Here is a 144,179-nt window from a genome sequence, read left to right on the forward strand (position 1 = left end):
TTTATATATATATATACACACATACATATGTACACACACACACATATACACACACATATATTCTGTGTGATTCTTTTATCTGTATCGCCCATATATAATTTATGATTTTATATATATACAAATATTACATATATGCAGTGTTAACTTTTAACATACAGAATGTTTGACTTTTTTCTCTCAAGTGCATTTGGCTTTGCTTTCAACAATAACCTTCTTCTAAAAGCACCCAGAACATACTCATCAATATAATCTAAAATATTGAAAATATATAGAGAGCACATATAGAGAGTACAAAGGTTACTTAACAATTCTGAAGGCCAAAACATGTTGTGTTCTTGTTTTCGTCTAAATCAAATATAGTCTTTTCAAGCCTCATTTCAGACACTTTGGCATTCTCCTTCACAACTATATATGCGTACAACTTTTCCTCATGGTATCACAGCAGAAAGAGGAGGATGATTATGAGTCTAAGCCAATCGTCTCTTTCACTGCCATTGCCTCTTAATAGTAGCTTAAGACTTAAGCTAACCCTGTAGGACTTAACTTTAACCCAGTGCTGTCATTAGGGTTGGTCCTTTGCCGGTTCTCGTCCCCAAATCTCAGGGCCTTGCACCACTGCAGTTAGGTTGGGTTTATTACATGCCAGTTTCAAGGGCATACATTTTAAGAAAAATAAATTATGGCTAATGTTTGCTAAGTTCACAGTAACACGCTTTATCAATCCTCTTAATAGATAGGCTCTGTCTCTCATTTCATTAGGGGTTAATATGGATGTTCATTGAAATTGTAACTTCCCCTATTATTCAACTCTATTCAAAGCATTTTTTAACCAATGTTTCAATTAATCAATTCATCTTTGAAGAATATAAGTGAAACTAAGTTGCAATACATTTATTTTGTAATAAATATTATAACCAAATTGATTTTACTTCATAACAAATGACACTGTTACTCATATTTATGAGACATTCTTTTGGAAGAAACTGGCCAATTTATTTGTTAAGTTCAGTAGCAAAATAATTTTCCCATTTTCATTATCCTTTTTTTTTCCCAAAGTGTGGTGTTTTGGGTCAGGAGCATAGTGCAGTGTTTCAATCAAGTCAGGATGCAGATGGGCTAAAATAGCTGTTAAAATGTTTATTCAAACTAATGTATTTTCTTTTCTCTTTTCCTTCTTTCTTTCTTTTTCTTTCTTTCTTCTTTTCTTTTTTTGAGACAGAGACTCCCTTTCTTATAGAATGCTATGATATCATAGCTCACAGCAGCCTCAAATTCTTGGGCTTAAGTGATCCTCTTGCTTCAGCCTCCTGAGTAGCTGGGACTACAGGTGTCTGCCACAATGCCCAGCTATTTTTTAAAGATGGAGTCTCACTCTTGCTCAGCCTGGACTCGAACCTGTGAGCTCAAGCAATCTACCTGCCTCGGCCTTCCAGAGAGTTAACATTACAGGTTCCCAGTCTTCAAACTACTCTATTTTCAAAAATGTAAAGACAGTCAAACAAATTAGTAATAACCTTTAGAAAACTCAGTTTGTCACCAACTGTCTATTAAATGCACCTTACTCTGTGAACTATAAACAAAAATAAATTTATTTACCCAGGGCATTTCTGTCTTGAAAGAGCAACGAGTTCAAGAAAATCTTTCTGAAAGTTAATAAGTCACTTAAGTTTTGTTGTTAAAGTAAGGAAATTTGAAAAAATATGACTTAGATCATGAAATCAAAATTAAGTAGATGAACAAACAGTTGTGTTATGAATGCCTGGAAAACATGAGATTGCTTTTAAAATATTTATTATTAGATAATTGATTAGAGATAAGTCACTTAAGTGCTCTTGGTCATTAATCAAGGAAAAATGTCTTTCATCTCTCATAAGATTTCGTGAGTGGAGCACGTTATTTTAAAGAGAGTGATGGTTCTGGCTTTTATTTAAAACAAAACACTAGGTTGATTCATATTTGTATATGTAATATACAAGAAAATAAAAAATCAAGTTGTTAGTCTATCCTTTTAAACATTGGATAGTTGACTCAATTTTCAAAGGGAATAAAGAGAAAGAAGAAAAAATATTGCAATTCTACAAGGCAGATTAATTTCTAAAGCTAATGGTCCCACAATGATAGAGCTTATCAAAGAGTAAATGCACAATGCCTTTTATTAGTAGTATTATTTATTTTTCAAATTGACTTTTTTTTGTTTTCTTTTCTCTCTTTCTCTCTCTTTCTTTTTTTTTGTGTGTGTAAAAAGAGTTGTTTTTTATTATGGCGTTAGAAAGACCTTTTTTTAAAAGACAGAGTCTCTTTCTGTTTCCAAGGCTGGATGGAGTACAGTAGCAGGATCATTGCTCCCTGCGACCTCAAACTCCTGGGCTCAAACAATCATCCCACCTCAGCCTTCTGACCAGCTGGGACTAAAGGCTCCTGCTACCAAGCCAGACATCTTTTTTTTTTTTTGTGGTTTTGGCCGGGGCTGGGTTTGAACCCGCCACCTCCGGCATATGGGACCGGCGCCCTGCTCCTTGAGCCACAGGTGCCGCCCAAGCCAGACATCTTTTAAAAATTTTTGTAGACAACAGGTCTCACTTGTTGCCCAAGCTGGACTCAAATAACTGGACTGAAGTGATTGAACTGCCTTGACCCCTCAAAGTGCTGGGATTACAGGTGTGAGCTACTGCCCTAATACAATTTCCAAATTAAATCATCTTAAATTGACTTTATTGCAGTCATTGGTTTATATTTGGAAACTAGAAAGTCAATTTATTAAAAGAATAATGAAATAATAAGATAACATTACACACATATTTGGATGGCCAAAGCCCCAAACCCTGACAGTAACTAATGCTGATGAAGGTGTGGAGTGTGTGTGTGGGGTGTGTGAAATGAGATCGCGGGGGTGTCATGGAGTGAGGGGGGAGGGGCATGGAGTGACGCAGGGTGCATGGAGTGATGGGAACTCTTCTTCAATGATGGCAGAAAGCAAAATTGTGCAGTCACTTTGTAAGACAGTTTTGGCAGATTCTTATAAAAGTAAACATACTCTTAACCATACAGTCCAGCAACTGTACTCCTTGAAATTTACCCAAATGAGTTGAAAATGTCTGTCCACACAAGAACCCACACATGGATATTTATAGCAGCCTTTTTGTAATTTTCAAAACCTGCAATCAACCAAGATATCCATCAGAAGATAAATGGAGAAATAAACTGGTACATCTGCACAGTAAAATATTATTTAGTGCTAAAAATTTCATTCAATTTTCATTCAAGCCATGAAAAACCATGGCTCCATGGATCTTACTTAGTGACAGAAGCCAATTTGAAAAGACTGCAAACTGTTTATTTCCAACTATATGAAATTCTGGAAAAAATAAAATTGTGATAAAAGAACTAGTGGTTACCAGGAGTTGGGAGAGAGGGAGGGAAGAATGGGTAAATGACAGAGGTTTTTAGGACAGTGAAACTATGATACAGTGGTAGTGGGTACATTATACACTTAGCAAAAGCTAAAGGATGTACACAAAGAGCGAATCATGGTATAAACTATGGACTTGGGTGGTAATGACATGTCATTGTTGGTTCACAGACTGTAACAAATGTTCCTCTCTGGGGGCAGAATCCTAAGAGTGGGGTGGCTGTGCATAGGTGGGGGCAGGCAGTATAGGGGAGTATCTTCCACACAATGTTGCTGTGAATCTAAAATTGCTGTAACATATAAAGTTTATTTTTTTCTCTAAGTCTATGTCATTTGTTAAAAATAAATACATTTTAGCCCCTCCAATGGTGGCTCATCATCCACAATTGCAACTCATCATTTGTTTTCTAAATTAAAATTTTATTTCTGAAATCTACTAAGAGATTAGAGAGAGACATCTCCTGGCTCCAACCAGCTATTTCAGAATGCCTCATTTCATTTCTTTATTTAAATGATTATGAAGACAAACTTGTGCTTATATTCAAGTCAAAGAAAATTTAGCATTTCTTTCTTATTTTCAATCCTAGGTAGGCTGCTCTGACCTGTTCCCCACACAGCTTTCTGAATTAAAGGTCAAGGGGAAAACCATAGAGGAGATTACACCACATTGTTTTGTCTCCATGATTAAGTCATCTCACACCTTAAAGACCCAATTTGCTTTCTGGTGGTATTACCTGCACAGTAAGAGATGACTTGACTCAGGAGCCAGACTCCTTATCTATAAGCCGTCCCATAGAAAGAGGCAATAGGAGCCACGTACAGAACTTAAAATGCCTGCTCACAAGGGAGTATTGATGCTACGATTCCAGGTAGAACATGTTTTTTAATTACCATGAGAAAACTGAAAATGAGGAAAATTGAAATTAAGATTTTATAAAAAGATAGGTCTTATCCTCAGACAAAGGAAAAACATAGGTCACATGTTAGCCTCTTGTAAGGAGGTTTTCCCCAGTTAAATTTAAATTCTGTCTGCTCGGTGCCCGTGGTTCAGTGAGTAAGGTGCCAGCTACATACACCAAGCATGGCAGCATCAAGCTCAGCGGGGCCTGCTAAACAACAATGACAACTGCAACCAAAAATAGCCAGGTGTTGTGTTGGGCACTTGCAGTCCCAGCTATTCGGGAAGCTCAGGCAAGAGACTCACTTGAGCCCAAGAGTCTGAGGCTGCTGTGATCTTTGATGGCACCAGCACTCTACCGAGGGCAATGTAGTTGAGACTCTGTCTCAAAATAAATAAATACAGTCATTATTGCATTTCAGATAATATACAGAAACCGATGTGGATCCTTTAACAGTGAAACCCAAGATTTTGGTCTAAGTTTCTTTTCTTGCACTGAGCACCCTAACAGTGAGGGGACATTGCTTTCTGCTTCTCTGCGTTCTCTGTCTCTTCCTGATAAGCTTTCAAGTGGGGTTCTTTCCTGGTAATAGTCTAATTTTGGAACTAAGTTATCAAGCCCATTTGTATCTTACATTAAGCTCTTTCTAATTATTTTTTGCTTGTTTTTAGTGATGAACATTTTTAGCCACTTTTGTGTCTCGTTTCTCAACCATTCAGATACTGGACATGATCTTTAAGTATTTCAATATCTCTGAGTTAAAGGCACATCTCTGAGGCACACACCTTGAGACAATGGGAATGTATCTGCAAAATATGTTTCAAGATTAAGAAAAGAATTTCTAGGATGAGAATAGAAAGAGTTCCCCCGTTTGCAGAGGGAGAACAGAAGTAAGGTTGTACATACACCCCCGTAGTTCAGAGCATGTGAGGCTGCACACTCCTAGGGATGTTGTTTAAAGCATTCCAGAGCAAAACAGTAGAGGGTGTCAATGTCTCATTTCTTTCTAGGTTGAGTGGCAGAGAGGTAATAAGATTGCCGAGAGAGAATCATTGTCTGTTTTTTCTAGAACAATGTGACCATGCACAGCCTTGCAGAGACTTTTAAGTCCTAGTCTTGCACAGTGTATTATTACAACTCACTTCCTCACTCAAGAATGTTAATGATGCGGTAGAAAGAGTTATCAAGCCCAGTATGGCCAAGTGCCTAGGTGAGAACCATTCACTGCTCACTGGTGGTCTGTGGTGCCTTCTACCAAATACCAGGTGGGACGAAGGAAGTTCCAGGTACATGACATGGTGGACAGGCCACTTAAGAATCATGCGGTAAACCACTCTGCTTCCTACACTACCTGAAAAGCCTAAGAGTACCCAGAACTTAAACAAAGCTTCCCACAAATTTGGAATGTATGTTGGCTTTGTGAGTTGAATGAAAATAAGTCTCTACTACATCCTCCAAGTAAGGGCTTACTCTACAAATCAAACTGAATTAAGAAAAAGGGGTTTATTTTTTTAAAACATCCAAATTTTGTGGCATTAAAACATCATCCTAGCAACATAAAATAAGCTTTTATCCACTGCAGTCATATAAGACAATTTAATTTTCAATATAAGTTTATAAAAACAACTACTATGACCTCCCTTTTTTTATAGCTGTCTTAGACAAATGATCCTATTTTCCTCAACTTTTTTCTCTGAAACATGGTTTTGCTTTGTCTTGCCATCTCCACTTTCTGAATGTATTTTGCTTTTGTTTCTTTTCACTATTAAGGCCCTGAATTGCTCATAATAATCTAGGTTAGTCTTACCATTGCCATTTTCTGAATGTATTTTGCTTATATTTCTTTTCACTACTAAGACCCTGAACTGCTCATAATAATCTAGGTTACTCTAGGTTACTCTGCTTTACAAGTACATTTCTCTTGTTTTATGTATTGTACTATTAGGGTGTGACTATGATCTAATATTAATTATCCTGGTTCCTACACACCACTGTGAAGTCTCATTGATTTCATCATCAGCTAATGCCCTTTAGTCTTCTTCTAAATGGCTATTTAATAAATGATATCTCCATCATCTCATATTTATGAAAATTAGAAGAAATTCAGGATTATTGATTTATCTCTATTAACCTTCATTCTGTTAGACATGAATCCTTACGTAGTTCCTTAATATTAGCAAAGTTACTAATTTGGTACTAATATGTTTCATCATTGCTTCATTAAGTGCATAACCATTTATTCGGAAAAGCAGTTAGCTCAAAATTGAGAGAAGGGGACGGCACTGAATGTGGACTTGCTTAAAGAAGTGTTTTGTTGTTGCTCATGCTGCATCTGTAAAGGCACTTACTTTTGGCTTTAGTAGAAATTAATGGAATTGGGTGGTGCCTGTGGCTCAAGGACTAGGTAGGGTACTGGCCCCTTATACCGGGTTTGGCAGGTTCAAGCCCAGCCCCAGCCAAAACTGCAAAGAAATTAATGGAATAGATGATTTACAGGTTCTTTTTACTTCCATGAAGGGCTTCATGGACCAAGTGAAGATACATAATGGTGAGCTATGAAAGCCTCTGCAGAAACAGAACATTTGAAAGCTGTATGTTTTGATACAACAAAATGAGCTGGTTGAGGGGAATAAAAATTTAGACTTAATAAAGCCTTTGCCCAAGGGCATAGAGTTATTTAGTACAAGATATGCCTAGAGATCTTTTAACTCTTTTTCTTTTTTTAATTAAATCATAGCTGTGTACATTAATGTGAACATGGGGTACCATACACTGGTTTTATATACCGTTTAACACATTTTCATCACATTGGTTAACATAGACTTCCTGGCATTTTCTTAGTTATTGTGTTAAGATATTTACATTCTACATTTACTAAGTTTCACATATACCCTTGTAAGATGCACCGCAGGTGTAATCCCACCAATCACAGCCCCTTCCTACCCTCCCTTTTCCCCTTCTCCCTATTCTTGGGTTATAACTGGGTTACAGCTTTCATATGAAAGCCATAAATTAGTTTCATAGTAGGGCTGAGTACATTGGATACATTTTCTTCCATTCTTGAGATACTTTACTAAGAAGAATATGTTCCAGCTCCATCCATGTAAACATGAAAGAGGTAAAGTCTCCATCTTTCTTTAAGGCTGCATAATATTCCATGGTGTACATATAACACAATTTATTAATCCATTCGTGGATCGATGAGCACTTGGGCTTTTTCCAAGACTTAGCAAATATGAATACGGCTGCAATAAACATTCTGGTACAAATATCTTTGTTATGATGTGATTTTTGGTCTTCTGGGTATATACCTAGTAGAGGAATTATAGGATTGAATGGCAGATCTATTTTTAGATCTCTAAGCGTTCTCCAAACATCTTTCCAAAAGGAATGAATTCATTTGCATTCCACCAGCAGTGTAGAAGAGTTCCCTTTTCTCCACATCCACGCCTACATCTCTGGTCTTGGAATTTTGTGATACCGGCTAATCTTACTGCAGTTAGATGATATATCAAAGTAGTTTTGATTTGCATTTCTCTGATGATTAAAGATGATGAGCATTTTTTCATATGTATGTTGTAGGCCATGCACCTGTCTTCTTCAGAGAAGTTTCTCTTCAAATCACTTGCCCAGTCTGGGATGGGATCACTTGTTCTTTTCTTGCTCATACGTTTGAGTTTTCTGTGGATTCTGGTTATTAAACCTTTGTGGGAGACATAACCTGCAAATATCTTCTCCCATTCTGAGGGCTGTTTGCTTGCTTTACTTACTGTGTTCTTGGCTGTGCACAAGCTTTTTAGTTTGATCAGGTCCCAGTAGTGTATTTTTGAAGCTGTTTCAATTGCCCAGGGGGTCCTCCTCATAAAATACTTGCCCAGACCAATTTCTTCAAGGGTTTTCCCTGCACTCTCTTCTAGTATTTTTATAGTTTCATGTCTTAAGTTTAAATCTTTCATCCAGTGAGAGTCTATCTTAGTTAATGGTGAAAGGTGTGAGTCCAGTTTCAATCTTGTACAGGTTACCAGCCAGTTCACCCAGCACCTTTTGTTAAATAGGGAATCTTTTCCCCACTGAATGTTTTTAATTGGCTTATCAAAGATCAAATAATGGTAAATAGCTGCATTCATCTCTTGGTTCTCTACTCTGTTCCAGACATCTACTTCTCTATTTTTGTGCCAGTACCATGCTGTTTTGATCACTATCGATTTATAGTATAGTCTGAGGTCTGGTAGCGTGATTCCTCCTGCTTTGTTTTTATTTCTGAGTAATGTCTTGGCTATCCAAGGATTTTTCTGATTCCATATAAAACGAAGTATTGTTTTTTCAAGATCTTTAAAGTATGACAGTGGAGCTTTAATAGGGATTGCGTTAAAATTATATATTGCTTTGGGTGGTATGGAACAAATGTTGATTTTAGCAATGTTGATTCTTCCCAGCCATGAGCATGGTATGTTTTTCAATTTGTTAACATTTTCAGCTATTTCTTTTCATAGTGTTTCATAGTTCTCTTTATAGAGATCTTTCATGTCCTTTGTTAGATAAACTCCCAAATAGTTCATCTTCTTTGGCACTACTGTGAATGGAATAGAGTCCTTAACTATTTTTTCAGCTTGACTATTGTTGGTATATATAAAGGTTACCGATTTATGAATGTCAATTTTGTAACCTGAGATTCTGCTGTATGCCTTGATCACTTCTAAGAGTTTTGTAGTAGAATCCCTGGTGTTTTCCAGATATACAATCATATCATCTGCGAAGAGCGAAAGTTTGATCTCTTCTGACCCTATATGGATACCCTTGATCACCTTTTCTTCCCTAATTGCGGTGGCTAAAACTTCCATCACAATGTTAAAGAGCAGTGGAGACAATGGGCAGCCTTGTCTGGCTCCTGATCTGAGTGGAAATGATTTCAATTTAACTGCATTTAATACGATATTGGCTGTGGGTTTGCTATGGATGGCCTCTATCAGTTTAAGAAATGTCCCCTCTATACCAATTTTCTTAAGTGTTCTGATCGTGAAGGGATGCTATATATTATCAAAAGCTTTTTCTGCATCAATTGAGAGAATCATATGGTCTTTGTTTTTTAATTTGTTTATGTGTTTAATTATACTTATAGATTTACGGATATTGAGCCAGCCTTGAGTCCCTGGGATAAAACCGACTTGGTCATGATGTATAATTTGTATGATGTATAGCTGGATTCTGTTTGTTAGGATCTTGTTGAATATTTTTGCATCTATATTCATTAGTGATATTGGTCTATAATTTTCTTTTCTTGTTGGGTCTTTTCCTGGTTTGGGGATCAGGGTGATGTTTGCTTCATAGAACGTCTTGGGTAGTCTTCCTTCTTATTCTATATTTTGGAACACATTGAGTAATATAGGTACTAATTCCTCTTTAAAGGTTTGGTAGAATTCTGACATGAAGCCATCTGTTCCTGGGCTTTTCTTTTTAGGGAGGTTTTGTATGATTGATGCTATTTCAGAACTTGATATGGGCCTTTTCAACATTTCCACTTGATTCTAGCTAAGTCTTGGAAGGTGACATGCTTACAAGTATTTCCTTCAGATTTTCATATTTCTGAGAATAAAGTTTCTTGTAGTATTCAGTGAGGATTTTTTTTAATTTCTGAAAGGTCTGTTGTTATTTCATCTTTGTTGTTTCTGATTGATGATATTAGAGATTTTACTCTTTTTTTCCTGGTTAGGTTTTCCAAAGGTTTATCTATTTAATTGACCTTTTCAAAAAACCAACTTTTTGATTCATTGATCTGTTGTATAATTCTCTTGTTTCCAATTTCATTTAATTCTGCTCTAATTTTGGTTATTTCTTTTATTCTACTCGGTTTGGTGTTGGAATGTTCTTCCTTTTCCAGTTGCTTGAGATGTCCCACTAAGTTGTTAACTTCCTCTCTTTCCGTTCTCTTGAGGAAGGCTTGCAGTGCTATAAATTTCTCTCTTAGGACTGCCTTTGCGGCATCCCAGAGGTTCTGATAATTTGGTCTTCATTGTTGTTTTGTTCCAAAAATTTGGCAATTTCCTTCTTAATCTAATCTCTGACCCAGCTTTCACTCAGCATAAGGTTATTTAACTTCCATGTTTTTGTATGAGTATGCAGATTCTTATTGTTACTGAGCTCAACTTTTATTCCATGGTGGTCCAAGAAGATGCAAGGAATAATTTCCATTCCTTTAAATTTACTGAGGTTAGACTTGTGACCTAAGATGTGATCGATTTTGGAGTATGTTCCATGGGCTGATGAGAAATATGTGTATTCAGTTTTGGGGGGATGAAATGTTCTGTAGATGTATGCTAAATCCAAATGTTGGATGGTTAGGTTTAAATTTAAAATTTCTTTGCTCAGCTTCTTATTGGAGGATAGATCCAATACTGCCAAAGGAGTGTTGAAATCTCCGACGATTATGGAGCTGGAGAAAATCAAGTTGCTCATGTCTATCAGAGTTTCTCTTATAAATTGAGGTGCATTCTGGTTGGGTGCATAGATATTAATAATTGAAATCTCATCATATTGAGTATTACCCTTAACAAATATGAAGTGACCATTCTTATCCTTCCTTCCTTTTGTTGGTTTAAAGCCTATTGTATCTGCAAATAAAATTGCAACACCTGCTTTTTTCTGATTACCATTTGCCTGAAATATGGATGACCATCCTTTCACCCTGAGTCTATATTTTTCTTTTAAAGTAAGATGTGACTCTTGTATGCAGCAAATATCTGGCCTGAGTTTTTGTATCCAGTCAGCTAAACTTTGGCTCTTTAGAGGACTGTTTAAGCTGTTCACATTAATGGAGAATATTGATAAGTCTGGTAAAATTTTGGGTATGGAGTTTTTTGAAAGTCCAGTGGACATTTTTTATCCTTTTGCCACTGTGGAAGTTGGAGTTTGATCAAAAGTTTCTGAGTGAGTTTACTTTTGTGGTAGAGGATTGGGCTGGTCGTTATGGAAGATAGGTCTGAGAATATCCTGAAGAGCTGATTGGTTATGGCAAATTTCTTCAACATATGAATGTCATTAAAGTATTTAATTTGTCCATTGTAAATGAAACTCAGTTTATCTGGATACAGGATCCGGGGTTGAAAGTTATTTTGCTTTGGGAGATTAAAAGTTGATGACCACCCTCTTGTGACTTGAAGAGTTTCAGCAGAGAGATCTGCAGTCATTCTAATATTCTTCCCTTTGTAGGTAATGGATTTCTTACATCTGGCTGCTTTCAGAATTTTCTCCTTCATATTAACTTTAGTGAAGTTAATTATCATATGCCTGGGGGAGGTCTTATTGGGATTGAATCGTACTAGGGTTCTGAAACTGTCTGCTATCTGAATTTCAGAATCTCTTGGCATGTCTGGAAAATTTTCTTTCATAATTTCATGGAGAAGGGACTCTATGCCTAGCGAGGCCACTTCATCAGTTTCAGGGATTTCAATGAGGTGGATATTAGCCTTCTTTGAATTATCCCAGGGCTCTCGGAGAGGATGATCCATTTTTGTTCTCCATTTCTCTTCTCTTTAATAGTTTGGGAGCATTCAAAGGCTTTGTCTTCAATGTCAGAAATCCTTTCTTTTGCTTGCTCCACTCTGTTACTGAGGGATTGAACTGTATTTTTCAGATCTTTGAGGGCAGCAAATTGCTTCAGTGCATCAAAATCTTTAGTGGTTTTGTCTTTAAATTCGTTAAATTCTTGAACAACTTTTGAATTTCTCCTTGAATTTCTAATTCCAACTTTTGAATTGCTGCTCGAGTTTCTAATTCCAAATTTTCCTCCATTTTATTAATCTTGTTTACAATCCAAATTCTGAATTCGATTTCTGACATCTCAGCCAGCTATTTATGAATGGGATCTTCAGTTACATCTGCCATAGCTTTTTTATTTTTGGTGGGGGGGTTGATCTATTCTGGTTATTCATATTATGAGAGTTTTTTTCTGCTGATTCTGCCCCATGATTGTTTTACACCATTTGATTTTTCCCCTGGAGCTTTGTCGAGGACCCATACAGTGCTATGGCCTGAGAAACTGGGGCCCTGTTTGGTGTGGTGGGGGTAAGTGGTTCTGTCTTGTTTTCAGCTGGTCTCTGTTCGACCCTAGTGAAATAGTTACTCTGGGTTGAAGTCTTAGCTGTGGAGAAATACCAGCAATTAAGTCACCCCGCCCCCCACATGCAATAATTGGAAAAGGAAAATTAAACCTTCCTACAACCACACACCCAGGGCACCACCTGAATAGTCCTTGGGCGATTGGCTCAATTCAAAAGGTCCAAATAAATTGTCTCAGTCAGCACCTGTCTCAGGCGGGAGAGTTTAAAATTTCTCTGGCACTGGATCACAGGGGTCTGGTGACTACTCTGGTGTGGCTTGCTCCAGTGCTGTGTGGAGTCAGGACAAGCCACCCAGCAAATAGATCAGTCTGGGAAGGTTGATGCCTCCTTCCCCACCTTGCACCTCTGTTACACCTAGTCACTGATAGTCTGGCAGGGCTTTGACCCAGTTGACTGTACTGAACAGATACTCCAGGGGTTTGCACCTGCCTCAATTACAAAGAAATGTATTTCTGCTCAGCCAGCCTGCTGCATTCTGCCTCTATCTAGCAGAGGGAAGTGAGGCCTGACAACTTCAGGCGCTTGATGGAGGCTGGGAGGCGTTCACTTAGTTCCAGCCCCACCCCTGATTGATGTTACTGACAGAATAGAACAGAACAATTTTCCAGGAATTTGTTTCTGTCCCTGCTAAATTCCCCTACAGAAGAGAAGCTGTTTTGAGTTCCCAGAGACTGTGCCTGTCTTAGCTCCTGCAGGTTTTTATTCGGTTACCTGGCAGTTCTAGCCTCCTGTCTTCCTTTGTCTATAGGCTGATGATCCTGTGAGGGCCGGGTGCGTCTTAGGCTCAGTAAAGTGGTCCTCTGAGTCAGCCCTGCCCTGGGAACTTCCCATGTCTGCGAGTGTGTTTCTAGTCCTTGCACTCTACCCAGGTGGGTACTGCCTCAGGCAAACCCTTTACTCACAGGGCCTGAATTTCTGTCCCATACCTGTTCCATCATGGTTGCCACCTGAGTAGATGCTCAGCCTCCTCTGGTTGCCTGGGGAGACAGGGGGTGTGGCTTTACAGAGGAAGTGAGCCCTATTATTGCTAAAAAATGGCTGCTGCTCTGCGCCTCAGGGCACCACTGCTCCCTCTCAGCCAACTGTCCTCTCCTCCCTCCCATGCCCTAGAGTCAGCACTGACCAGCTGCAGTTTAGGCCCTATCCACACCCCTTGAGAAATTACCCAGAGTGAGAGTGGAGGGGAGTTCTGGGAGCTCAGAGTTGCAGGTAGAGAATATATACAGTTTTTTGCCTGGCAGGAGAACGCCATGGCACCCTAGTAGGGGTGGTAGGTCCAGTTTTTAGAGGGTCTCTCCCGTGGAGTGTAGTGGGAGGACCTTTGAACTCTGCTCATTTGTTTGTGGGGCACTCCAAGCCGTTCTCATGGGGGAGGTTACTCCCGTCTGCTTGGTGATGGATTTTGTACCTTTTGTTTGTATCCTTGTCGCAGCTCACCTCAGTGGGGTTGATGTGTGTTCTTCAATCTTCTCTCTTGCTGCAGCCCAAATCCACCAGGTTACTTGTTAAATTTCTGTCCTTTAACTCTCCTTCTGGATGGGAGCCTCTGTGGAAAGTTGGCTTTAGTCAGCCATCTTGTCTCCGTCCCCTCTTTTAACTCTTTTTTTTTTTTTTTTTTTTTTTTTTTGTAGAGACAGAGTCTCACCTGATCGCCCTCGGTAGAGTGCCGTGGCGTCACACAGCTCACAGCAACCTCCAAATCCTTGGGCTTAGGCGATTCTCTTGACTCAGCCTCCCGAGTAGCTGGGACTACAGGCGCCTGCCACAACGCCCGGCTATCCCCCTCTTTTAACTCTTAATAAAGTATTCTTTCAATAACTATGTTAATCATTATGATTCTTTAAAAAGTCAGTCAAATAGCTTTTCCCTCCAGTGTTTCTAAGGATAATTTTAACCTCACAATTAACTTTTACTTCTCCAGGATAAATATTTTCTGTTCCTTAAATTTTCCTCTTAAGAGATCATTTACAGATCATTCACTCTTCTGATTGGCTTTTTCTGGATATTCTCCAGTTGGTGATTTCCTGGCTCCAAAGCATAGAAGGCTGAATTACATAATATGTCTGAAAGCAGAACGTAAGGTGTTCAACATATAAGTTTTTGAAAAATAAGAGCAGACTAGTAAGACACATGCCAGTAGCATATTTATCTCCTGTTGTATAAAATGCAGACTTATATGCACATTTTCTTCCACAAACTGACCAAAATAGTGCTGTAAATCCCAATCTTATGAATTCATTTCAATATTCAGCTACTAATGATGAAAGAGAGGGTTTGACAATAATCATCAAAACAAAACTAATAACCTCGGATAAACTGCTTTGCTGAAAAATGATGTTCTATTTGTTCCAGGTTTTATCAGTCTAAGTTTGGCTTTGTTTCTATACTCACCCATCTAAAATGACATGATGGTGGATGGTACCAAAGGAATATAAGGGTGAATTTTCAAATGAAAGTAAATTTTACTACAGTATAAATATCTTAAACAAATTACAGTTGTTTAAGAGTCTCATAGAGTTTTATTTACCACACAATCTGCCATAAAAACAAGTCTTATATTTTGTTTTCATTGTTTCTAATTAAGAAAAAAATCTTTTAAAAAACATATATGACTAGAGATGGGTACATGTGCTAAGGTTGCAAACCCCCTAAGTTACGTGTTTATTAAGGACAGGGATTGCAGTTTTTCCCACAAAAGCTTAGAATCAGTATGGGAAACATGCACATTCTAAACCAGATATCCTCAAACTTTTTAAACAGGGGGCCAATTCACTGTCCCTCAGACGGTTGGAAGGCTGGACTATAGTTTAAAAAAAAAAAAAAAACTATGAAGAAATTCCTATGCACACTGCACATATCTTATTTTGAAGTAAAAAAAAAAAAAAATGGGAACAAATACAATTCACACCACTTCATGTGGCCCGTGGGCCACAGTTTGAGGACGCCTGTTCTAAACCATGAAAATGTTTGGAATTTAATAGTGCTTTAAATTGTTGACCACAATCTTTTCTTCCATTGTTTATCCTTCAGATCCAAGACTAATTACTTATTCTGTATTTATGATTCAGACTTCTCTCCAAAATGCTTCATCCATGATCTTTTCTCATATATCTGCAAGCCGCTCCTCTCAACTAATCCCTTCCCCACAACTTGGAAGTTATTCCATCTCCTACACAAAACAAATAATAAAACTTTAAAAGAAAATTTAAAAAATACCCTCCCTCACTCAATAGGAATCAATAGGAATATAAATACATTCAGTTTTTTATAGAGAAAGCTGAATATATATATTAAAAGTTAAACTTTATTTTTTGTCCAGAAATTCTATTTGTATAGTTGTATAAGTTATATTTACATAATTTATAATTATATGTATGTCCCTAAAGGCAGTGTTAGGAAACCCATTCCCCAGTGAAACAACCATAACAAATGAAAATTATAAACAAAGAGGGCACACAACAAATGAAGAAACACTTATTCAGAAAAATTTACCAAATGCAGTAAGAACAACAGAAGTCTGTGGCAAATGAGCCATACTCTATTCCGTTCCCGCCACCCAGATGAGACTAAGGGTGGGTGTGGCTAAAATAGGGGACTTCCTCTCCTCTTCAATGTATAGATACGGGTGCTTATGTGGTGTGACAGGTGGCTAGTATTTCCCATTCACTGAAACTTGGAGAGATCAGGGGATTTTTTTTTTTTTCCAAACCTCCATTCAGAGGTGGCAATACTCCAGGCATGCAAGATTGAGAATCCTGAAGCCCAATCATCCTCACTCCAGCATAATCATAGAACAATGGATAGTCCCTGCAAAGAGCTGTGAAGAGCATAAGCAAAGAATCCTTATCATGTGCTCTGAGCATTGGTCCAGAGACTTTGCTTAGAGAAAGAGGAAGTTTTTAAGAACATAGAGCTCTACAGCTCTCCTGAAAGGATCTTACTTGTATATGGTAACTGTACTATTTTGTGTAATATGTAAAATTCTTACAACTTAGCAATAAAATGGGAAACATCCATATTAAAATTGGTCGAAGATCTTACATTTCTATAAATAAAATATACAAATGACCAATAAAAACAGAAAAAGATGTTGAACATCAGTGAGACACTACTTTCCCCCATTTTGATGGCTAAAATAATGAAAGTATAATAACAAGTATCAGTGAGAATGTGGAGAAGTTGGAAGACTCATGAATGGCTGGTGGCAATATATGTGTACATTTCATTTTTTTTTTTGATTGAAATAACCTGAGCATTTAATATGAACAATTATTTCCATTGTAGATCATAATAATTCAGACAAATTTTTAATTCCTTTTACATCTATTTAAAAACTACATCTGGGACCCTCAAAGATTGCATTATAGTAAATTAGGTAAATAATACATTTATAAAGAATTATTTAAAAACATCAAAAAAATTGCTTCTTTTTAATTATGTAGAGCCTCTGTATGGGGCGTGGTCAATGTAGGGAGGTGGTCAGCTATTAAGATTCTAATGTAATTACAAAATCTCTTGGAAATTTTTTATTGTATACATAATATTGGTTGATAAGATTTTGCCTATTTTACTCATGCAAGTCTAATGGTTATTATACAATAACAAATGTAAGATTTTCATAGATAATTAATGGTCTATGGTTTATTCATTTTGAGAGAGTACAAGGAGGGTGTCTTTTCTAATAGAAACTCAAGAAATCATTTAGAGAAATTATTTTATGTGGAATTTTTCTAGATCAATGGATACAAATATCCCATTCCTTTAAAGATGTATATTGAAACCATAAGTTACTTCAAATGACTCAGAGAGCCTTGAAGCTGAATAGCATACAAAATAAAGATTAATGGGGGGGGATTATAATTGTTTGAAAGCAGGTTATGATCTTCTGCTTAGATAATGTGCATATATATTCATTAAGCTCCAAGTCACAGAAATGGTTATACTGTTATGACTATATTAAGGGATGTCAGATAAAATTCTAAGGATTATTTTTAATGATATTCCCAAGACATTCCCCATATTCTACCAGAAAGTTTGAATAATTAGAAGAACTTCAACTCCACAGTGCTGATTCTGAAATAGCATTCCTTACATGAGTCTATATCCAGATTTCCACTTTGGCACACACATATGTTCCAGTCTTAGACATCTGTGGTTGCTTTCTTTCCAGGAAAATGTTGTGGTCTGTTTACAAAGTAATTCCATATCTGGCATTAAAGTGTAACGTGATAAGTTCATAAAAAAGGGGCAAATGTTTCATTATTCATGTTGTTTTTTTACAAATGTGATTATATACAATTTACACCTTTTTCTCAAAGCTTTGCCTCGTATTGTATCCTATGAGTGTGTGCGTATTTTGTGTGTGTATTTATATAGAATGCATGTTTATTTACATAGAATGCATACTGATTTTCAGTCAAACATTGAAATCCAATTGAAAATATAAATCAGATAAATTTAATGGTAGCTGATCAAGGATTCGTTTTAATTGTCATGGTCATGAGATACATGTATTAATGATACATGTATTAATGACATGTTCTCATTTAATGTTAATTATCTTTGAGTGATCTTGAGAATATCGAAGCTATGGACAGATGAACCAATTTGTCAGTGAAACTATATTTTTGCTTTATTTCATTATTTTATTTTATTTTATTTTATTTTAACTAACTGAAATTTTGTCCCCTGAGACCAACATCTCTCCATTCCTCCATATCCTCCACCCCATAGTTTCCAGCTTCTGGTAATAGCCATTCTAATTTCCGCTTCTACAAATTCAATTTTTTTTAGATTCCATATGTCAGTAAGATCACACATTATTTGTCTTTCTGTCCCTGGCTTATTTCATTGAATGTAATGTTCTTCAAGTTCACTCATGTAATTGCAAATGATAAAATTTTTTTCTTTTGTAAAGGCTGAATAATATCCCACAGTGTATATAAGGCACATTTTCTTTATCCATTCATTCATCTATGGACACTTAGGATGAGTCCATATCTTGACTATTATGAATAATGCTTGAATAAGAGCAGATAACTGTTTAACATGCTTTGGCTATATGCTCAGAAGTGGGATTACTGGACCATATAGTCATTTTATTTTTAATTTTTAAAAAATACCTACATATACTATTTCATAATGGTTATACTAATTTACATTCTCACTAACAGTGTACAAGAATTACCTTTTTTTTTATTTTACCAACACTTGTTACTTTTTGTCTTTTTATAATAGCAGTTATAATAGATATGAGGTAATACCATATTGATTTTATCTGCACTTCCCTAATGATTAGAGATTTTAAACAGTTTTTCATATACCTGTTGGCCATTGCATGTCTTCATTGGAGAAATATTTATTAAGGTATTTTGCCCCTCCTTTTTTTAGCAGATTATTTGTTTTCTTGATATTGAGTTGTTTCAGTTCCACATATATTTCAAATATTAGTTATTTATAAGGTACTTGGTTTACAAATAATTTGTCCCATTGTATACATTATTTCTTCTCTCTATTGGCTTTGGTTCTTTTCTTTATTTTTTTTTCTTCCTTCCTTCTCTTCCTTCCTCTTTCTCTCCATCTTCCTTCCCTATCTCCTTCTTCATTCCCTCTTTCTTCCCTCTCTCTCTTTCCCTCCTTTCTTTCTTCCTTCGTTCCTTTTTTTCTTTCCCAGAAACTTCTTAGTTTGGTGCATTCCCATTTGCCTATTTTTGCTTTTGTTGCCTATGCTTTCAGTTTTCTACAAAAAAATCTTTGCCAGGACCAATATTAAAAAGTTTTTCCCCTGTGTTTTCTTCTAGTAGTTTTATAGTTTTAGCTGTTATATTTTAAGTCATTAGCCAATTTTGAATTCCTCTTTGCTTATTGAGTGAGATAAGTGGCCAAATGGATTCCTTTGCAAGCAGATATATAATTTTTCTGTAATAATTTATTGAGGACATTATAATTTCCCATTGTGTGCTCTTGGCACCTTTTTTAAAGAAACTGAGGATAAATGAAGAGATTTATTTCTGAGTTCTCCATTCTGTGCCCCTAGGCTTTGTGTCAATACCATGTTTTTTTGATTACTTTAACTTTATAGTATATTTTGAGCTCAGGTAGCATGATGCCTCCAGCTTTTTTTCATTTTGCTCAAGATTTCCTTGGCTATTCAGGGTCTTTTGTGGTTCCATACTAACTTTAGGATAATATTTTTCTTTTTCTATTAAAAAAATGTCGTTAGGATTTTGATATGAATTACATTGAATCTGTAGATCTCTTAAGTACTATGAATAGTTTGAAAATACTAATTCTTCACATCCATAAACACAGGTTATATTTTCACTTGTGTCTTCATTAATTTTTTTACATCCATGTGTTATATTTTCCAATATACAGATCTTTAACTTATTGGTTAAATTTAATCCTAATATTTTATTTTTTATGCTATTGTAAATAGGATTTTCTTGATTTCTTCTTTGCATAGTTCATTGTTAGCGTATAGAAACATTTTTCATGCTGATTTTGTAACATACAGCTATACTGAATATTTGCTTATTACTTCTGACAGATTTTAGTTGAAATATTTAGGGTTATCCATATATAGAATCATGTTATCCGAGATGATTTTACTTCATTTTTATTTAAATGCCTTTAATTTATTTTTCATTCCTAATTGCTTTGGCTGAGATTTCTAGTACTACATTTAATAGAAATGGCAGGAGGAAAAATTCTTGTCTTTTTTCCTGAAAGACTGTATTTAAATTAGAATTTCAAACTTTTATTCCACAAAATATTTTCTCAGCACTATGTTTCCACTGGAATATTTTTTATTTTCTTAAGATTTTGAACACCTTCTTGTTAAATATCAACAATAGTAAAGCGCAACCAAAAGACATGTCTACACAATTGCTAAATATCTCCAAGATGTTGAAGGACTACATTTCTTATAACTCATACTGTCAATAATTTCACAAAGCATTATTTTATCCTTGAAATAAAATGAGAAGCGTCACACAAGAATTGAGATTTCCCTTTAATTCCAATACTGCTTAGTGAATATTTCAACTAATATCCCAAACTGAACTTATACCCAAACCAGAAAGAATGAACCTAAAATAATTTAAAAGATTCCTATTTAGTTTATTTCTGTTCTTGGCTGCACAGAAGCTTTTTAGTCTGATCATACCCCAGTAATTTATTTTTTGGTGTTGTTTCAACTGCCAGGGGGATCCTCCTCATAAAATATTCTCTCAACGGATTAATAAATTGTTGTATATGTACACCATGGAATACTATGCAGCCATAAAAGATGGGAACTTTATATCTTTTATGTGTACCTGGATGGAGATGGAACACATTTTCTTAGTAAAGTATTTCAAGAATGGAAGAATAAGTGTCCAATGTACTCAATACTATTATTAAACCAATATATAATCTCCTACATATTTATACAAATGATAAAACACAACTATAGTCCAGAAAGAAGGAGGGATGAGGAGGGAGAGGGGAGGTGAGGGAAGAGGAGAAGGGAGGACATGAGGTGGGAGACTGGAAGGAGGGAGGGTATTTTGTGGAACCTCTCCCAATGTGCACAATGCAGTGGTATATTTCAAAACTATTAAGAGTAGAGTATAAATGTCTTACCACAACAAATAAGTGAGGTGATGGTTATGTTAACCAGTTTGATATAAGCATTCCACATTGTATATCAAATCAGCACATTATACCCCATAAATGCATTAATGTTCATAGTTATGATTTAATAATTAGAATAAGATTCCTGCCCACCAGTATGTGAGGGCTAGAATTTATGCCCAATATTTGGTATCAACTCAGTGATACTCAGGTGACAATTGGTCTCAATCTTGGGTTTTGAGTAGGAAGCCTAATGAAACTGAAGCCTGGCTGATAGAAGCTCATGTACATGAAACTCAGTATAATGGAAAGGACATTTTAGAATTAGAAAGACTAACTCAAACATTAATATTTATAATGCTGCCAATGTAAAAGTACATAAGTTATTTTACCTCACTGGGACACACATGATTAAATTATATTTTTAAGTTCAAAGTGGTTTGTTTGTGGGTTTTTACCATTTATCATGAGTATCATAATTGGTCATCAAGTAATAATTATTTAATATCTGTTGTAGCTAATCCTGGAAGAAGGCTCCCAATAAACTATGCTTCCTGGTTTTCACACTCACTCCCACATTGATTTCCTGAGGTTCTCATCCTTCCATTTAACCAACAGAATGTGGTGGAAGCGATGCAGTGACAATTAGAGAGCTGATCTTGAAAAGGTTTGGTGCCGCCATGTGGGAATTCTTGCTTCTGCACTGAAGATACTGCAAAGGTAAATGGCATGAACAGAAGGGGCACCTGAGACATCATGGGGGAAGAGAGAGCCCTAGGTATCCTAACAATTCAGTTGAGCCCAGCCATCCAGCTATCCCCCTGAGATACCAAATAGGCAAATGTGACATCTTCGGCATTTCAACGCAATCAGGACACCAGAATCTACAGCTCTAGCAAAAAGTACACATAACAGGATTAACACCTTAATACAAGTCAATGTACAGAATATGAGAAGAAAGAAAAATATTATTGCTTTAATATGACTGAGAAAGCTTCAATGTTTTCTTCCACTTGATTAAACTTTAGATAAGACTCCTTTCTCACTACCGGCCTCTGACCTTCCTTTTCTTAGAACATTTACCTTAAAAAACTTGCAACTGCAAATTCTTTTTCCACTATTTTTTTATAACTTCATAGATTTGTTTATTTATTTAGTTGGTTAGTTAGTTTTATTTGAGTTTTACAGAAATGAGGTCTCACTATTTTGCCCATGTTTGTCTAGAATTCCTGGCCTTAAGCAATCCTCCCACATCAGCCTCCCAAAATGCTGGGATTACATGCCCAGCCTCACTTTTGTGAAATGTATATAAATGTTCTTAAAAGTCCTTAGCCAGTTTCAAAAACAAGGGAATGTCCTTTTAAAGAGCTTGATGCCATCTCTTTGAAATGTAGTAATCAAAGAAGATATCAAGGCAGCTGTTTGTATTATCATTGGAGATGAGGAAATCTCTCAGGATAGCAATGGGAGACAGGAGGAGTGAGAAACGGTCATCCTGGAACCAAAGCCAGTTGACAACCTAGGTGTTAGGAGGTAAACGGTGAGCAAGTGCCAAATGTAAATTGGCTGAAATTGAATCCAAGGGAGTAAAAGCTACACAGTAAGAGAGTAAATAAATAGTGCACCAGTCTTCTATTGTGGTGTTTTTGGCTATTACTGTGTTGTTTATTCTGGAGGGGAAAAATTGGAATAATGTTGGAGTAGTTACAGAATAGATGTAGCTGAAGAACCTCTTGTTCTGACTTATTTGTCTGTTTCTGGACTGGGCAGTAAGTATAAATTTTATTAATAGCCAGTAAGAGATGATATTTGATGAGGAGTTAAGAAGCTTTCAAAGTTATTTTAAACTCAAAGACAGAACAGTGGCATTGAAAACACTTATGGAACAAATAAATTTGTATTCTTTCCAATCCAAAATCAGCGAGCTATAAATGGCACAGTTAACAAAACACACAGTTTAGTCATCATTGCAATTGCAAAGGCATATTTATCAAGTGTCATTAATTTACATGATTAAGTATCAAGTGGATGATTCATAAATTTAGGCTCATTTTAAAAGGAAGACTTATTTCCCATTAGGGGTCAAGAATCTGAGTAGGAAGAAGTAAATTAAATTCCATCTAATGTTTCTAAGAAGTTTCAGCTTTATATCAACAACTTAGCCTGCAATTATTGTCAATACTATATGGATCCTCTAACCTCAAGTAAACACTCAATAACACACCTGAATTCTTAGGGAAATACTGCAACTTTAGGCATTTAATATATATATGCCATTTAGAACTTCTCATGTCTTTAAAACAAAGTTGGTTTTGCCTAAAGCTTATGCCTTCAGATAGCTTGATTAAGTGAGAGGATAAAAGAAATATGAATAGAAATGTAAATAATAAGAGGGAGCCTCTGAATGAAACAGATTTTCAAAGTCTCTTTTATAGCTTGTCTTCTTACAGAGGGCCCACATTTCTATTAATTCAGGACGTAATAGGGAAAACCAATAATGGAATATTTAGATATTTGAATCTAGATATGTTGAAACAAAGGAAATATTGCAAATTTGTGATATGCTGGCAACACTGATGCTGAAAACCTCAAAGTTGACCCATGATGCAAGTATCTCTCTCATTTTAGTTTTATGTGTCATATTAAACATGTCAGGGTCCTGCCTCCAGAGCAGTGTCTGCTGAGACCTGTGGAAACTGGCAGGGATTGACTGAAGAAATATAGAGTTAGAAACAATAGTAAAGAAAGACAAGAGACATAGAGAAGAATAAAAGTGGAAGCCTAGGGGTCCATTGCCTGTTGTGAGATTCCAGCAATGGCCCAGAGTGTTTGCTCCACTTTGATTTTATTATAAGTCTATTTGCCCAGAGGGTGAGATGAGGGAGAGAACAAAGACACCAGCAGTTTCTCAGATTGATCATATCAACTCCTTTTGTTATTACTATAACCTTAAGGGTAGCCTTCAGAAATCTGAAATCTGAGCCTTGTATTGGGAGAGCCTCCTGCTAGTTCTCTGTGGAGTAAAACTCCACCAGGATTGGTGGGAAGCATTTTCCTCCCATCACCACCACAGAGGATTTTACTCTGTGATAAGGGATATAAACTCTTCTGCCCATATCTCAGGGCTCCAGCTACTCCCTTGGTCTCTGCCCCAGACAAATGCAAATCTCCACAGTGGGTATCTGCTTTGCCTGTTTAATGGGCAGGAAATGTCCTAGAAGATGTATCTTTTCTAGGACTTGCCACAGTCTCTTCTATGGCCATTACTCTCTGCAGAGTGCTCACAAACCCAGCAGGGTGTTTGTAAACTGTACCCCCAACAGGGTATAATCTCAGAAAAGGCAGGAAGCTTGCTGGCACTGGCTAGTTTAAATGTAAACTACCTGACTTTTCTTTGTTCTGACTCACTCAGCTTACATTTTAGTTTTCCTCTTTTTCTGGGGGTGCTTTCCTTTGCCAAGAATGGGGTTTTCAGTCCCCATTCTCCCAACAAACTACAATGTATTTCTTAAAAGGTGTGCTATAGTACCTGGAGAGTTAAAATGTTCTTTAACTCCTACTTCACCTTTATTTTCCATCACATTCCATTTTTTAAAAAACAGCTATTGTGGTTTTTCTGATTAAAGTTTAACAAAAGAAGATTTTAGCTAAAGCTACCCATTAACTTTTTAAAGGATATTCTTCCTTTCCTTTATCCCACATTTCCTATTTTTTCTTTTCCTCTCCCTCTTCCTTTCTGTCCATTTTTTCCCTTTTCCTCTGCAGATACTATACATAAATGTGGAACCAAGAGAGAGGAATGCAGAAAGACTGTGAAGTAAAACCTGTTGGATTGAGACTGAGCAGATTGCTTAGATGGAAATGTTTCTGTGAACTCATTCTTTGTAAGAGAATTTTTAAGTCTAGACGCACAACATATATATTTCTGAGTTTGTAGAGTTGATTTGTATGCTGGTATAATCCTGGAGTGTTCCGGTTATAGAATTTGGAAAGTAAGGCATTTCTAAAACAAAAGAGATTGGTGAGGACTTTGGTGATGAAAGCCTCAGCAAAAACGGAATGATTCAGTAAGCAAGGACATCTGGTTTAACAAGCAGGCATCTCAGAAAAAGGGCTCCTCTTGTGTTACTGGTGGGCTTTCTGCAAGCATTTTTTTTTTTTTTTTTTTTTTGTGGTTTTGGGCTGGGGCTGGATTTGAACCCGCCACCTCCAGCATATGGGACTGGCGCCCTACTCCTTGAGCCACAGGTGCCGCCCTCTGCAAGCATTTTTGAATGTTTGACCTGATGCATTGGTTTCCTAGGGATGTTATAACTGGATGGCTTCAAAGAAAAGAAATACACGTGGACACTCTCACACTCCTCAACGCTAACAGTCTGAATCAAGGAGTCTCAGGGCCACACTCTGTGAAGGACTTAACGGAACATTTTTCCTTTCCTTTTCATAGCTTCTGTAGTGGGGCAATGAAAATATTTAACATTTCTTAATCCCTTGCCTTCTAGACATATCACCCAAATCTCTACCTCTGCTTGTCACATCGTATTCTCTCTGTGTCTTCTGTGTCCAAATTTCTTCATCTTTGTATGAACTCATCTTACCTTGACTATATCTGCAAAGGCCCTATTTCCAAGTAAAGTCACATTTTCAGGTACCAGAGTTTAGGACTTCAACACATACAATTTCTTTTGGGGGGGACACAATACAACCCACAGTATCTGACACTGTTCAAAATGTTGCTGAGTCAGTTTTATTGTTTTTTTTTATTGCCACTTTGCTTAGGATTTAAACATTGTTTTTGTTCAGATTTAAATGAGAAGTGTCTTCTTAATCTTTCAGTTATGTGCAGATAAATGTAATTTCATTGTGAATGCATAAAAAGTAACTTTTCTTTTAAGAACAACAAATTAAGAGAGATGTACTTAAAATTATGAAGCACATCTCTTTGCTTTATGTCATATTTAACTTTTTTCTCCACACTAAGGATTTCTGCCATCATAAGACTTACCACTCATCATCTGTTTTTCCTTATATATGTTTTCCACATTTTGAGAAGGCACATGTTTCCTTCTTTCTCATTATTCTTCTTCTGTTATGCAATTCCTATCTCCAAGCAATTTTTCAAGAGTTTGCTTTTACAAAAATGCAAGTTACTATTCCTGCCAAGTGTTTACATTGAGAATATACAAATTAACAAATAAACTACTATGCATCAGATCAGTGTAAACATAAATATATCGACATATATACATTATACAACGTAATTCCAAAAGTCTTTCCCTGAGTAATTTTTATCAACTTAACATCCTGCTAATTTATTATACAAGGATTCTGAAGCTACACAGTATGAGAAATCTATGTTCATTTTACACCAAAAATACTAAAAGATTTTGACAATGGTCACTGAACTGTCCTAAGTGATGTACCTTTTTACTCTTCACTAGTTATTTAATCATTTACAACTTGCTCCCTACTCCCCAAATCTCCTAGCTACTACTTTACAGGGATTTTATTTTCCCCAGGTCATGTACAAAACAGAAGTGCCTAGGCAGGAACTTCCTCCTTCCTTCCAATGTTTTCACATGCACCTGTAAGCTCCCTCTTCCTTCTCCTTCCCATCCTGTGTGGTAAGCTTATAGAAAAAAAAAAGATACACACACGCACACACACATTTTTTTTTTCTTTTTTTTCTGTTTTTGGCCGGGGCTGGGTTTGAACCCACCACCTCCTATATATGGGGCCAGTGCCCTACTCCTTGAGCCACAGGCACCACCCAAGCCCAAGCTATATATTTTCTTTTCCATAAGCTTACCCACTGCCATGTGTTCAAAACTGAATCTTCTTCATTCCTTATCCATCCCCACCCTCATACTCACCAGACACAAAATAAATCTATTCTTCCTGACCATTCTCTTACACAGTAATGAGAAAAAAAATAAATACATAAAGACCTTGTTGGCCAAGCTAACGTTTAATGCACCTCCTCTTCATTTCATTGCTGAGAAAGGAATCCTTACCCTAGAGCAGTGTTTTTCACCATTTTTACTCTCACAGCACACTTAAATTATGTCCATCAACAAAAGAAGAGTAAAAAAGAGAACATACCGTGATTTGAACTTCTTTCAAAAATAATTTAATTAATGATCTTTTAAAAGTTTTCACAGCACACCCGTGTGCCTCGGCACACTGGTTGAAAACCACTGCCTTAGAGTTATGGTAATGGTTGAACAGTCAGTACCCAAAACTGGACAGTGATATTCATAGCAGTTTATTGATAACATATCTTCCCAGCTTGTATAATGAAGACATTTTGTCATGCAAGGCCTCAGGTGATGAGTGAATCAGCAGAGATGGTGCGAGGTGGACTTTGTAGTAACAAGAGGGTAGGACACAACCCTGATTCCCACAGGAGGATCTGATTGGCTTGTTTAATAATCCACTGGGCTGGTAGGGAACTGAAAAAATTTATTCAGAGATAATCAGACACTGTGCTTCATCTCTATGATAAAGATGGTTGCATGGCTGTGGAACCTTATCTGTGGGAAGATGATGGTGAGATGAACTTGAGCTTGGGGCATTTGAGGTTATTTCTGTTTTCCTTAGATATTAAGACATACATATATTCACTACATTTTTGCTTTGGGTCTTACACCCCAACTAGGGCATTCTTAATTTCTCTTTTTCTTTCTTTGTTTCTCTTTAGCACTGAATCAGGTCACATACTCTGTCAACTCTGTTATAGTAATAGCCTTTCAATGTTTCTGTCATCCCCCAACCACTCCCCAATTTCCCTGGCTTCTCCACGCTCATCCATTAGGATTTAACTTGGCCACTTCTCCTGCACCTAGGTCTGCTCTGGGAACTTCCCTGAAGTTATGAGAACGATTTCTATTATTTGCCACACAGCATCCTGTGCTTCATCCATCTGCAAACAATTATTTACTCACTTTTTTTTTTCATTTTTTTTTTTTTTTTTTTTTTGTAGAGACAGAGTCTCACTTTATCCCCCTCAGTAGAGTGCTGTAGTGTCACATAGCTCACAGCAACCTCCAACTCCTGGGCTTAGGTGATTCTTTTGCCTCAGCCTCCCGAGTAGGTGGGATTACAGGTGCCCGGCACAACACCTGGCTATTTTTTTGTTTCAGTTTGTCCAGGGTGGGGTTTGAACCCGCCACCCTCAGTATATGGGGCCGGTGCCCTACCCACTAAGCCACAGGCGCTTCCCTATTTACTAACTTTTTTAAATACTACATTTTAATCTTCAGATGTCAAAAACTATGATTTGTGTGCTATATTCCTAGGGTGTGGCACACAGTAGGTGCACAGTAAATTGATATTAAACAATGACATTGAGCTTAATGTACATCTATCTTAATACAGATGAGCCAACATGGTTAAAATTGTTAAATCCCAGTATTCAAGATACTGCTGGTCCTTTATTAGCAGTTTTCTCTGTTGTGTTCTCTTATCTTGCTACTCAGTAAGCTTGTTTTCATACAGAATCCTGGCCAGCACCATGAGTGATGTATTGGTTTTCCCAGGTTCCTAAGAAGCATTTTGGTCTTCATGGGGCAGCATTAATTCTTACTATTGGCCTGAGAACCCAATAGAACAATGTGATTTATTTCTCCTTTCATCCCTTTGGCAGTCCTAGGCAGCACCTGCCGGGGTATGGCTGCTGTATTAGCAAACCAAATGGGAAGCAAATGAATGTGTATCTTGGTCCCCAAAGAGAAACCCTTTACCACTGTAGCTAAGCTTGACAGTTTAGGACTCCCATTTGACTCCAGAGAATGTGAAATGCTCCACTACTTTTTGAAATCATTTGCTTATATGTGGCTGCAGTTCACACATCCCAGTGTGTCCTTTTCCTTCATACCCCAAAGGGAAGAGAAATATGAACCTATTCCATTCAGAGACGACTGAATAATGTTGGCTGCTATCAGATTTCATTGGCTTCAAGACTGTTATTTGTTGAAAATATGTGGTTGAGTCTCAAAGCCAACAACATTCCCCCAGGGTGCCCATTAGGCAGAAGGGAAGCACAGTTGTAAACAATCTGTTTTGTAAAATAGAGGTCTCGGGAAGAAAAGGCATCAGGATTGTATTTGTTGAATATTTCATAGCGTAGAATGTACAATTTACAGACAGGGAAGGAATTATAGAAGACAGTCGCACAAAAGACGTAATTTCTCAGGAAGAAGACGTGTTCTCCCTTCTTTCAATGCTTTGATAGGGGAGCTAGAATTGAGTGAAAAAAGAGAACAGAAAGGAAACAACTAAAATGTGGGGAAAAATAGGTTTCCTAATTCCTTGATGTAGTCCCTTTTCACAGATTACCCACAAAATGATTTTATAAGTGTGTGCTTTGCCACAGGCTTGAGATTATTTATTTCTTCTGCTAAACAACACTGATGAATGAAAATGTTAACAGCAAAGGCACACTTTTTTTTTCTACCAATAGAAAGGTAGTCTGGACTAGGTCATGATAGATCCACGGTCTTTACTCTGGGGTCCATGGTACGTCCAGGTTTCAGAAGATAAGCAAAATCTCTTAACTTACACACCAAAATATATGTGTGTGGGTACATATCAAAATTTCTAAAATCACACACATATGCACATATGTACTTTTATGGAAAGAGTATGCATAGCAGTAATCAGATTTTCATATTTTGCTATTGCTACCCTATCCAAATTTGTATAAATGCATTAAATGTCTGCTTGTTTTAAATTGTAGAAAATAGATAATTAATATTAGTAATGCTACATTTTCTATTGATAATTGACCTGTTTCACTACACTTATTTCTATTTTTATGTATTTCCTTATTTTAGAAAATGAGAATTTTTTGAAGATGTAATACAATTGTTATAAAGTTGTAATAATGATAATAACGATATTCATGCATGTTTAGTTCTTACCATTTGTCAAGTAGTATGCTGATTATTTTACATGTGGTATCTCTCTATAAGCCTCCTGAAATATAAATAGCAACGTGCCTAGAAGAAACTGAGGCTGAGAAGACAAATAACTTGTTTATGTGATATGTGTATACTGATATGTGATTCAACATTTCAGACATAGCCCTCTGCATGATTGTAGAATCTCAGTTTTTATTTCTGCTGCTTCTCTATAATAATACATTTTCTTGGTATAAATTAATATAAGTCTACAAGAGGAACACAGAGGAGAAAATATAACCTGTATTACTTCATATGACAGAAATAATCCAGGAATTTCAAAGAAATCACAGATAATTCATTGCAAGTCAATTTATAATAGCCAAGTCATGGAAGAAGCCCAAGTGCCCATCAATTCATGAATGGAATTGATTAACATCAATTCATGGAATATTATGCAGCCTTAAAAAATGATGGAGACTTTACCTCTTTTACATGTACATGGATGGAGCTGGAACATATTGTACTTAGTAAAGTATCTCAAGAATGGAAGAAAAAATATCCAATGTACTTGGTATTATTATGAAACCAATTTACAATCACTCACACTTTCATATGTAGATCACAACTATGGCCCAAGATGAAGGAGGGAGGGGGGTTAGGAGGGGAGGGGAGAAGTCAGATCAAGGGAGGGTGAATGGTGAGATCACACTTATGGTGCATAATGCAAAGGTACATGTCAGATCTATTAGTATAGAGTATAAATGTCTTAACACAATAATTAAGTAAATGAGATGAGGGATATATTAACCAGTGCTATGTAAGCACTCCTAATTCTATATGAAATCTGCACATTGTATCCCATAAATACATTAATGTATATGAGATCTGTGTGTTTATGATTTAATAAAAAATAAAGAAAAGAAATTTTAGAAGTATGCATGATATTGGGTAAGTTATTTAATAGCTAGATCTTAAGGTTGCTCTCACCTTCAAAAAAATTCACCAAAGAATTAAAAAAAAATTAGAAAACATAACTACGAAAAATAGTAAGAGACAGCTGACCCAAAAGTAATTCACAAACACTTCATCCTTATCTGTTTCTTCCCGGGGAGTAAAACCTGTAACTACTCACTGTCTGTGCCTTTCTGATGAGTAAGTTCATGTTACACACCCAGTATGACAAGAGGGGGATTTTGTTGAAGACTTTTTGGATTTTTTTTTTCTTTTCTGGTAAAAGATATGGTTGTAGATGGCTTTCTGCTAGTCTCCAGCATCACAGGCTCCTTTTAGCCGTATTATAACCATTAAGAACAGGACCAGAATATCTGACTTCTTGAGCCAATGCTAACAACCATGTAAGGACTGTTAACGATGTGAGGAAATAATTCTCCATGTATTTAAGCCACTGTTTGAAGGAGTTTGTGTTTCTTTAGCTGTGTGTTATGCTAAATAATAAATATACCGACAAGAAAGAAAAGAAAAAAATGGAATCTAAGGGAAGCAACAAAACTTTTTTTCTTATACCAACCATGCTTTTGCATGTAAAAAATTTTAAGGAATCTAGACACAAATTTTTAGAACTAATGCACAAACTTAACAATATAACTGGTACAAGGTCAAATACAACAAAGTAATTGCATTTACTTACGGTAAAAACAAATATTAAAAGTGTTGTATATCACATATATGCTATTAATAACAGCATTTTGGACATCAAATATGTAGCACTCAATCTACCAAAAGATATAAGTTTCTTTCTTTTTTTTTTTTTTTTTGTAGTGACAGTCTCTCACTTTATGGCCCTTGGTAGAGTGCCGTGGCCTCACACAGCTCACAGCAACCTCCAACTCCTGGGCTTAAGCGATTCTCTTGCCTTAGCCTCCCGAGTAGCTGGGACTACAGGCACCAGCCACAACGCCCGGCTATTTTTTGGTTGCAGTTTGGCCGGGGCCGGGTTTGAACCTGCCACCCTCAGTATGTGGGGCCAGCGCCTTACCGACTGAGCCACAGGCACCACCCCAGATATAAATTTCTTATAAATTAAAAGTAACATTAATTAGGAGCAGGCATGGTAGCTCACACTTGTAATCCTAGCAGTTTGAGAGGCTAAAATGGAAGGATCGCTTAAGGCCAAGTTTTAAGATCACCCTGAGCAACATAAGGAGACCCTGTTTCTATAAAAAGTAGAAAAATCAACTGAGTATGGTGGCATGTGCCATAGTCCCGGCTACTCAGGAGGCCAAGGCAGGAGGAGCAATTAAGCCCAGGAATTGGAGGTTGCAGTGAATTATTATGACATCACTCTAACCTGGGTGAAAACCAAACCAAAAAAATAAAAAAAAACAAAAAAAAAATACAAATTATTTCTAAAAATTAAGAAAGACAAATGAAAGAAAAGAGATATCATGTTCTTGGTTTGGCAATTCACTACTATAAAGATGTGTTTCCCCAAATTAATCCATAAATTAAATGAAATTACAAAAAGAAATCATATTAGGTTTTATTTTGGCAGAAATGAAAAAGCATATTGTACAATTTATGTCCAAAGAGCCAAGAATAGCCATAGCAATTTTAACATAAGATAAAATAGTAATAAACCTGAAGGATTTATACATATTATCAGATTTATTTTAGAACTACATAATTAAGACCTTATGGAACTATCACAATAATGGATAAATATACAAAGAAAACAGAAAAGACATGAAAATAGTACCTTAAAGATGCAGAGTCATCTGATTAATAGCAAAGGTATTATTTAAGTTGATATTTTGAAGAAATGGTACTGGAGCAATTGGATCTCTATCTGGAAGTAAATAAGCCATTACTCTATGTATGATTATATAAAAATTAATACAATGTCTTATAAACCTAAATGAAAAAAAATAAAGATTCTGGAAAGCACTGTATCTGTTCAACCCTGAAATACAGAAACCTTATAAACCAGGAGTAACTATGAGGCAGTAACAGTGACTAGGAGGGAGAAATTATAAATAGACAAGTTCAAATTTCTTTTTATTCAAAGAGACAACTTAGGACTGTGAAAAAGCAACCCACAATCTGAGAGAAACATTTGCCATACATATATCTGATGAAAGATTCTTATGGAGATTTTTTTTTTTAAATCGTAGAAATCAACAAGAAAAACCAGACAGTCCAGCAGATCATGGGAGAAATACATACTGTGTCACTTTGTAAAAGACGTTATAGAAAGGACCATTAAAATAGGTGCTCATTTTCATTAATCATCAGGGAATGTGAGTTAAAAGTTGTAAGCAGATATTACCATACCTCTACCAGAAGGCTAAAATTGTAATGCATATATATTTTTATATATTATATATATATTACCTATATATATTAATATATATAATACAAAGTGTTGGTAAGGATGTGGAGTAAATGGAGTTCTCGAATTACTGCTGTACAAATATGGCTCAGGAATTCCAGCTGCGGGCGTATATTAAAGGAAATAAGTATGTGGCTTCACTGAAAGATACAGACAAAAATGTTTACACCAACATGTCTTCCCATAGCCTAAAAGTGGAAAGTACCTAAATTTTCCTGCACACAATGAAATATTACGAAGCCTTTGCAAAACAAACCTTCACAAACACCCTGCTCATTAACATGACAGAGTCATGTTGTAACAATGCAGAATGAGCAAGACACGAATACAGACTGTCAAATGTTATTTGGGTACCTTTAAAAACAGGAAAAAATAATTTGTTCTTAGAGAAGATGGTATGGTGATTTCCCTTTTTACTTAGAAAAATTAATTGATGTGGTAGACTTAGATTTGCACAATTTGTATGATGCTTCAAGAAATAAGCATCTTAAAAATAAAAATAATGCTTCAAGAAATAAGCTTCTTAAAAATAATGTATTTAATTAATTAAAACTATTTGCCCTGTATTCTTTCTCTTTCTCCCAGAAGGAGGATAGGATGGCTGGAGTTACAGGGACCATTCTGTAACCTTGAACTGATTAGGATTGTGGGAGCGACACATAAATGGTGAAGAAATGAAAGAGCTCAGGGGCCCAGGGCACTAAGGACATTGAGGCTGCTCTGAACCAGCCTTTGCTACTCCATCATTTTACATGAGGAAAACTATTTCTTCTTTGCATACACTGTCCTTCTCCCAAACAAATAAGTAAATAAAAATAAATTAAATTGGGTGGTGCCTGTGGCTCAGTGAGTAGGGCGCCGGCCCCATATACTGAGGGTGATGGGTTCAAGCCCAGCCCCGGCCAAACTGCAACAAAAAAATAGCCGGGCGTTGTGGCGGGCGCCTGTAGTCCCAGCTGCTCGGGAGGCTGAGGCAAGAGAAATGCGTAAGCCCAAGAGTTAGAGGTTGCTGTGAGCCGTGTGACGCCACGGCACTCTACCCTCGGGGGGTACAGTGAGACTCTGTCTCTACAAAAAAAAAGTTAAAAAAATAAATTAAATTAAAACAGATGAATGAACGTTCAGTACTAACAAATTTGCCTACTTTGTGGAAAGTGAGAGATGTTAAACATGGAGAGAGGTTCTGTACATCTATGTAGAAGTGAGGAGTTTTTTTAGGAGCGTATTCTCTGATATTGCAACATTCATATTTTAAATTTATGTGAAGCCTTCTTCTTTTTTTTTTTTTTTTTTTTTTTTTGCATCTTTTGGCCGGGGCTGCGTTTGAACCCGCCGCCTCCAGCACATGGGGCCAGCCCCCTACTCCTTTGAGCCACAGGCGCCACCTGATGTGAAGCCTTTTTTAGGCCCATTTAGTAGGGGCTTCCACACAGAATAACGCTTTTAATATATTGGAATTTGTGTATGGTTCACTCTTCTTTACCATGCTGTGAACTTGTTCAAGGAAAAACACGTGCCATGTTTATCATTCTATCACCTACCATGGATCTACAGTGCTTTAAAATTAGTTTAGTTAAATTGAACAAATTGAAAACAGTTCAGCTTCAAAACGATAGGCATCCATCTCAATAAAGTATATGCCACTCAATGAACATTTGTTGATTTGAGCTAATTTAAAATAAAATTATTTCACTAAAGGAGGAACAAGGTAATTATTGATGTTTACAGGTTCCATGATTTAAAAAAAATAATATATGTAGTTAATTTATTTTTATTATACTTTATATTTTATTCTAGTTTTAGTTCCCTAGAAAAATTAAGCAGAAAGTACAAAAAGTTTTCATAAACTCCCTGCCCCCACACACTCACAATCTTCCCCTCTATTTATGACACCAGAGTGGTGTGTGTATTAGTTACAATGGAGGAGCCTATGTTGACACGCCATTAATATCCGATCATTGGGTTTCATTCTGGGTGTTCTACATTCTAGGGGTTTTGACAAACGTCAAATGACATGTATTCACCATCGCAGAATCCTACAGAATAGTTTCATGCTCTTAAAAATCTCTGTACTCTTCCTATCCATCTTTCTCTCCTCCCTAGCCCCGGACAACCACTAATCTTTTTACCCTCACCATGGTTTTGCCTTTTCCAGAATGTGAATGGTTGAAATCATACAGTATGTAGCTTTTTCAAAACAATGTGTTTTACTCAGTAATATGCATTTTAGTTTTTTCCATGTCTTTTCTTTTGTTTTAATTTAATTTAATTTAATTTTATTGTTGGGGATTCATTGAAGGTACAATAAGCCAGGTTACACTGATTGCAATTGTTATGTAAAGTCCCTCTTGCAATCATGTCTTGCCCTCAGAAGGTGTGGCACACACCAAGGCCCCACCCCTCTTCCTCCTTCCCTCTCTTTGCTTTTCCTCCCCCTCCCATGACCTTAATTGTCATTAATTGTCCTCATATCAGAATTGAGTACATAGGATTCATGTTTCTCCATTCTTGTGATGCTTTACTAAGAATAATGTCTTCCACTTCCATCCAGGTTAATACGAAGGACCTTTTATCATAAGGACACTTGTACTAGACTGTTCATTGCAGCTCAATTTACAATCGCCACAATGTGGAAACAGCCTAAATGCCCACCAACCCAGGAATGGATTAACAAGCTGTGGTATATGTATACCATGGAATACTATTCAGCTATTAAAAAAAAATGGAGACTCTCCATGTCTTTTCATAGCTGTGTAAGCTCATTACCTGTTAGTAATGAATAAATGTTTGTATGAATAAACCTCCACTTATTCATCCCTCCCCCTCCTGATTCTGAAGGCCAACTTTATTGCTGCCAAATTTGGCAATTATAAACAGGTTGTCATAAACATCCTTGCATGGTTTTTTGTATGGACATGAGATTTCAACGCATTTGGGTAATACCAAGGAGCACAGTTGCTGGACTGTATGATAAGATTATGTCTAGATTGGCGGCGCCTGTGGCTCAGTGAGTAGGGCGCCGGCCCCATATGCCGAGGGTGGCGGGTTCAAACCCAGCCCCGGCCAAACTGCAACCAAAAAATAGCCGGGCGTTGTGGCGGGCGCCTGTAGTCCCAGCTGCTCGGGAGGCTGAGGCAAGAGAATCGCATAAGCCCAAGAGTTAGAGGTTGCTGTGAGCCGTGTGACGCCACGGCACTCTACCAGAGGGCGGTACAGTGAGACTCTGTCTTCCTGATAGAAAAGCATGCTGCTTTCCTTATTCTGAAGGCAAAGATAGCATGTAATTTAGAGAAAGTCTAGCTGAAATGCCTTTCATCAAGGGCACGTGTACCTATTGTTTTTGGAGGGTAAGGTGTTATGAGTCAGGGTTTTGCCCTCACAGTGATATTCCTCCTAATGACTTCCATTTGCTTCAAATATTGTATTTTGTTTTCAAAACAAATAGAGATATTTGTTTTCAAAACAAATGAATATCCGTACTTCCAAACACCAGCACCTCTTCCAATATTTCCACTGCCGTCTCATTGATACTTATACTTAACCAAGATGTCATTCCCAAGGAGCATTTTATAATTCTAGTACATATGTCTGTATCAATGCACAATGTACATTTTGTTGGAGACTTATTAAAATAAAGTCAGATGACATTCAAGTTTAAGAATACATTTTGCAACTTTTGTTCAGTTAGTCTTAGTTTTTGAGATTTATCCGTAGAGACACAAATCGATAAAGTTATTATGAATATTTTCTCATGATTGCTCTCAAAATATTTACTATATAGATGTAAATAATATATCTATTTTTAAATGTGTAAATAAAGCAGCATTTTGGTGTTTTGGGTATATCATTCGGCCAAGTCCCCAGAATTAACTTAAACGATGGACTGTGTCCTATATTACTTTTCATTAAAGTTATCTCAGCACCAAGTAGCTCCAGCCTTGCAGTTGACTCTGTTTTACTTTGAGCTTTATATAGAATTTGACGAATATATTTAGGAAAATTAATATTCTTGTGTTCCTGAATAAACTCTTATAATCTTATTTTATTACTGGTCATGTGTCAGTATTACATAAATCTCACATTTTCCAGGACATTTCCATGTACATAAATAGGTTGACATTATTTGCATCTATAGGACACAGCAGAAATATTACTGTCTATTTAAGAGAAAAGAATCTAAGACATGAAACATAACATATTCAACAAAATATATTCAAATGCATGAAAATAATTTAAAAATATTATTATTCGTGGATTAAAGTATATCTGAGTTGAGTTAATCAGAAGAATAATTTTTTTTATTTTTTTTTTATTAAATCATAACTGTATACATTGATATGATCATGGGGCATCATACACTCGCTTCATAGACCATTTGACACATTTTTATCACAGTGGTTAACATAGCCTTTCCGGCGTTATCTCAGTTACTGTGCCAAAACCTTTACATTCTACATCTACCAAGTTTCGCAAATACCCCTGTAAGATGCACCACAGGTGTGATCCCAGCGATCCCCCCAGAAGAATAATTTGAATTAATATATCTGGATACCAATGAAATGCTCACATGTCTTTTCCAAATTATTCACTGTTGACAGATGATTCCAGAGGCAACAAAGAAGCATAGAGTGTTATTTTCAGAGCAGGAACAATTAAGGTTGATATTCTCTAACCTTGCATTTATGAGCCTCCACCATGTAAATGGGATTTGCTTTTTATAACTCTACCTCGTTTATGTTCACCTGCCCTAGACCCTAGCCAAATAGACTTGTTTGTGATTTTATTTTATTTTATTATTTATTTGTTTATTTATTTGCAATTTTGGCCAGAGCTGGGTTTGAACTCACCACCCCCAGTATATGGGGCCAGTGCCCTACTCCTTGAACCACAGACACCGCCCTGTTTGTGATTTTAGTACAAATCCTTTCCCCATGTGGCTGCTTTAGCACTTGATTTTCCATCTGCCAGGTCTTCCTCCCACTATCATATTAGCTTGTCTACTCCCTCCCCTATGCAAGTTTCTGTAAGAATACTAAATCCTTTATGATTATTTACCTCATCACCCCCTTTCCTCTTTTATAAGAGTGAATTCGCTTTTTTATTAATGTAGCACCTGATTCGTGGTGGCCACTGCACGAGCTTCTGAGCATATAAAAAAGAAAACATTATCCTTATAAAAATTCACACATTGGAAATTGTGGCAGAGTGCACAGATTTTCTTATAAATCAATAGTAACAGAGGATGGTGAAACTCAGTGATGTGCATAAGCACAGCATACATGAAAACAAACAAATGTGACAGATTCTGTTTGGGGAAGGGCTTCTCTCTGTGCCAATATTTCACTTGTTATTAATCCAAGGAAGTACACAACAATATACTTACTGGTAGTAGAGTTTTCCATAGCTTTACCCCTTGCTCCTTCATTTCTTATACTTAAATGATGAGTCTAGCACAAAACCTGACATACCCGAAGATGTAAATATTAGTATTAATTCACAAACTTTATGGACACCCTGTATATGCATACAAAGATGGATGGCTTGCTAAGGGATTTAAGCAGGGAGGTGACGTACTTTACAAACGTTTTCTCTGGGGAGCATAGATAGGAGTGGAGAAGTTGGAATGTCATGGAGATGTACTAGTCAACTGTAAATCCAGATGTGGGACTCACTGTTAGCACTGTTCTCTTGTGCTAGGAATAATTCCTTTGTAACAGAGCCATGTGCATCTTGCACTGTCTCTCTAGCTAAGCATCAGTATCTCATCATTAAGGTGGGTGCTCCTTTACAGCACGGAGGACAGTGCGGGGTGCACATATGTTATCCAATAAAGAAAGCTTTGGAGAAGTTTCGGTTGAAGTCACTAACACAGTATTAGGGAGGGCTTCCCCATGGCTATGAAATATCTGCTTATCTTAACTTTTAGAAATACAGCCAATTCCCAGTTGTGTTTTCTGTTCAAGGTAGCTGGAACTTTAATAACAATTTGTATCAAATTATCACTGTCATAGCCACTAAAATCCACGGACTATTAACATGAGGGTAGGCAGTTAGATCAGCATTTTATGCATTCATCTATTTGAATCCTCACAACCACTCTCCTGAGTTAGAAACTACTATTATTTCTATTTTATAAATGAGGAAATCACACCACAGGAAAACTGTGGAAATTGTCCATTGCTTCACAGCTAGAGGATAGGCGAGTAGACTATTAAATCTCAATTTCTTAGCATGGTTATTTCACTTCAAAAATACAAGTCTTGATTGGCATAATTAACTTACAGTTAAAATGTATTGAAAAAAATTAGCTATGAATGCATTTCTTTATTAATTTGCTAAAATCGCCATAGCAAAGGACCACAATCCAAGAAGATTAATCAACAAAAATGTATTTTCTCACAGTTCTAAAAAATAGAAGTCCAAAATCAAGGTTTTGACAGGGTCGATTTCTTCTTCTAAGGGTCAGGAGTGCAAGGTGTGTTCTAGGCGTCTGTCCTTGCCCTGGAATAGCTGTTTTCTACCTATATCTTTTCACATCATCTTTCCTTTCTGTGTATCTCTGTATCTTAATTCACCCTTTTATGAGGATACTAGTTATACTAAATTAAAGCCTTCCCTAAAAACCTCACTTAAACCTGATTGCCTTTATAAAAACCCTAGGGCCAGAAAGGGTCACATTCTGAGGTACCGGGGCTTAGTACATTAACATTAGAATTTTGGGAGAAAACATTGGACTCATATAAAATAAACAACATACTAGCAAAATTTATATGGAAAATTATGTTTCCTTTAAAAGGAGTATTCATTATATTTAAGGGACACAAAAATATTTGTTTGGAGTTTTAGTTTAAACAATATATGAAACTCCCATAGTTTAAGGTGGTTTAGGAAATACGACACCACTCACTCAAAAATCATGGTTTTAGGTTATAAACTACTCTGTGAAGTCTATATGCAAAGGAAGATACATGTTTAGGATACATGCTACATGTTCAATATCCCTTATCCAAAATGCTGGGGACTAGAAGTGCTTTAGATTTGGGATTGTTTTTTGAATTTTGGAATATTTCCATATTCATAATGAGATATGTTGGGGAGAGGACCCAAGTCTAAACAAGAGAATTTATTTATGTTTCATATCCATCTTCTACCCGTAGCTTAGAGACAATTTTATGTAACATTTGGTAACTTTGTTCATGAAACAAAATAAAGCTTTCTTTATCTCAGAGTCACGGGGAAGACCTCATAACACTTTGTTCCATGTTAATGACTTCAACTGAAACTTCTCCAAAGCTTTCTTTACTAGATAACCTATGTGTAACTTTGTTCATGAAACAAAGTGTGACTGCATTTTGACTCCTTTATCACGTGAGGTCAAGGATAAAATTTTCCACTTGTGGCATCACATCAGTGCTCAAAAAGTTTCAGGTTTTGCAGCATCACAGATTTCAGAGTTTCTCCTTAGGGATGCTCAGCTTGTATCTGGATGCCTTGAACAGATTTGTGATGAATTTGACTCTTGTTCTAAGTACATATTGTGCTTCATTTGAAGCAAAGTCTCATCTAATCCTACTTTCATATGAACATATTATCTGCTTGTTTTGGAAGATCAGAAAATAATAGACGGTGGTTCTCTGCCTGGAAGTCAGTTATCATTCAAATAATGGAAATGAACAGGATACAGAAGAGGAAAAAGAGAGGAAAATCATCAAGAGAGCAAATGATATTCCACTTATGCAAATCACTCTCATTTTTATTTCAATGCCAAAAAACAAGCATGACTGCAAGGCTGTTCCATAAACAATAGATAACGCAGCTGTTCCTCAGAAGGCCATTTTAAAATTCACTTTTATTAATTAGGAAACTAATTCTAGAAAGAAAGAAAAAAATTCTTTAACCTCCATTGATTAACTAAGAACAACTGCTGTAATTGGTGACGAACTGCCTTAATCATGGTCGAATCATGGATTTCACACTTAAGAATTCTGGTGCCCCTGAGCTTGAAGATTTTTTTACAGATCCTCTCTACAACATTTGGAACTCTCAATTTCCTGCAGAATTGATTTGTTTAAGGAGAACTTTACTGCTAAAGCAACTGGTGCCATTTCTAAAGTGCACAGAAGACCAGAAATAAAAGACTTAATGCTTGGTTAGCTATGCATTCAACATTCTGGAAGCTCAATAGAATAACTATTTTCCTGGAACAATCTAAACCAGTGCTATGCCTCAAAGTAATTAGTATAAGGTTTAGCTTTCCTTCCAACTGCATTTCACCCTGAAACTGGAATTATAGGATTATGCAGAATAATTTTTTGTTTTGTAAACACAAAATATTGAATATTGTGAAATGATAGGAAATTGGATAAAGATAGAGATTGTACAGTATGATGAAATTCACAACTGTATTTTATATAAAAAATGCGGGTACCCACATTTCTGAGACCCTCAAATCCTCTGTGTTTTAATGTCCTCTAAGCAACACGGAAGCCGTTACCATAAAGGTTTGACTTTTAATGAGATCAAATAAACTGACAGAAGGAACTGGCTACAAATAATTAATGATACTACCCTCTTGATTTTTTTTTTTTTGTGTAGAGACAGAGTCTCACTTTATGGCCCTGGGTAGAGTGCCGTGGCATCACACAGCTCACAGCAACCTCCAACTCCTGGGCTTAAGCGATTCTCTTGCCTCAGCCTCTCGAGTAGCTGGGACTACAGGCGCCCGCCACAACGCCCGGCTATTTTTTTTTGTTGCAGTTCGGCCGGGGCTGTGTTTGAACCCGCCACCCTCGGTATATGGGGCCGGCGCCTTACCGACTGAGCCACAGGTGCTGCCCCTACCCTCTTGATTTTTATTCATGGAAACATATGAATTAATAAATTAGTATTCCTATTCAACTACATTTACATCTCTTACATCATTTTGGTGGAAATATTGCCAGTTGAAATTTGTAAGTGAGTATATAAATCAAGAGAAGATAAAGTTTCACTACTGATTTCAATATGATAAACATTTTAGGAGAGACAAAAAGAACAAATAGTTCTAATATTTAAACCAGGCAGTTGTTTTCTGTTGTTTTTTAACTTTCAAATGTTATTTCATTACTAAATCATGATGGTCCAGAAATCAAACATGAATTTCTCCTCTAAAAGAGCTGTTTGGTAGGCTAAAGGGAGACCAAGTAAAAGCCGTTTGCTTTATTTTCAGCTAGCTCAAACCTATGGAGTATTCATACTCTCACATTAGTGAAAGATTTTTCTTATTAAAGCTGTACTTAACATTAAAAAAAAAAACAGGTGATTTGAATTACAGAAAGCCCTACAATAATTTAATCTACCATTAAAGTCACTAAATTAGATTAGATTTCTAATAGATAGACAAGATTTTTCAAGATAAGAAGGTAATTTTTCAGAACTCCTAGGATAATGTGTTTACTTTATCTTTCATATTAAATGCTGGGTCTTAGGAAAGATTTTTAAAAAATAACAAATGAGATTTGATTCCTGAAAATATGCAGGCCTAGATTAGGAAATCAGGAAAGAGAGAATTCTGATTTCATTGGATCATGAAATATTAATTAGATATTGCATTTATTCTTTTTTATAAAATATTTATATACTATACACACACACACATATATATAAAACTATTTAGGAATTTCCTTCATAATTCCTAGTAGTACAAGAATTTCTTGATTCACCAAAAGGAAAACACACACACACACAAAAAGAGCCCAGCATTATTTACATATTACTGTGCCAATTACACACAGGTATTTATGTTGCATTGCCATTCTGGATCCCCCTTGCTAAAGACTCTGTCTTTTGAGAACTTACAAAGCAGGGTGGCGCCTGTGGCTCAAGGAGTAGGGCGCTGGTCCCATATGCCAGAGGTGGCGGGTTCAAACCCAGCCCCGGCCAAAAACCACAAAAAAAAAAAAAAAAAAAAGAGAAGTTACAAAGCAGATGCCCATGTGCTCTGATGCTGCCACTCAGATTCTTTTCTCAGACAGAAAGCTCATTCCTCTTAGTTTCATCAGCTCATGACTTTAGGTTCTGCCTGTTTCCAGCCTTGTGTAGCTATTTCTTCTAATTTTCATAATCCCTCCTGTCAACTTGCACAACTCTACTCAAGAGGTCTCTCCAAAAAATACAAACAAAGCTCTGTAATGGACTTTACTCAGTCTTTGCTAAGTTCAAATGTAGAAAATTAATGAACATTTTTTTTTCTGTAGAGGATGCCAATACATTATAATCTTGTATCATTTTTCAGAAAAATCAAAGTTAACTTTACCAGTTTAACTAACAGCAGTTTATGAACCTCGAAATGTCCAGCCTGTATGAAAATGCATTGAACATTTTGCTTGGGTATATTAGCTTTGCTCAAGGAAAGCACATGATCTGTATCAAATACTGATTGATTGTGGCTCAAAGCAATTTGTGAGAATAAAATGCCTTCCGTGACTTACAGGCACGATTCAAAAGCAAACCTTAACTCTTCAGCCTCAAGAGGATGTGTGATCTTCCTGTGCAGTGGCCCTAAAAAGTCAAACAATGTTCTTTTTCTCATTTTGCAAACATTTATTGAATGATTGCTATGTGCCAGGCACTGAGGTTGGCATTCTGGGTATGACAGTAATTAATTCCAGAAGTTCAGCCCTTTATAGGGTTTATTACCTGGTGGCAAAGATCCATCGCGCTAAATGATGACTAATCTAATGCATGTAATGTTAGAGGAAGTATAAGGATGATGAGTAACTTCCATAAGGGACCTAACGTAAGGGAAGGTTGAAGTGGAGAAGGCTGTTCTGAGGAAGAGTAGTTTCCTCTGAAATATGAATGATGAGTAGTAATAGCTTGTTAGAGAAAAGATGAGAAAATGATATAAGAGGGAGGAGTGGGAGAATCTTCCAGGCAGCAAACACATATCAGAGACTCAGAGATGAGAGTGGGCAGGGCCCTCCCAGGCTTCTGTAGGACTCTCACCTTGAACTTCAGTCTGGATGGATACCAGGACAGGCCAGAACCATTACAGATTTTCTTTTTCAATTTGACATCCTGGAGAGAACCTGGGTGACAGTAATGTCACAGAACTGAGCACTGGTAATAATACAAAAGACTGAGGTTCATGATATGAAAGATAATGGTGTAATAAAGCCAGAAATCAAGGTAAAATAAGTGAAAGTCTTTCACCTCCATTATGTAAGTTAATTTGGAATGGCTCCAAATGTTATCACATATACTGTGGTAGGCTGATGAACTAGAGTATATCATTTGCAAATTCACTAGTGTTCTCATTCAATCTTCCTCAAAAGTGCATATTTAATAAAATGATAGCCCTTTTAAAAAAGATATGCAAAGTTGGATTTAAAGCTTCAAAAGGAAGCAAGAGAGAACTTGCACACTAGATTAATCTGAAATTTTGACAAGATGAAAAGCATCACTCAGTTTAATGAAAATATGTTATGTCACTGATTACCAATATAAAAGCAAATAATTCTAAGTCATTTAGCCAATTTATCTTAGCATGGGAGTTGGAACTTTGCTACGCAATCCTTCTTTATTGTTTATTATTTGTTGATTCCAAATTATGCATTATAGGGTAGTGTATAGTACATAGGTACATAGTCTCTACCCCAAAGGCGAACAATCAAACTCAGACAGAGAAAGTAATGTAGACATGAAACATGTCACATGTGTTAATTCAACCATGAAGATTGAAACTTATAATTCTAAATACATCTTTACAGTTTAAGAGGTAAAACTATAAATAAGACAAAAGCAAAATGATAAGGAAATCACATTCTAGGTGTGTTAGAACTACAATTTTGCCATTATTTAGAATGAATGCATACAATTTTATCTCTTAGTATAATTTTACTAGGAAAAAATAAAGAGGAAGATAATGTAAAAGTTGGGGGAAGAGGATGCCAGGACTGATTACCTTTTTTTCTCTGTTAACCTTTTTACCACTATTCCTGCTTACTTCCTCAAAAGATAAAATTTTGATTTATAATAACTCCTGGTTATATTCTTGGCAACATAATGCTCTTACTTTACTAATAGATATAGTTTTGAAGATGAAAACTAGTAGGAAAAAAAGAGCTCAGGTATTGAATAAAATCTTTTCACTTTGCTTTCAGCTTACCCAGTTTTGAATGGTTCTGTGTCATAATAGTATCACAAACATAGAGAATGCATTTGAAGTTCATCCTTGGTACAGTTTTGGACTTTGCTGTATCATAGAAAAATCATCATATTTGTCCAATATCAGATGCCAAGAAATAAATATAGAAATATGGACAGACATATATTTATCTCTGTCTACATCAACATTTATAGATATCTATCATTATCTATCCATCTATTGATATCTTCAAAATCTGACATATTGTAGTTTCTTAGTAAATATTTGTTTACTTAAGTCTGATCCTATCTTTCTATTTGAACTTAATATATCTTCTGCTTTAAGAGGAGTTATTTCATGAATTCAAATACATGAAATTGTAAAAATTACGCTATTCAAAGTGTATAAAATTCCAAATTGGAAAGCACTTTTAGAAACATAATCTATAACTAGATTTTTAAAATCAAACTTATAGATAACCTTTTGAGTTATCTAAACTAAACCAAGTATATGTGAGAACCTAATCCAAGTACATTTGAGAACTTACAAAAATTCTAATGTCGTTTGGGCTTTGAACTCTACTAACAAATGATGCCATAACTTGAGGAAATAAATGTCTGTTTTGTGTACTTGTCCATTAATATTTGTGGCACAGATATATGAACCTATATCTAAGAATTATTATAGAAGTTATCTTTATGCTTTTTAACGTACCTTCTGCTGCATTTCACATGTATGAGGAATAATCTTTTGACTTGCAGTTATTACAGTTGTAAACACATTGTTGACTTGAGGTTGTTTTGGATTAAGAAAATACAGGACTATAAATTATACAGAAATAATCTCATTATCAAAACTGTTAATAATGATCTGGGCCCTACCACATTCCAATAAAGAGTATTGTTAGATATCAGACTCCCATGTCTGTAGAGAAAAAAAGAGTATTTGTCAATGAACTGAGGTAGTGCAGTCATGCTAATTTGGGTTCAAATCCTATTTATTTGTGAACTTGGGCAACATTAATGTCTTCAGCCTCTTCTTTCCCTCCCCCCATGTTTTGATTATCATATTAATACTTACCTACAAGAGTTGCTCTGAGAATTAAATGTGATAATATATAATAAATACTCATGTCACAACCTGAAAAGCCATTGCTATAATAAAGAGAAACATGCCCCGGAGCTCATTTAGCTTTTAGTCTGCACTAGAAATAATCAGTAGTAGCTGACGATAAATAAAGTGCCCTGAGAGTCAAGTCAAGCAGAAATAGACGAGAGAGAGAAGAAATTATTAGGTTGAGTCAGCCTTTATAAAATGTTTGTGAAGCAGTTAGATATTAAAGCAGGGACTTTGGGTTGGACATATGTTGCTGTAATGGGTCCGGGCCAGAGTTGCAGAGATAAGACCAGCAGTCAAAACTGTGGAGAAGCAGAGGGCTACAGCTCGCTCAGGCATGCAGCCCTTAATGTTATTTCTTGCAAGTTTATATACTCTTAATAATACTAAGTTCTGCATGTACACCTTCTAATAATAAAATTAGTTGGTTGCAAATTGTCTAAGAAACCATACAGAGCAACCAAAAAACCTTATTCAGCCGTTCATCTGTGAAAACAGGTGCAACCTGTAACTGAGATGCACATTAACTTATCTTGCTTTCCACTTTCAAGATCCCTTCTAGGACATTCCAGAGCCAGCTAGATTCTGCCTTCAGGGCCTGACTCCTATATGATTAGCTTTCTAATCACTTTGGAGAGTCTTAAAGGAACATCCCTTCATAGGGACTCTGAGAAAGCTTCTTCAAACGTAAGTCAATGGCACTCAAAGTTACATTGACATTACAGACATACACCATGCTCTATCACTTACCTAGGGATTGCTTTTTTTCCTGCTCTATATCTGGGTTTTTCTATGACACTGAGTTGGAAAGATGAAACTAGAATGTCTAACTGACTCTTTCATGAGGCTGGTACCTAATTTCAGAGCAAAAAGATACTTGGAATGTAAATGTCTTTTATGATACACCTGAAGCATATGTAAAATGTGAATCATTGCCCTCTTTGGCAGAAGTACGCTCGTATTCTAAACAAATATGAACTCATGTTTCAATATTTTCCAAACTAGCTATGTGCTCATTGCTAGGATTGCAAACATTCATAATCAACGTGATGGGCAACTACCTGGAAATGGAAGGCAATTCATTTCTTTAATATTTTATGATATATATTTCTAAGTGGAATATGTGCAATCTGGCTAAGATCACAGAGCTAATGAGTGAGTGGCAATGGCAAAGTCTGGACACAAACCCAGGTGGAAGAACCAATGTTGTGACGTCATCATATTGCCTCTGGAGTTATACTTCACTGAACAGAGCTTAACTTTTGCTGCTATCTAGTAATGGAAAAAGAGGAAAGGGACAGGAGCGTGATATAGAAAAAATTCATCATATAATAAGAAGAATTGTGCTCCCCCCACCACATACACAAATTCATTCCCTGAAGTTTCTAAACTCTGATCCTTCAGAACATGACCTGCATTGGAAATAGGGTCATCACAGATGCAACTGATTAAGTAAAGATGTGGTCATCAGGGTGGTTCCGAATCCAATATGATTGATACGCTTATTAAAAGAATGCATGTAAAAATAAAGAGACCTGCAAGGAAACATGATATGAAAACAAGGGGAACTAACGCTGCTCACAAATTAAAGAGAGGGGTCTAAACCAGACCCTCCCATCACAGCTCTCAGAAGGAACCAATCCTGCTAACATTTGGTTCTACATTTCTAGGTTCCAGAACTGTGAGACATTTCTGTTATGTAAATCTGAAGGGTTTGGGTACTTTTTAAAAGATAGCTCTTGCAAACTAACGCAGGTGATCCTACCAAAATGCCATTTTCATTTTCTAAGCCAGGGAAAAGAAGGAACAGTTCAATTCAGAACAAAATGTTTTAGACTCATGATCCTAAGCATAGGTTTTGGGACCAGGAATTTCATAGCATAGGAAGCTGACATTAGGAGCAACAAAAAGGTACTTTCTCTTAATAAATGTACTTTAATTGAATGCATTCCATGTATGCTGCACTGTTGAGTAAAAGTCCTTCTATGGTCTCCAATTTCTTTTACCGGCTCCCAGTTTCACTTCAAGGCTCCCCCTAGCGAACAGGTGTGTCCTTTTGCTTCACTCCCTTCCGCCTCCTCTCAGCTTGCCCTTGGTCGTATTGATACATTTACCTGCTGCTGCTGCTTTTCTGTCCTTGCCAAACCACAATTTGTTTATGGCCAGTATTCTAAGTAAAATTTATGGTTTCACAAAAAAGATGAGCACATGGACTGCGGAAAAAAATGTATTAATGCTTTTTTATTTTTATTTATTTAATTTTCTTTTTAAAAAAATTCTTTATTTTATTTATTTTTTTCTGAATGAATTGCAGTTTATTTAGCCATTCTCTTTTGATAGACTTTTTTTCATGTATACTTTAATGCATTTATGGGGTATAATGTGCTGATTTCATATAGAATTAGGAGTGTTTACATCACACTAGTTAATATATACCTTGTCTCATTTACTTAATTATTGTGTTAAGACATTTATAATGCAAGGGTACCAACATGTACCCTTGCATTATGCACCATAGCTGTGATCCCACCATTCACTCTCCCTAGATTTGACCTCCCCCCTTCCCTCCCCACTCCCTCCTTCATCCTGGGCCATGGTTGTGATCTATTCTTCATATGAAAGTGTGAGTGATTGTAAATTGGTTTCATAATAGTACTGAGTACATTGGATATTTTTTCTTCCATTCTTGAGATACTTTACTAAGTAGGATATGTTGCAGCTCCATCCATGTAAATGTAAAAGAGGTAAAGTCTCCATATTTTTTAAGGCTGCATAATATTCCATGGTATACATATACCACAATTTACTAATCCATTCATGGGTCAATGGGCACTTGGGCTTCTTCCATGACTTGGCTATTATGAATTGAGCTACAATGAACAATCTGGTGCACATATCTTTGTTATAAAGTGATTTTTGGTCTTTTGGATATATACCTAGCAGAGGAATTTCAGCATCAAACAGAAGGTCTACTTTTAGATCCCTGAATATTCTCCATACTTCTTTCCAAAAGGGACGTATTAGCTTGCACTCCGACCCAGCAGTGCAGAAGTGTTCCCTTTCCTCCACATCCACGCCAACATCTGTAGTTTTGGGATTTTGTTATGTGAGCCAGTCTTACTGGAGTTAGATGATATCTCGAACTGGTTTTGATTTGCATTTCTCTGATTTTAATGCTTTTTTAAAAACTTATAAATTGGATACAATGTTAATAAATGTTCAGAGTTTTAAAAATAAATGGGAAAAGTACTCTCAGACTAGTTTTGATGGCTTAAATATAGTTTTTATATCAGTTTACATTTCTTTGTAAGAAATCTTGAAATTTTATTGAGAGTGTTGGTTTTATGAGATAATAACAAGTAGAGCTAAAGATACAATAAGGAGCAAGCAAGTTTTTTCTACACATTCAGCTCAGAGATTTTATTCTAACTCCTCACTAGAGAGAGTGCACTTCAAGCAGGGGAGGAATACATAGATCAATTACTTCAATATGAAAGAAAAGGAAGGTGTATCTCTCATTTCCTCAAATGCCATGTAATCTTATTTGCAGAACAGTTATATTTCATAAAGCTAAGTTTCATCTTATCTCCCAGGTGGATAAAATAACCAGAGTGCAAGAGAAGATTGTTGTTTTCAGGTACTCAACTAGTGTCTTAACTACTGGGTTACCTAGTACTCAGGATGTACTGAGGAGCAACAATAACAGATCTTACAAATAAATAAGCCATTAGTACAATGCAGCTTGTGAGAGATTATGCACATTTCTTTCAACTTACTTCCTAAAGATTGCCTTCAGGATGAGAAAGAGAACAGTTCCTTAAAGGAGTATGGAAGGTAGTGGTTTTCAGAATGAAAAGTTGCAAGTCTATTTCATAGGTAAAACCAGACATATTATAACAGAAATGTAAGCCTTTTTGTTTGAACTAAAAATAGTGTTAAATTATTGCTTTATTGTATTTGGTAATAATAAAGAATAGTTGCAAACTTTGTTAATAAATCAATTAATCAATGAATTCAGGTGAGATGTTTCTCTGTTTTCTTGTTAGTAAAGTCTCTGCAAATCCTGTTCATGAATCAAAAGCAATCTTCACTAGCTACCAAGACCTTAATAATCCATCTACTCAGAAAGAAAATGCTTAATCGCCCTTCAGTAACCAGACAGAACAAATGCTCTTGAATTGTGGAAGAAAAAGGTCACATACTGGTGGGGGGGTGGGGGAAGGCATACACACATACGCACACACATATACACATATACATAAAACAAACTAAAATATATACAAAAACAAACGAATAAAACTGATTCCTACAGATGATCACACAAAACCTAGTGCGCAAAATACGTGCTATGGAAATATTACAGGAAGAAAGGACTGAAATATCCTTTGAACAGAATAAGACATAAGCAATAACTGTAAATCATATTCACATTAGTTAACTCCAACAGAGATCAAGAACGGTTTCTAAACAATACCTCCCAAGGAAGACTCAGAAGATTAGATTCTCAACAAAGGAGGTAAATTCATCACAAAGCTAGCCTTGTTAATTCTCCATGTGACACTACAGTTACTGTTCTTCCCACAAAGTTGTATGGCTCTGCGATCACCCACAATGCAGAAGTTTCAAGGCAAATAGTTTATATGACATTTTAAAAGGTCATTTAAGAAATTACAGCAGTTCTCTTCATCCACAGGGGATATATTTCAAGAACTCTAGTGGGTGCTTATGCTGTGGATGCCAGTGAATTCTGTATATTGGATCCCTCCCTCCCCCATGCATTCACATTTTCTAGGGTGGATGGTACATACAGCATAAAAACAACAAACAAAATACGTTGCATGTCCCAGGTGGAATGACATGGGATTTCATCACACTATTCAGAATGGCAAACAATTTAATCCTTATGAATTGTTTATTTCTGGAATTTTTTATTTAATATTTTCCAAATGCAGTGGATCACAGATAACTGAAACCACAAACAAGGGGAGTCTTCTATAATTCAAAATATAGCTTCATTGTTTTCAAGATAATTCACAGGAGATTCCAACTGCAGTCGGTGGTGGTGGAGGAGAAGTATTTATTTTGGAACAGAGAAGCCACATAAAAACTGTGGAAATGTTATGTAAGTCTGACATCTGAAAATTCACTATTCCCCTGACCCATCAACAATGGTCAGAATAATAATTTAAAAAATGAATAAATAGAAGGCTCAATTGTATTGGTCTTTACCTAGGAAAAGAATTCTTACTGAGCCACAGCAACTGTTTGCAAATGGTTCTATATATTGCACATGTCTCAGTAAGAACATTGTTATGAGTTCCCTTTAAGATGAGAAACTTTGTGTCCATTGAATTCTTTCCAATTACTATATTTGAAGTTACTTCTGTTTTCATGATACTCTTAATCTTCTGAGGGGTTCCTTCCGAGAGTTCTGAGCTTAATTCTGAGTTCTGGTATGCATTTAAATATGTAGTGGAAGCAACCCAAATGTCCATCAACCCATGAATGGATTAACAAACTATGGCATATGTATACCATACAGAGTACTAGTCAATATTAAGAAAAGATGGAGACTTTACATCTTTTATGTTTATCTGGATGGAGTTGAAGCACATTCTTTTTAGTAAAGTATCTCAAGAATGGGAAAAATATCCAATGTACTCAATACTACTATGAAACCAATATATAAGCAATTACATGCTCATGTGAATGATAAAACACAAATCTAGTCTAACAAGGGGGAGAGGGAGAGAGGAAGGGGAGAGGAGAGGGAGGAGGGAGGTTGATGCAAGGAGGAAGGGTAATTGGTGGGATCTCACCTAATATGGACAATGTGAGGGGGTACAGCATGTCCCCTAGGTGAAGGGCTCAACTACAACTTGAACTTTACCTTGGAAGTAAAAGCAATGTAACCTTAAAATTAGTACCTCATATTAATTTGAAATGAAAAAATCAAAACATTAAAAAAATAAGTATGGAGTCATGAGATTTTATAATATCAGTATAATAAATAGAAGCAAACAGGTCTGTTTTCTCTATTTTCTCCCTATCAAAATATGAATGTAAGTGGAAAACATGTTATAATTTAAATCTGTTAATTACTACCTTATATGCTTTACTGGGAATTAGATGTCTCCTTCTAATTTTCAACTATGAAAAACAAATACATAGGTAAAAACTTTAACAAAGCAAGTGATTCTCCAAAGGAAAACACTCTTAAGGTAAAAGAAATGAAGTACTCAGATCTTCTATTGTATCAGTCTGGGCTGCAAACAGAGCATGGAATGACATGAAAGAAGTAAATATTATCAAAGCTTGGGATTTAACAAGGATTATTAAAGATGCAGTACATTGGACAAGGAAACGAGCTACCCAATCTTGTGCAGTGAAGCATACTCATTGTTTCAAATAACCACCTATTCTTTTATAAATTAACTGTTAAGTATCAGTAAGATCCAGGAGGATATGCAGTTGAATGAGGAAAAGTCTCCCCTTCTGAGGAGCTCACTATCTAATCAATAGTTATTAAACTATAAGGCAATTATTTGGTTCCCAATTTATGTACCATTGAAGTATATACAAAATACCAAGTGCAAAGGCAAGTGTTATTGATTGTGGAGTATTATAGCATATCAGCATTTGAATTAAATTTTGAAGGATGACTGTGTTTTAGAAACTCAAAAAACTTTCAGCCACAAGTTCTTAGCTTTTTATTATGTATTAATTACACTAGATTATATTATAATATAAAAACTATAGAAGGTCACATAACTGGTAATCTGACATAAGGCTTCAGGGAAGACATTCTGTTCTCCCAGTGAAGATTCAGGGATCCAGACGCCTTCCATCTTTTGATTCTGTCATCTTTCAGAGCCTTGTTTTGGCAAGGGTAAGATGGGCATACAAGTCAAGGATCCTGAATCAGTTTAAAATATTCTCAATAGTCGTGATTAAGCCTCTAAACCTATATCTCTGTTTTAATTATCCCATTTGGAATTTTTTTTTTTTTTTGCTAAAGCCTACGCTTTAGCCTCTGGGAATTCAGGTAGTAAGGTATGGTGGATCACATTTTATTTAGAAAGTTCTTTGTACAGTGAAAAGCCTGGTTTCTTTAAGGTAGGTTCACATCCTTACAAATCAATTTTTAGGTGTTTTAGCCAAGAGAGAAATATAAAAGTAGATTTATTTTCAGTGTTTTTTTTTTCTGTCCTAAATATACTCACATAATTTTCTGTGCCTAATTCTCATATTATTTTATTCACTGTAGGTCCAATGTTCTTGTGAAATTTATTAGCTAAGCAGGTTAGCTTATAAAGGTCCATCAAAGCACCAATTTCATACTTTAAAGAACTTGAAAGAAATGTACCTCATTTTATATGGAATCAGAAAAAAACCTGAATAGCCAATGTATTGCTTAGAAATAAGAACAAATCTGGAGGCATCACATTACCACACTTCAGGTTATACTACAAATCTATAGTGATCAGAACAGCCTTGTACTGGCATACAAATAGAGATGCAGGTATATGAAACAGAATAGAGAATCTAGAGATGAACCCAACCAAATATTGTCACTTGATCTGTAATAAGCCTAACAAAAACATACACTGGGGAAAAGAATCCCTATTTAACAAATGGTGCTGGGAGAACTGGCAAGCAACCTTTAGAAGACTGGAACTGAACCCCTACCTCTCACCATTAATAATTGATTCTCACTGTATAAAATATTTAAGACATGAAACTATAAATATTCTAGAAGAAAGTGCAGGGAAAACACTTGAAGACAATGGTCTGGGAGACTATTGTATGAGTAGGACCCTCCCTGGCAACTGAAGAAACCAAAAAATTATATTACTGAAATCTGATTAAGCCAAAAAGCTTATGTACAGCTAAGGACTCTGTAAATAAAGCAAACAGACAGCCTTCAAAATGGGAGAAGATTTTTTCAGGTTATGATTCTGAAAAAGGTCTGATAACTAGAGTCTACAGAGAACTCAAATCAATCAATAAGAAAAGAACAAGCAATCACATTTCTTTGTGGTCAAGAGAATTAAACAGAAACTTCTCTAAAGATGACAGGTGAATGGCCAGCAAACACATGAAGAAATGCTCATCATCTTTAATCATCTGAGAAATGCAAATCAAAACCATCCTGAGATATCACCTAACCCAGAGAGAATGGCCCACATCACAAAGTTGCAAAGCTGCAGGTGTGGTCTTGGTTGTGGAGAGAAGGGAACACTTTTACACTGCTGGTGGACTGCAAACTAATACAACCTTTTTGGAAGGAAGTATGGAGAATCCTCAAAGAACTCAAATTAGGCCTCTCATTTGATCCTGCAATCTCATTACTAGGCATCTATCCAGAAGAAAAAAAAATCCTTTTATCATAAGGACATTTGCACTAGAGTGTTTATCATAGCTCAATTTACAATGACCGAAACTTGGAAAAAACCTAAGTGCCCACCAACCCAGGAATGGATCAGTGAGCTTTAGTGTATGTATACCAGGGATTGCTATTCAGCCATTAAAAAGATGGAGACTTTATATCATTTGTATTAACCTGAATGAAGGTAGAACACATTCTTTATAGTAAAGCGTCACAAGAATAGAGAAGCAAGAATCTAATGTACTTAATTCTAATATGAAGGCAGTAGATGATCTAATACAAGGGATAGGTTAGGGGAAAGAGGGATGAAGAAGGAAGGAGAGAGGCAGATGGGGGGCACACAGTGTACTGCACACCTCTTGGGGACAGGGCATCATTACAAGAGTGACTTTACCTAACAATCTCAATCAGTGTAACCTAATTCTTTGTACCCTCAATGAATTGCAAACAATAATAAAATAAATTATATTTTTGTCATAATCTAAATGTTATCTTTCTCAACTTTGGCTGCATTTGGTCCACAGCCTTCCATACCTTAAACTGTAGATTATGGTAAAGTCTAAAGGAGGGTTCGTTTGGACCATGACAACTATTTATAACTTAGCAAACCACACCATGAAGAAAAATTTACAAATCAAACTTCATGCAATGTTTGATTATTCTAATTTGCCAACTTTTATAAAATGGTAGACATTTGAGTATTAAAAAAAATATATGTCAGCAAAACAAAAGCACACTGGGGTATTTTTTAGTCAATTATGTAATTCAATTCATTTCAATGTAACAGTCTTCAAAAGCTTTGGTTCACTTCTTAGTTCTGTTTAAGAATATTTAGTTTTATTTTAATTTTTATTTTTACTGAAGGATTTGGAAAATTTTTCTTATAATCAGAGTATCACATACTGAGAGCGGTGGCTCACGCCTGTAATCCCAGCACTAGGCCGGGCCAAGGCAGGTGGACTGCCTGAGGTCACGGGTTCAAGACCAGCCTGAGCCAGAGCGAGACCCCTGTCTCTAAAAATAGCTGGGTGTTGTGGCAGGCACCTATAGTTCCAGCTACTCAGGAGTCTGAGGCAAGAGAATTGCTTGAGCCCAAAAGTTTAAGGTTGCTGTGAGCTATGATGTCAGCGCACTCTACTGAGAGTGACAAAGTGAGACGCTATCTCAAAAGAAGAAAGAGTATCACAAGTATGTTACTCATAGGACCCTTAGAAAAGAAGAGGTTTTTTTTTGTATGCATGTGTATATTCATACATATGTGTAAGTATGTGTACATATAGATGCACTACGTATACATGTATATATGAAAAAGTTCTGACAGATTAGGTACGATTACTCAATCAAAATTTCCTCTAAATAAAAATATGCAATTTCATCCTAGGATATTTTCAGAAGTCACTCAAGTTGTGTAGGTAGGTTAGAATTTATTCTAATCTTATTTAATTGCACCCATGCTTTGAGAAAAGATATTGTATATTTATAATTTGAAGTTAAAAAGTATAAGTAACACTGTTAAGCATTGATCTCAATTGCTTTTCTAGAGGTTATAATGGATTTTCACCTACCTATGTTTTTTAAAATATAGGCTTCATTCTCAGATTCGAGATTATGTTCTCTGGAACATTTGGGCTAATATATTACAAATCCAAGTAGAGTGAAATTAACTTTATTGCCAATGTGTAGCTCAAAGAAGGATTTCAGAATGGAATCTCATTGACCTTGTCCACTGGGCTGAAGTCATACATTTGTCTATAAACCAGTCCCTGCAGCTGAAGCCATGGACCATACTTACTTAAAGCACATGTTCTAGTCCCGAATAAAGAAATAGAAGTGGTCTCACTACAGCAGGACTAAGAGTGGGGCAGAGGGTTGAGAATGGATGCTAGACAGAAATTGATGGAGTGCCCAAGTTAAAAAAAAAAAAAATATGTGTTTGAAAGGAAATTAACAAATGCCCACCATAGCTTGTTAGCTGGATGAAGGCACATGCCATTACATGGGAGATTCATCTTTTTATCACCATGACTTGAATAACAGCACTTCAAAGTAATGAATCATATTAATAGTGGAAAGTATGGTGGCTTAGATACCTCCTCCAGGAAATTGCAGCTATCCATTTTAAAGGCAAAAACAATAAAACAAACCCAATAAAATTCCCATCTTATGCTACTTCCAAATAATGCACTTTCCTCTATAAAATATTGAGGCATCAACTCAGTGTCTTCTATAACTTTTACTAATTAATGAGAACTACTCTATTTCAACATTGCACACATAATGAGAGCCAGGATTGTACTTTAGAAAGTGGGGGAAATGTTTGTGTTGTCTTAATACTGTGACTATGCATTTGAATCTATTCATGTATCTCTGTCAACAAATTCCAATTTCCCCAATCCAAATGACTTTGGCCAGGGGGTAAAAGAATTCTTTAATCATAAAGTTACAACAGGTAAAAAACTAAGGAACATAATAAATGTTCTTTTGCAACTTTTCAGTAGCATTTATAACTGGAAATGCTAAGCTATCGACTATGAGACAATTTGGAAATGGAAAACAAAAACATCTAAAATCTGCAGTGACATTTTAACAAGAAGTAAGAGGAATTCCAAAGGAGAACATCTGACTATAAATATGTCTTTGATGCATTTTTAATGTTCATGTGCTTGGTGCATAAAAATCTCTTACACAGACAAAAGGATAATATCGCCAGTGTTCACAGTCTGAGAAGAAGAATTGGATGACCCGGACTAAAAAAAATAGAGCTTGAAACACAGGCTAAGTATGTTTCTATCTTAAGAATTTGTGGGCTGAGGAATTTTTTTTTCTTTTTGTAAGGTAAATACATGTAAACTAAAGACTAGTTAGATTAATTTCTTCCCACTAGAAACAGACTTCCCAACCCAGAAGGTGGTTCAGGAGCCCAAAGTTCAGGCAATCTTTGAGCTGCCTCCTGGGCTTGCTGGGCACTTGGTTCCACACAGATGTATATCACATGTCACTCATGGTACATGAGTCAAGAAACTAATTTCTCTTAGAAAGTCAGCTAGATCTACAGGGTGGTGCTAGAACAAGGGCTGTGTGTATGGTATAGGAGGCAGGGGCCCTCAGGCCCTGAATGATACAGCCTACAAGCTGGGAAGAGTAATGACTCTTTGCAAATGTGTGGCATTTCCCAGCTTATGGTTTTCCACTTGACTTTCCTGTAAATGTAAATCAGAACTAAGAAGGAAGAGAGACAATAACCTTCAGTTTTTACATTAATCTGTAGTACTAGATGCATTTTTAAAGAGAGAAGGGCAAACCTCACATGAGCTGAGGTTTACATTAGTGTGCCAAGGCAGCGGTATTAATTGGCATCTTCTGCAAACTCAGAACTCCTTCAGATGCAGAGCCTCTCTGGGAATCTCAAGAGAGCAGGGTTTTGTGCCTCCTCCCTGGGAGTTCCCATTTCAGATATTGCCCGGAACTGGCCCAAGAACAGATCCTTCTTTCTGTTTCAGTACTTCTACTTCTCTGCTTTCTATATGTAACCACATTCCACTAGGAAAAGAAAAAATCCAAGCAACGGCTACTATTCACTGTAAAAATATCAGTTATGCTGATCGCCCACTGGCTTATCTTTTTAAGTTTACACTTGGTTATGTTCACAGAGTTTGTGTGGGTCTAATTCTTGCTGTGATGTTTAGTCTGGTTTCCTTGTTGAGTCATTTATCTACCTAAGAAACCCTCCAAACTCCTGTTCTCTGAAATCCGTGAGTATAGAGGAAACCACTCTGCCCAAGAAAGTGCCACCTTCCCAAATGGCCTGCGCAGACTCCATGCAGGTGCTCGCTAGCTGGCTGAGGTTCCTGTGAATGAGGTTATGGGAGGGAGAGATCTGAATTCCTTGCAGCACCTGCCTGTCTATAGCTTTGCTATAGAAATTAAGCTAGACATTTATTCTATATGTGTGGAAACGGATGTTTGCTCAGTTTTGAAAATGTAGAGAATATGAATTTTTTCCAACTTCCTTTTCTGACTAATGCTGTTGTTGCTTTCAGGGGAAGTGTTATGAACCACTCTGAGACCTGTCAGACCCTCTACTGGGTTACTCAGTATGAACTGAAGATTTTTTGTCCCATTCATGTGAAGATGGTAAGAATGAGGAAGTTGGAGGGTGCAGATGGTGGCTGGAGAGCAAAGATGGGGACAAATAAATACTGATGGCAAACACTGGACAACTCTCAGTGATTACTTCTTTAATAATTCTATGCAACAAAGATTTTTGGCATGAAATAAAATTGCATGTGTGTGTGTGTAATGACTTCATCAATCACAATATGTATAAGGCTAAAATCTCTCCAGGAATCACAGACTGAGACAAGTGTTTGCAACAGTAAAGTTTATTTTGGGATGGTCTCAAGGGACAGGCTTTAGGGACCTAAAAGAATGAGGTAAGGACGGAGGGAAGCCAAGCTAAAGATGTTCTATTGAACTGGTTCTCTGTCATGAGAAACCAGAGATTATTCCTGCTGAGACACTGCATGATCTCTGTAAAATACACGCTCAGAATTGTCATTACAAGAGAAGGGGGAAGAGAATATTTGTTCATTAGCTCCTCTGTCTTATTAGTCAAAGGCCATCTCATGGATGGTAAACTCTTTATTTCCAAGTATGCTTATAAAGCAGAATAGTAGGTTGATGTTTGGAGGCATTCCCTACAGGGAAGCCCAGAGCCCTGGGCCTGGGGAAGGAAGCACAGGGAGCAACTGATGAGAGGTGAGGCACCCATGCCTCCTGTGTATCCTATTTTCCTGCTTCGATGTTGCAAGAAAAAAGGGTTTCAAAAGGCGAGAGGAGAATATATGAGATTGAGTATCAGAGTAGTCTCATTGGAATCCTCAGAGATAATAAATAGCATGTATTGGATATAATAATTTGAAGATGCTGTTTCTCACAATTTGACAGGAGGAATGCAGGGATGGAGCAGTAGTGAGAACTTAGTAACAATTGCACATTTACCACCTTCAAATGACCAGGTAGCAAGAGATGAGTATATTCAGCTTCCTCTAGAGAAGCAGTGGCCTGCCAACGAGAGGCAGCCAGCAGTAAGCTGCTTAGCAGAGAGAGAGATGGTTACCCTCCGTGGCCTATTGGGATTCTACATTTGCTGAAACTAAAATGCAAGACAGCTTGATGTGGTCTCTGAGGTCACCTTTCTGAAGTAAAAAGGTGGATGAGGAAGGTGGACTGTAGACCCAAGGACACAAAGTAAAGGTATTTGGCACCATGATTCCATGGAGGTCTTTGATCAAATGTCCACTTTGGCTTTGATCTTAACAAATCTCAAACAGTCCTACCAATGGCAAGCTTGGTTGGAACTAAGCTTGGTTTCAGAACTGTCACGGAGAAACAAATTTGTCTTTAATATTAAAGGAAAATAAAAATTTTGTAAGATAGCTTTCTCCCCTCCTCTCTCCTCCTCTTTCTTTCTGTCTCTCTCGGTCTCCCCTCTCTCCCCCCTCCCTTTCCTCTCTCTCTTTTCTCCCTTCTCTCTCTCTCCTTTTCTCTCCTCCTTGGTGCTGCTCCGCAGCATCCCTCCCTCACCAATAAAAACCTGTCTTACCAAAAAAAAAAAAATCGTAAGATAAAATACTTTATACAAAAGCAATAAAAATTATCCTTAATATTACAGCTCAGAAATAATTACTGTAAATTAAGCTTCTTTTTGTTGATATAAGAACACTTGGTAAATTCAATCAAGCACTGTAAACACATTACATCGTGATAATTCAGTTAATATTAATTTATTTTTGGATTAGTAAACATTTTTCAAATATTTCAGTTAATTTGACTATTTTTCGATTGTTGCTCTTTTGGTTAATTCTGATTTTTTTCCTCATTAATTAATTCATTGAGTTGTTTAATTCATATTCATTGAGTACCTAAGAAAAGAGAGGAATGTATCTGCCTTCATGAATCTTAAATTCTAGTGGTAGAGAGAGACAATGAAGAAATAAAATGGCATATATGTTCCAAGATAAAATTATGATCAACATTAGGAAATACATTAAGGCAGAGGGAGGGAACAGCAGGGTAGAAATGCCTCTTTCAGGAGAGTATTTCTGAGCTGAGCCATGAATATATCAACAGAATAAGGCCCAAATACGAGTGGATTTGAGGCCAGGTGATTCATAGCTATCTTGTGTGTCTTACTTGTCACAATGCTGTTTGTGTGTTTATTTCTGGCCTTTCACTACGCTTTGAGGAATGGTGACTTTTAGATATGCATAAAGTTCATTATATTATAATCCTTTTTTGTTACCATTGTTTGTGAATACAGAAAGTAATTTCGCTACTACCCTTTTCTACATTTTTTGTGGTTTTATTTATAACACTTACTTTGCCTATAGGTTAAGTGTAGATAACAGTATAAAATGGTAATTATTCAATTAATTTACAGATAGTTTCTCAGCGATTTTTGATGTCATCATTATCACAAATTAAGTCTTTACAGAGTAGTAAAGTCCTTCTTATATATAACCATGAAATTAAAGTTGTCAGTTTTGGGACCCCATGAACACAGCTGTCCAGGCAGGCAAGTGAACCAGCAGGCTTTCTAGCTACCATCCAGTAGAGTAGAAATTGTGGCTATGTCTGCAGTGCTATTTGTGCCAAAAACACAGCTGTGTACCACATATTGTGCGTCACTGAACTCGTCCCTTGCCATCTGGACCAGGTGAGCCCATTACTATGACGCCACTTCTGATTTTGGGTGCAGTGTTCAGCTGTGCAAGGACAGGTACAATGTCTGACATCTCAGCCCATGTAGCTGGGACCCTGATAGGCTGCCTGATTCTATAGAGCGTTGTCTCCTTCCACTGAAGAACTGTGTCACACCCTTGTGTCATTCCTTTGTGTCCGTAGCCACTCACTGAAACCCAGATCCTAAATAGCTGACAACATGGCTTTTGCATTCAGCCTCTCTTCCCATTATTCCCATAGAATAGTTTCTATTCTGGGCGGCGCCTGTAGCTCTAGTGGCCAGATAAACCAGAGCTGGCGGATTCTAATCCAGCCTGGGCCTGCCAAACAATGACAACTGCAACAAAAAAAATAGCTGGGTGTTGGGGTGGGCATCTGCAGTCACAGCTACCTGGGAGGCTGAGACAAAAGAATCGCTTAAGCCCAGGAATTGGAGGTTGCTGTGAGCTGTGATGTCACAGCACTCTACTCAGGGTGACAGCTTAAGGCTCTGTCTCAAAAAAAAAAAAAAATAGTTTCTATTCTATGCAAAGTTATTTTCTCTATTTTATCCTATATTGTCACATCCTTGTTCCCCTTATCAATAAACATGTACCACTTCTGCAAAATATGCTAAACAATTGATTATATCAGTTTGCAAAGGATATCATTGGTGATAATTGGAAAGGGCAAATGTCAACATTTGGGGCCATGGTGGTGTGTGTGTGTGTGTGTGTGTGCGCGAGTATGTGCGAAAATATGTGTGTACAGTGTCCAGTGTTCTCTAGGAGCATGCACTCCAAGAATATCTACTTAAAATAACCACTTGTAAAAATCTGATGTGGGTGGGCTGTAGATACCACTTCGGAGGCCAGCTGGGAGTGACACGCATCAGGTGCTGGCTTTATACTGAAGGTTGGCAGTCTCTCTCTTCAGAGCTATGCAAAAACCCACTAAGGGAAACTGAAAAAGCCTATTATCTCTTTCTGAGCTAAAAACTATATGCTTTAGGTTAAAACAGGTCTCAAATGAGAAAAATATTTCGAGGTCAAAGGTCACTGAGCACTGAGAAATTCAAGAAACACATCAAATAATAATGATAATAATAATGTTGGGATTTAGAGTACTATCTAAATTAGCCTAGACTGTTCTGACAACTTCTGAGCTAAATACAAATAGAATCTGAATAAAATGCATACTAAAAATGCTATATTAAAAATTTTATATTTCTAAACAAACCACAGAAGGAGGCATCTTATCTAACCAGTAACACACATCCTTTGGTAGCCATTAGATATCTCCAAGGTATCTAAGACTGTCCCAGACACACAGTAGGTGCTCAGTAAAGACTGAGGGAGAGGAGATAAGCAGAGCAGAACACAAACTCTCTGTGGAGCTTTAGGACCTAAGAACAAGATGGAGACCCTAATAAGCATTTTGAATTTATGATTCCCATGTTGAAGTTCTCATACTATCAGCAAGAGGCAGAATCAATTTGTCATAACTCAACACATATTAAAATATTTACAGTACAAAAATATAGCACATTTTATCTGTTTGATGAAATGATACTTAGATACTTAAATACTTTCCAAAATAAAATACTAAGGAAATTCCCAATTAAGAACATGGGGCAGGATCAGAATATCTGAGGGATCTGCTCACGAGTAAAACTGCATTGCTTGAGGCCAGCAAGGATTTTCAGTTTGCACTTTCCAAGGTGCAGACGGGAGTATAGGCTGGACACAGAAATTGGCAAAGTGCTGTAAGAAATGTAATATGTTATTACATTCAATTAAAACAAAATTAGTAGAATGCTATGTATATCAACTCAACACATTGTACTCCATAAATCTACACAGTTATGATTTAACAACAAAAAGAATTCTGTATATAGAAGTAAATGAGCTTGGTAACCATTTGACCAAAAACAAATCTGAGAAAGAACATAAGCTCAGAGAGTGAGGGCCGGGAAGAAATATGTGATCAGGACTGTTCTGAAGTTAACCAATGATGCTGGTATTCATACAATTAATGAAATTGTGAGCTCAAACCAAGTTTACGTAAATCTTAATGATGAAGGGAGTTTACGATGACTGTGTGTTACGGATGCTCATTTTTGTTAACTCATTCGAATCCATTAGTAAGCCTATAATTTAGGTAGTATTTCTTTTTACAAACAAGGAGGCTTAAATCCATTATTTCTGTTCACATATAATAAAAACAACTACACGAAAAGGACGCAAACAGAATTTTTTGTGAACTGAGTTTATAGAACCCAGAAAGCCCCTGAATTAAAACAATAAAAACAACAAAAAATAAAACAAGCAAACAGTAACCCCCGTAAGTGTGGCACCCTCATCTTCACTTTTTGCAACCACAAAACTGTTTATTTCCTACATATAATCCTTCTTCAGTCTTGTCTTTCTGGAGCACATTTCCACATCTGGAAAAGAATTATTTATCTCATTTTCCAAGAAATCATTTTAAAAGCAGTTCCTAGAACAGCAAGACACTTCCTATGTTAAAGATGGTGACTGTCTAGCTGGAATAGAAAGCATTCCTATTTTTGTAGTTCAAATCTAACAATCTCCTAGAGAAGCTTATCATTCAAGAAGGAAATCGTAACAGAATGTTTCAGAGAATATAAACATCCTTCTTGATTTATGGGCTATGTAAGATATTTGTCTCAATTGTTTGGAATACTAGAGAGTTCTGGTGTGTCCACTTGAAAAAACAAATCTGTACTGTGCTTAAACTATTAACAGTTCAGCAAAGTCATGCTATTTCTTTCTCTGCATGACTCCAAAATTACTTTACTCCCCTCCCTGAGAACCCCAGGGTTTTTTTTTTTTTTTGTGTGTGTGTGTCATGCATTTCGACCTGCTTGACTTGTAATGCGTTGTAATTTCACAAACTAAAATAAAACTCTTTCATACCAAAGTCGTGTAACCATTCACATTTTTACTGATCATAAAGGCAGTTTAAGTATTTTGATATTGAGGCAAGAAGAAATTAAGCATGCTGTGCGCCCTGATCTTGACTTTTTAATGCTCATTTAAGAGAATGACAATGGATCCTCTACCACTGTAAGGAACGTACCTCAAGATAGAAAGTATGCAGTGATCGGGGAAGAAAAAGGAAGAGAAAAAGAGAGAGGAAAAGGAAGAGAAGTGTGACATAAATTCCCTTTCCATCTCAAATTTGATATAGAAGCAGAATATAAATAAGCTAAGTGTAGAAACTGATTCTTCAACCCTGTGTGCAAGTGAATCACGGCACATACCAGACTGAAGAATCAGTTACCTCGCTTCAGATCTTCTGCCCATACTTAAGGCTGACATGGTACAGATGACCTCAGTCAATGAACCTCATCTTGTTAATCTGTAATAAGAGTGTAATAATTTTTTTTTCTGATTTTGAGGCTGTTTACAGCTATATTTTTAACGTGTTAAAAGTCTATCACACATGGTAGCTCTTCCCCAACAATTTGAGAAATTAATATAATAATGCCTCAAATTCAAATACAGGAACATAATAAACACTCCCTAAATGAGTAAGTATTTCAACATTGTTGCAATAGTGTGTCTACGGACTGATGAGTTTTGGAGCTACTAATATTTCATTGTAGGTTACATTGCACTTCTTCGTATAAAAGTCACTGGCTTATTGATTAAGGATAGTCTTTATTTTACTCTCTTCAATTTGCAGATAATTCACATTGACTTGGGATATAAAAGGAAGTGATCAGAACTGATTACTGAAAGGTCACATGGTTCATCGACTTAGCCTCAGTCATACAAGTGCTCACTGAGGATGCTTGACAAACCTCAAATAAGTATGTAGGGAGGACGAACTTGCTCTAGGCAAAAATGTGCCTATAAACCCTTATGGAACTGAAATGGTGCTCTGGGCTCTCCTTTGAACAAGGCAGGAGAAGAACTGAAATAAGTGCTGGTTTAGGTGTTGAGGGAGTAAGATGGGAAAGAATGAAAATGCCAGTTCTGAGGAGGCGTATTCTAGAAGAGAATGTGTATGGACTGACAGTTGAATTAATTTGCTTTATCTACCAAGAGATATGGGTTAAGTGGGAAGAGGTGTAGCAATGGGCTACATCAGAAAGCATGATTTTTCAGTCTTCTTTTGTCTGGCACAGAGTTGGAGAGATGTCTACGTCGTATAAGAGAGCAAATGGAAGACACTGGACAGCATTAGCAAAGACTCGTGTAGCTGAATCTGTCTGGGTAGTAAATCCATCGGCTCAAATTATAGAATTCAGTGTACACACCAAGGAGACCAAGAAACAATGTCGGTTATAGAAGAATGGCAAAATTCATTGAAATAAGCATAGTTCATATGAGCTCCATTCCTTCCAAAGAAGAACTGATTGTTACGCTGGGATATAAGTAGTGATAGAAATTGCTCCTAGGGGAATACTATGGAATTCTTGATGTAAGTAGCCTGCCACTAAATATAACTATTCCATCTCCCTCCCTCCCTCCCTCCCTCCCTTCCTTCCTTCCTTTCTTCCTTCCTTCCTTCCTTCCTTCCTTCCTTCCTTCCTTCCTTCCCTCCCCCTCCTTCCCTTTCTTTCTTCATTCCTTTACCCCCTAAACTTTCCGCTCCACTTTCTTCTCTCTCTATTTCTTCTTCTCATTCTGTATCTTCTCTCCTTCCCCACCTTCTCCTTCTTTTCAAATAAAACCATTTCCTCTGACATTGTGGTTAGCCTGCTTACATGGTGGGAATCTGATGCTAGACTATACAGATATTTAGAAGAGAGTTTTTTTCCCCCTAAGTTTCCAAAATCACTCAAGTATTCCTGGCAGATAAGCTCATAACCTTCTATGAACTATGCAAGTCATGGTGCAATGTTCCTAATAGGGGAAATCGGAGATTAAATAACGGCAGATTCATATACAGCTCTATTGCATTTTTTCAGGGAGCTTTACTTTTAAACCTGGAGGCAGACAGGATATTGTTGATTTAGACATTATGGGAAGGTCACATGTTAAAAGTCTTTCTCCCACACATTAAAAAACCCACAAGAAAATAGCTTGTTGAAGTTCAATTCCCAATACCTCAGAAAGTCCTATCTCCTTACTCCTTCAATTCTTTGGCACATTCTTACTACCCCAATATCCACCAAAGCCCGGCAGCTGCTCAGGATGGAATTCACAGACAGCTGTTGGGGATATTTTTCAACCACAAAGAAATGTAAGTTGAAAAGTTCACAACAAACTTTTTCCCCATTCTCAAACAGGAAGGCTGCTATACTTATGATGATCATATAAAAGGAAGATCACTGGGCAAAGGAAAGTTATGTTTAAAAGTAATAAAGTATGATTGTGAACTAAGTAAATAGCAGATACTTCAAGCATATATTTCTGGCAAGGGTGAAGCTGCTGAAACTTTTATTTACTGTTGTTAGGAATGCAAATAAGAACACTTTTTAAATTTGAGAATGTTTTTATTAGTAGAAAATAGGGGAAAAAAAGTCCTATCAGGTTAACTACAATTCTTCATATAATCACATTAAATTTTCTGCAGTTACAAATATAATGTTATAAAATAATGTTTGAAGACTCAAGGATGGTAATGGTATATTAAGTAAAAGGTTATAAAACAGTATGCAAATTGTTTTATTTTGTAAATATGTCTGTGTTTATATATTCTATGTTCACCAAGATGTGAATAATAATTAGTTCTTATCAGAATTTCACATTAGATATTAACTTTTGGTGTTTTCTTACTTAAATCTACAGTTCAATCATCTTACAGTATTCTTAAACTATCATGGTACAAAAATGCTTTAGAAGAATATATCACTGTGAGTCATAAGTAAAGATATATCAGAAATACAAGCCAAGGGTCCAGCGAGATTTTTCTGATTGCTATGAGAGCTTTGGGTTCAGGGTCTATTGAATAGTGTAGTAAGTGAACAGTATGCAAGTTAGCAGTGTTAGGATGGATTTGGGTATAAATTGTATGTTTGAAAGTGAGAGAGGAAGATTTAAGATAGGGAAAGGCAATCAGCAAAAAGGGCATATTGATGATGAGTCATTGCTGTGGACAACTGAAGTTCAGGCCAATGTGAGAAACGGAGTTGACTGTGTGTTGAAGTCATGCCACCGAGCAGTGAGGGTGCTGTGCTGTCTGCCTGCCAATTTCTGTTCCTCATGGCTGAGGGTCACTCCGGATGGTTAAGTTGGAGTTCCGATATGTGGACCCCAAAATGCCCACAGATGACTGGCAAAGAAAGTGCTCGAGGCACCATCAGAATCATCTACATCCTCTAAATGATGCCAATATTTCTTTTCTTTTTTCTTTTTAAAAATTTTAGGTAAATGTGAAAGCACAGATGATTAGGTTACATTGTCTGCATTTGTTAGGTAGACTCAAGTTGCAGTTGTGTTCTGCACCCATGGGGTGTGCCATACACCTTTACATTGTGCCCATTAGCTGGGGGCACCCAAACCCTTCCTCTTCCCCTCCCAGTGGAATTTATTTGTGTATTTCTCTTGTGTGGGTATGTACTTGTTCATCTACTGCTTTTGTAGCAGTATTGAGTACATTGGATACTTGATTTTCCATTCTTTACTAGAATAGAATGGATACTTCACTAAGTAGAATGTTCTCCAACTCCATCCAGGTTAATACAAAAGATGTCAACTTTCCATTACTTTTAAGGCTGAATAGTATTTCATGGTATACATATATCACAGTTTATTAGTCTGTGCAGATGTAAATGGGCACTTTGGTTGATTCCACATATTGGCGATTGTGAACTGAACTGCAATACACATTCTATTGCCTACATCCTTACGGGAAAATGATTTTTTATTCTGGGTAGATACCTAATAATGAGATCACGGGATCAAATGGAAGGTTCCCTCTTGGTTCTTTGTGGATTCTCCATACTTCTTTTCAAAAATGATGCCTACATTTATAGGAACATATGCCATTAAGCTGGGGAAGACATTCTTATGTTAGAGAATGAGCTGGGATGGGAAAAAAAATATGACTTTGGGTTTTAATTCTGGTGTTTGCTAGCTACATGGGCTTTGACAAAAACAGGACATCTCTGGGTATCTAATGTCCTCATTTTAGAAATATCAACAACACTGGCTACCTGTTTATCACTTGACCTTAAAATAACCCCAAACACCACTGTGTTTTGGAAAGACAAAACAAACTAAAGTGTACTTTGTGTTTACACCTCTATTTACCAATTGAGATTAGAAAATACTGACCACAAAATTTAAAGTGAATTTTAACCTTGTGCCTGGGATAGAATCAGGGTTAACAGAAAGCTCCGAAATGTCTTAGAAATTCCTAATTTTATATTCTTCAAAGAGAAGAGAGTATCATTACCTCAGGTCCTTGATACTGGCCTCAGCAGATTCCCAAACCTTAATATCTCTAGTCTACTAGGGCCTAGGGCCAAAATGAATAATACCCTCGTTCTTTTTTTTTTTTTTTTTTTTTTCTGGATAGTATATTTGGATCTTCTCTTTTTTTTTTTTTCTCCAAGAGTGCGGTCTTTCTACCATGGTCCTACAGAGTCGACAACATTGTAGTTCCATTTGTTCCCTGCAGGGGGAGAATGTGACTCTTAGGTGTGTGGGGTAGCATCCAGCTTTCTTCCCTCTGGAGCTATCAGAGTTGGCGGCCGTTCCCACCTCACCCCCTAGCTCCTTTTTGCACGTGCAGCCACACTCATCACGTTGGGGTGCAGTTCATCTTTCACGGCTGGCAGGCTGCCAACATGGCTTTGAACTGTGGAAAATCTGAGAAGTGCTTGATAGCTTTTTATATAGCTTGGTTTGATACCAATAACTCTTGAGTGTGGATGTCAAGGCAACAAAGCTGCAGCTCACAAAGAAAGAAAAATAATAATAAAATAAATCCCCAAAGATTATCAGTGAATAATCTGTGAAAGGCTCAGAAGAATTTTCCTATTGTTCCTCAGCAGGTTACTCAGAGGGCCTTGTTAATTAAGGTTCAGGACCCAAAAGTGAATCTGTCATCAAGTCACCATTCCTCCTGCGTGCATAACAAATGGCTCACATAAACTGTCCCCAAATCTCATCATCTCTTACTTCCCTCCTCCATGAACTTTAAAGCATTGTGCTGTTATACTAAGCCTGCACTTCCATTATGTAAGAGGCACAATTTGGCTTTAGCTGTAATTTTCAAATATTTATGAAAGTAAGATTAGAGGCAGAACTAAATGCGATCTGTGCACATGTCCGTTGAATTAATAGCTTCGATATTTTATGAGGTGGGAGGATCAGAGAGAGAGGTGGGTAAAAAGGCAGGCTGGGACAGCCACCCCTCCCAGGTTTATACAGATGAAAATTGATATTCATTTGTATTAGGATAATTTGTCTACAGGAGCCACTAAAAGAGAGGGGCTGAATCTCAGGCTTAGCTCCCTACTCTTTTGAAATCACAGCATTCACAATAGGCTCAGATTTTAGTTGGTGTGTATTTTCTTCCCCCAAAGGGCCCCCAAAGAAAAAAAAGAGAGGCATAGTTGAGCTTTAAATAAATGGAGCCATGCCAAAGAATTCGGCATAGTCATTTGTCTTTGGTTCTTAAACAGAACAGAGAAAGAAGTTCTTGGAATCAACTTTGGGCTGTGTAGAACAATGTCAATTCAAAATAATTGGAATTTATTACCAGAATAGGCAAGTGCTTTCTTTCTTCCTCCTAAACTTTAATTTTGTTGTAGTTGGTTCTATCAAAGTATAAAAAAGGAAAGTACATATTGTCAAACTTAGAATCATCTTGGCATAATTTTGCAAACTATATTCAATTTATGGTATTTGATTTTTCTAATCATTTCCCATAAGCACCCACCTTGCTTTATTTTCACATCATTAAGCTTTCTTTTGATCTTTCCCTGCCAGCACTTTCCCATCTTTCCCCATCTTTCCTTGGCAGCATGTTTAGCAGTAAAGGTATTGAGTAGCAAATCTAGTGCTGTGGGGTTTTTTACTGTTATTTCATGGAAGTATGTCTGATCATAGCTTAAAGTCCTAATGCACTCTCCCCCCAAATGGGAATGCTACCTTATTTGGAAATAGGTTACATAGAGAAGTAATTGATTTAAAGTGAGGTTATTAGGGTGGACACAAATTCAATATGGCTGGTGTCACAGGCAGGCATACAAGAAAAATGCCATTGGAAAATGAAGACAGTCATCTATAAGCCAAGCAAAAAGGCTGGGAACATATCCTTCCCTCGTTGTCCTCGGGAGGAAGCAAATTTGCCAACATCTTGATTTTGAACTTCCAGACTCCAGATGGTAAGACAATACATTTCTGTTGTCTAAGCTGTCCAGTCTGTGATCCTTTGCTGTGCTGTAGTGGACCTGCCAAACCAACATGTGCAACTATTAGTTGTTCTCCAGGTAACCTGGGGATTGTGAATTCTTGCTTCTGGGCCTTTGTTTGCTTAAATATAATACAGCAATAATTTTCCCTGCTTCAACTATTTTGAAGATAGCGGAAAAACTTGGGTTAAGATAATGATGATTGAAATAGCTAAAGTATATACTATGGTATATACTATTTGGTGCCAGGGCCACAAGTAGATGTTCATAGGAATAAAATTGCATAGTGCTTAAAATGATCATTTTACTGCTAAAATATCTGAAATTAAGTATTATTCATTTCTAAGGGCTAAAGACATGAACAAACTATGGATAATTTTCAGAATGACACCAAGAATAGTTTAGAGACCAGGGCAATAATCTAGGTAGAGAAACAAGAACTAAAATGAAATCGATTAGAATAGACACAGTTATTTCAGAATTGTAGAGACAGGCATTTAACCACCAAAAAAGAAGAGAAAGGTATGAAGAAACAAATGAAGCCCTCCAGGCAACACTGATAAGCCAAGCCCAATAAAACCTGCACACGTGAATCAGAAAAGACTTCGTCAATGGCGCTTCTTGGAAGTGAAATAACGGACCAAAACGCAGTCTCAAAAATTTCATAGTGACCTATGTATTATAATTTTTATGAATGTAACTTAGAAACCTTATGTTGGGTTTAAGAGCCTGGGTTACTGATTCTAAATTTATACGTGTTTGAAATTCACATTGATTTGTATACAGATTCTAAAGTCTTATGTTCCAAGTATAAAGTTAATCATGAAAATTAAACTATTATTAGTTATCTTTGGACTCTCTGAAATGTGCAAAGTATTTTTAAAGCTCCCAGTTTACCCATCCAGTGTTTGGAGGCAACCTCCATGGGGAATAGACCATTGCTTCTTTTTTACCCCAAAGGAAGACAATTCATTTTTAATCAGACCACAAGTACATTCCAATCAAAGGAAAGGGAAGAGAAAAGAAAGGAAGGAGCAGGAATTATTTAAACCCAATCAGAGGATGAATTAACACCAGCCCCATCTTTCCACTGAAGAGATTTCTTCCTTAACCCTAAAAAATATTCCAAGTCCTCTTAAAAATTAACATGGACCCTTCCAACAGAAAGCTTAAATAGGTAGACTAACATCTCTTTGCTCAAAGTGAGAAAAGTAAATGAAAATTTTCAATATATACTTATTCTCTGGTGTTTGAAGTGTGGTATAAGTTTTCGTAAACTTATATTTTATAACTTTAAGCAGCTTATAAAAAGATATCATCAATATATTTATGAGATAGTGTTTATAAGTTTTTAAGAAAGTATTATGATTATTTGTATTTTGATTAGCATAATAATTTTACTAATCAGCCCAGTATTACAAAAGAAGATTCTCCTGTACCATCTCATTGGGAAACAGCAGAGTGACATAATTATAGACAGATCTGTAGGGCAGAACTCACTGCTAAAGGGTATCACAGGGGCACATTTTAAGAGGAAGCTGGATAGAGAAAAAAACAAATAATGTATAAAAGGGACCCTCACAGCTTTTCTTGCAAACTGACAGGATTAGAGAGCAGGAAAATGTTAGGGACAGTTTCTATATGATGCATAAAGTGCTGAAGCTCATTACTGGTTCTTCCCTCGATTGGCTTAATTTGTTCCCTACAGTGATAAATGCTGACTCTGGTTCGAAACCCACTTGCCAATACTGAAGCAGCTTGGATGCTCTCAACTGTCATGTTAACTCAGCCAAACTGTCATTTGCAGAAACCTTTGCAAATTTACTTTGTATTGAGCTGGTAACATCTGACTAATTTCTACTAATACTGCATAGCAGCTATAACCACTTTTGCAAAGCACATTAGCCTTGTTTAACTGGCGTCATAAATAATAAATTCAAACTGCTGGGAATTGGCTCATATTCCATATTGCTTTTTGACGTATCTTTGGAGTCAGGTACATTATTTTACACTAATGATTCTGCTAAACCCAGAGGCTTTTGTCTGTTATTCTTACATCCCAACCAAATATATATATATATATTTTTAAATAATGCATCAGGCACTCTTTTTTTCATATCCCAATGTTCCAATCTTGTCTCCAGAAAATAAAATGTACAATTATCCAAAAGTTCTTTGGTAACTCATCTTAAATGAGGCCTAGGCTGATTTCTCAAAACTCCTTTAAGCCATCTACACCCCAACTTCTCTCTCTGGGTTAGCAGTGCAGTACTGGCGTCAAGGTATAGGGCAGGGCTTGCGAACCTGCAGCCTTCAAGCCACACGGGACCTTCTAGGTTGTTAAGTGTTGCCTTTTCACTGAATTCAAAATTTATAGAATAAATCATTTCATTTGTATGAATATGTGTTTATTCCTTTTTATTTTTATATTATTTTTAAATGAATGTATTTAAAATACCAATGAGTAATATAAGTTTTAATGACGTAATCTTCCCAGATTAACCAGCACAATTAGAACATTAGTAAGTCGTGAGGACTAAATTGACGACGGCTACACTCATGATTTAGTTCTAACTGATGCCCCCCCCCCCAAAGGCTGGTTGGCGAGAGCTATGGGGTTTGAGCATGCCAGTCTGTTATAAGCCTTTGACTACAGTGCTTGAAGTAAAATTTGGAATAGTTGCATGGTTCAACAATATTCTTTAATTCTGTCTGCTTATCAGTTCAAAGCCCATCATTTCAAAGAATACCAAAAGAATACTAAGGGAAGAAAACAGTTTTGTTTTTTTTTTCATGAGGATTGTGAAATCCAACATTATATTGTTTCTGCTAAAGGTAAGTGATTTGCTTGCTTTGTGATACTGCGATATCAATGTTAAAGAAATTTAACATTCAACAGCATTATGCTACACACAAAGACCACAGATATTTTAAACTGGGGAGGTGCAGAAGGGGTTGTATTGCAGAAATTAAAAGATGAAATGCAAACAGAAAGACTATTCTTTCAGTAAGACCTGTAAATAATGCCATTGATGCCACTTATAAAGTAGCTTATATACTGGGGGGAGCCTTTTGGTAGTATAGAAATCATGAAAGAATGCAGTGTTGAAGTTGGAGGATGCTTAGGCCCTGGATAATGTTTCAAAGTACAAATAACTATCTCTTTCAAGAGCCATAACCGATTGGCAGCATGAACTAGCCTTCAACTTAAGAGAACAACTTCATGCAATACTTCTAAAGGAAAACGTATATAATTTGGTTACTTTAGATTAATCAGCTAATACTACTGACTTGGTGCAGGTTGTATAGCTCATTCAGCTCATAGCAGATTTTCTTTGCCAGGAAGAGTTACTGTCTTTGGGGACTCTTGCCAACAGAACATGGCAAATAGGTTTCTTCAACAACTTTCTAAACAACTGTAAAGTTGGACTGAATTTCATTGAGCTAGTAAGAGTATGACAGGCAATTCACCTTCCATGACCAAAAAACACGAAGGGTTTACTGCACAGATTAAAAAAATTATTAACAGATCCATCCACATGCTCTCATTTCTTTTCATTATATCTTGGCATCAGCAAAATCTCTGTGCTAAAGCTGCAATTTAAGTGGCACCCTGCAAAAAGTTGTAAGTATTGTTAATCATATTCCTTCAAATGCAACATGGCATCTTCAGTTTTGTAACCTGCTAAAATTAAATAATGAGGATTCCATGTGGATTTGTCTTACCATTTTTAAGTGTGTTGGCTATCACAGGGACAGGTTTTAGTCAAAATTTTATCTCTATCAGAACAGATTGTTAAATTTTGCGAAAAATAGAATTAGCATTGTGAATTACTAAAAGGGGATTTCTATAAGAATGCATGATTTCTGTGTGATACACAGTCCAATGAAAAATGTCTTGAATATTTCTTTCTTTCTTTTTCTTCTCTTTTTTTTTTTTTTTTTTTTTTGTTTGCAGTTTTTGGCCCGGGCTGGGTTTGAACCCACCACCTCCGGCATATGGGGCTAGCGCCCTACTCCTTTGAGCCACAAGCACCACCCTAAAAATTTCTTTGCAAAGTAAAACTAAGCCTATATATGATATGTGCAAAAAATCTAAGCATTTTCACAAAAAACTTTTTTTTCCTTTCTTCAAAAGGAAATTTCAGATGAACATTTTCCCAAGTTAGCAATGGTAATTGATGATCAGAATGATATTTACAAATCATTTGAAGAACACAGAGGTGTTATAGGCCTGTTAATTGGAGAATACAATGAAATGTGCGCTTTTTGAGACTCGTGACATCCCACTCAAAAGTAGTATTTCACCCTCAGCTCGTTGATATCACCAAAGCATGTAAAGACCTACCAAGGGGATTGATTGATCTCTCACTAGATGATATTTTAAAGTCATTGTTCGATGCTAAGAAAGATGACATTGAAATATGAACAAATGTAGGAGAATACATGTGCCTTCGGCAGCATGCTGAAAAAATGCTTCCTTGTTTTCAACCAGTAAAAATGCTTCCTTTTTTTAACCACATAATTGTTGCAAATATATATTCTCCTACATAACTAACCCAAATGAAGATGCACGTAAAGTCAGAAATGACTGGTACCTATGTAGATAATCCACTATAGCTATAGACCTTGATGCCACAACTGAATATCCAAAGGCTTTCAACAAAGAAAAGACAAAGTCATTAAAAGGTTAGTTAACTTTAAAATTAAGCAATAATTTTCATTTCTTGAAATTGTTAAGTACATAGTAGCTAGAGTTTTACCTAATAAGGTACATTTTTAAGTACTGTAGAAGTGTCATAGTCAACCACCTCCCTACATTGACCATCTTAAGTTCACCAAATTTTCATAGACTGGACATGCACCACATGTATGCATTAGTACAGTAGGGCTATTTCCTTATGTTGACCACCTCCATCTGTTGACAAGTTTGTTATAGTCCCATGGGTGGTCAACTTAGAGGTTCTACTGTATAATTAATCAAAGTTTCATGAATGTAGCCTTATTTGATTCCAGCCTAATTAATGTGGAATTCCAACATGAAAAGGTTCTCACCTCTGGTCTCAGAAATTCTCAAATTTGTATTAAAAAAATAATAATAGCACAGTTAAGAGAGACCAGAGAAATAAATCATTTCCAGCCAGTTGAAAGTCAACTCTGAGCACATCCACCAGCTGAAGGACACAGGGAAGGTGTTTAGACTTTTGCTGGGGCTGATGGTGTGCAGGGAACAATATTTGTCCTGTATGTGTCCTTTAAAGGAATAAAGAATGAATGAACATGTTGAAAAGGAAGTATCATAAAGAGAGTTGATTAATATAACATAGGCTATAGCAATATGAAGGATTGAAGCCCATAGTGTAGAGCTTTAAATGAGAATAGGTGAGAACACCCATCAGCTTAAAAATAAATTTCCATTCCCCATGCGGGTTATTAGGAACTGGGACACCTGGATGAATTTGCTGACGATACTAAGTTTCTCTGTCATACCATTGTATACTGTGTTCACTGGGTTTTCAGGTTTGTGTATTTGATGCCTTGACATTGGCAAGCAATTCTCTGTGAGCATTCCTTTAATATATAAAGCAACCAATCCAGAGTTCACACCCTCTCCCCACCTCGTGCTTTGTTTTACCTGAGGTTCTTTACACTTGCCCTAATCACTCCAGGGCCAGGTGTCAGTAACTAGGGCAGCCCTTTCACACCAGAGTGCTATAAAATTATTCTACCTAGCCAGTCCTCACCTGGTCAGTCCTTGTGCCCTGTGCAAACCTTCATGGGAAACCCTATAAAGGCTTTCTCTTAGCTCTCACTCTCTCTTTAGAGACCAACTGAGACCAACCTCGGTATTCTCTTCAGTGACCCCCAAATATAACTAGGATCCCAAATCCTAGGTATATTTTTAAAACGGTGATTCAAATGATTCAGCTATTTGAGAATATCAGTTACTAGGTGAAGAAAAATACTTAATTAAAAAAATTAAATAAGGACAAAAGAAAAGGTCAGAAAGCCAATGGTACTAGTCTTTCACCCCCAAATATGTAACCCTTTCTTTCTAAACTAGGATAGAGATCACTGACTGTGGATCTGGATTCTACATCCTATCTGGCAGTGCATGGTCACACTTTGGGAGGAGTCCTTATTTTTCCTGTCTATATTTGTCTCAGGTTGAGAGGTCTCATTGTTGAGTAGACCAGAAAAAATCACAGCCCCTCTATCTCAGCAGACAGGCTAGCCTTCTGAATTTATAAGCCATCACACCAGTCCACTTTCATCATTGAGTCCTTCAGTAAAATCATCATTTTATTTATCTTAAGAGTCCTCTATAACAAATGAGAATTTTGTTATAAATTACTTAGGAAGACCCGATTTAGAAATGCCAATATGGTATGTTTGAATATAAACATGCAATTTCACCCTGAGTTTACGGAGGGTAGGCTCTGTATGAAAACCTTGAGATTGCTGTACAAATTTTGAAAAACTAAGATGAAAAACGAGGAGTCTACAAATCGTATTTCCCATTTTCCTTTGCCATTTGGCTTATTGTTAGGTTCTGGGAGCCCTGCTAGCTAATTCAAAGGCAGGCGGAAGGAGAAATCTTTTTTTTCTATTATTTGCCCTTTCCTTCCTTTGACGGTGTCCCTGAGGGAGCTGTGTGGCTTCTACTGTCCAGGCATCCAAGGTCTGGTTCTGCCTCAGAGTTCTGCCGTCAATGGTAGTGGCAACCGTTAAAGAAGGGACCCTCTTCAACTTACTGGTTTTGATATCTGCTTTGTTCTCCAGTCTTCCTGTAGTTGATAATTTAGTTTACCTCCTTTTTCTGTATTTGATATTCAATTTTTTCCCCATTCGTAATAATGTCAATTTGGGACATCCAGTAATCAATCCATCATTGTATTGCATCACTTATAGTTGAAATTCACACCTCTTCTTTACTGACTAGACCATGATTAGTATAAGGGAGAAGACACGGAAGAAAGGAAAATAGAATAGGAAATTTCTTGTTGGCTGATGCATGGGGGTGATAGCCAAAATGAAAATATGTCGTGACATGTAAAATGGAAAAGCTTCCTTAATCTTGCTTATCCCAACATTAATAACATTTTTCCCTTCTTGCCAGTGACTTTGTTGCAAAACAATTTTATTCATTTTTGCATATATATACAAATAACTATAAATGTATGCAAATATGTAAGTTCACATAAATATCATTTATCTCTGAACAGTAATAATAAGCAAACATCTTTGTTCATGACTCTGATAAGGACACAAAATAATCTCTGTGTCAAGTTGTTCACATTTTTCTTCCTTCAGCTAATAAAAATCTAAATTTCATTTATCATGCCCTTGTATGTCTTATTAATCTCATTATGTATTTATTTATGCATATAAGGCATATTGCTTAGATACTATGTTTTATGTTCTTGAACATTGTATAACTGTTATAATTCTATAAGTATTGTTTTGTGAGTTTTAATTTTATTCAAATTAGCTTTGTTAGAATCAGCCATACAAGTATATTCAGCTGTATCTCTCTTCCATTTTTCTCAGTCTACGCATACAAAATTTTCTCAGAAGTATATACTTAGGACTGGTTGTGTCATGGTTTGAATGTGTGTGTTCCTTCAAAATTCACATGTCAGAACCTCAGACTCAATGCGATAGTATTAAGAAGTCAGACCTTTAGGAGATGCTTACATTATGAGGTCACAGCCTTCATAAGTGAAATTTATGCATTTATAAAAGAGGAGTCAGAGTGTTGCTCAGTCCCTTTGTCTTCCCATTTCTCTGCCATATGAGTGAGGACATGGTATTATTCTCTTTTTTCCCTTGACCATGTAAGGATGTCACCCTCAGCAGACACACAACTTGTTGGTTGCCTGATCTTGTTTTTCTCAGCCATCAGAACTATTAAAACTAAATTTCCGTTTTCTATAAATTTCACAGCTTAAAGTGTTTTGTTATAGACAAAAAGATTAAGACACACATCTTCTATTTTATTAGATAATTTCACGTTATTTTCCAAGATAGTGATACCAATTTATTTTCCCTCTGTAAGTGTGGATATGTTCCTATTTCCTATTAATCCAAATTATTTCAATGACTTGATCTTAGCAGATGTTTTTGCCAATGTGATGAGTCCAAATAATATCTCATTATTTTAATTTGCATTACATTGCCTGTCAACAAAGCAAAAGACTTTTCATATGTTTATTTGCCATTTTTTTCTTCTTTGTTAAATATTTTTTTTGCGTATTTTGCCCATTTATCTAATTTATCTTATATTTTCTGACATTACATTATTTTTTATAGTAACCTTTTGTTCATAATAATATGTTACAAACATTTCTTTCCAGTTGGATGTTTTTACTTTACTTGTGGGGTCTAGTGAGAAACACACATTTCTAATATTAAAGAAGATGTATTTGTCATTTCTCTTATTATTACCACTTTTGCTTTAAAATATTTTTCTATTATCATCAAAAAGATAGATGTAAACATGTTTTACTGAGTTCTGCCTTGTAAATATTAGATCAATAAGATATTTGAAAATTTGTATATATGTGTAAAATCCTATACATATAAAGTAAATTTTTTTATTTTGTAAAAATTCAATTTAATTCTGGACTATTGACCTATTAGTTCACGATCATAACAATCCCATAATGTCTTATTTATTTTATTTTGTAACAAATAATAACATCTAGGACAGAAAATCTACTCCTTGCCATTTGGTTCTTCAATAATTTATTGGCTATCGTCCCCTTTTGTTCTTCTATATAAATATGGTAGTCCATTTAGGGACCCATGAAAAAAGTTTTTGTAGATTTTGACTAGAATTGCATTGATCAATTTGAGAAAAATTGTCATCAGTAGGAGATATAATAGAAAGACTTGTTCAACCCCTATTCTAACTTCCTAGAGGGGTTAGAGGTTTTTGCTTCTACTGTAAATAAACTATACTTCACAAAGAAACCATATTTCCTAAAATTTTTACAATTATTATTCTTAGTATAACACAGTTTTATCAATAACACTAATCAAATTGAATGTGGACCTCAGTTAGTTGGGAGGAAGGGCCACCAATGTGAAGGGTATGTTTTGCTGGCATGGAGTTAGCAGGCATGGCATAGCTGTGAAGACAATGGGAAGTTTCTTCCTAACCTTTTTGTCAGAGCTAAGAAGATGTGATGGTGGACCAGAACCCAGGACATTGGATTCTTCATCTCTCAGATTTCTGAATGTGGCAGAGGCGGCAATCAATGCCTTAGTAGGACAACTCTGAATATTACTTGGGTAATAGTTCCCAGAAACCCCAATGGATACCATTTCACCCAGTTTTCCAATAATGGTGTGTCAAAATTCCTGCTTTCAATCCTTTGCTACTCTGATAAAATCCTATTCTGAGATCCAGAAATGCAGAATGTATTTAAAACTGAAGCTCGATCAAGACAACAGGTGAAGAGCATGGAGAGCTTCTATGTGGCACACAGGGACTCTGAAGACCCCAAGGGGAGCACACACTCAGAGAATACTCTTATGATTTTAGCCTCCATCCAAAGACATAAACTTTAAGTTAGAATTCTGGGCAGTGCCTGTGGCTCAGTTGGTAAGGCGCCGGCCCCATATACCGAGGATGGTGCGTTCAAACCCAGCCCCAGCTGAACTGCAACCAAAAAATAGCCGGGCGTTGTGGCGGGCGCCTATAGTCCCAGCTACTCGGGAGGCTGAGGCAAGAGAATCGCTTAAGCCCAGGAGTTGGAGGTTGCTGTGAGCTGTGTGATGCCACAGCACTCTACCGAGGGCCATAAAGTGAGACTCTGTCTCTACAAAAAAAAAAAAAAAGTTAGAATTCTATGGCATACTGAACTATGCCTAAGCAACAAAACCCCAAGCCAGCTCAAGTGACAAGATCTATTCATTCCTCCACACTAGCTGTCTATTTCCATGTATGAATCAACCTGCTTACCTCAGCCTTCCCTTTCCACCAGATATGTAGCACACACACAAAGTATTAAATAAACACCAACAATCAAAAAAAGTCCATCACCAATTGTCAAATCAATAAATAAGACCAGACTCAGAACTAACAGACGTATAACATAATACAGCTATGATTAGCATGTTAAAAAATCCAGTGAAAACAACAGACAAGAGATAGAGGAATTCAGAAAAAAGAAGGGAACCATCAAAGATAAAGTTTCTCACTAAAGAAATAAAGACAAATTTTAATTAATTCAATTGAATAGCTGGCTGAGCTCAACTTTGCTTTTTACAGGGGTGAGTAGGCATTTTAAAGAGAAAATGAAGAAAGAACTGGGAAATGAAACCTCAGGAAAGTAAAAAATAACACAGGGTTTCTCAGTGTAATTGCTGATTAGACAAGCAGTGTTAACTGGCAGTTACCAAATTTAGAATTTGATCCTTCCACATGGGCAGGGGACAGAGGTCTTAACATCCTGATGGTTATCTTTTATTGGAATGACTCCTGGGTCTTTGAGAAAGTCACTCCAGAGTCATAGTTTCACATGAATCATGGATACCAAAGGGACAGAGGACGGATTCACAACTGTATGCCCTGTTTAGCAAATCCTCTGAAAAATGGTGGCCTGGGGGCTTATTATGGGATATTAGTTAAAAATAAATAAATGAGTAAGTAATTTTGTCAACCTTGAGGTTTTCCACATACAGGCACATTAAGGTGGACAGGGACATTCTGAGATGTTAGAAACTATGTTAGTATTTATTTAAGTCCTTCAACATGAGGTTGTCAGTGTGGAAAAATCATGTGTCTGTGGTTTTCACTGACCATGGTTGAGGCCTAGTTGAGTAGAGGCCTCTGAGGAGCCTGGCTAGAGCTGGGTCATGAAAAGAATCTTTGTCAAAACTATAAAAATAATAAAAATTAAAGTACATGGTATCAGAGGCAGAGGAAGGAATCATTATTATCCAGAAAATAATTGGTAAATATCACCATACTAGAAATCACCCAAATTGAAACACAAGAGAAATAAGAACAGAACATCTAAGAGCAGGGGAACAATATTAAGTAGTCTATTACGTGTCAAGTGAAATCTCAGCAGAGGAAAGAAACAGAAGAAAAAGGATTTTTAAAAATAATGACTAAAGGGCGGCGCCTGTGGCTCAGTCGGTAGGGCGCCGGCCCCATATACCGAGGGTGGCGGGTTCAAACCCGGCCCTGGCCAAACTGCAACCAAAAAATAGCCGGGCGTTGTGGCGGGCGCCTGTAGTCCAGCTGCTCAGGAGGCTGAGGCAGGAGAATTGCCTAAGCCCAGGAGTTGGAGGTTGCTGTGAGCTGTGTGAGGCCACGGCACTCTAACGAGGGCCATAAAGTTAGACTCTGTCTCTACAAAAAAATAATAACAATAATAATGACTGAAAAACTTTTTAAAACAATGAAAGTCATCAAACCAGAGAATTTTATGCAAGATATATGCACATACATAAAAATAAAACACCCATGACAATAGCACAAAGCGTGGAGGGAAAGAATTGATAGTACACTGCTGTAAGATTCTTGTACTACGCTTACCCGGGAATAACATATGTGAAGGCAAAAGTGAAAAGTCAAGCTGTTATGAAAAGTGAAGGCAATAACTAAAATTAAATAGCAAAATAGGGAAAGCAGGTAAAAAGTGAAGATTACATAGAACAATAAAAAATACTTAAACTAATTCATAAACAGATAAATACAAGAAAAAATTAAAAAGATGACAAAGTGAAAAAATAGAAAAATCACTAAGCTATTGGATCCAGTGATAATATTAATAATAATTACCATAAATGTAAATTATCTAAACACCCCAAATGAAAGATAAATTGTCAGGAAGCATAAAAAACAAGCACCAATTATATGCTATTCAAAAGAATCTCACCTGTAAACATAAATACTTCAAGATTTAAAAGTGAAGAAAAAGGATTCCACATGTCCTGAGCTGTAAGAAACTGCAAAGAGCATCGCTCCTGCCTTACCGGCAAGAAAATATAAATAAATAAACTACCAGGACTATCTTTTCTTGAACTCACCATAGAGCTCAGGTTGCAAAAATAAAATAAAATAAAATAAATAAAAGCAGTCTAAGATCCAAGGAAAGGCCAGCCTCTGAAAGGAAGGATGACACTGAGTTGTGACCAGCTGTGATATAGCATAGGAGAAGATACTGTATGACATAAAAGAGGGTGTAAGAAATTGAACTGGTGATGTTTTACTCTCTGCTAGCATGATAATACAGAACCTCTAGGATTCCCAGAAACAAGAGAGTCCGCAAACACTCACAGGATGCTCTCTCTGATTCCTACTGGTTACTCACATAAAAAATTGAGAATAGAATGAGAAACCAGAGTAAGTTTTCTTCAGCTGCTGGGAGAATGGGGACTGAAGACCCCATTATTAGCAAGGGAAAGCACACCCAGAAAAAGAGGAAAATTAAAAGGTAAACTGAGTGGGTCAGAACAAAGAAAAGTCAGCTAGTTTACATTTAAGCTAGCTATTGCTAACAAGCCTCTTGCCTTTTCTGAAATTGTAGCCTGTTGAGGATACAGCTTACAAACACCCTGCCGGGTCTGTGAACACTCCTAGGAAAATAATGGCCCTAGAAAAGATTATGACAAGTCCTAGTGAAAGATGCATCTTCTAGGGCATTTCCTGCCCATTAAACAGGCAAAGCAGATACTCATTGTGGAGATTTGCAGTGGACTGGGGCAGAGATCAAGGGAGTAGCTCAAGCTCTGATATATGGGCGGAAGAGCTTATAATCTTAGCACAGAGGAAGATCCTCTGTGGTGGTGATGGGAGGAAAATTCTTCCCTCCCACCAATTCCTCAGAGGAGATTAACACTGCTGGCATTTTACTCCAGAGACAAATAGCGGAGTGTAACACCTCCCTAGAAACCTGTGTGTGTGATTTCAAGCAGGAGACTCTCCCAACACAAGGCTCAGATTTCAGATTTCTGAAGGCTACACTTAAGGTTAGTAATAAAACATTAGGAGCCGATATGCTCTCTCAGAAACTGCGGGCATCTTTGTTCCCTCCCTCATCTTACCCTCTGGGCAAATAGAGTTCAATAAAATCAGAGTGAAGCAAACATTCCGGGCCATTGCCAGAAGCCCACAACCACGCAATGGGGCCCTGAGCTCCCACCTTTAATTCTACTCTATGTCTCAAAACTCTTTCTTTACCATCGTTTCTATCTCTATATTTCTTCAGTCAGTTGCAGCCAGTTTCCACAGGTTTTAGCAGACTGTGCTTAAGGGGCAGGACCCCAACATTCAGCAATATAGACATCGAAAGTGAATTGGTCACCACTACAGGAAAGGCACAATGATTTGCCAGAAATTTTTCTCCTACATAAAATATTCTTAACCCTTTAATGGAGGGTAGTAAAACCTGTCACCTCCCATAGACAGGTGAAGAAACTTTTGCAGGAAGGGGCAGAATGAGGAAAAAAAAATTATGCTGGGAGAAGGCCAAGCAAAATTTCTAGGCTTAGAATTCTATACCAAGATCATTACCAAGGTTACAAAAGCCACACAATGGCAGGGCCACTGAGAAATCTCTGTTCCTGATACCTAGGTAAACAGAGTCTGCCTGTGACCCTGGCTGTATGAGGACAGAAGAGGAAAGTTGTGTCCCCAACCACCAGGCCAGACATCGCTGAGTAAGAAGTACTAGGAGTTCAAGTCTGAAGAGAATACAAAAACATGGAGAGAAAAAGATTTTGTGATTCAGGGTCACCAGTAAATTGAAGATAAAGATGGAGCAGAAACATCGAGGAAGACCGTCAGGCACCCCAGCACCCATACTCAACACAAGGTAGCAGAATTTGAAGGTGATGATATAAAAGATAATGATGATAATGACACAACACAAACCCAAATACAAGTGGTGTAAACACACCAAAGGAAAGGCTGGACGCAGTGGCTCACACCTGTAAAACCAGCACTCTGGAAGGCTAAGCCAGGTAGATTGCCTGAGCTCAGGAGTTCGAGACCAGCTTGAGCAAAGTGAAACTCTGTCTCTAAAAATTGCCAGACACTGTGGTGGGCACCTGTAGACCCAGCTCTTTGAGAGGCTGAGGCAAGAGGATCACTTGAGCACAAGAGTTTGAGGTTTCTGTGAGCTGTGATGCCACGGCATTCCACCAAGGGTGACAAAGTGAGGCTCTGTCTGAAAAAATAAAATAAAATAAATAAATAAATATTTAAATAAAACATGCTAAATAAAGGTAGAGACTACCACATTCTATTTAAAAAAAAATCTAGATGTTGTCTAAACCTGCTCTCTATATGAAGTTACATGTAGAATAAAACAGAAGAAGGGGAAAGAATATGTCCTGTAACCCTACTCAAAAGGAAGCTGGTTTGTTTACATTAATGTCAGAAAAAAAAAATAGATTCAGAACAAGGACTTTTATTCACTGTAAAGAAGGAGTGTATATAATTAAAAAGGAGTAAATTTCCATAGAATGTATACATGTAATAATTTTAAATATGAATGTACCTTAACAACAAAGCTTTAAATTATATGAAAGAAAAATTGGTAGAACATAAAGAAAAAATCAGACAAATTCGTAGTTATAGTTGGAGTCTTTAACACTTTTACCTCTGTAATCGATAATAAATGCATAAATCAGTAAATACATACATACATAAATCAGCCAGAAAAATCAAGAAAGGATCTCTAAGATATAGATGACACTATCGGCCAATTTGAACTTATTTGACCCTAGAAAACACTCCATAAACAATATAAGAACACAAACATTTTCAAGTGTACTTGGAACATTCATCAAATATATCATAAAACAAATAACCGTGCCTTTCAAATATTTGAAATCATAGCAAATAGTTTTCACACTACAACAGAATTGCACTGAGAATAATAGTAGAATTGAATAAGACAAGCTAAACAAGTAAATATTTTGATTTGAATACAAATGGAAGCACAACATCATTACAGATAATTTAATTCTGTAAATTAAACCCATAATTTACAGAATACAGATGAAACAGTGCTTAGATGGAAACATATAGCATTAAATACATACATTAGAGAAAAGGAGAAAGATATAAAATTATGTTCACAAAATCTAACTAAAAAATTAAGGTGTAAACCCAAATCAATCAAAAGAAAGTAAGTAATCAGAGTAAGAGTAGAAATCAAAGAACTAGAAATCAGAAAACAAAAGCAAGAATAAGTGACCTCCAACAGTATTGTGTTGGAACAGATTTCCCAGACAATCGCCCTGAAGCACGTTACAAGTGCCAGAGCTCAAAGAAGAGAAAGCCAGGGAATGGGGACAGGACAGGGAAGGGCAAGAAGCCAAAGATGTAATTTCAGGCAAAAAATTCTAACCTCATTTGGACCCTCCACAGACTTCTGGAGCATAAATTACGGTCAGAGTTTGTTCGGCCTCAATGCAGGGGAGCTGGGTTTTCATATCTCCCAGAGTCAGTCATGGACTAGACAGGAGTGAGGTACAGAACTGATAAGATGAATCCAAGGAGATGTGGGCGGTGTTTGCTACACTTACTATGATTTATTCTCTTTTTCAAGTTCAAAAATAATTAATATTTGAAGGAGATAATCTCTAACACACTGGTGCTAGCGACCAGTTTTATTGTTTCTTTTTACAAACAAACAGCACAGACTTCTGAATGTTGACTGTATTAACTCCTTCCTTACATTGCCTCCCTGCTTCCCAGGTGGTGCCTGGGTGGTTGCTTTGGTATCTTGTTCCTTTTAATTCCTTGCGTTTGCTTCATCTGTCATAAACTAAAGATAAGAACACTAGTGTGTGCTTTCTAATCTTAATAACATGTTCTAAAGCATGACTGTAGCTCCTCCTAATCATGTTTGCTTTCATTTGATTTCCTTTGTTTCCTACAAGCATTTCCCAGAGCTCTCTGCTCTGTGCAGCAGGTCAGGCAACAAATTAATATCATACATAGAGTCTTTCAAAAAAGCTGAAGTGACTTTTCCCAGAGTGAATTCCTTGCCCTGAGCCATAACCAGGGGAATTCATATTTGAAACATAGCCTAGCCTAATCAAGGCAGCAGAGAAGGGTATTTAGCCACATCCTTGCCCTCTACCCCCCAATTGCAACAAGCTAAACTGTTTCCAAACATTGGCAAATCTCCCCCCGGGGGGTTGGGGGATACTGCTCCTGTTTGAGAACTGCAGCTCTAAAGGACAGCTTATCAAAAATAACTTTCTGGGGGTAAGTGCCTGTGGCTCAAAGGAGTAAGGTGCCAGCCCCATATGCTGGAGGTGTAGGGTTCAAACCCAGCCCTAGCCAAAAACTGCAAAAAATAAATAATAATAATAACTTTCTGTGATGATGATGAAAATGATTGGTTTTTTGGTCATCCGAGGTGATAGCTGTGAAAGACTTGAAGTGTGACCACTGTGACAGGGATGCATCATTAATTGTATTTAATTTCGCTAGTTTAAACCCAAGTTTAAATGGAAGTGTGTGAATCAGGGCTATTGCTGGCGAGAGCAAGACTAGAATTTTGTTTCAAGATGGCTGAAAGTTCCTATGTGTACCATTTCTCTTCTCTCCTGACCTCCGATTGCATGCCCAATTTCTAATGGTAGACAGGCCAAAAATGTTTTCATCCTGGCTATAATTATAACTATTCTTAATATCCTATAACGTGGTAGAATTATTTTTTCTAGACCTATTAATATGATATTGGTATTTTGATGGGAATTACACTGCAACTGTAAATCACTTTGAACAGTATAGACATTTTCTCAATGTTGGTTCTTCCCATCCATGAGCATGGGGTGTTTTTCCATTTATCTATGATTTCCTTCATCAGTGTTTTGCAATGTTTTTTGTAGAAGTCTTTCCTTGGTTAAGTATATTCCCAAGTATTATATTTTCTTTGCAACTATTGTAAGTGGTATTGCACTCTTGATTTAACTCTGAGCTTGACTGTTTATATGGGGGCAAGACATGATTGCAAGAGGGACTTTTCCTAACAATTGCAATCAGTGTAACCTGGCTTATTGTACCCTCAATGAATCCCCCCCCAAAAAAAAAAGAAAAAAAAAAGAAATTCTACTGATTTGTCTACGTGGATTTTGTAACTCAAGTCTTTGCTGAATTTATTTATCAATTCTAGGAGTCTTTTGGTGGAGCCCTCAGGATTTTCTAGATACAAGAGTATATTATCAACAAAGAGTATGATGGTGGATATGGGCTTTTCATATATGCTTTTACTACTTTGATATATGTTCCTTTTATGCCTAGTTTGTTGAAGATTTTTAGCATGAGGCATGCTGGATTTTATCAAGTACTTTTTGTGCTTCCATTGAAATGATCATATGATCTGCTTTTACTTATGTTTATGTGGTGGATCATATTTATTGATTTGTGTATGTTGAACCATCCTTGTGTAGGTTGCATCCCTGGGATGAAACCCATTTAATCATGATGGGTTATATTTTTCGTGTGCTGTTGAATTTGATTTGCTACTATTCTGTTGAGGATTTGTGTATCTATATTTATAAGGCATATTGGTCTATAATTTTCCTTTTTTATTGTATCCTTTCCTGGCTTTGGTATCAAAGTGATGCCAGCTTCACAGAATGAGTTAGAGAGACTTCCCTCCTTCTCAATGTTAATGGAATAGGTTCAGTAGAAAGGGTTCCAGTTCTTCCTGTGGACCTGGTAGAATTTGATTATGAATCTATGTGGGCTGGAACATTATTTATTTGGGGAACTTTTTTATTATTGTTTCAATTTCTCTATTCATTACTGGTCTCACAGAGATATCTTAATGAAGGAATCATGAAGAATCTTTGGCCAAATTTGATTTATATTTTTAATTCAAAATGTTATTTGAAAAAATCTTTAGATTTTAAATGGAAATATTACAATTAAAAACAAGCGAGCAAGAGAACTTCAAAGAAATAATTTAAATAATAGATATGAATGAACTTCGGAACTCAATTATTCACAGAACGATTCACTTTCTTTTGTTACTTATTAAGAGATATGCTCTGAATTGTAAACTAGGAATTTATTGGTATATTGTTCCATATCTAAAGTATTATCAAAAATTTTACAGAAAAATAGAGCTTAGGAGATTAGACATAGTTTGGAATTGGTCTATAATATATTTTTGTGTTGTTTTCTGTTTCTATTTCAGTGCAGCAATCAATGGCACTATTGCTATTTTAAAACTAATTTTTACCCAAAACTTAAAATAGCAACAAAAATGGAAACATGAAATTGTAATTGAAACATGTAATTTGTAATTTTCATCTCACATATTGCAGGGTTTTCTCAACTGATCTCTTTGGATCAGTTTTGGATAAAAATAACTGTATAAATTATGTAAAAATATTAAGTTCAAGTTCAACCTTAGAATGTGTCTTTTATCAGACATTTCCAAATGACTCTTTTCATGACTCCTGAATTCAGTCAAGGTATCCTCTGTGAGCATAACTTGAGGTTATAATAATGTACTAACTTGTATTGACATACTATTTCTGCAATGAATACTTTGCTAACCACTAAGATTTATAATAACAGGGTACCTAGATTTGTTTTCAATTTAATTTGTCTCATGTTCTAGCAAAGAGCCAAGGACTTTGTATTCACTAAGTAAAATATTATGTAAATAAATCATAAGATAAATGAATAATAAGTGTATTTAGGTTGAAATTTTTGGCTATATCTTTACTATGGATGGCTCGTTAGGTACTAATGTAGAAGTATTTACCACAATTGCATATGATCAGGTTGATAAAATGGCATGTGGTAATTATAAGACCACTTATAGAAAGAAATTAGAATATAATAATATTTTAGAGTTTTAAAATTAGTAATTTTTCCCATTTTCACAATGCTTTTGAATTTGACAATATCTGGAATACATAGACATTCAACTCTTGGTTGTAAAAATACAATCTCCAACTAATGTGTTTTGTCTTCATTTCTACTTAATTCATCAAAACATACTTTCATAGTATCTCTTTGATATTTCTAATGGAGTTTTTGGTAAGCCACGGGAAGTTCTTTCTTTGAATGGGGACATGACATCTTGCCAACAGTCCATAGAACATGGCTAACTTTCTCAGAATCCAGAAGAAGGTTACAAATGAAAGAACCTTCTGCTGTCTTCCCAGTGTGATCAGAGACTTTTCACCAGTCATGAATGGCATAGTCAGGTTCTGCTTAGGGTGACTATGATTCAAAATGCAGGATGTAGGCGTTTTAATGGAGCTGATGGAAGTGGTTGACAGAGTAATGGTTGTAATTGTTCACCATTTCACATAGAAAAGAATTTGCTCAGTAAATAGGAGGCTTTGTTTCCAACCCAATTTAATGGAAACACAGAAAGTATAAGAAAGTAATGTGCCAACTGACATGGGTGTTAAAATAAGGCATTTCAGAGACTTTTGTGCAGATGTCCATCAGCTGACATCTGTCAAAGCAAGCTCCTAGGATGGCTTTGGAGCCTATCTATTTGCCAGCAGCAAACATTTAGTGAGCTTCAATCTCTGAGGAACAGAGCATTGGTTTGTTTTGCGAAGTGAACATTTGAAATAATCCACTTTGTCCCCAAACTACTACATAAACACCATGGAGCCTGGTTATACAGTAAAAAGAGAAAGACTGTTTTGCATGTGGATAGCAATCTATAGACTAGCTGAGAGGTGATGGGAACATAGGAAAGAAGACTCATGTGACACAGCTTGTTTTATTTTAGCCTAGATAAAGATTTTAAGGCCAAAAAGTATATTACTTCGATCAAATACATATACTTAAATTGATTCCAAGCTACCTGCCCATGCACTCCGGTAAAGCATCTTGTGTGTTTATACTTCTGCTGACTGACCTGATTTCCATTTCAATTTCTGTAAGTATAATAAAGCCTTGTGGAATGTAAAAGTACAAAAATTTCCTTTATTCTATAATTTTGAATTTACTATTCAAAATAGTCTGGCAATGTATCCTGAAGGTAAGATGCATCTATATTTTTCTATATCTCTTTACAATGATGGGCTACAAAAGGTCCATCTAATGCATAATCTGAGCAAATTTAAGTTTCCTATGTTCAGCAGAGCAAATAATTCATCTTCTTTTTACCCCTAAGTCCATTCAGCAGTGCAACTAACTCCTCTTCTCTTTGCTCCATTGTTCTCTGGCCTTGAGGAAGAGATTTATAGGCAAATGGCCAGGGAGTGTCAAAGTAGTGACTAACTCAACTACAGCTTCATACTGGTGATATGAATAGCTCAACATATATATAATGTTTTTAAGCTTAAATTTTTAATAAAGAGACTCCTAACTCTGTGCAATTATTTAAACAAAATGTTGGTGTTGGTTCATGACTCATGAAAAACATCATTTTTGGATTCATCTTTTAGTTCACAAAATTATTGAATTTTCTATAACCATGTAATTTTAGACGTAACAAACAACATCTATCTTATCCAAGGCCAAAATCAGCTAAGTAGGTGTCTTAGGGGAAGTTCATATACTGGAATATTCAAAGTAATTCAGTATATTATAAGAGGGCTAATAATGTTATTGAGGGGTTGAGGAATTATTATTTAGACTCAGGTATTAGGGATCAAAACTCAATGACCAGGGTCACATCTATAGTTCTAGCACTCTGGGAGGCTGAGGTCTGTGGATCACCTGATCTCTGGAGTACAAGACCAGCCTGAGCCAGAGCGAGACCCTGTCTCTACTAAGAAAATTAGAAAAACTGACTGGGCATTGTGGTGGGCACCTGAGGTCACAGCTACTCAGGAGGCCAAGCAGATCGCTTGAGGTAGAGAGTATGAGGTTGCCGTGAGCTCTGATCCTACGGCACGCTAACCAGGGTGACAGAGTAGGATTCTGTCCCCAAAGAGCACAATTATGATAAAATAAAATAAAAAAATAACGAAACAAAACTTTGATTACTTGATAATACTCCAGTCTCTGCCATGTGCTTATCTGAATTCAGGTTTATAATGTACAGATGACATCAAAATTAGTATTGTACTGCTTTTCCAAATATACATAGCTTCTGGCTTACCTACTTTAAAAAAAAAAAAGTTCCTCATTGAATAACACTGAGTATTCACATTGATATTCACCTTGATTTGAACCTCATTTCTTCCCCTAGATATTGAGCTACTATTCACTTTGCACATACAGGCTTTGATTATTACAACAGTTCTTGTTTGATTTTTTTTTTTTTGGTAAAAAAAAAATAAGTAAATAAATTGAGGTAGATATTTCTGTTTTCCAGATGATGAAACTGAAATTGCCACTTCATAAGGATTCAAACTCTTTCTTAATCCTTACCTGATATTCTTTCTACTTTCTGACAAACTTCACGTAAGTAGCATTCTAGTTTTAATAAGTGTACTGGAAGAATCTAATTCTTCTTAACAGTCTCTTCATTTCATTCATTTCTTTCTTCCTCTTTTTCTTTCTTCTTTTGCATGCTTGTGACCCAGGTGAGTCTATTGGTTAACATAGTGTGTAGGAGGTGATGGCCTCAATTTCATGGTCAGTTAGCAATACTTGTATCTTTAACTGTGGCAACTGTGAACCACCCAAGAGACAGAGTGAGCAAGTTCGGCCCAGTGACAAGCTTTTGCACCCCCTTGGCTCCCAGGAGAATATCCCAGTGCATTTATGGTGACCTACACATGTACATGTGCAGCAACGATTAAACCCAACAAAAATTTGAAAGGTCAATGATCTCAATTCTCATCTTTTAGGAAATTGAAATGAGTTAAGGGAAAAGTCTCTTGCTGGCCATTATGTGGAATCTCTGGGTCACATTTTCGATGATGGCCCTCCTTCAATGTGGTAATTCTGCCATTTGCACACTGGATATTCTTTTTAGCTATGATTTCTTAAAAGTATGAGCAAACTTTGGACAATACTACCAGTCTGCAAATAACAAAGCTATGGTGAGCTTGGGAGTCATAAAATTGAATCCTGGAACAACAAATACCTTCTTTCTCTTGCTGACCTGTAATTACTTTGGATATCTAGAGAGATTGGTTCATAATACCTCTGAACAAAGAGCCACAATATATATCTCTCAACACTGTCATAATAGTCTGTGAACTAGTCTGCTTGCTGTTTTTGTAACAAAACTTTTTTCTCCATGTAAATCTGTCTTTTTTTAGGAGTCCCAACGTCAAAAAGGAAGATTAGTATAAGGTACTAAGGATATTGATGCCATGAGGTTTGGACCCCAAAGGAGGGTAGTGGTCATCAATTAAAAAACATGATAACAAGGCAAAACGAAAACCAGTTTTCAGAGTCTCAATTACTGACTGTGCTGTGATTGGTGCCTGGTTCTGAAAGCTAAACCCTGGCACACAAAATATGCATGACAAATACAGGCTTGGCTTTTTCATAACCACTGCAGTTATGCAGTCAGGTGTAAGATTCTAATAACATTTTATTTTCTCCATGCAAGGAATCCCCTTTGTGACCTACCCCTATGCTGATTATTTTAGCAGAGGGATTTCACACAAAAACTGCGGTAGTGGCAGATCTTAACTAATATGAAGAAAAGAACAGACTGTAGACGGAACCAGAAGTATACAGAGTAACAGCAAATGTTCTCATTCAGACTTAGAGGAAAGGTAAATGGATTTGACCAAGTAGGTCAAGGGTACAATATACATCTGATAAAAACAAGTTTTATTGATGTATCAAAATCACGAAGTTGAAATGTGATACACATTATAACATGTTTGTGTATTATTTAGTTTAAAGCTCACAAACACCTAATATGTTTGGTAGGGCTTATTATATAAATATAAGTCAGATGTTAGATGACCCTCTCACATGCCTATTTTAATTCTCTAAGAAGGGAAGTCTTAGCACTAATTGCATGACTTGTGTAAACACAAGGACCGTCATAATTTTCTGAAAATTCAAAGCAACTTACTCTCTTACGGTGGCATTTGAATCTTAGAGCCTTGGAGTGCATACCAGTTGTGTGTTTCATCTTGTGAACTCATATTTTGGTTCAGGTTTTTTCCACAAGCAGATTATGAGGCGAAGATATAGGTGCCCATAATGTATGGATGGGGTTCATCCAAGAGGACCCCTCTTCTACTAGGATGGATGATGTAGGGAAAAAGAAGGGGGTAAGGTGACATAATCAAGCCAGTTACCACTGTGGACAACTGAAGCTTGGTTCTGTGGAGGAACACTTGGGGACATCAGGGAATAGGCTTGAAAAGTTGTCATCCCAGCCAGCAGCATAGCATGAAGGCTGAGGTATTTATTTATTCAAGACCCTGGGCTACTCCCAAGGGTATTAACACTCTAGCACTCTCCAGGTGCTGCGCACACTGGTTCTCAGGGCTCCCGAGGCTCCTAAAAGTCCCTTTAGCAGAAGTTGTAGGTGTTCACGTGTTACAGTCTCATCTGACCTCTTTTTCCTGCTCTCCTCTCTCCTCTTCCCGGTTCTTCCCTTTATCAAATTTATCTATGATGCAAAATAAATTTAACTCACGCTAATAGATTTAGTGGCCCTCTTCCCAACACCCCCCTTTAACTACTTTTTGTGTATTCCTTTGGAGTTTGTTTCTTCACCAAAATAATTCTTTTGAACAAATTTAGTGCTCTCCTCAAGAGAACTGCTTTTCAATAATATTTTCTCAAAATTTACCACATAATTTGGCAGATAAGGAAAGTGAAGCTAAGGTTCCCCTATTAATTTGTCCCTTGTTATAAAGCTATGATGTATCAGAGATCTTCTGATTTTAGTTCCTGAGATGCCTCCCCAAATGAAGCTTTTTGTCCACAGGGGTTAACAATGTGCATGAATGGTGGACAGGACTCAGAGAGCTGTGTATTACAGCTGCTTTATTTTCTCTTTCCCAACAATGCCAGTGGGATCCTGGGACAAGCAAGCTGATGGAGAATGATTCCAAGTTAGAAAGCCTAAAGCTCATCCCTGTACGATTACCACAAGACCTATTTGCCCTTGTATCTTGGGACTCTAAATCAATTTTTCTTCAGAGTTTTGGGGGTTTCATTCTCTAGCTTTTTTCCATTGTATTTCAAGGGGAATTATGATGGAGGCCAGGAAGCATATTTTGTAAGAAGACAACAGAGTTTTTTATTGACAAAAACCATTTTAATGTGGTTTTAAAATTTTTAATTTTAAAATGCTACAGAGGACTAACTTTCAGTCATCTGAGCAATATTGAACTTTCATTTCTAGCCCATAGTAATTAAATTATAGGTTAGAAACAATGCATAAAAACTCTATAATTTTAGCCTTAACATGACATTATTGACCTCTGATAAAATTTGGGTGGAAAATGAAAAATCATATACATTTCTTATGGGAAAAAGTGTGAATATGGGGTATTACCTCCAGCATTGTGCTCTGGGGATCTTGCACACACACATTTGCACAGGCCACACAGGCAAGATTTGGACCAGGATTTATCTGTGTCATGGAGGTATTCAGTGTGAGCATCCAGGATGAGAGACCTGTAGGTTGCTGGTAGGAAGCCACCTCCTGCCCACTTGCCTCCCTATCTTCCCTGGATCTTGAGATGCTTTTCATTGCCTAGAGGATTCTGATGAGCTCTGGGGCTTCCTGCCCTGCCTCCTTCAGAATGGAGCTGCCGGACATGCAGCCGCTTACCCGCAGTCCAGGTTTGGCTGGTCAGCGATGGGATCTATTCCACATCCCCCTGTAGTCCTCTGGCCCTCTTTTGTTTCAGTGTCATCCTTTCTGTGTGCAGGAGAAGGACCAGGAGCTGGCGCTCTCGACTCTCCTTCCTATCTCTCTAAAAGACAAACTGTCTGAATGTACAATAAACTGTTGTATCTTTACTGGCTAAATCAAGTAGCCTTAATATTGACCCTGTCTTCTATTGTTTGGATGACAGAGATAACCCTTGTCAGATAGGGAGAGCCCCTAATCTACCTTTACAAGCCTTACTGGGAAATAACACTTCATTTTCAGAGTTTCTACCATTTTTTGATATTCTCAAAAGTAAAATTTTAAACAGATTCCTCTATAAACAGTGGGAAATTATTTTTTATTTATTTTTATTGTTAAATCATAGCTGTGTACATTAGTGCAATCAAGGGGTACAATGTGCTGGTTTCATATACAATCTGAAATATTCTCATCAAATTGTTCAATGTAGCCTTCATGGCATTTTCTTAGTTACTGTGTGTAGACATTTGTATTCTGCATTTAGTTAGTTTTGCCTGTACCCATTCTAAGATGCACCATAGGTGTGACCTCACCTATTACTCTCCCTCCACCAGAACTTCCCCCTCTCCCTTCCCCTTCCTTGGCCCTTTCCCCATAGTCTTGTGCTACAGTTGGGTTATAGCCTTCATGTGAAAGCTATAGTTTAGCTTCATAGTAGAGCTGAGTACATTGGATACTTTTTCTTCCATTCCTGAGATACTTTACTAAGAAGAATATGTTCCAGCTCCATCCATGTAAACATGAAAGAGGTAAAGTCTCCATCTTTCTTTAAGACTGTATAATATTCCATGGTATATATGTACCACAATTTATGAGGACTTGGGCTTCTTCCATGACTTAGCAATTATGAATTGGGGTGCAATAAACATTCTGGTACAGATGTCTTTGTTATATTGTGATTTTTGGTCTTCTGGGTATAAACCTAGTAAAGGAATTATAGGATTGAATGGAAGATCTATTTTTAGGTCTCTAAGTATTCTCCAAACATCCTTCCAGAAGGAACGTATTAGTGTGCATTCCCACCAGCAGTGTAAAAGTGTGCCCTTTTCTCCATATCCATGCCAACATCTCTGGTTTTGGGATTTTGTTATGTGGGCTACTCCTACTGGGGTTAGGTGATATCTCAAAGTAGTTTTGATTTACATTTCTCTGATGAATAAGGATGATGAGCTTTTTTTTCATGTGTTTCTGGATCGTGCGTCTGTCTTTTTTAGAGAAGTTTCTCTTCAAGTCCTTTGCCCACCCTGAGATGGGATCACTTGTTCTTTTCTTGCTAATACGTTTGAGTTCTCTGTGGATTCTGGTTATTAGACCTTTATCAGAGGTATAATCTGCAAATATTTTCTCCCATTCTGAGGGCTGTCTGCTTGCTTTACTTACTATGTCCTTGGCTGTGCAGAAGCTTTTTAGTTTGATCAGGTTCCAGTAGTATATTTTTGATACTGCTTCAATTGCCTGGGGAGTCCTACTCATAAAATATTCACCCAGGCCGATTCCTTCAAGAGTTTTCCCTGCACTTTATTCAAGTATTTTTATAGTTTCATGTCTTAAGTTTAAATATTTTATCCAGTGAGAGTCTATCTTATTTAATGGTGAAAGGTGTGGGTCCAGTTTCAATCTTCTATAGCTTGCCAGCCAGTTCACCCAGCACCATTTGTTAAATAGGGAATCGTTTCCCCACTGAATGTTTTTACTTGGCTTGTAAAATACCAAATAACGGTAAGTAGCTGGAAATATGAAAATCTGAAAGAAATTGACCAATACCTGAAAGTACGCCACCTACCAAGACTTAGCCAGAATGAAGTGGAAATGTTGAACATGCCTATATCAAGTTCTGAAATAGCATCATCTATACAAAATCTCCCTAAAAAGAAAAGCCCAGGACCAGATAGCTTTATGCCAGAATTCTACCAAACCTTTAAAGAAGACCTAGTACCTATACTACTAAACCTCTTCCAAAATATAGAAAAAGAAGGAATATTACCCAACACATTCTATGAAGCAAACATCACCTGATACCCAAACCAGGGAAAGAGCCAACAAGAAAAGACAATTATAGACCAATATCACTCATGAATATTGATGCTAAAATACTCAATAAGATCCTAACAAACAGAATCCAACAACACATCAAAACAATTATACACCACGACCAAGTGGGATTTATCCCTGGGTCTCAAGGCTGGTTCAATATATGTAAATCTATAAATGTAATTCAGCACATAAACAAACTAAAAAATAAGGACCATATGATTCTTTCAATTGATGGAGAAAAAGCTTTTGATAATATCCAGCATCCCTGGGCGGCGCCTGTGGCTCAGCGGGTAGGGCGCCGGTCCCATATGCCGGAGGTGGCGGGTTCAAACCCAGCCCCGGCCAAATTAAAAAAAAAAAAAAAATATCCAGCATCCCTTCATGATCAGAACACTTAAGAAAATTGGTATAGAAGGGACATTTCTTAAACTAATAGAGACCATCTACAGCAAACCCTTAGCCAATATCGTATTGAATGGAGTTAAATTGAAATCGTTTCCACTTAGATCAGGAACCAGGCAAGGTTGCCCATTGTCTCCATTGCTCTTTAACATTGTAATGGAAGTTTTAGCCATTGCAATTAGGGAAGAAAAGGCGATCAAGGGTATCTACATAGGGTCAGAAGAGATCAAACTTTCACTCTTCACAGATGATATGATTGTATATCTGGAAAACACTAGGGATTCTACTACAAAACTTTTAGAAGTGATCAAGGAATATAGCAATGTCTCAGGCTACAAAATCAACACTCATAAATCTGTAGCCTTTATATATACCAACAACCACCAAGCTGAAAAAACAGTCAAGGACTCTATTCCTTTCACAGTAGTGCCAAAGAAGATGAAATATTTGGGAGTATACCTAACAAAGGACATGAAAGATCTCTACAAAGAGAACTATGAAACTCTAAGAAAAGAAATAGCTGAAGATGTTAACCAAAGGAAAAACATACCATGTTCATGGCTGGGAAGAATCAACATTGTTAAATGTTGTTACTACCCAAAGCAATATATAGTTTTAATGCAATTCCTATTAAAGCTCCATTGTCATATTTTAAAGATCTTGAAAAAATAATACTTCATTTTATATGGAATCAGAAAAAAACTCGAATAGCCAAAACATTACTCGGCAATAAAAACAAAGCTGGAGAAATCACGCTACCAGACCTGAGACTGTACTATAAATCAATAGTGATCAAAACAGCATGGTACTGGCACAAGAACAGAGAAGTAGATGTCTGGAACAGAATAGAGAACCAAGAGATGAATCCAACAGTGGGGAATTTTATTGACATTTTCAAGTTTAGCACAGATTTGCATGTTTGTTTCCCTTTCCCCAAAAGGGCTCCTTAAAATAGAATGATATTATTGACTGTGGGGAGCCCTCATATTAAGAGGTTATTAAATGGAGCCAAAATACTGCACTGGGTGCTTGCAGAGAACGCTTTTCATGAGTGAATCAAGACAGCTGCATTTGTTAACTACCAGATATCAAACCAAAGTTTATGTTCTCCAAATGAACACCCTCCACTGAAATTCCTGTTTATGTAGATATCTAGCTATCTTATCAGACATTAGTATTCCATATATTGACTTGGATAATAATAGACATAGAATTCAGTGTTAGCTCATGAAAACTTTTGAAGTTCCCTAAATTGTCCCTGGAAATAACCCTGCATTATAATCTGAAGTCTACTGCTACTAAGCCCTTTGTGAATACGTGTTGATTTGAGTACCTATGATGTGCCAAGATCTATAGTATGTTGTCACTTATTCTGTTTTTTATAGTCATTGCAACAGTCCTGGGAGGTAGAAATTATTATCTGTATTCTTATTCAAGGAACCCAAAGCCTAGACATGTTCGGTATCCTGGACTGGTCCTAAACCAATCAGCGGCAACAAAGGGGACTACAATTTCTGACACTGAGTTTGTCTTCTTTTTTACCTGGCTTTACTCCCATTCAAGTAACATCCGATTCAGCTGTGCTCCTTACACTATTGATAGTGAAATGGACTTTATTTTAAACTAGCATCTTAGCAACGATTCTGAAGGGAGTCTCATTATTACAAACTTCAAGCAATGAAAGATATTTGGTGTTCCTGAAATGTAATAATTTTAAGATCTGGACTACGTACTAGATAAAACAATCAGTGAAGTATGGCATTCTATCTCAGATGTGATAATAGTGAATGTTTACCAAAATTTATTATAGCTTCTTACTGCATCTAAACCCGGGATGGTTGAAGTTAAACTCGAGTCATCTCTTGGTTATAATATGTTTCTGTCAGAGACTTCAGAAAAACAACTCTATAAAGTAACATTTGTGGAATATGGCATATTTAACAAGAATCGTAGGGGAACTAAGTTTTAAAAGCAATAGCATTGATTTTTAAAAAGTTATATATCCAAATTGTTTCACTTTAACATTTATTCATTACTTGCAATTCTAACATTTGAAATTCAAAAATAAATGAATGAATCAGATACAATTTATTTAAAAGCATATGTGAGCCTAAGAATTTCCACAGGAGTGAATATTGTCACTGAAATATCTCTGGGATTCTGTTTTGGATATTTCCTTCTGATTCACGAGGGGAGCACACTGATTACGATACCTGTCATCATGTCCAAACTCTGTCCTTTAAAGTTAAGTTTTATTTTCTCCTATAAATCATCCTTCATAAGGATTTGAAGACACTGGTAGAGGTCAGCTATTTGCATCAAACTATTGGAAAAATATCACCCCTTCTTTCTGAACCCATCATGAAACTCATCCTTTCTGATCCTGCATCTTTAGGAGGGATGCCTCCTGAGCTGTGATGTAGGAAGGTTCTATCCACTTAGTGGATGGGTCATTTGAGTCAAGCCTGGCAGTAAATGGGGTGATGGATTTCACAACCTGCCTGTCTGTGATTTGTGCCTGAGATTTGAATTCAGAAAGTTTCCCCAAATCATTAGGAGTAAGGCTGCAGAATAACATGTGAAATCTAAGGACATTAACCTATATAAAAAAAGGGCTCAGGAAAAAGGCACCAACATTATTTGACTAGCTTGTTAAGCACCCTACTTGTAAATTTGTTTTTTGGACCTGTAATCTGATTACAGGTTAATAAGAAGAATGTTAATTTGTAGCAAAGAAGCTCTGTAAGTCATTCATTCATTCAATATATAAAGGTCCTTTATTTGAGAAAACTTAGATAAGGAAAAGTTCAAAGAAGTGCTTAAAGTAAAGATAACCACTGGAAAAAGTAGACATAGCATTATCAGATGTGTGCCTACTACACACCCACGACACGGTTGTTATTTAACTTCTCAGTAGCATCACAAGTATATATTATTATAACTATTTCTAGGTATTGTTAGTTCTAGTTATTGATTAGTTCTAGTATTGGAACTCAAGACTATCTGTTTCTAAATCATGAACTCTTCCTATTTTCATTTTTCTTACAATAATTGCTGTTTACGATGTAAAAAAGAGCTCATTTACATATGTTAATATTATGGGGATTGCTCTTTTTGCAAGTTCATTATTGTGCCCACACACCATAAAGATAACCAGAGAGCCCAGATCTGGAAGACCTACCTTCTCATTTTTTGCCCTCCTGCTTTTGTAAGTTTTCTTTGTTATTTCTAAATGAGACATATGCTGAATGTCACACACTGAAACATATATTTCATATGTAAATAGCTTCAATCTTGATAGCAGAGAATAATTTCACTTCTGCAGTAATTCTGGGAAACATATTAACTGCTTTGAAGACTCAATGTCCTCCTTTAGAATGCAATCTGCCCTCCAGCCCTCAGGTTGTCATCTATTCTCTGACACAAACAGCCTGAGTCCCCCATGACATATTCAGTGGCTCCCCTGTACATGTTCATGTACAGTGACTCCATTTAAGTCACACTGCTTAAATTATCCCCAGATACCTGGCTCAAATAGAGCAGAGCCGTCTGCTTTAGCCACCACACACATCCAGCCTGAGTGACATACATGTTTAATCTGTTCATTTAAATCTCTGCCTTGCTTTGTCCCATAATGATGGCACTGCATATAAAACCTAAGCTCTAAGTCCTTTGACGTGGCTCAGGCCAGCGCTGAGACAGCACCGAAGGCCAGGCAAAGCTACCCAGTGTTATTGCTGTACCTAGATGCTGAGCTCACCTTTTTAAGCAAATAATATTTTTGGCCAAGGCAATTTCTCCAGATAATGAGACTTGGGTTCAATCTACTTTGCCTGGAATTTAAAGTCCTTCACAATGTATTCAACCTCACATTATATCACTCCCACCAAAAATCCTGTATTCAACAGATCGCACCATTATTCCTCTCCCTGCTACAATTTCTCCTTCCTTTCTCTCCACCTCACGCTACTTGCATCTGGGAACTATGAACGTTTTGAGGCAGACTGCATTATGGTCCATTCTTTCACTTTCAAGAAACACAGTCGACAGCGCCCTTTCTGATTCACCCTTGCACGTTTCAACTTGCTCAGCTTATTGGTATTGCAGGGAGGGTGTCGTTTGTTTCCATCCATGCAGATTTTTGAGTATCTTAAAACTTTTGTGATGCCCCTATATTCCTACAGTCAGCGTGAGTTTGGTAGAAGACCTTGAAGATTATTTCTAACATTATGATGCCATGGAGTTTCTTGCTGTCATCCCCACTGATCTGAATCTACCGTGCAGGGCACAGAATGTTAACCTGACAGCGCTCCTGGGAAGGCTAAAAAGAAGACAGTAAAAGTGGCAACTTCAACTCACTTACCTCTCCCGTCTAAATTCCAGAACATTTTGCAATCTTTGTATATTGAATCCTATAATGCTCTCTGCTTTGAAAGGACTATTGATTTTTTTACTCATGCTTGGTCCCTGCAATGAGACTGAATCTCCTTGAGAAGCAGTGAATATCTTACTTGACTTTCATATTTCCACACTATTTTTTACATTCCTGGAAACTGGGCAAACCTTAGGTCAATTTTATGAAGCACTGCATTTTTTTCTGTCTCCTAATATCCCTCTGTGTCTGTATATCACTGCTCCAGAGAATGCAATAACTTTTCAAATTTCATATCATTAAAAGCATATTTTACCTAGAGGAAAATAAATTTAGGGGGGAAAATGAAACAAATGACAATAACAAAACTGTGAAATGTATTGATTTTACTTACCATTCTCCCTTGCAGTAGAATTTATGTCCTAAGGAAAATATATCTACATATTTAAGAACCCCACTCTCAATTCTACTATGAAAGAGAATCTCGCCTAAGAGAAACAGGAGTCATAACTCTATTCTGAGACCTCCTGGATCTCCACCTGTGTTTCTTTAGCCCAAGAAAAAAAATTGTCCCCCAAATTAATCAACTATAGTAATTGCAAGAAGCACCTATATATATAGCTTTATAAAAATTTTTAAAAAGCAGCTGTGGTATAGTGTTATGCTCACATTTAATAGAAGATTACGTTGGTTCATTTTCTGTTACTTTTACTGCTAGATCCATGAACTTGAGTACTTTTCATTAATAAGACATCTAACTCCTGGGATGGTATTGAGAATGAAAATTAATATGAAAAGCAATGTATTTAGTGCAGTGCTTGGACAAAACAAAATTTCAGCCAACATTAGCTATAATTTATATTTGTTTCCTGCAAGAATTATGAATATATATTTTTGGTCTTTGTGTTCTACCAATGAGGATACAGTGACTCCTAGAAAGTTAATTATCCATCAGAAAATTGAATGATACCGTGTTTCTGAATAACTCAGGCTTTTTTGATTTCAAATCCTGTGTTCTTCCTTCCCTGGGTGAAATTGGATGGAATGACACTGCATTTTAATAGCAAATATCATTCTCCCAAATTACTTTTCACATAATAGTGTCCTTTGTCCCACATTCATACTAAGATACAATATCTGTGATGACCCATGTGCTTGTCTTATTCACTGAAGTATCTACAGGACTGAACATAGGACTTGCCACGTAGATATTTGTAAAGTAAATGAATGAACAGCAGGGAGTGCGTATAGGTGAGTGGGGGTATTTTCGGCTTTTTCTCCCCTTGTAAAGAATCTTTTCACCACCTTTGTCAGATGCCTTGTCACCCACCCACAGGCATACACTTAAAGAGAAATTCTTTTTTTTTTGGAACTTTTTATTTATTTATTTTTTTTGGCCGGGGCTGAGTTTGAACCCGGCACCTCCGGCATATGGGACCGGCGCCCCAAATTCTTGATACTGTGTGTACCTGTTTCCTCATTCAACACGTCAAGCTCTGGCCAATCACAGTATAAAGATTGATACTGTGATTGGCCAGAGCTTGACGCGTTGAATGAGGAAACAGATCCTGCTAGGAGAGTAGACTTCACTCCTTCTCACTTCCCTTACTTTATATACACCAATACACCAGAGGAATGAGGCACTTTGCATCCTCTCATTTCTTTTTCTCTGGTGATTCTATGTGATTACGAAGGTAAATAGACTTAAGGAAGCACTGAATTGGTTTAACAAGTATTTTTCCTGGGGTTGAAGGAAAAGCTAAGTGTGGAGCTGGGAGTAAGAGAGAGCTAAGTATAAAACCCTACTGGGTCTAACTCGGCCACAGTGCTAAGCATTACCACTAGTTGCTAATTGCTCTTAGGTGTTCATTTTGTCATTGCACTGTGCACAGAAATTCCTTACAACATCAGGAGAGGGGAGGTCTGAAAAGAATTTGGACAATCTGGGTCCTTAACCATGGTGACCCTCAATATTTAGCTTTATTCTCTATCAGAGACCAACTCAGAGTTTGTTCTTTCTGGTTAATTTAAGGCTGGTTTCATTGAAACTCGACCTAAATCCATGAAGTCTTGCATAATGTTTCGTATTTGTAAAATACCTGTATGGACCCACACATAGGTGCCCTATCTGTGGGGGTGTACCACTTAGTGATTAATGGCTCCAGGTTTGATGTTAGAGGGAAAAAATGCGATTCTACCACTTTATAGGTTGTAATATTGCAAAAGAAACTAAGACTCGATTTCAGTAACGTGTCGATAATGCCTAGGAAAAATGAGTCGGCTAATGTTTGTAAAATGTTTAGCATAGCACCTGGCACCTTTTAAAGGAAACCAGACTAAGGAGCAAGAATGAAGTGTGTACTTATGTGTGTGCAAGGATAGGAGCAGAGCTGAAGGACTTACACTTTGTCAGCATGTGGCAGCATGGTTGTACCTGAATCACAAGAAAAATGGGAAAATTGTAACAGGCAGGAGTGAGGAACTGATCTGGCATAAATTACTTTATATAAATAAAAAGAAGGAGGACAACTGCACTTTTAAAATCATCTATCACTTTTTCTTTTCTACTTAGGTCAGGAGATGGAAACTAAGGGCAGAGTGATGAACAGTCTTCGGGGTGTTGGTCAGAGGATAAAGAATGAGAGGAAATAAGAAGTAATATTGACTGGGTCCAGAATGCTCCATGTGGCTTAAACAGGTATAATACCTAAATTTTTACTACTACTATATGTAAGGAAAAAAAAAAAAAAAAAAACAGAAAGCAATGGTAGAAGGTTCAAAATGTTATTCTGGGAAAGTCAGCCAGGTCTTGGCTCCAAATCATTGAGTGTCCGTAGAGGCGGGCGCCATAATCACAGGCACATGTCTTCCCCAGCTCCATTCTACACATTGCATATGTTTTCATTATGTGACCAAAGAATTTTGTATTTAGGGTAAGATTTAAAATTGGTTAAATAAATCTATTGGGTTCCTTTAATTTCAAGGGCCTAGCTTTGTTTGTTTACACTTTGGCACGTCATGTTGTTTCAGTGATGCGATGTGTCACCACCTCCCAGTCAAGTTCCCCCAGGGACTGCTCAGAGGGAGAAGTTGTGAATTTAAAGGCAGCTCTTCCGTGGGATTGTTGGTGATTACAACTACAGCCCTGTAATCTACTTTATATGTGTTTGACCAGTATTTATGCAATCAGTCAATGTGCCAGTCACAGTGAGAGCTATTTCAGGAGAATTTCATCATTCATTTCTTATCATAACGTTGCACTAGACCCATCATTATTACCTGAACTTACAATGCAGAAAGTCTTGGAGAGGTTGAATACCTTGTCCAAGGTCACATGGCAAGCCTGTAGGTGGGACAGGTCTACTATCAAATGTTATTTTTTTCTAGAATTGTTATTCTATGTATTCCTTAAGCACGCCGAGCGCTTGGCTCTAAGTTACTGCGTCAGAGTGTTTCTAATGCCACAAAATAAATAGTGATCGTAAATTATTATTGAAATTGAAAATAATTCTCTAAATATTTTTTCTTATTAAATATATCTGATTAGGCTCGGCGCCTGTAGCACAGTGGTTACGGTGCCAGTCACATACACTGAGGCTGATGGGTTTGAACCCAGCCTGCGCCAGCTAAAACAACAATGACAACTTCAACAACAATAACAACAACAAAAAATATCTGGGTGTTGTGGCAGGCACCTGTAGTCCCAGCTACTTGGGAGGCTGAGGCAAGAGAATTGCTTTAGCCCAAGAGCTGGAGGTTGCTGTGAGCTGTGACGCTACAGCACTCTACTGAGGGTGACATAGTGAGACTCTGTCTCAAAAAAAATATATATATATACATATATGTATGTAATTATTTTACCTAAGTAAAAATGATACATAGCAAAACAAAATATATTATTCTCATCATTTTTGTTCCACTGTGTAAGAAACGTGAGTTTCAAGGCTTCCAGAATTAACTCCTTTTATTAACAAACATTTAACATTTATAAGAGCTCATTTGCATGTGAATCACATTCATTCCTTAGTCAATCTTAGTATCATTCACACTCATGAAAGCACACTTGAACTGTAGTCAGAGAAACTCAAAGGATGATTATAACTTAAAGTGGAAAATAAGAGTTCTGTCACATATTAGGATCACTTCAGGTTAACATTAATACCATTATCTATCTCTCTGGGATCTTAAAAGTTGGGAGATTCCAATAGATTTGTATTATGCCATTTTAGTTTAGGAGGCTGAGATGTTGGGCAAGCAAAAAAATAAAAGCAATACATTCAAAAAGGGTACCATCAGGTTAAAGGGCTGAGTTGGTACAGATGAATTCCATGCTATTTTATGATTTGGAAGGCTGCTAATTAGTTGCTCAGGTTTACAGTCTAACACAGAGCAAGACCTTGCCAGACTTTCTAATCATCAAAGGAAAACAAAATTCTTTTCAGGTGGTTTTATTAACTTCTTTTTTTTTTTTTGGCCTGGGCCTGATTTGAACCCGCCACTTCCAGTATATGGGGCCAGGGTCCTACTCCTTTGAGCCACAGGTGCCGCCCCTTTCAGATGGTTTTAAAAGGAACAAATTTATTGTCTAATATGTTATTTCTTAAAGGTTTTTACATCCAGGTTTATTAGTGTATATTTAATTTATAGTATCTTTATTCTGTTTTGTTGTTAGTGTTATGCTAGCTAAAGAAGCAAATTGTGAAGTATTTTCTTCTATACATTTTTCTTTTTCTTTTAAAAATAATCATTATTTAACCCTTAAATGTTTAATAGAATTTATAAGTAAAATCATCTGAATCTGGAGTTTTCCATCAAAAGGGTATTGTTTATAAATTATTTCTTTAATATAAAGAGACTATTCAGATTGTTTCATCTTGAATTGGTTTTAATAACTTATGCTTTTAAAATAATCCATTTCATCAGAAGTTTTGAATTAATTGCAATAAAGTTGTTCATAATATTCACTTATTTTTTGTTTTTAAATCTCTGTGCTGCTATAATGACATAACTCTTTTACATCTGATATTAGTAATTTCTTCCTTCCTTCCTTCTTTCCATTACTTTCTTTAATCTATATGCAAGGATTTACTCATTTTTTAAATCTTCCCAAAGAATGAACTGAGGGTTTTGTTAATTTTCTCTATTATTATTGATTTTATTGTCATCTGATTTTATATGATTATTTACTTTGGCTTTTATTGGTCTTTTTATCATCTTTTGAGTATAGAAGTTTACATATTTGACTTAAAATATTTTTTTCTTTTCTAATGTAGGCCTCTTTTATTTATAATTATCCCTAAGAAGTCCTCCTGCATCTGTGCACTTATGCATTTTATATTTACATTATTCTTTAGTTCAAACTTTCCCTGGTGCCATCTTCGAGTCATCATTATTTAGCACTGTGTTATTGACTATCCAAATATTTGTGTCTCTTCTTGATCTCATGTCTTTAAATCAGATTTGAAACTTATTCTGTGGCCCAGCCTCTGGTCTGTCTTAGGGAACACTCCATGTGCACTTGGAAGGAATGTGAATTCTGTAGTTGTTCAATATCCTGAAATGTTAAGTAGGTGAAGGTATTTGATATTTGTTCTCATAACTTGTATCTTCATTAATGGATTTTTTTTTTGTCTACTTGCTTTATTAGTTACTGTGAAAATCTTCAACTATGCTTGCTGTTATTGTCTTTATTTATTTAGTTAATATTTTGAAAATCAATTTAAGATATTAAAATGTCTCTTTGTACATGCACTTCAATATGTTCATGGAATACTTTGCATATTTTGTGATACTAATAAATCCTGCCCTTCCTCTAACTAATCTTGTCCAATTTGCTGGGTATTATGTACAAATAAGCCTATATAAAAAGACAAAACACGTTTTAAGAGGAATAATTTGCAACTTACTTTTAGGCTTTGTTTATTTTAATTATCAAGGAATGCCAGATGAATTGTCATTGCTGTTATTTCATTTGACTGTGTTAATGAAATCGAGAACTATCTCTGCCCTATTCAAATGTGTTTTATATCATTTGAAAAATAATTAAATAATAAAATGATAGTTTTGGGTACAGGTTGAAAATTCTATCTTTTGAAGGGTGGAAAGCTAAAATCATTTTTAAGATTTTTTTTTCAGTGCAGCGAAGCTTCTAAGGAAATAAGGACAAAAAGTGGTTTATGGGCTCTTTCTCCATTAGTATCTCTTATATTCAAGATTTACTCAAATGATTCAAAAAGTTCCATTAGTCAAAGTGAGTACTCAGGTGTAAATCAAAATTGTCTTCAGTATGCTATCTAATATCCTATTACAAGACTAATATGGTTCATAAAAACATTTTCTACTGCAAATGAATGGATATTGCTGGAAATGGAATGTTCAAGAGCTTTTTCTTTTCTTTTTACCAATCATCCAAGCCTTATAAATATCAGATTCGTCATCTAACCTATTTGAATCACTAGATAGCATTAGGTTCATTGATTTTCACATAATTTCTGTAATTTAACATTTTCTGCACTCCCCATAGATTATATAAACCACTGACTATCTATGATAATAGAGAACTCAAAATTGTATAATTGAAATCCATAGGTAATGTAAAAAATTTTATCGGTAGCAAAATTCATTGATTATAACTTTATCTCCCAGCCTGTTTTTCACTTATAGGTAGAAACTGACAGTGAGGAAACAGAGTCTTTTCTGAAAAATAGAATGTGGATGAAAAGAGAAAATAAGCATTTGAATAATTTGAAAATTGAACCACTTGTTTCAGTATAATTCAGTGTAAACCACGTGAAAATTATCCTTTGCATTTTTTCCTATTTTATATTAACTATAGCTGCCTAACTCCATACCACTCTGAATTTTAGAGCTAAGAGATTTTACTCATCAAGCAGTTCAAGCTTCTCCTTGTGCTTTGATCTGAATGTTTTTGTCTCTCAATATTTGTACCCCATGCTACAGTGTGATGGTACTAGAAGTGAGGACTTTGGAAGGAATTACCTCATGATGAAAGAACCTCCCTGGATGGAACAAGAGAACATTTGTCTTTTCACCATGTGAGCAAAAAGACAGCTAGCTGTTCACGGGTAAGAAAGAGGACCCTTACCAGACACGGAATCTGCAGGAGACATGTGGCCTTCCCAGCCATTTCTCTAATTTATGGCATTATTATATAGCACTCTGAACAGACTAAAGCATCTTTCAAAAACAAACAAAATTTACAACTGTAGGCACAGTTGATCCTCTGTGTGTGCCACTTTGTGAGTTTTTTTTGCTCTCAAGTTTTCTATAGATTTTGTGTTCTTTCCAGTGATAATCTTCAGTCTTAGGAAGTATAAAGATGACTTTTATGTGTCAACTTTGGGCTGTTCTTGGATGAGATTAAAATTTAAATTTGTGAACTTTGGATAAAATAGATCTCTTCTAATCAGCTGAAGGCTTGAGTTGTAAAAAAACAAAACAAAACAAAACAAAACAAACAAAAAAAACTTTACTGAGCGAGAAAGTATGGCTCTAGTTTGTCAACCTTAAAATGTTTGCCAAGCCCACTGCACATTTGGACATGCCAATCTTCATTATCATGTGAGCCAATTTCTTATAAGAATTGTTTATACATATATAAAATTGTTTTATATTTATAGAAATAGACATTTAATGTACTGACATACACATATATGCACACACATATAGGCATAATACGTATATGTACTTGTGTGTATATAAGTATATATATAAACATATATACCTTACCTTTAAGATACCCCAGGTTTAGTTTCCAGCCCTTGCAATAAACTGAATATTGCCATAAAGTGATTATTTTAGTTTTTAGTTTCCCAGTGCATATAAAAGTTACGTTTACATGATATCGTAATCGGTAAAGTGTGTAACATGATTATGTCTAAAATAACAATGTATATACCTTAATTAAAAATACTTTATTGCTAACACATGCTGATACAGACAACTATGAGCACATGCTACTGGAAAATATGGCAACAACATATTTGTTCCATGCAGGGTTGTCACAAAACTTCAATTTGTAAAAAAAAATGCAATAGTTGCACAATACAATGAGGTACCACTATATTTGCGTGTGTACGTGCATTCACACACACACACAGACATACACACATTTCTCTGGAGAATCACAACTAATATAGTGAGTTTATGGAACAGAAGTTCAGAGCACAATTGACTTAAAGACATTTCCAATTTAAACTGAAGGTTATCAGATAATTTTTTTATGTCCAGAGAAAAATCTTTATTCTGAGGTTCTGCCCTTGAACGTTACTCTATCTTCGTAGAACAAAGTCTGGGTAAGTATAAGTAGATGGCTTGACCAAAATGATTCATATGGCTGTGACCCAGAAATCCAAAAATCTTTCTTAAATAGAGCTTTGGCCAATAATACTATTTTCATATATTTGGCCTTTGTTCCAGGTTTGGAATTTGGTTAACCTTTGAAAATGTAAACTGATTTTAGTGACTTTGCTTTCAATGACTCCACCCAATATTTATGCTGCATAGTAATATTGAGAATAGGGTTTTTTTGTTTGACTCCACCCAAAATTTAGGCTGTATAGTAGATACTGAGAATAGGGTTTTTTGTTTGTTTTTACATTTTTTTTTGTTTAGTCTCAAAAATCATATAGGCCTGCAATGTTTTCAGTAACATGAATGGCTTTTGTAATGCTTGAGTCAGGGCTGTAAGTGCGTCTACCTTCCAGATAGTATTCTCTGTAGCAGTTAGGTAGGTTGTCCTAAACCATGGCTGATGTCTACTGAGTTTTCTTCCCTCTCTGCACATGAGTACTCATTGGTTAATTTCAATTTGATAGCTAGTACATGTGGTGTTTGTTTTTCTATTTTTTAGATACTTCACTTAGAATAATGGTCTCCAGTTTCATCCAAATTGTTGCAAAAGGCATTAATTTATCCTTTTTACAGCATAGTAGTATTCTATGGTATATTTTGCTGATTGACTCATGAATTGATAGACACCTGAGTTGATTCCACATCTTTGCAGTTGTGAACTATGGTCTGGTGAACATTTGAAGGTAGGTGTCATTTTGATGAAATTACTTTAATTCCTTTGGGTAGATATCCACTAATGAGATTTCTGGATTAAATGGTATGTCTACATTTACTTCCTCAAGGAGTAGCTATACTGTTTCTGATAGTGGTTGCACTAATTTGTAGTTCCATCAGCAGTGCATAAGCATTCTTTTCCCTCTGCATCCATGCCAGCATCTATTGTTTTTGGATTTTTATAAAAATCCATCTTAACTGTGTGAGGTGATGTCTCATTGCAGTTTTAACATATTGACTGCCACACTACAAAAAAATAGAATAAATGTTTTTCCTTGGGGCCATGGTGATTAACTATGAAAACAGAATAAAAACTTTGAAAAGAAAATTATCCTAAAATATACATCAATAAAAAGTAATACAAAAACTTGAAAATTAGTAAAGTGAAACTTGAATAATAATTCAAAAGTATAAAGTGTTTTTCTTGACTTATCAGGTTTATGTGTAATTTAAAGGTAAACATAAGTATAAAAATGAAAATTATCAACTTCTATTCAATTAATCCACTTTTTACAAGTAAATTAGCCATATTAATTGTAACAATAAATACATCCAGTAGATTGTCACAAACCAACTTCAGGGTTTTTCCCAGAAAGCACTCATAACATAATATGTAAGGTCAAGATAAGTGTAAATTGTATACACTTCATTTAACTTTACTATAAGTTAAATGAAATTCACATGGCAATTAGTGTGTAATTTGCATTTCCCTGATGATTTGTAATTTGAGCACTTTTTCACATGTTTTTTGGCCATTTGTCTCCCTTGTTTTGAAAAAAGTCTGCTCATGTCTTTTGTCCCTTATTTTAATGAGGCTTTCTGTTTTTTTCTTGTTGACTATCTAGAGGTACTTGCAGATTTTGGCTATTAGCCTTTTATTAGATGTATAGCTTGCTAATATTTTCTCCTGTCCTACAGGTTATCTATTTGCTCTGCTGATTATTTCCAGAAGCTTTTTATTTAATCATTCCCCATTGATTGATTGATTGATTGATTGATTGCTGTGATTGCCATTGGGATCTTTTCTCATAAATTCTTTGCCGAGGGCAATGTCTAGAAGAGTTTTTCCAACATTTTCTTTTAGAAGTTTTATGGTTTCATTTAAGTCTTTTACCCATGGTGAATTAATTTCTGTGAGTGGTGAGAGATATGGATCCAGTTTCATTCTTGTACATGTAGCTATAAAATTTTCCCAGCACCATTTATGGAATAAGGTTTCTTTCGCTCAGGGTATGTTGTCTGTGTCATCAAGGATCAATTGGCTGCATGTGGAAAGTTTTATATATATGGGTTCTCTATTCTGTTGCATTGGTCAATGTCTATTTTTGTGTTAATACAATGTTGTTTTTGTGCCTATAGCCTTGTAGTATAGTTTGATGACTAGTAATGGGACATTAGATTTTACAAAATTATTTCATTTCAACATATAGACACTGTGCAATTGGGGACACTATATCACATAGCCATTCCTGAAATGCAAAAATATTCTGCAAATTCTTTTTATAGGATAGGTCTTGACCATGCAGACCACACTACCCAGGTTTGGGTAACATTAAAATATCCAAAGAGCAATGTAGACATGATTATCGTGAGTGCTAATGCTGACCACCATCTCTGAAGATGGAAAGACTGTCAGGAATCCAACTTCCCCAGGAAGGAGAAAAGAGCAAGAAAAAGTGAACTAAACTAAAAGGTCACTAAACTGAAGAGCAGCATGAATGTTTTTATTACAGTCGTCACAGAATCAGAATTATTAACACACTGTGACTCTTCCTCTTGTTGAGTAGTGTGCTATGATGTTTTATGGGTCTTTTTTTCAGAAGACAGTAAAACGTTTCTTATTAAAATTTCTCTTTGGCTAGAAATTGTATGCCTGGTTGGGCGTGGTGGCTCACACCTATAATCCTAACACTCTGGGGGGCAAGACAGGTGGATTGCTTAAGTTCAGGAGATGGAGATCAGCCTGAGCAAAAGTGAGACCCGTCTCACTAAAAATAGAAAAATTAGCCAGGTTTTGTGGGGGGCACTGTAGGCCCATCTACTTGAGAAGCTGAGTCAAGAGGATTGCTTGAGCCTAGGAGTTTGGGGTTGCTGTGAACTATGATGCCTCAGCACTCTATGGGGGCAAGAAAGTGAGACTGGCTCAAAAAAAGAAAAGTAAAGAAAAGAAAAGAAATTGTATATCTCCATATTTTCTATGTTTCCATGATGTATTCGATTTAAACATTTCATGCAATGCTACATTTCAAAGCTATTAAGAAATGAGTATAATTGTGATGGATATGTTACTCAGTTCTATATAAGAATTTCACATTGTATATCAAAGCAGTACCCTGAACCCCATAAATGCATCAATGTACAAAGTTATGATTTAATAAAAATAATTTAGACTTAAACATTCCTTCAAGTACAAAATGAAAAAAGAAAAAAAAAACATTTAGTGCCTGTACCCACTTGACCTGTGGATCCTGGTTGCAGATAGGCAGATAGTGGACACCCATTCTGTACACTATCCCTAAAGACCACAGAACTAAATCAGGCTTGGGTTTAAGGGCACCTGTCTTCTGAAGACCAATAAAGACCCCTACTTTCAGGCAGAGTCTACAGTACATAACCATAACTTTTAGCTTTCATTTTAAAAGATGAAAGGACAGCGCAACACCTTGGGCTGATTTATTTCTCTTGGTTGCCTTAGGAATTCTTTCTCTTTGTGCAAACAAAAACTTAAGATCTAGCACAAAAAAAGAGAGTATGTTGGCAAGTTCTGAAACTCACTATCATTCAAACATTTATTATCAAAGTCTGTGAAATTCACAGAGGAGGAAGAGCCAACTCAAGTCTTCTCAATATACTTTCTACTGAATTTATCATCAATTTGGAGGAAGGCATTGTTAGAAATGACAAACACGGGCATACTCCAGAATTCACAAAACCTGTATGTGATCATGAACAGCTTCAAAAGAGTTGATCAATACATAACTTTATTTTCTCCCCCACTTTCCCTTTGAAATTTTCTCTCAGTGGGGTTAGTTTTTTCATGTTCCTGGCTGAAAACTTCAGATGCTTACAATTGTGCTCATTCTCCAGGTAAATGTTAGTGAACTTTAAATTCTTATTAAAGTCTCAATAAGAATGTTTAGTTTCATGCAATTAGACTGGTCACATTCAGTTAGAATGCCTGGTCTCATGTAAAAATTAAAGCACCTTATGTCTCTCAGGTGCAAGAGTCAGATATTAATTTTTCCTAACACTCATGTTGAAGGTCTGCCTCAGTCCTCTTAAGCTGGTTATGTGGATACTCCCTACTCTCCTTGATAGGAAAGAAGCTCACAGAATAGTTTTCTTCAAAGAAATACTGCTACAAAATGACCTCTGAGGGACTTCTTTTTGTATTTCTTCTGAGGGTGAGAGCCATTAACAAATTAGAAGCCATTACAACCTAAGAATAGGGGGAAGTGGGAAAGGGAGGGGAGGGAGGGGGAAGGGGGATAGAAGGAGGGGGATTGGTGGGATTACACCTGCGGTGCAGCTTACAAGGGTATATGTGAAACTTGGTAAATGTGGAATGTAAGTGTCTTGGCACAGTAACTGAGAGAATGCCAGGAAGGCTATGTTAACCAGTGTGATGAAAGTGTGTCAAACGGTCTGTGAAGCTAGTGAATGATGCCCCATGATCATATCAATGTACACAGCTATGATTTAATAATAAAAATAAATTAGAAGCCGTTTATTCATTATTTGCTTAGAATATTTGTATTTTGTTCTGCATCTAACTTTGCTATTCACATCTATTATGTCTTCAGATCTCCGCTAAGATTTAAATTTATCTATGACCTTCCATAATGAGAGATCCTCTGAACTGAGACACCATCATCAAAGTAAGGCTATTCTGGGAAATGAGCATTAGGAAAAGATTCACAAAGTGAGTTTTCAGATTAGAAGAATCCTGGAGATGTGCTTTTTAAGCTCATAAAGTTGAAGTAAATTGCAATTCTCCAGAAGAAAGAACTCCATGGAAATATGAGATCAATTTCAGAGTGAGATCAATTCCTATTACAAAGCAGACAGTTGCTACAAGAAGTCCCACATATGTGAGACACATGGAAAAGCACATTAAACATATTTCATGTCAAACTGAACATCAGAGCACATATGTATACCAAGTTCCATGGAAATAACGAATGTGGGAAATCTCTCACTAAGAATGCATCCCCTGCAACATTGGAGAATTCAAATTGGAGATAAATGCTGTGAATACACTGAATATGGGTAAGTTCTCCAGCAAAAGAAGCAACTTTTCCAAAATGAAAGAGTCAAGACTAAAGACAAACCCTATCATTGCTAAAGACATAGAAAAGTCTTCATTGTTAAATATTTTTCCTATTAAACATCAGGGAATCCACAGTGGATTATTTTTTGTTTTCATAATATTACTCTAGCTTGTTTAAAAAGAAAATTTGGAGCAATGGCATCACTATGCATAATAGGATTATTGACTTGAAAACATTTTAATTATCCAAAAATTAAAGATTATTCTAGAAAAACACCAACGGGGGCTGCCTTTTTTACTTATGACAAACTTTTTTAACAAGGATGTATCAAACCTCCTACCTTACTTTTGTGTCATTAATATTAATATGGAAAATATAAATTAATTAATGCAGTTATTTATTTGATTCATTTCTTTCTATTGGTTAAAAATATGGTAGATATTATGTGGGCAAGCAGGCTTTGCCACTGTTTCTTTCTATCTTTTTTTTTTATTGTTGGGGATTCATCGAGGGTACAATAAGCCAGGTTACATTGATTGCATTTTTTTAGGTAAAGTCCCTCTTGCAATTGTATCTTGCCCCCAGAAGGTGTGGCACACACCAAGGCCCCACCCCACTCCCTCCTTCCCTCTCTCTGCTCTTCTTTTCTTAAACAAACTTAAATAAAACTTATTAGCAAGATCTTTTTGGCTTTATCCTTTTTCTAAAGGATGTTTTGTATCATTTCAAACTGTCAGTAATGGTAGCACAACTGTGTTTGGGTGAATCTGCCGTAAACTAAAACATAAAGAAGAGCACAATGGAGAGGTTGTGGTTAAGAAGATAGACTGTCTTACTTATTTTTAAGAGATTTTCTGGTTTTCATATTTGATTTACTGAATTAGAATCTCCAGAAACATAGCTCAAAATCTTTATTCTTCCAAGCAACTCTGAGAATCTCAGACTTGCTGAGGCAAGTAGTTGAGGAAACCCTCTTGGGGCTCTACAGTCTGCTTTTCGTTGTTGTTTATTTATTTGAGATTAGTATGAGGGTACAAATGATTGTGTTACATTGTTTGAATTTGTTAGGTAAAGTTCACATTGGAGTTGAGCCCTTCACCCATGAGCTGTGCTGTTTACCCGTACATTGTGCCCGTTAGGTGAGAGCTTACCAATTCTACCCCCTCACCTCTTCCCATTCCCTCCTCCCCCATCACTTGAATTTAATTTTGTTTTTCTCTCATGTGGGGGTGTCGTTGTTTATCTATTGGTTTCATATTAGTATTGAGTTCATTGGATACCTGCTTTTCCGTTCTTGTGACTTTACTAAGAAGAATGTGCTTCAACTCCATCTGGGTAAAAACAAAAGATGTAAAGTTTCCATCTTTTTTTTTAAGGCTGAATAGTATTCCTAGGTATGCATATACCACAGTTCACTAATCCATTGATGAATTGATGGACACTGGGTTGATTCCAGGTCTTGGCAATTGTGAATTGATCTCTAATAAACATTTTAGTGCAAATGTCCTTATGACAAAATGATTTTTTTTCTTCTGAATAGATGCCTAATAATTTTATTGTAGGATCAAAAGGAAGGTCTACTTTGAGCTTTTAGCTGATTATCCATGCTTCCTTCCAAAAGAAATAGCTATATTAGTTCGTAATCCCACCAGCAGTGTAAAAGCGTTCCCTTATCCCTACATTCACACCAGCATTTGCAGCAACAGGACTTTTGTGATGTGGGCTAATCTCACCAGAGTTAGATGATATCTCAGGGTAGTTTTGATTTACATTTCTCTGACAATTAAAGGCAATAAGCATTTTTTTCATGTGCTGTTGGCCATTCATCGGTCTTCTTCAGAGAAGTTTCTGTTCATGTCTCTTGCCCACTTACAAATGGGATTGTTTATTCTTTTATGCAAATGTCTTCTCCCATTCTGAAGGCTGTTCTCTTTAGTCATACCCTTAGCTGTGCAGAAATTTTTATTGTTCAATCATGTCCCATTTGTTTATTTTTGGTGTTGCTGCAATTGCCAAAGGGGTCTACTTCATAAAATCTTTTCCCAGGCCAATGCTGTTAAGAGTTTTACCCACACTTTCTTCTGGAATTTATATCATTTTGTGTCTTAAATTTAAATCTTCCATCTATCGAGAATCAAGCTTCATAAGTAGTGAGAGGTGCAAGTCCAGTTTCAGTCATTTACCTATGGCAAACCGCTTCTCCCAGCACTATTTATTAAATAAGGATTCTTTTCCCCAGTGTATACTTTTGTTTGGCTTATTAGAAACCAAATGGCAATACATGGCTGGGTTGTTCTCTAGGTTCTCTATTATATTCCACAGATCTGTATTTCTAGTTTTGTGCAGGCACCATGCTGTTTTGATCACTGTAGACCTGCAGTGTAACATGAAGTCTGATAACATGGTGCCTCCAGATTTGTTTTTATTTCTTAGAATTGCATTGGCTGCTCAGATTTTTTTCTTGTTCCTGTTGAAGTTCTACAAACTGATTTGGGGGATCAGTGACATTTAGTGTAAAATGTTGCATCTATAATTCAGAGAGTTTTCTAAATAGTTAGGACAAGCAAACTATAAAAGAAGTGAGAATAGAAGGGAGCAGAGGGGGGGTGAATATTAAAAGTACATGCTCGAGTTTTCAACTTAAGACTATGAAGTTAGCATGTTGGGTTAAGCAGTTTGCCTTCTTTTTCGTTTTGCTTTTGCTTAAATTTTATGATGCAAAGATCCTGAGAGTAATATAAATTTTTATTTAATTGTTTACTTATTTTTTATATTATAATAATGATATAACATTAAAGCTCCCATAATCTGGCCATAGAGGGAGAATCCATGGTCTTGGTTCCTAATTCTTGTTTTTACTCTCTCTCTTACTGTACAACTGCAAGGCTGTCTTCATGCTCTTGCTATTAAGTTAGCTCAGTGGGAAAAGTTTTCCACTTTCATCTCCACCTGCCCAAATCCTGGCATCCTTCACAGTTAGATCGTCAGAGAAGACTTCTCCAAATGACTATACTCAGCTCTCTTTCTTTGATGAAGTGTGGTACCTATAATATTCTACATATTTTTTACAGTTGTTTTGATTTTTCTAGGGCAGAAAAAGACCCTGGTTATTAGTTCCTCCAGATTTCTCCTAGCTGGTAGCATATAGCAGCCATGTTTGTTTAACCAAATTGGGAACATATTTGTGCTTTTATCTGCTATCATAATTGTACATTCTAATGGCATTATCACCATATTTGGACTTTTCAGATTCTTGAATAACAAAAGTCAGATTTTCTTAAAATATTTCATCAATTAAATTAAATATTCAAAAAATTAAATAAGTGAGACGTCTTCTTCAGTATATTATATATGCATTTCAAATAACCAAGATGGAAGGAATTATCAATTATCTTGGACAATGTACAGTCACTTTGCTTTTTATACTAACCGTGTCCTTTAAAAACAAGGAAGGATTATGGGCATAAGTCGAGACTAAGTCACCCTCAGAATAAAACAGACTCTTTCTGTTAATCTCTCAATAAGCTAGTGGTAATATTCTTGATCTAGTTTTAGAAGATTATTCTGAGATATTTGGAAAATGCCAGCACTTAAGTATGATTTCTTGTGCAATGTAATAGCAGAATTGATCCACTGACATAAGCTATGAACATTTTAGTTGATGAATTATAAATAACTTGATATTGGCCCTAGAAGCTCTTAATATTTATTTTATCTGCTATATAAACTAAAGCTTGTTTTTCCTTCTCTGGTAGCAATTATGGAGCATCTGATGTTTACGACCAGGCTATAGAGGCCTTCATTTCACAAAAACATATCACCAAATCTCTACAAAGGTTACCCCCTAGAAGCATAATTTCCTATACTTCTTTAAAACTGAAGTAAAAGAATAAAATAAGGACTTCATCCGATATAAGAAATGTATGTTTCACTTAGCAGGACTATCTATATCTCTTCACAGACCTAGCTCTTAAGATCTGGCCCAAAGATTTGATTCCCTCATCGAAGGAAATAGAGAGCTCCACTGATAGTTTCCTGAAATAAAATACAAATAATTTGTGCCAGTGAGTAGACACTGAAGCAAGACTCGGCGACTCGGCAGTGCCACTGAAGTTAAGCATAGGAGGAAATTCAATAAAAATGCATTCTGACAAGAAATTACTTTTTATGGTATTTTAAGTTAGGAATAACATTGGAAGGAATGCAGAACTAATTAAGTATCACATTTTGTTTTTTTCCTTCCCTTCCTCAGTAAGAGGAGTACAGCTGAATTGGCAGATAAAATAAGTACAGACAAGTGTTTAGAAGTGGTAATAGGAGAAAAGTCCCTAATGAAACAACTTCTGAAAAAAAGATTTGGAATTCAAGCCCCTAACCTCAAAAGATCTGTACGCAGTATTAGAAGGCACACGTATGGGAACCATACTATTACTGAAATGAAAAGCCCACCGCCATGCTGGAATGCATGGAATAACCCAACCTGACATTATCTGCACCATCATAAGTGGGCAAAAAGCCTCTACGGAAAAATCCCTGGCAGTTCCTCCTGCGGCTTCAATGTTGACTAGCTGGTAACAAAACGGAGACAGTCCACTCACTTCTACATGAAGCCATTGTTAAAATCTTTTTAAAAAATATTCTTGCTTTTTGCTCTTATTTGGAGGCTGATGAAGGATGAGGCAGTGTGGTGATAAGGCAAATAATAGTGGAATCTTTTAAATGTTAGGCAATGAATCAGCTTAATAGGAGGTAACTATTTGAAGATCAAAGTCTCTCATTAACTTTGTAAATATCATCTCTGATCAATAAATAATTTCTAAATCTGGATTTTAATTGAACAGTATAAAAAACTTTCAGTTCTGCTTAGGTATGGCATTTAACACAGCTGTGGGCTTTGGAACATGAAATTGAATGATCATCAGCTAATCCAAGGACTTCTATAACATAGGGGAAGGGCTATTTTCTGTTAACTTTCTTCTGAATTAGAGAAAAACCATCCAAGTACGGGATTCTAAAAAACTCCTTTTACACAGTTTACCTGCTGCTTGCCAGCTAGTCTCTGGAGCTGCACAGAAGGAAGGCATTCTGTAAATCCCTAGCATTGCTTCCACAGGTGAGGAGATAAAGCTACCAGGGCACATGATTCAGAAAGGGCAGGGGGCTAAAGAGAGCCAACTCCAACTGGGCTATCAAGTTCAGAGAAGCACACCTTCCCTTTACCTTGCCTCCACACAGAGATCATTAAAACTCTGACAAACCAGATGGATGATAGCCTCCTGGCATGTTAGATTCTAGAAATCCCATTGAAAAACCTTGGAATACATTCAAAAATAAAGGCAGGAAGTCCCCTTGGTGCCGGCTGGGTGGGCAGATTTCCTAGAGAATGGTGAGTGGATTCACCCTTCTTTTCTTTGTCAATCTCTCTGTCTCTATAGTATTTAGGCTACCTAAAGATGCAGGGAAAGTCATCTAGATCCTGTAATGAAGAGCAGCTTTGAATCTCCAGGATGCTCTCCCAATTGCCTTGAAAAGTAAACATCTCTTGGCCCTGCAAGAATTCCTATTGTTACAACGTGCCTATAATGACCTCCTCCTTGGGATCAGTTGGTCAGAAGTGCCACCAAACTGGTTTTGACAGCCTTCACATGAAAGTCAAAGCTATGAAAGTTCTGAGCAGGTCTGTATCATATTAGAGAATTTTTTGCACCCCTGGCCATGTTGTAGTTACAGTGTTGGCTGAAGCATAGTTTGGTTCTGCTTCTCTAAGAGGGCCCAAGACATTGGGGGAACTTCAGCATAATGTTTATACCATGTAAACTATAAAATAGTTTTCTTTGAAAGGTTTTGGCAGGAATGATTCACCTACTGGGTGGAGGAATACAGGAGAAATGGAAGGAGGGGCCCTGTATTGGACTCTAGTGACATTTATTTGGAAACATCTAAAGAGCATTAAACCAGCAATACCCAGGAGGTGCTAGGGCATATGTTCTTCAGTTCAGGAGAGCAGTTTGGGATAAGATTTATATTTTATGGTCATTGGTAACATAGATTAATATATAAGGCATGCACTTGGATAACGTCATCCATAAAAAAAGACAAGAATGATAAAAGGGGCAGAAAAAAAGAAGGCTGAGTAATCCTGGCATTTAAAGGATAAACAGAGAAAAGGAATGTCAGGAAGAAGTCAGAGGAGAAAAAATCAGAAGGTAAAAGAATACTATAATTTTTTAAAGAAAGCAATTAGTCACAATGTTTAAGGTTATATGATGTCAGTAAAAAAAATAAATATTGGAATATTAGATTTGGCAAAAAGACCTTACTTATTTAAAGAGCAGTGTTGATAGAATGAAATATGTGAAGATGCTAGACTCTGGGGGGTTAAAAAGTAAGCGCGAATACATTTTCATACTTAGCTGTGAAAGGAGGCTAGAAATACAAACACCCCTCCGGGTGAAAAAAAAAATACCTTAGCAATTAACACTAGGGTACAAATTGTAAGGTTTTTCTCCAGTGGGTTATAAGACACTGAGTTGTGCCAAGAAGAAGAAAGTTGATGTTTTTCCCATTCTGAAGCTAGAAAAGATGCATTTTGACCTGACATTTACCATTTAGGCTAGATTTGAAGGTCCTTTCCATTGTCTAAACCCCATAGCCCATTCTCTTTTGTTCCTCTTCAGAAAAAGCACTAGACCAAGGAGGGAGAAAAAGATACTTTAATCAGATGCTTTGTTTTTAATGTATTCACGTTTATAGTAAAAGCATAAATCCTTGCCATCATCTCTGTATTCCTGACTGGATTCTGCTTTGTACTATGGTACAGGCTTTTTATGCCCTCGAAATTTACATTTTACAGATGCTTGGATTTATGGGAGCTCTTTCTTTTGACAGGTCACTAGAAGATGTGTTATGTCAGCTACTGACTTTATGAGAACATATGTTTATCTGGTTAATTTTCTGTGAGAAATGATGCATACTCTCAGCACGAGGTCAAAGTCACCAAAATTTGCAGCATTTTTGAAGAACAAGCCATTTCTATTATTACCCTCAGATATTAAAGACAAAGAGATGTTAAAAAAAAAAACTCTCAGAAGTTTGCTGTTTAGGAGAACATGGAAACAATAAAAGTGTAAGTTAGTACTGCATGGGGAGGAACAGCAAGAGTAAGGTGAGAAAAGTAAGATAAAATCAGAATCAAGTCTTAACTTTATCGTAAAACTTCACCTGTAACTCTAGGCTGTCATTTTACTTTACTTTGATCCTTTGAATATTAATTATATTTATGGGCAGCATGCCAACAACATCCCAGGCTTATTGGTATAGGAAGGTTGAACAATTAACTAACTTTTAACTAACAATTAACTAACAATTAACTAACTTCATAGTTATCTTTGAAGTACTTCCCTTGGCCATCTGGTGACCAATGACGTATGTAGCGCTTTTTCTAGGACAAGTTCGTAAACTTAATTGTCAGCTTTATACGATGGTGGCTCTGATGGTCATTCCAGAAAAAGAGTTCTAAAATTGCTCTGACAGGTGGACTAGTTGGTGGTGTCAGTGCATAGCTTCCCAAGGGGAGTACCTCAAAGGTGCTTATAGTGATACTCAACAATGAGCTATGTAGCACTTTTCCTAGGACAAGTCCATAAACAATCATTATACCTCATATAGGTGAGATTATCATTTTCTGTGGAGTAGTGGTGAAGAATGTTGACTTTGGAGCCACTGACTGAGATCACACTTCTGCTCTACAACACATGGTTGTTGTTGTTGTTGTTTTTAATCAGCAAAGTTATTTTAATACAGATGTGATACAGAATGTTTAATTACAGGAGGGCAGTGATCCTGGTTAAATAAAATTAAAAATCTTTATTTTCCCAAATATAAAATTACTAAATTAGTATCTTCAAAGAAAATATAACATGGTGAAAACTTTAAATTATACCACCATTCATCATAGGATTTATGATTCACCCGTGACATACTACACCATTTTGAGCAAAATGACAAAATTTTTAAAATAGTTTATCAACCTACTATAGCAAGGACTATATATATCTCCATATTGCACTTCTTTTACATACAAGAATAAAACAGTGAAGTGTATTGTATGCACACAGCAAGTCTCATGAGCTCTCTGAGTTTCAATTTCCTCAGGCATCATGGAAAGGGAATGTCCTGTAGTGATTTTAAAATTATATGAAATAATATATTACAAAGTGCTTAGCATTTAGAGGGTATACAAGAATAGGGTGTTGTTATTTTATACCTCGAAGAGATCAATGCTATAAAGTGTGTTGATAATGTAATTCCTTAAATCTTAGGATGAGGCAGGCATTGTAGCAGACACTACAGATAGAAAGATCAGTATGTTCCTTGTAAAAGAGCTCATCTTCAGGTGGGATAGATACACTATCCACAAGTATATGCTGTTGTCTCAAAGAGCAGGGTAAGAGGTACGCGTGGGAACTGTTGGGCAGCTGAGGCTGACAGGGTGAGTGAGGAAAACATGAGAGATCGCTAAGAATTTGCTATCACAATTTTCTATTGCTAATACTCAAACTATAGGCTTGGATGTGTTGCAGATTCATTTTTACTCCTAAGCAGAAACGTTGGTGTCCATGTTAAAATGTCTGGACTTTATTTGGTAGAGAAGAAGGAGCCATTGAAGTAATAAAGCGGAGGGATAACATGGACAGATTGGTATTAAACTGAAAAATAAAAAGGTCTCCTGAAAACTGCAAAGAATTATCAGGGTCCAAAGGGAGGTTGGTTAGAAAGGGAGAAGAGTAATTCAAGTGAGTGGATCGTTCAAAATAGAGGAAGATCAGGGTTTTAGAAATGTCTTTTCTGGGAGCTTTGCCTTCACTGTTTCCGTCAGTAAAGACTTTTTGGAGGCAGAATTAGGAAATAGTGCTCCTATCAGTTCATTTAGGCTGCTGTACAAGAATTCCATGAGTTATATGGCTTATAAAAAACGGAATTTATTTTGTTTATCACAATTCTAGAGACTGAGAGATGTAAGATCAAGGTGCCTGCAGATTCGGTGTTTGATAAGGGCCCAATTCCTGGTTCATGGCGCCTTCTTGATGAAGCCTTGTTGTTGTGGAAGGGCAAGGGTCTCTGGAATCTCTTTGATAAGGGCACTAATCCCATTCATAAGTGCTCGGCTCCCATGAGCTCATCACTTCCAAAGGGTCCCATCTCCTAGTACCATGACCTTGGGGGTTAGGATTTTAACACATAAATTTTGGATGACACATTTAGGTTACAGCAAGGGTTATTTTTGACATAGGAGGAGGAAGACAACTGACAAATGGTTCCCAGGTCTCACTTGGATTGTCTGCTGTGTTCTTGGTACTCATTTTTATTTGTAGGTTTTCAATAAATACTGATGATAAACATCAGAAAGGGGAGTGAAGAGTCCTTTTCATCTCTGGGGATCTTGAATCCAGAGCATTCTGCCAATTCTCCGTGGAGTTTGGAATCTGAGTCTTTACTAACTAAATAGACATTTAGTAAAAGTATCATCACCCTCAGTACATTAATATTTTTTAATAAGTAATACATCTTAATATAGCTGTATAAGAGAGGAGTATCATGAGGGAAAAAACTAATAATGATAAGAAATTGTTCATGTAATTAAGGTCTTTGAAATTACAATAGATAAATAAGCATTTTACCATCAAATTACTTTCTCGGTATATTTGCAATGCTTAGGGCTATGGTGCTAATTAACTTTGGGCCTTCCTTGGTAAGGAAGCAGCTTAGTTTAATTAAATCAATAGCGCTGTCTATTAATTATGGTAAAGGCTTAAATAATTTAGGAAGTACTTACCCTTCTTTCAGAGCTTTAGTTATTTTTTGGCCCAAGGAGGCAGGATTAGTTAGCTGGCTTCAAATTTAACAAATTCAAGTAATGATTCACCCTCTTTACATTTCCTCCCTTCTGCCGTAAACAACAGTCTGGATGTGAGAGTCGGAGTCCTACCTGTGTGACAAAGATTAGATTTCGCTCCGTGACAGCAAAGTGACAGATCAAACCGATAACTCTGTACTTAGCTTTACAACTTTGTCTAGTTTTAATTCTCATAATGTTATAAATACATTTGTTTCTATTTTATAAACAAGCATATTTGGTCTACATCAGAGGTTCCTTGGATTGAAGTTTGCCTGCCTAGTTGTAAAGCAGCTGTAATATGGAATAAACTATGATTTTCCAGAACTTCTAAATCCAAGTAGCCTACAAACATGAATGATTTAATAAGAGGAGTGTGTGTCACTTCCACAGAAATACATTCTTTTTTGAACTAGTGTATTTCTGCTGTGCCTTAAAATGAATACATTTAATACTATTTTTCAAAGAAATAGAAAAGACACCCGGTAAAGAACTCTCCCTGAAACTATTTAATTTAATAATTGTTGACTTTTTAAAGTCTTAAACTCCAGTAGGTGCAAAAAGGAGGGAATACAATCTTATATTCCAAACAATTTGTATTCCTAATGACAAATAAATGTGAAATATGTTCTACCCATTGCATAAGGAAGCAAGAAATTGATGCAAAAGTTGTAAGAATTCTGAATGAGGGAAATTTATTTGGATTGGGCTTTCTAAAAAAGATAAGAAGATACAGTACAGAAACTTGCTAACATCTTTCTATAATAAATTTTGGGGACCTGTGATCTTAATGACTAATTTGGGGCCATAATTGGTGAAATATGTGAAAATAGGTCTCATATACTTTCAGCTATCACAAGTCTTAGAATAATTTATCCAAAATTACTGATTGCATTATACTCTTAAATGTATTTTTGTATGGATTATGATGTAAAGATATTTGGTAACCAAGATCTTTAGAAGCAATTGGCTTCCCCCTGTCTGATGGTGATCACATTTTAAACAGGAAGAAAGATGTCTGCATGGGCTGGGATCTTTGCATTGAAGGTCACAATCCAAATGCCAGTTTTTATTAACATCCCATTTGATCAGCAGATTTTCTGAATGTGAGCCAAATAAGGGATGTTTTTATATCCTCCTTGTCTTATATAGTGGAACCTTTCTGGATTGCTTGCCCTATTATCACCTTCTAATAGCAGGGAAGTGAATATCAGACCTCATAACAGACACATGCCGCCTGTGTTATTTTAGATGAAATGTGTTCTTTCCTAGAGCACTCTGAGCTGCAGCTGTTTCTCTTCCGAGCACTAATTCAGCAAGTAAGCTGTTGGGCTTTATGAATAGACTGCCCTGTTTATAATATGCTAGTTAATTGCCCTGCAGATAGAAGCCAGTTCTGGTCTACACATCTTCAAACTATAATAGTATAAACAGAGAGAATTATAATGGTATCTAACATAATAGTTATTCAAAGACAGATATTGCCATGTAAAAAATATTTAGTAACTGCAGTATGATTATGTTAGTGTGGTAAGGCATTATATTGCTAGAAGCAATTACGGCTCGCAATTTATAAGAGCAAAGACTTTAATGAGAATATTTTAAGGCCTGAAGTGTATGCGTGAGTCTATACATAGAGGTGTTCATTTCTCAGTGAGAAGTGGAACTTGGATTTTTCACTTCACATATCAGACAAAAATGTAGCAATTTTCTATATGGAATGTTGTGACTTTTCAGTGACAAAAATCATTGTGAAGAATCAGATAAAAATTGGCTTTATATGGGGATGTAGAATAAATTTCTCTTGAAAAAATGCTCTGATAATAGAAGTTGCTCACTATAATTATAAAACAATAAAAATAAACAGTAAACTTCTCAAAAAATCTGGTGTTTCCTATTCCTATAGTATTTAGATAGTAATTTTTAAAAAATAAAATTTAAGCCATTACTTTCTGCTTATTCATAGCCCAATGAATAAAAAAAGAAATTTAGGAGAATGATAACATTTGAACCCAAAGTATTACTTTTCCCTCACAATAACAAGAGATGTCCCCAAACAAAAGATCATCCTCTGTGAAAGCTATCTCAGGAAGCAACTGAGGTTAAAAAGCTTTGATAGCTTTCCTCAAGTCATGAAAACAGAAATTTTTCAAAAGAAAATAGGCAAATACACAGCAAACTTATGAAGAAATGCTCAACATCACTGTTCATCAAGGAAATACAAATTTAAACCACAATAAGATAACAACTTAGCCCAGTCAGAACGGCCAGTATTAAAAAGTCAAAATGCAATCGATGCTGGGTGATTCAGAGAGAGAGGGGAAGGCTTACACACTGTTAGTAGGACTGCAAGTTAGAACAGCCTGCTTGGAAAATGGTATAGAGAGTCCTCAAGGAAACATATGTAGACTTATCATTCCAGCCAGCAAACCTACTTCTAGGTATCTGCCTAAAAGAAATGAAGTCATTTCATCAAAAAGACACTGACACTCAAGTGTTTATTGCAGCACAATTCATAATCACCAAGATGTGGAATCAACCTAAATGCTCATAAGTTCTTCAGTGGATTAAGAAAATGTGGTGTTTGTGTCTCTGTGTGTATATATATAATAAATATATAATATTTATATGTATGCACAGTGTGTGTATATATATAATAGATACATGTAATATATACACTGTATATACATATTATTATACTGTGTATATATATTATATATACAGACACACATACCATGAATACTACTTGGCCATAAAAAAATGAAATATTTTGCAGCAACTTGGATGGAATTGGAATTGGAGACAATTATTCTACATGAAGTATCTCAGGAAAGGAAAAATGAATACCACACGTACTCTCTAATAATTGGGCAGTAGTTGATAGGCACAAATAGAGAAAAACAAGATGTAAAAGTCACAGGAAATCAAGAAGGACAAAGCAAAGGAAGGAGGGAGGAGTGAAAACATACCTGTCAGGTACAATGAACACTATTCAGCTGATGGACCCACTAACAGCCTTGATTTGAACATTATAAAAGGTATCCTTGTAACAAAAACTTTTGTAAACTCCCTCATGTTTTGCAAAAATAAAGATATGTTTAATTCTTGTTATTGGGCTTTTTTCCCAATCCTCATAAGGCTGATTAATACAACTAACATTTCCATGGGAATTCACTGTTGGCTTGCCCTATAGTCTGACCTTCCTGAACTTCCCATCAATCACCAGACATGCCAGCTCTCTTAGGTTTCAATGAATGCAGTCTTGCACTTGTTGAGCCATGTCTACTTGGGTCACCTCCTACATAAGGCCTTCTCTTAACCAAGTGCAATCTTCTAAATATGCTTTCATTCTCAAAGCGGAGTACATTTATGACAGAGAGCTTCTCTCTGGTCTTTTAATTTTACTCAAGGATTTGAATACCTTACACCCCAAATAAAACCCACATAAATCATGGATAATAGCGAGGCTGCATTCAGTTTAAAATGAACAAAGTAATTTTAAGGAACATCTCCTCTTAAACAATAAGTATCTAGGGTCATCAGATGTTTGAGTTCTACAGTAAACAGTTCTACAGTTCTACAGTAGAAAGACACTGGGGAAAAGTCCAAGGTTGAAAGGCTTTCTTGACTCCCTTGGGCTAAATTATCCATTTACTCCTATGGACTCATAAAATGCTTTATCTCCACATTAGTAAACTTGTCTTGTATTTTGAAAGCCTTTCCAGTTTTCTTTCTTCTATTTGTAAACTCTTTTCTGTAGAAGAGGTGTTTTGCCCTGGGCTCTGAGAATAAAATGATGAGTATTAAATTGCATATATAGTGTTCAATGAAAAGAATGAATTGAAAGATCTCGGTCCTTAGCCTGCCAATGCCACTAAGTAGGTGTCATTTTGAGCCATAATTCTATATTCTCATATAATTTTCTAAATATCACAGGCTATGATACAAGAAAAGAAGCAGGATCAAACAGACATGTTTTATACATAAAATGGAAGAATCTCACTGGAGGAGAGAAGGCTACATATGAGCCTTCTTCTCTAATTGCATTATGAGAGGTTGAAAACATACCAGTTTCGTAGTTTTACTTGCACATAACATTTTTTAAAGCTCTAATCATTTTTAGCCAAAATGGAGAAAAATGGAGAGAATTCATAACGCCCTGCCTGTTGCCATAACTCCTTTGAGGTATTCCTTTCATCTCTGTGTTTCTTAGCTTTCCCTTGGTTGTTACTTTTGTATTTTCAAGCTGTTGTCATACTGAAAAGAACTTACAAAATAATTTGATCTTTTTTCCAAACCATATACTTAGTTTTTTTTTCTAAATTAGAATAAAGAGACCTAGAGTTTAGTTTTGACAATTAATAATTTCCTAACTTTGAGTAAGAGCCTTTATGTATGTGAATTACATTTTTGACATTTATATGGTAAATGGAATTGTGGCAAACATCAAATGGGATCATGTTAATAAAAACATGAGTTATGTTCCTAGAATGTAGTGGGAAATGCATGTTAGTTCAGTAGAGTCATGGGAACATCACAGCATAGTAACTAAGAACAAGGATGCTTCGTGTTTTAAAATCCTGCCTACATCTCTTATCAGCTGCGTGCCCTTGACCCAAATCTTTCGGCCTTAAATACCTCATTTGTAAAGTCTGCATCTACCTTTCAAGTAACTGATGGAGTTTTTGAAAGTATTAAATAAAACAATTATGTACTATTTTAGAGGTTTATGAGCTATTGATATTAAAAATCAAGACAAATTTACAAGTCAGTGGTGACATTAGAATAGACATAAGAAGAGAAAGAGAATTTCACCACTTCATGTTCTAAATTTGGAAAATACCAAAAAAGAAATAAACTCTTTCACTTCACTAAAGATGTAAACTCTGTCTCAAAACTATTTGAAAAGAATGGCTGCCTTTTACTTGTGTTTTCTACTGAAATATCCTCATGTTGGGCCTTCAGTGAGAGTAACTGAGCTGTGCCTGATGAAGATCTAACACAGAGGAGGAGGTGGAGAAGGTCATTATGTGTAACTTCAGGGATTATTCAGATTTACTATTCTTTATAACCTTGAACAATATTTTCAAACTCATGTGCACATGTACACACACATAAATCTAATGCTTTCTCATTTTCCCATTTCCTAAAGACATTTTTAAAGCTTTCAATATTTCGGCACTGAGTGAAGGTGTCAAGTTGTATTACCTTTTGTGGGATGGTCATACTTCATTAAGAAAAAGGCATACTTAAGAATATAAAAGAATGAGAAAGTGATAGTGCTGGGTGAACTGGCTGGTGACCTATAGAAGGCTGAAACCCCACCTTTCACCATTAAAAAAATGGTGAAACTGGACCTCCACGTTTCACTATTAAAAAAAATTGATTATTACTGGATAAAAGATTTAAACTTAAGATATGAAACTATAAAAATACTAGAAGACAGTGTAAGTAAAACACTTGAAGAAATTGGCTTGGCAGAATATTTTATGAGGAGGACCTCCCATGCAATCAAAGCAACACCAAAAATACGTTACTGGGATCTGATCAAACTAACAAGCTTTTGCACAGCCAAGAGCACAGTAAGTAAAGCAAACAGACAACTTTCAGAATGGGAGAAGATTTTCTCAGGTTATGTTTCTGACAAAGGTCTGATAACTAGAATCTATGGAGAACTCAAACTAATCAATAAGAAAAGAACAAATAACCCCATTTCTATGTGGGCAAGAGACTTGAACAGAAATTTCTCTGATGAAGATAGGCGCCTGGCCTACTAACACATGAAAAAAATGCTCATCATCGTTAATCATCAGAAAAATGCAATTCGAAACCACTTTGAGATATCATCTAACTCCAGTAAGATTAGCCCACATCACAAAATATCAAAACTACAGATGTTGGCATGGTTGCAGAGAGAAGGGAATACTTCTACACTGCTGGTGGGATTGCAGGCTAGTACCACCTTTTTGGAAATAAGTTTGGAGAACACTCAAGGATCTAAAAGTAGACCTAGCATTTGATTCTGCAATTTCTCTACTAGGTATATACCCAGATGATCAAAAATTATTTTACAACAATGACATTTGCACCAGAATGTTTATTGCAGCCCAATTCATAATATCCAAGACATGGAAACATCCCAAGTGCCCATCGATCCATGAATGGATTAACAAATTGTGGTATATGTACACTATGGAATCCTATGAAGCCATAAAAAAGATGGAGACTTCACATCTTTTATGTTTACCTGGATGGAGTTGGAATATATTCTTCTTAGTAAAGTAACCCAAGAATGTAAAAAAAAAGTATCCAATGTACTCAATACTACTATGAAATCAATATATAATCACCTACACATTCATATGAATGACAAAACACAACTATAGTCCAGAAAGTAGAAAGGAAGAGGAGAGAGAGGGGAAAGGAGGGTATGGGAGATATGGAAGGAGGAGGTTATTTGGGGGGAACCTCACCTAATGTGCATGATGCAATGGTACATTTCAAAACTATTAAGAAGTGAGTATAATTGTAATGGATATATTACTTAGTAAAACGAAGGATTTCACATTGTATATCAAAGCAATACTCTGAACCCCATAAATGCATCAGTGTACAAAGTTATGATTTAATAAAAATAATAAATAAAATAATAATAATTTGGGCATTTCAGGAAGTCATCAGAGTGGAAACACATTGTGACTGTAGAGGATTAGAGATAAGGCAGAAAGATAGACAGAATCTAGATGATAAAGATTTTTGTAGACCATAATGGTAAAGTTTTGATTTTGTTATGCAGACAAAGGGAGCTTTTCACATGTATAAAGGGGCTAGTTTTGTGATGTGATATTCAATGATACAATTTAAGATTAATTTAAACTCTTTTGAGCTGGTGTTCCATTCATTCAACTAACCCTTTATCTCATTGAACTCTCAAGGAAACCTATTTTCAATAACTTCAATAATAAGGAGTTTATCATAATGTAATGAGTATCTACCATTGGAAGTCCAGAAGAAGACTGTTTTTGAAACTTACTTCTCTTCTAGAAAAGTTCTTTGGTTTTGTTTGTTTGCTTGCTCTTAATTTTTCCCCATAGATATCCACATTGCTGTCTTCTTTACCCAGAGAAGAGGAAACATACATGTTTTGAGGCTAACTTCTATAACCCTATTTGGGAGCCACTCTCATCCTAATATGGTTGATTGTCATAGCCAAGATTGAGAGGCATTCTTAACTTTGTTAACAGTGCTTTAGAATTCCTGTTGTGTCAATGACTTAGAGCTTCTGAACTTGTTTTATGTTATACGGATGTAGATGGTAAATCAAGATATCCATATACTATTAGTGATATTGATCTAAATATTGGAAATTTCATTACTGGACTATAAATAAGGAGAATCGTAGCTCTGTGAAGAGCAGTTTCTATGTCCCAGTCCCCACATCCAGCCCTTAATATTCCATCCTACATGTACCACAGTCTGTTTCCTTGGGGCAGGAATTAATTTCTTTTACAATCCTTTCTTTGGAATCTTTTCCTCCTTCATACTCATTCTCTTCCTCTAGGGCAGCATGGTTTGGGACTTAGAAGGCACATATATTTTCTTTTTTGCCTTTATCTTTAGAAAGGGCTATTAGTGGTCCGTCTAGTGTTCAACTGAGAAAATGCTGAGAGCAAAGTATTTGAGGGATTTTATTTACATACCTATCACCAGCTACCAATAGGATAGTTAAAGGATGTCCAGAGCATCCTTTTCACATTTTCTGCTGGGCTAACTCAGACTTTTCCAATAGCCAAATATCAGCTCTCTTCGAAATGCTTGATCCACACAGGCTTGTGTGCATTCCCAAGTGTTCCTCCTCAAAATTCCAATATCACCATATGTGATGCATACTTATTAGAGTAATTACCATGTTAGAAGTATTTATTTCCCTTCATTTTTATTTTTGTTGTTCGCACTAGATTGCAAGATGCATACAGACAGGGCCTACTTTTAATCACCTCCATATTTCCAAAATCTGAGAGGAATTAATTACATAACTAGCAAGTGCTCAAGAATCCAATGTACTCAATTCTGATAGGAGGACAATTGATAATAGTACATGGTAGGGGGGAGGGAGAATGGAGGAGCAGAGAAAGGGACGAGGGAGGGGACTGGGGTTCACGGTGTGTGACACACCTCTTGGGGGCAAGACACTATTATTAGAGGGACTTTACCCAGAAAATGCAAGCAGGGTAACCTGGCTGTTTGTATCCTCAATGATTCCTCAACAATTAAAAAAAAAAATTTAGTATCATTGTGCTAAAATACACATCCTTCCCTTCCCTCTTATTGAAATGTTGAAGTCCTCCTTTCATGAAATGTAATTTGTGGTGCCTTTTTAAAATCACATAATTTATAATCACACTTTCCTATAAAAGATAAATCACAACTATAGCCCAGGATGAAGGAGGAAAGAGGAGGGGGAGGGGAGGAGGGAGGTTTGACGGAGGGAGGGTAAACAGTGGAATCACACCTATGGTGCATATTGCAAGGTTACTTGTCAAATCTACCAAGCATAGAGTATAAATGTCTTAACACAATAATTAAGTACATGAGGTGAAGGATATATTAACCAGTTGGATGTAAGCATTCCAAATTGTATTTAAAATCAACACATTGTACCCCATAAATGCATTAATGTATACATGATCTATGTGTTTATGATTTATAAATGTATATACGGAATATAAAAAACTAAAAAAATAAAATATAAAAAGAAGAAACCTTCATTTCTATGACTAAAAGTTGTGAACTTGATTCTCTTGATGGTATGTTTTCTATACAATTTTACTGAATAGTAATATACGTCAAAGACTGTGTCATATCACTTCTCAGGATTTTGGCTAACCTCTAGTATAGTAAAATCTAAGTCATGATAGCGTAACTTGGTGAACTGTCACAAAGAACACACACATGTGCAAGCATTAATAACTAGAATTACCCCTCATACTCTTATCCGGTCATTACTGCCCTGCAAATGATCATGACTAGAATGATCTCCAACAGCTTGGCTTTGTACAAAATGGACTCACAACTTATGTACTTCTGTGGATCTGACCCCTTTGGCTCAAAATTAAGTTTGTGAGATTCATCTGTTATGATGGATGCAAATATAACTTTGTAAGCTTGTGATAGCCCCAACTGCCTCTTTTAAAATAGATGTCAATAGAAACTTAACGTAAGACCAGAGTATGCATATGCCTAACTAATGGAAAATCAGTGTGTAGATGTATGTATGTGCAGTCAGCCCTCTGTACCCACGGGTTCCATATCCAAGGGTTCAAACAACCATGGATCAAAACGTTTCCCCCTAAACTAAGTCTGCATTGAACATTTACAGACTTTCTTGTTGTCATTATTCCCCGAACACTGCACTATAATAACTATTTCCACAGCATTCAAGTTATTAGAGATGATTTAGAGCATCCAAGTGCACAGTATTCCTATGCCATTTTATATCAGAGACTTGAGTATTTGTGGATTTGGGTATCAGCAAGATGTCTTGCTGACAATCCTTAGAACCAAGTGAAGGACTATTATGTGCTTTGATTTATACATACCAGTATAACGGATTTACATGTAGTATAGGTGTATGTGTATACACACATTCACACACACACATACACATGAGGGAAAAACTCTAAGAGAGTCTAAATGATTGCTTCTTCTTAATCTGCCTTTCCTTCATTTATAAAATAACCTTAATCTTCATTTTTTTCTTGCTCTACCTCATTTTCCCCAGAATGAAGTAACTTTCAGAAACTGCAAAGGGGCATGACAGAGTCAATGGCTCACAAGGTCAGGATTTCTGTCCTGAGGCAAAAACAGCAGACAAACACAACACACTTTAAGTATGGAATTTCAGGATCAGAGAATTGAAAAGACATGCTGGTTGACTTTTAGGAATGTTGCAATGCACTTAAGATTAAGGTCAAAAGCCATTCGTGCAGGATAACCCTTACTATTCCTGTACCACAGGATTAGGAAAGAACAGATAAGGCATTCATTAGGACAAACATTCAGACAAGAATAAATAAACTTGGAGAGGAGTCACACCAGGAGCAAAGTAATACTAGCTCTTTTGCCCTGAAAATGAAAGGTCTTGTGGTTATGATTAAATAATGAAATGGATTTGTATTTTAGAAAAATGATACCAGGAAGGCCTGTTTAAACTCCTAATCATTATAAATTGATTCCACTGCATATTTTAATAATACTGTGTTTAGACACCGAAACTGAATATATATTCTTATTTTTATAATTGGAAAAAAGGCTAGGCGTTTTTTATCAGCTTTTATAAACAATGACTAAAATACAGATTTGAGACATTGTTTTTCCCAGAGCTTTCAGAAATAACACTAAGAAATGTTATTGTTTTCTATCTCCCACACCTTTTAATCATATCATATAAGAAAAGTTGTTTTGTAATGGCTTGGTTAGGCAACCTTAGGCAGTTATTTACTTCTTAAAAGAAAAATGACAAAGAAGAATTAAAAATTAAATGACTTTCACCACTTAGAAAAATTCTGAACTTGGCATCTGATTTGCAGTGGTTAGTGTCAGGAATAAACACTTCATGGGTTATGTCACTATAAATATGCATACTCATTTCAAAATTGTAAACTGACTAATATTTTAAAGTATATATTTCATATAGCTAAAATATCAAAGACATGGTCTTCATGGCTCTTATAGGAACAATAACAGCAGTATCATTTGTGGTTTATATTATTAGAGCTGTTAACAGTTGTTTAAACTAGTTATCTTTATACAAAGAATGTTTATATTCATTTTTTCCATGTATATAGAAAGAATATAAAATTTGTACCAGGCACTGTTGCAATATTTGTGTAATTTTCCTATATTTTTTATAACAACACTATGCAACAGGTATTATTATTATTTCTGTTTTAAAGTCGTAATAGAGGTTAAGTTATGTGCCTTCAAAGTTTTAGAACCCATCACCCAGACCTAGCTGATGCCAAAGTCTGTTCTCTTAAACAGTGTGCTATATTATCTTTATTATACTGAGCACCATATATATGGCTATTCTCTGAAATATACCATTTCCAATCCTCAAAATTCTACATTCACACATGCAGAAGCTAAAACGCAGAGTCTGTAGATAGATTATTCAATATCACAATGGCAGAAAGTGACTGAATCATGTCTGAACTCATAGATTGTTTGGTTTTTTATTTATTTTTATTTTTTCTTCTTTTTTTTTATTGTTAAATCATAGCTGTGTACATTAGTGCAATCACCTGTACCCATTCTAAGATGCACCATAGATGTGGCCCCACCCATTACCCTCCCTCCACAAAAACCTCCCCCCTCCCTTCCCCTTCCTTGGCCCTTTCCCCATAGTCTTGTGCTATAGTTGGGTTATAGTCTTCATGTGAAAGTTATAATTTAGCTTCATAGTAGGGCTGAGTACATTGGATACTTTTTCTTCCATTCCTGAGATACTTTGCTAAGAAGAATATGTTCCAGCTCCATCCATGTAAACATGAAAGAGGTAAAGTCTCCATCTTTCTTTAAGGCTGCATAGTATTCCATGGTATACATGTACCACAATTTGCTAGTCCATTTGTGGATGGATGGGCACTTGGACTTAGCAATTATGAATTGGGCTGCAATAAACATTCTGGTACAGATATCTTTGTTATATTGTGACTTTTGGTCTTCTGGGTATAAACCTAGTAAAGGAATTATAGGATCGAATGGCAGGTCTATTTTTAGGTCTCTAAGTATTCTCAAAACATCCTTCCAGAAGGAACGTATTAGTGGGCATTCCCACCAGCAGTGTAGAAGTGTGCCCTTTCCTCCACATCCATATCAACATCTCTGGTTTTGGGATTTTGTTATGTGGGATACTCTTACTGGGGTTAGGTGATATCTCAGAGTACTTTTGATTTGCATTTCTCTGATGATTAAGGATGATGAGCTTTTTCTCATGTGTTTGTAGATTTTGCGTCAGTCTTCTTTAGAGAAGTTTCTCTTTAAGTCCCTTGCCCTCCCTGAAATGGGGTCACGTGTTCTTTTCTTGCTAATAAATTTGAGTTCTCTGTGGATTCTGGTTATTAGACCTTTATCAGAGGTATAATCTGCAAATATTTTCTCCCATTCTGAGGGCTGTCTGCTTGCTTTACTCACTATGTTCTTGGCTGTGCAGAAGCTTTTTAGTTTGATCAGGTCCCAGTAGTGTATTTTTGATACTGCTTCAATTGCCTGGGGAGTCCTCCTCATAAAATATTCACCCAGGCCAATTCCTTCAAGAGTTTTCCCTGCACTTTCTTCAAGTATTTTTATAGTTTCAGGTCTTAAGTTTAAATCTTTTATCCAGTGAGAGTCTATCTTAGTTAATGGTGAAAGGTGTGGGTCCAGTTTCAATCTTCTACAGGTTGCCAACCAGTTTACCCAGCAATATTTGTTAAATAGGGAATCTTTTTCCCACTGAATGTTTTTAATTGGCTTGTCAAAGATCAAATAACGGTAAGTAGCTGGATCCATCTCTTGGTCCTCTATTCTGTTCCAGACATCTAATTCTCTGCTTTTGTGCCAGTACCATGCTGTTTTGATCACTATGGATTTATAGTACAGTCTCAGGTCTGGTAGCGTGATTTCTCCTGCTTTGTTTTTATTGCTCAGTAATGCTTTGGCTATTCGAGGTTTTTTCTGATTCCATATAAAATGAAGTATTATTTTTTCAAGATCTTTAAAGTATGACAATGGAGCTTCAATAGGAATTGCATTAAAATTATATATTGCTTCGGGCAGTATGGACATTTTAACAATGTTGATTCTTCCCAGCCATGAGCATGGTATGTTTTTCCATCTGTTAACATCTTCAGCTATTTCTTTTCTTAGAGTTTCTTAGTTCTCTTTGTAGAGATCTTTCACATCCTTTGTTAGGTATACTCCCAAATATTTCATCTTCTTTGGCACTACTGTGAAAGAAATAGAGTCCTTGACTGTTTGTTCGGCTTGGTTATTGTTGGTGTATATAAAGGCTACAGATTTATGAGTGTTGAGTTTGTAGCCTGAGACATTGCTATATTCCTTGATCACTTCTAAAAGTTTTGTAGTAGAATCCCTAGTGTTTTCCAGATATACGATCATATCATCTGCGAAGAGTGAAAGTTTGATCTCTTCTGACCCTATGTGGATACCCTTGATTGCCTTTTCTGCCCTAATTGCAATGGCTAAAACTTCCATTACAATGTTAAAGAGCAATGGAGACAATGGGCAACCTTGCCTGGTTCCTGATCTAAGTGGAAATGATTTCAATTTAACGCCATTCAATACAATATTGGCTGTGGGTTTGCTGTAGATGGCCTCTATTAGTTTAAGAAATGTCCCTTCTATACCAATTTTCTTAAGTGTTCTGATCATGAAGGGATGCTGGATATTATCAAAAGCTTTTTCTGCATCAATTGAGAGAATCATATGGTCTTTATTTTTAAGTTTGTTTATGTGTTGAATTACATTTATAGATACATATATTGAACCAGCCTTGAGACCCTGGGATAAATCCGACTTGGTCATGGTGTATAATTTTTTTGATGTGTTGTTGGATTCTGTTTGTTAGGATCTTATTCAGTATTTTAGCATCTATATTCATTAGTGATATTGGTCCATAATTTTCTTTTCTTGTTGGGTCTTTCCCTGGTTTGGGGATCAAGGTGATGTTTGTTTTTGTTTTTGTTTTTCTTTTCTTTTTATTTATTTATTTATTTTTTTTTTTGTAGAGACAGAGTTTCACTTTATCGTCCTAGGTAGAGTGCTGTGGCATCACAGCTCACAGCAACCTCCAAATCCTGGGCTTAGGCGATTCTCTTGCCTCAGATGTTTGGTTTTTTAAAAAGTTTTTTAGAATCCACAATTCCAAAATTGAAGCACAACAAAGATAATCTCTCTAAAAATGATAATATTCTGTAAAAATTCCTCAATTATTTTGTTTTGTAGAAATGACCACTATGAACACTGAAATCAAGAAAATGATAAAATGATGAAATGGCTACGGTTTATGTTTCACTATGGTGGTAAATACGTTATTATTCTCTTCTAACATTGGTAAACAATTTTTAAGATACTTGATTTCAAAGATCTTGATATTTGAAATGAAGAAATTGAGATTAAGTCAAACTGTAACCTCTGTAAAATACCCAGCTAGTGAGAGGCTGGAGATCCAACTTCTGACCCTGCTTGTGACTCTTAGTGTGATGGATACTACATTATCACTGTGGAGTTAGATGAGACTACATGCTGCCTCTGAAATGGAGGGACTGTACTTATAATTTATGAAAACAAGATTAAGAAACCTGAGGAATCTAAATAAGAGAAGCTTGTTTACCTCATTCAATATATACCATTGCTCAGGAGCATAGTCTAAAGCATAATATACAGGGTATGAATTATAGCTCTGTGACTTAAATTAGAGATTTAATATTTCTGGTTGTCAATTTTTAGGTTTGTAACAAATAACAGCAAAGTGTATCTAATAACATACTTTTTGAGTGCAAAACAGCAATACATATGTATGTTTTGTATACATACACATATATACACATATGCATGAAATACTATATAAATATTAGCCATATACCACATCACATCAATCATACTACCAGTATAATGAGATTTTATATTATAACTGCAGTAATAATGATGATGATAACACATTATACATTATAGTAAATGAATATATATGTATATAATACCCTGTTTCCCCAACAATAAGACAGTGTCTTATATTAAGGTGTGCTTGCAAAGATGTGTTAGGTCTTATTTTCAGGGGACGTCTTATCTTTCCTGTGAGTAGGTCTTATTTTCGGAGGATGTCTTATTTTAGGGGAAACAGGGTAGTTATTTCCTCCTAAAAGAAAAATAATTACAGAATTACTTGATGCAGAATCACAAATGTCATACACTGGAAATAAAGGTATTCATAATCCAATATCCAGCTCCACTTACACTTTCTTGTAAGAGCCATATGCAATCCCCTGATTCTGCCCAGCACTTTTTTGTTACTTTTTTTATTAATGTCGTTTCTGAAATCCAAACTATCTCTCAGGAATATCTTCCCCCTCCCTCATAAATTCATGAGACTAAATGTTTACACTGCCTATGAAAGGCCCAGGATAAACTCTATTCCTAAATTTTTTCCTAATCCTCTAATCAGAAGTACGTTTCCTTCTTTTGAATTTCCTTATAATCTTTATCTTTACTTTCTTAGTTTCTTACAACATGGTAATATGAGTCCCTGATGTTTTATATTCTGTTTGAAATTGGCTACTAAGCTGTGTCCTCCTGTGATTCTCTACTGTAAGAAGGGTATGCCTTTACACATCAGGAGCTGAGGATATTTCGATGGAAGAAATTTGTCAAATGCTTTTCATTGTTTTCCAACAGGAGAATATAGCTGAGTGTGACCTAAATGTAGATTTGAGGAGAATCTTACATTACATGCATTGCCAGTTATCACCTGGGGTCTGTATGTTACAAAACATGAAACATAGCATGCAAGTTTATATTCAATGGTACAAATCCAAAGATATTTATGTTTTAATATTTATGCAAAACATATCATTAGTACACGTATAACATTTTAGTTAAAATGTATTTATTTAATGAAAATATTAATTAAATCATACCACAGGTAGTTAAACAATATATGGATAACTGAAGCTTTGCAAATACTGTTTTTGGATAATTTGGTTAGGGAAAAGTAATCAGAAAGAGAGAATTGACGTATTACTTCTTCTATAGGTACATTGGTGACTGTTTGGAGAAAGTTGCTGTGAGTGAGTAATTTGAATAATTGCACTATTTCTCAGATTCTGGGGCCATAGAAATTTGGTGACATGTTCGCTGGGCTCTCCAACATTCATTGGAGAGTACACAAAAGTCATAAGTATGCTGTAATGAGATTCATACCAGTGATGAGTACCTCTGTTTATTTTGTAAAAGAATTGTAAAGAATTTCCTCTGAACAGAGACTAGATTTAATCATTTTGGCCATTTGGTTCATTTCAAAAATTCTACAGTGAAAGTGATTTTTGAGGAAAATACCTTTCAGAAAATCGTCTACAAAATATTTAAGCTCTCTAGCTATGGTCCTGGAAAACTTTAATTCATATTATAAAGAATCACTCTTTCAAAGTGCATGTGTTTGTGCATATTTACAGAAAGTTGTAGAGGAGTTCAATTTGATATTACATTGCTTTTTTAATATACAAGCAAGGTATAGTATGTTTCTTTTAGTATTTTTTTAGAGGTAGCACAGTATTGTAGAAATATAGTATTGTATTTCCCCATCTTCTCTGATTTTCCTATCAATGACCATAAATAGACTGTACAACCCGAGACTGTCAAGAATATAAATATGCACAACTCTAGGTCCTCTTTTAGGAAAAATCACAGCCAGTTGAATAAACAAAGCCTTTGTGTAATCTACTGAGAAGATAATAAACACTATTTTCAAAGCACCTGCAATTAAGTCATTGAATTGTTGAAAGCAAACCAGAAAACAGTTCTGATGCATTCAGATATTCTATAGTCAACAATATCTTACTAGGTGATACTTGATCATTTGCTTAAAACATAAATCAGAAACAATAGTGTCACTCTCAACTAAATGCAAAAAAAATACTTAAGGTATTTGGAATTTGATAGTGGTAGTAGCTGAATTTATGAAATGATGACAAAATTGTCCAGGTTACTCTTTTGTCCATTTTTTTACTGCACTTAAAAACCACTGGTATCTATAGACTGGTTTCTAAATGGATAGCATAATAGAGATCTAAATAGATAAATGAATAAAACACATGCTTTATGAACCAAATCCAAGCATTGAATATCTTAGCATAGGTGTCAATATTTATATTAGAACAAAAGTAGATTTGGATTAAAGATTATTATTTTGTTCCTTGTTATTATCTCCAGGTAATCTGTAGACTATCATATATGTTTCCATCTTGTCTCATTAAACTTTATCTGATGTGTTAAAGTCTTGCATTGGTTAGGGTTCTCCAGAAAAACAGAACCCACAGGATGTAGATAGATAGATAGATAGATAGATAGATAGATAGATAGATAGATAGATAGATAGATAGACAGATAGCTGTCTATTACAAGGGATTGACTCACATGATTATTGAGATTGAAGAGTCCCATGATCTGCTATCTGCAAACCGGGGGCCCCAAAAAGCCAATGGTGAAGCCAATGTTGTTAAGACCTAGTCTAAGACCTCAAGCCCAATAACCAGGAACATTAATGTCTAAGGGATAAAGGAGATGAATGTGCCAGCTTGAGAAGAGAGCAAATTCACTCTTCCCCTGCCCCTTTGTCCTATTCAGGCCCTCAATGGAGTAGATGATTTCTGCTCATATTGATGAGGATAATTTTGTTTTTACTCCATCTACTAATGTAAATACTAACATATTTGACACAATTTCTAATTGATTTCTGTTTTTTTCTTGTTGTTCAGTTGTTTGTTTTGTTTTCTTTTAGCTCCCCAGATTCTTAGTTCAGAACAAGATTACTAGATTTACACAAATATGGTCACATTTTATGTCTCCTACTTGTGGCTTGCACCCCTCTGAAAATATGTCATCCTCTTTTCTATCTACATAGTACCTGTTTCTGAAAATTCTGCTTTAAACCTACCTCATCTAAATTTTTTTTTATTTATTTTTGAGCACTCTCATCAATGCACAAAACATTATTATTTTCCTCATATTATCAAGCCACCTCCATTTCAGAAAGAGAGTATTATTTTAGAATTTTCTATTTTACATTTTTTTTGGTTCAAAAATCTTGATTTCATTCCTCTTATTTTCTCAAATGCTACTTTCAATCATAAAAGGTTGTTGGTTCTTCCTTTAAAATATATCCAGATATATTTTATTAGTCTGTTTATTGCAGTGCAACGAATAATCACCAAGGCATGGAAACAATCTAAATGTCCATCAATTCAGAAGTGGGTTGACAAACTGTGGTATATCCATTCCACGGAATACTATTCAACCATTAAAAAGATGGTGATTTTACATCTTTCGTATTTACCTAGATGTAGTTGAAACACATTCTTCTCAGTAAAGTATCACAAAAATGGAAAAGCAAATGTTCGATGTACTCAATGCTAGTATGAAGCCAGTAGATGAACTAATTCATGCCCATAGAGGAGAAAAACTCATTTCAATTCAAGTTGGGGGGACAGGGAAAGAGGAAGGGGTAAAAGGAGAAGGAGAGTTAGGGTGCTCCCATTGAATGGGCACAATGTAAGGGTATATGGCACACTTTTTGAATGCAGGACAGCTACAACAGGGACT

Source organism: Nycticebus coucang, chromosome 9, assembly GCF_027406575.1.
Source record: "Nycticebus coucang isolate mNycCou1 chromosome 9, mNycCou1.pri, whole genome shotgun sequence".
Taxonomy (NCBI): Eukaryota; Metazoa; Chordata; class Mammalia; order Primates; family Lorisidae; genus Nycticebus; species Nycticebus coucang.